This window comes from Archocentrus centrarchus, chromosome 3 (genome assembly GCF_007364275.1).
Source record: "Archocentrus centrarchus isolate MPI-CPG fArcCen1 chromosome 3, fArcCen1, whole genome shotgun sequence".
Taxonomy (NCBI): Eukaryota; Metazoa; Chordata; class Actinopteri; order Cichliformes; family Cichlidae; genus Archocentrus; species Archocentrus centrarchus.
The window spans coordinates 26,208,804-26,352,982 of NC_044348.1; the positions used below are offsets into that span (position 1 = coordinate 26,208,804).

The following is a 144,179-nucleotide window of genomic DNA, read 5'->3' on the forward strand; positions in this document are numbered from 1 at the left end:
GCCATGAGTTTGCTGTGGGTTTGATTCCTTTTGCATTGTGTCTGATTTTTTTGCTCTTTTGTAACATTAGTTGTGTTTCTATTTTCCTTGATGTCATTCATTATATCCTCCAGGGGTCTGTTTTAGATTTTGCCTTCTAGTCCTACTTCCTAGGTTACGTTTGAGTTGGGTCTCTGTGTCTTGGTCATGTAGCATTCAGTGTTCCCATTCTGTCCCTTTAGTGTTGTCTCTGTATTTGTCTCGTTGTCTTTACTATTACCCCGTTTAGTTGTGTCAAGTTAATCTTGTCTCCCCCTTGAGTTACTGAGTTTCCTGTTTTATTTTGGTGATTATTATTCTCTGTGTCGTGTAGTTTTCCTTCCCCTTGAGTCATTATGTTAGTTGTTAGTTGTTACTCTCAGCTGTGTTTCCTCTCCCCACGTTATCTCGTGAGTGTTTATTGTCTGAGTCTCCCCTTGCTGCGTCCTCCCTTAACGCTGTGTCCTCCTCTGCTCCGTGTCTCCAGGTTTGAGGTCAGGTCTGCTCTGCTTATGTTTTGATTGCTCCCTGTGAATTCCAGCAATAACGCTGAGTCTAAGTTCAATCCCTGTCTTCTGAGTCCATATCCTGTCAGCCACACAGCCGAACCGTCTCACCACTGGGACAATGTTAAACTGCATCATCCCAATTAAATAAATGTTTACGATAATAATAAACATATTGTCACTCAGGAAAATTAATTTTGTACAGTGATCGCAATGCATAATGCTAACCACAGAAGTGTTAAACTCAACCACATCACAATATCATTTCTTAAACACAGCAACACAAATTTCCACTCTCTTGATGTGATAAAACCAATATGAGCCAGTTCAGAGTTTTTTTTTGTTTTTTTTTATCAATAATGGCTTATGTGCTTGGATTTACAATTACATTTTTGTGCCTGCTGATACTGTCAGAGGTCTCAAGCCTGATATAAGTACCAAGTTTTCATGTTGATTGAACTGACTGAGCTGCCCTGTTTTGATTTTATACAAAATGAAACAAATTTTTCACAGGTCACAAATTCTGTCCGATTTTCACGAAATGTGGTATCTATGATCAACAGAGCAAGCCTCTCAAAAGTTATCACATTTCATTTTGGATTGCAGAAGCAACAATGAATTGAATTTGTAAATTGGTATCTTAATAAAACAATGTGTTTCCTTTTTTTCCAGAGAGAGCGAGCGAGCGAGTCAGCACAAACTCATTGTCTCATTGTCATCGAGTGTTATCTTGCTGGAAGCAGCCAACAGAAGATGGGCAAACTGAGATCATAAAGGGATGGATGCGGTCAGCAACATTGCTCAAGTAGGTTGTGGTGTTTAAATGATGCACTTGGTACTAAGGGGCCCGAAGTGTGCCGAGAAAATATTACATCACCACCGCTAGCTGTAACCGCTGATACAAGACAGGATGGATCCATGGTTTCATGTTGTTTACATTCAATTCTGATCCTACGAAGACTCATTCAGAGATGCTCTTCTGCATACCTCATTATACCTTGGTTATGAGTGTTTCCTGAGTTACTCTTTCCTATCAGTGTGAAGCAGTCTGACCATGCTCCTCTGACCTTAAGCATCAACAAGGCATTTTCTCCCAGAGAACTGCTGCTCGCTGGATACTTTCTTCTTTCAGACCATTCTCTGTAAACTGTAGAGATGGTTATGCAGGAAAATCCAAGTAGATCAGCAGCTTCTGGAATACTCAGACCAGCCAAAAATATGTCACATTCAAAGCCAATTAAATCACCGTTCTTCCTCGTTCTGATGCTGTTCGAACTGGTATGTAGACATACCCACACTCATTGCATTTGGGTATGTCTGCATACCCAAATGCAATAAGCTGCTGCCATACACCTGATTAGATATTTGCATTACCGTGAAGTTGAACACATGAACCTCATTAAGTGGCCAAAGAATGTATGTGCACCTTCACATAACATTGTATTGGAATTATATTTTTTACATATTTAGCTCCTTTATTTTTCTACTGAGATCTGTGCTTGTAGTCATTACCTTGCTGAGATATTTGTTTTGTTGTATTTTATTGAGCTATATATTTATTTTGCTTTTATTCTTATTTTATTATAGGCTGTCCTTAATTTCTGGCTGCTGGAACACAGGAATGTTCTCACCGTTGGAAGAAAATAAAGCATCTTATATTTTACTATCTAAACAGTAATTAGCCATCTTAAAGCACCTTAAACACACTGTATGCCTTTAATGATTAACGTAACACAAAAGTCTTGTGCAAAACTACTTTATTTACAAAACAAAATGGCACAATGTGACAGCAGGGCAGCCATATACATGCACAGCTCAGACAGATGTAGTCCTAGCTTAGAATTTTCACATCACATGTAAATTGCATCCGGCCAGTAAAAACCCCTGGAGAAGCAATACGCAGGGCCGAAGAGAATTTAAAGATAAAACTACTTTATGATTACATGAGATTATTTCCCCCAAACTTAATACACTATTTGTTCCTTTTTTTTTTTTCCATTAATGTGTACAAGACAAAGACTGGTCCCAGTGAAGGAATTAGGCTTTCAGCTAAAGATGATTCATTCGTGATGACTCTGTCGCTGGGAGAAAACTTCATCTGAAATGGAGCGGCACACAGCATAAACTTAAAAACACAGCCTTTCGTGCTTGAAAGAAAAATACCTCCTATAGCCGAGGCTTCTTGAAAGAACTACCTGCTACCAGTGTCTGAGCTGCACCCGAGCTTTATAGCATCTATTTAAACATCTGCTCGGTGCACATTAATGAATAAAAATGCAGTATGTGAAGCTTCGCCTTTGGGAGCCCTGCATCACACATGCAGTTCAAATATGACATCCTGGCCTTCAATACACGGTCCTTTAAAGCAGATACAATCATAGTGTTAATAAAATTGAACTTGGCCTCTAAATTACTCTATTTATTCAATCACTCAAACATGTTGACAGCATAATTTAGAGTAAGGTCATACAGTGAATAATACAAATCTGATGTAAAACATTCTGCCCCTGTGCCAGACAAAACAATAATTTTATTTATTTATATATATATATATATATATATATATATATATATATATATATAATATATATATATATATATATATATATATATAGACACACACACACAATCATAATCATCAGACTGAACGCCACATTAAGTCCCTCCAAACACAATATGCAGCTTCTGCTTCTCACCCCTCTTTTCACCAAGTTAACAGTCGTATCTGTTGTCCATCAGCTGTTCACACGTATCACAGGCTGCTCTTTCAGTGTACATGGACAAAGACGGAGGTAAAGAGAAGACATGAAGGAAAAGTAGGAGGACAATAACAGAGGATGGGAGACAGAGAAAAAGCTAGAAGGAGTTGAAACAAAAAAAAGATTTGATGGTATCTGCTATGTGAAGGTGTGGAATCTGGTTGGGTGGGGTCCAGGCTGGTGTGGAGAGGGCAGAGTGGCAATATGAGGCATAGGAGAGGTAATATTACATCTCTGAGACTTAAGTGTGGAGGGTTAGGAGCTGGGAGGTGCTGAAGGGGCCATCTGAGGCTGCGTGTACATCAGCCTGCCAGTTTACTGGCCACAAGAGAGGGTTTCCTTTGGGGCAGGTCCTGGGGGGTGGGGATGTGGTCCCCTGTGATCTCGGTCTTCTCTGGTGCGGCTGTCGGCAACTGTTTGTTCTTTATCTTTGCTTTAGCCATGTTGTAGTCACCCGAGTCAAAGTATTTTTGCTGCAGAGACAGAAAAGATTCAAAATTAATAAAGTGGCACCCACGAAGAAAAATAAATATATAAATAAATAAAATAAAAAAGGCTTAAATGATTCATTGTCCAGACACTCAGGGTAGGTTTGAAAAAGTAATAAAAGATATTTATTTTAATGGTCTAGACACACAAAAAACACCAACACTAGCTTTCTTCTTCATCAGGATGTAAAAACACAAATCACCATCTTTCTGGTCTCTAGGGACAATGCTAAATAACGCAGTGTTCCTCTCGTCTCTAAGGGCATCACACAAAAAATACAAATCACAAAGTCCTCTCACAGACTGCCAAAGAAACCCTGTCCTCAGAGAAGACGTACACACACAGAAGGATAAAATCCACTGTAAGATAAACACAAAAAAAGTGTAACACTAAAAACAGATAAACTCAATAACAATCTTCAACAGCACCTTCAATGCGAGAACCAGAACATCACCTCTTCAAAGAGAGTAAAATAAGATATCTAAGTCGTCATCAAAGATTAAGGGCAATAGATCCAATATGCAGGAGCAGCAGAAGCATGTTTGGTTTGCCTTTTTTGTTTAACTTTACTTCACCTTTACTTACTTGCATCCACACATTCACAATATTCATACAGCCATTCCATATTTAATTCTTTGTAAGTTTCCTTTGAATAAAATGGTGGTTATTTAAACTAAATTTTTCTGTGCAGTCTCCTTTTTGTCTGAACTCCAGGCTAGTTCATGACTCTCTTAGGGTTAAATCACTCCAATGTTGTGGCTCCATATAGTGTTCCTGAAGGTATTTCAGCATTAACTGCAGAAAAATATCTACAATGTCAGACTGTGAGTACATAAGCATCATGCAGTCTAAATGGGAGCTACCCTTTAAGGTTAAGCACAATGCACAATTAAAGTTCGCTTACAAGAAAAGTTTCTTCATTTCCAGTAAATGTGTGTATATACATTTTTTTCTTCCTGCTTAGTGCATTATCATCAAAACAAACAAGATTACTAAAATGTGCCAAAGGCAAGTTAAACATTTCTCTGGAATCTGACCACTAAGGTTAAATGATGCTGTGACATATTAAGTCCTTCAGATGGTATTGGACTATCTTCTACTGGCAGATGCTTAATTTAAAAAGTCATAGTATAAGGGAGCCAGTCACAGGTTATTAAAGCCTAAAACCATTTGTAACTGCCTACTGTCCCTGGACAGATTTTGCAACATGATAGAAGCAGAAATCCTTACATTTAATCTATAATGAAAGCAAAATTTTCCACAATTAATCTGTTTACTACTGGAGGCAATTCTGGAAAATTAACTTGCCTTATAAGTAAACAAATCACCAAAAATGCAAGTATCAGCTTCTCAGGTAAAAAGTTTTAACTCTTTTCTAAACTATGCTGGAAATATTTCTCTATTAACTTTACGTAACAAATAATACCAATAACCTGCTGGTAAGAACAGTGTACCTGCACTTAGGTAAAATGCAAAAGCTTCAAGGACTCCTCAAGTGAACCCTGAATGTTTTGCAGACAAACACAAGAGATAACTCACCCCTTTCTGTAGGCGTTTGCGAAGCAAATCCGACCCTCCAGGTTTATTTCCCAAATTTGGATATCTTGCCTTCAGCTTAGCCTCTTCTGCCTTCTCGGGACTGATCATCTTTTCCTCAACTTCCTGTAAACAAACAGAAGCATGAGAGTAATAGTACGTTCCAGATTAAGTCGGAATTTCCAAGTTCCCAGTTGGAATTTTTCATCTAAACCGCCCCCTCAACTCTCGGAAAGTAGCCCCACCAACCCCGAGTTAACAATCCAAGATGGCGGCAGTGAACGTAAAAAATAGTAAAACCGTAAAACCTTTAATCTGCACTGCCACTGTTGTGTATTTGTGTCTCGTTAAAGAAGCCACTCACAGAACACTGACCAGGCTCTATCCATGAACGTGCTGGAGCGGTGTTTTTACGCACACACACACCAAAAAAAAAGCAAAACAAAGGAAAAGAAAAAAACCCACACAAATATTGCCTCGTTTTGCTAGTGATGCATGAATGGCTCTACCCTTACTAAGAATCCTGTTTCTTGCTTTTACTGGAACGGATTCAACATCCGACTTTCGAGGTTTCTGGAACGCAACATCAGCAGCTTCAGGTCAGCACTACAGTTACGCTGACGTTTAAGCCTGCCAAAACCTTCAAATTATGACTAAAATATATACAACAACGTTTGCCAGCTGTTTATTAAACAAGTGTGCTGAAAACGTTGGTGGCAAAGGGTTTAGCGTTTAAATTCACCACTCCCGCATATTAACACTAAGCTACAAGAAGGATAAGCATTAGCATGTCCTACTAGCTAACCTAAACTCGTGTGGGTTGGACCATCGGTTGGGATTAATTGCTAAATATGCTGTAGAAACTGTACCTACCAATAGCCAGGATAGTATGTTAGTTAACTAGAGAGGCAGTAATCCAGCAGCTGTAGTTTAATGAGAATTGACACTGTGCTGAGATAAGCTAATTTTAGCAGCTGAGCTAACCAATGGTTTGAATGTCATGTCAGCGAAAACCAAAACACTGAACAGCCAAAACAAAGGGCGAATTACGGCGTAATACAAAGTACGACTACCATTATTAATCTGGGTCTCAGTAGCTGGCTTCGATTAATATGTCAACAACAACGAGCGCGAAGAGGAGGAGGAGAGGCTAAGCTAAAGTGTTACAACGAAGCAACAGTCCCCAGTGCTCGGGAGGAAATGCCGCGCGTTTACCTTCTCATCCACCGGCGTCTCCTCGGCTGTCAGCGTCTCTTCGTTATCCCCCGACATCTTTAAACAGTCGTGATCTTTGTCAGGAGACCTCTCACCAGCTGGACAAGAGATCCACGAATCCCCCGCTCGCGTGCTGCTCGCCCGCTCCGATTGTGACTCACCGAACCCACACGAGAGCTGCCGATCGCTGCCAAGCGCTCACTCCCGCACAAAATACTACGTCACATGCGGAGACACCACGCGCGGTCTCGCCGCGCACCCGCACGGGGTACCGAGTTCGGATTTAGGTTGCATAACGGTTTAAAGATCAGCTGCTGTGCACATGTGCTCTGTCATAAACCCAGATTTCAGACAATAATCCGCAGATCTGGAAGATGGTGAGCCCGGCACCGATTAATGTTGTATGATTTATTCTCTGTTTTCAAACAGCTCTCACTGCGCAAGACAAAATAAAAATTTGTCTTGCTGCTGCTGCTGCTGGGAATCTTACATTCCACCACATCCCGATGGTGGTCTATTGGAATGAGATCTGGTGACTGTGAACGTCATTTGAGTACAGTGAACCCATTGTCATGTTCAATAACCAGTTTGAGCTTTGACATGGCCCGTTGCATTGCTGGAAGCAGACACCAGGAAATGGGTACACTGTGGCTATAAAGAGATGGACATGATCAGCCACAGTACTCAGGTAGGCTGTGGCATTTAAACAACACTCAGTTAGTGCTAAGGGGCCCAAAGCGTGCCAATAAAATATCCCCCACACCATTACACCACCAGCAGCAGCCTGAACCATTGATACAGGCAGGATGGATCCATGATCTCATGTTCTTTACATCAAATTCTGATGTAACCATCTGAATGTCACAGCAGAAATTAAGACTCAGCAGACCAGGTAACGCTTTCCCAGTCTTCTATTGTCCAATTTTGGTGAGCCCGTGTATAACCTCGGCTTTCTGTTCTTCACTCACAGGAGTGGCATCTGGTGTAATCTCCTGATGATGTAGCTAATCTGCTTCAAAGATTTGAACTGTTGTGTGATGAGATATCTCTTCTGCATACCTTGGTTGTTTCGAGTTGCTACTGTTGACTTCCTGGGGTAGCATGGTGGTGCAGTGGTTAGTACTATTGCCTCACAAGGTTCAAGAAGGTGCTGGGTTCAAATCCAGCTTGGGAGTTTGTGTGGAGTTTTCAGGTTCTTCCAGTGTCTGTGTAGGTTCTCTCCAGGCTCTCTGGCTTTCTCCAACAGCCCCAAAATTAGGCTAACTGGTGACTCTAAATTGGCTGTAGGTGTGAATATGAATGTGAATGGTTGTTAGTCCTGTGACAGATTGGTGACCTGTCCAGGGTGTATCCTGCCATGTGATTAGAAATTTGGATTACTGAGTATTTGTACAGATGTACAAGTGGCCAAGTGTAGATGACAATGCTATTTTACTTTTAATTAGTTCTGATAGTTATTAACAAGTGAAAGGGGGCAGTTGGAGCACTATTTAACATTTCAGTAAGACTGATGTTTCAATCAAAAGTGTTTATCTCGATTAAAACACCTGCATCTCTGAGCTGAGACTGTTTCAAGAAAATAAATCTACTTTTTCCTGTTTGTCTGGCCATTTCTTGAATCATTTTTACTTAACATTTGTCATAACCACTCTACTCTTTCCAAAGCATCTTACTGACTCAAAGGCTTATAAACTATTCCTTTCACATCCAAACATCGTGTTGAGAACAAAGAGGATCCTTTAAGCTGAGGATGACCCATTTAATCTTTTAGATATGCTTTAGATTTCAGAAATGTATAATTTTGAAGACAGTAGAAATACCAGCAAGGTGGATCCAGTAATTATGCAAGTTGGAAGTCATGTCAAGTCCTTTTATTTAAAGGACTGTGATCTGTATTCATGATTTTGTTCTATATTTTATTATCACTTATGTATTGAAAAAAAAAATTCCATCTATTTGATGTTCTCTCTTCAGATCTAGTTTTCATAAATGCCATTTATGATCTGCCTCCTTCTCAGAGACATACTGGCAACAGGTCCAGACCCTGACAGTGACCAACAGGTGTGCCACATTTTTCAAAATACCCCCGTTTCTTAATGGAAAACCAGTATGCCTTAAGAACTGTGGAATTTTCAAAATAAAAGTCCTCAGCCACAGGACGCTATTAGGCTGTTTAAAGCCATGTTTGATTTTCAGAATTAAAGCCCTGGCAGAGGTATAGAAATTAAACAGGATTTTTTTAAATCTCACATTTTCAACACAAAAGCCTGATATTTACAAAGTAAAAGCCCCAAATTAATTTTAGTTAATGGTGTTCAGAAATGATTTTCAAAAATAAAAGCCATCAGTTATTTATGGTTTACAAAAAAATAGCTTTAGCTTAGCTTAAATGTATTCAGTTTTCAAAATAAATTACTTCAATTTAGGCTTTTTTTTTTTTTTTAACACTTTGTACTGTATGAATATCTCCTTTCAGCATTTTTTTTTTTCCAGCTAACCTATTTAGCAACAACTTTTTTACCAGCATGCAACAGACCAGGTCTGGTAGTAGCAACAATCTCACTATGAATTCTCCTGAAGCTGCATAGTCTAATGATCAGAAAAAACTGAAATGCATTTGGTCATATATGGTAACACAGACTCATTGTTCTGAGCCAGAATATTAATTTAAAAAAAAACCCTTTTTCTCTAAGTACATTGAGCAACTCATTTTTAAATGTTCATTGCACCTTAAACATAGTTCACTTTTTTGTATTCTAAGTAAAATGGTCCATGTGCACACACTTTTTATCCTCTTTTAATTACGGCCTAATGCACAAGGAATACTTTGTGACTCATCCTGAAGACTGTGCTGTGCCGTGTGTGAAAAACGTCAACAATGTACTAAAAACAAGGCCTGTCAGTAATGGATCTCAACACATGTATTTATAGTGTTCTTTTGCACCAGGATGAGTCAGTGACTACAGGCCAGTGTTTAAAATAAAATAAAATGTGTGGGATATGACAGCTGAAAAGCAGTTGTCACACCTCACACATCATTCTCGCCATCCCCACATTCTCATTTGCACCTTTTATCTTTTATTTAGCAGAAAACCAGTTACTGTTTGCACATAGAGCTGGAGGTGAGCACCGAGATGTATCAAAAGGCTGAACAGGAAACATGGCGGGAAAATTAAAACCACAAAGAGAGACAGCAGATTTTCCAGACTGCTTTAGAAGATATATAGATATATTTTTTTTTTCAGATTTGAATATTAATGTCAAAAATACATACTATGATATACAGTTTGCACTACATCATCTTAGCATGGCAGACATCACAAGTAGTAACTGAAATATTTAAATATTAAATAAACTGATGGTAAGTAAACTGAAAGTGAATGTGTAAACACTAAACTAAGGTTATTCCTTCTATTGCAACACTTCCAATAAAGTGGTTTTGTAACAGTACAAAAGTATTAGAATATTTCTATTTTCTGTTTCATTTCCAGTTATATTGAGAAAAAAAATCCACAGTGCATTTCTGATGTTCTGCAGTGATGCTTTCATGTGAGTCTATCTTGATTGCTTGTTCGGCTGTTTTTTTGTTGTTGTTTTTTTTTTTTTTTAAACTTTTCAGTGGTCCATGGTATGGGTTGCACCGCAGTCTGCCACAGGGTTCCTCCTCCGTATGAACAACCTCTGCTCCGAGTTCAGGAATCACAGGGAAACAACTGAGTTCACTTTCAGCTCTAATCTTCAAAAAATTAAAATCAGAAACTTTTATTATTAAAAGGCCATCATATTCAATTAGAAACAAATTAATCTTGATTTAACACTTAAGAGGTCCAATTAACATTTCAAATGAACAGAGTAACATCATCTCGACTTTTTCTATAATTTTTTTTGTCTTATTTCTTGTGTGTCTACTCTCCTGCCAGACGCTGAAGGGGATACACACAACAGCAGGTAAAAGTATTACCCATCAAATCTGTTAAAACATCCTGACCAGGAGTACAACATCAGAAATACACCTTAAAACTGTAACCTCTGTCTCAACCTCTCTGTTCCACGCTGTGCACTTAACAGAGAACAGGCTTCATTTCTGACGTGCCTCCCAGGATCTTAGCTTCCCCCTTTGTCAGTTTTGGATGACCCGGGATGAAACATAAGTTTGTGGACACAGGCCATGAGAGGCTTTTGACTCTGGTCCTTAAACTTCATCTCTTTTCAAGTGGACTAACGGTCTGAGTCTGTCGCTGGCATCAAGTTGTGACTAATGTTTCAGTAGTGGCCTGCTGGATGGAGGAGGGAGGGCTTCAGGCCTTAGCAGCGGGGAGAGTAGGGCGGGTCAACAGGAGACTCTGTGAAGGATTGGAGCTCGTAGGCAGCACCACTGTCCACCTCCATGGACTTCCTGGAAAACAGCAGACGGATGTCCCTATGGAGGTAGATCTTCCCAGACTTAGAGCTCTGGAACCTGGTGAAGGATGGGAGAGGGAGAAGACAGACAAAGAGCATGAAAAGGAGAGTACAAACATCAGCACCTTTTGAGTGTTCAGACAAAAATAACAACCATCTCACCTCAGGTGAATGAGGTAGCGCAAGGTTCGTCCCTGCCCCAGGGCGAGGGGTTTCCTGCTGGTCTGATTGTTTGTGTCACGACGGACGGGAACAGAGAAGGTCCTCTGGCGTAGGAAGGTCTGGTGTCCGGCTGGCATGGCTCGTAGGTCATACATCACAACAAACATCTTTACCACTGTCTTGTTAGGGTTGAATAAGGTCTGAGGGGTTTAACCAGAGAGCATGGCAGAGTTAAGACAGGTTTAAAGTCAGACTTTGTGACAGGTTTTTACTCTTTCATTTAACTATAACAAACATTTTACATTTACATGCTGTGATGAGGATACACAAAATGAGCATCACTCTGTACCTACAATCACAACAATGTAATCAGAGAATTAAGACAAAAACAAAATTCTGCACTGTAAATAAATCAAAACATGCCCCTGAATCTGCATGTTACATGATGCAGTTTCCTCTACATCCACAAGGAGTCTCCATTTCCTTTAGTTACTTACTGTAATCTGCTCTTTGTTCTCAGCCATGGTATGCTGTGATGTAGCTATATTTTGAAAACATGACTACAACTGTGAAAGAAATTCCTCACCACTTGAATGGTTCCTGATGGAGGTACACGATAGCCCCTTTTCCCCAGGGACTCCAAGTTTATCACACCCTAAGAGAAAACACATGACAATCAAAAACAGGCATACAGAAGTAATACACAGGTGCTAATATGGTTGCATCCCTAGGCTCAGGTATGCAGGTAAAAAAGGGCTAAATTATTAATTGACAGAGAAAGCAATCTTACCATATATGGTGAGGGAGCGTTGTCATCAGAGACACTGTAGAATGATACATCTACAGGTAAGGTCAGGTGACTGGGGCAGAAGGATCCACTGGCCCCGACCTCTGCTGTGAAACCCTCCACTGTCCCTAAAGGCTCCAGGCGGTAGTTCAGCACACACTCCTAATGAGACAGAGTTGAATTTTAAAAACTATGAGTATGATGATTACTCCAGGTTAATTCCTTTTGAAAATCTGATAGTTTAAGGAGCCAAAAAGGTGAAGTGGCCTTGAGTTACTATCAAAAACAATGGCTGAAGAGAACACATGATTCGGAGTCTGTTTGCATGCTATACCTCAAAGTTTCCCAACAGGCTGAGACTGGCAGGTGGAGCGCTGGCACTGAACAGCTGCTGTGACTCATCCGTGTACCCATCTCTCTTTGGACACACCCTGAAGGGTTAAAAACACACATGCTGGATCAACTTGTTTTTAAATGCATTATGTAAGAGCATCTAAAGGTATTTAAATGACACACATTCCTGGTGTGTTTTAGGTGAGATAAAGTGACCTCAGACTGGCTTCTATTTGTGTGTAAACAAAGGGAGTACCTTGAAATACTTGTTACGCCGAAATCCTAATTCACTAAAAGCACAAAGAAAGACATTTGTGTGCACAGATCACACATATAAACCTTACATATGATTGTTTTCCCCCATCAATAAACTGCTTTTGGCTAAATATAAACAGTATCATATAATGCCTTTTAAAAACCTCAACCGAACTGCTTGTTTAGCAGCTACAATGACCTTTCACCCTAGAATACAAAACTCTTCAAGCATCTGCTGTATAAAAAAGCAGCACTGAGCTCCCACCCACATCTGCTGTGTGTAGGCAGAGCCATGAATCTCTGTGTATATAAAGCCAGTTCAGTACTGTCTGCCATTTTGAGCTGAATGTGTGCATTTCTAGATGCAGTCACAGTACAGCAGAGCTTCAGCAGGTGGCACTGTGAGAGGAAAAGTCAGCAGACCCAGCTCTAGCTCTCTGCGAAGCTGCTATGGTCTCCCCTCTTCTCAAATAGCCATGCAATGCTGATTTATGCAACTGTTTATCCAAGGCTACTGTTTCTAAGGGTGTGATTAAATCTTCTCTAATCACAATGACAATATGAGCTCTAAACAAAATACCTCTATCCAAGAGTTTTTCTTGATATTTGTTAGCAATAGTAAACGCTGTAATGCTGCAAAGTGAGACAACAATGTAGGTTTTAAAAATCATGATGAAAAGTATGAGTAACTAGATCCAGATGGTACTGTAATTAACACATAATGTGGGAGGCAACTGTAAGACAAAAGACTGCATTGTAACTAGTTAAAGTGCCCTGAAGTTATCTTCTTGGACAAACAGAGTTGGAGAGTATAAACTTTAATAACACAGTTCCCAGGTAAGAAAGTGCATACCTTTTCCCAGAGGCCCAAGGCAAACCCTTACAGCCAGCCACAGAGGTGTCCAGGTCAAAGTAGCCTGTTTGACTTTTCCTCTGAGGAACCTGTAGCAGACACACAGGACATGATTAACGCAGAGCAGGTGCTGCTGGTCTGGTTTGGTGGCAGCTGGTACAACAAGACTGAGATTGTAAAAGATATATATAAATTTTTTAGAACATTTTAACTTGATGTTTTTAGATCACAGGATCGATAATGACAGGAAAAGGTACTGCATGAAACCTACAGCTATTAAAATACTTTCAAATAATGTGTGAGTTTGTTGATGGTGACACTTAAATGTGTGTGTATATATTTGAGTGTTTGTACGGTATGTATGAATGTGTTAAGACAGGAAACGGTGATGATGAAACTTAATGTGGTAGATGAGATGCCTCATGTACCGCCATGTATGTACATTAACTAAAAAAAAAACCCTACTCTTTAGCCCAGCAGCAATAAAAAAAACAGCTCTCTTAATCACCAACATTTAAAGTACTGTTGTATTTTCACTGGAGAAGCTCTGTGAGTAATGCTTCAGATGGAAACATGAGGTGGTGAGTGTGGTGTTATGACAAAGAATGGCATGGACTCTGACAGTGACTACTAAGCATGGCTAAAACATTAGGTAAGCATACATCTGACTCAAGTGTATTCTCAGCAAATGTTCAACCATTTCATTTAGAAGATGCATGAAGCTACTGTGCATGAGTGCGTGTGTGTGTGTGTGTGTGCTTTTCTTACAGGGCTGGAGAGCAGAGGCAGGCCGGTGCAGGGGTGGAAGGCCTTGGTTGCTGTGGCGTCTAATGAGTGGCGATTCTGTTTCTTCCAGCTGTTGCAGGGACGCAGAGGGGAGGGGCTTGGAGCTCGCTGGAGATGGAGAGGGAATAAATTAAAACAGGTTTCAAGTGGACAGGTGAACTGACATCTGCTTATTTCACAAATTTGTTTGTGAAATAAAGGAGCACTTTTCTGGATAAATGAACTTAGATTAAAAAAACAATACTGTTACACAGGTGCACAGCAGATATAAAGCTATCGCCAGTTAGCATAGCTTAGCTTAACATAAAGCCTGATACTTTACTACCTCAACATCATCACTTTTCATTTGTCTTATACATGTAAGAGAGTGATTAGTACAGGTGTGACACCTGGAGCAATTGTTGATTACCAAATAGGCTATCACACAAGTGTATGGACAAACAATGCTCATTAGAGAACAAAGTCTCTTACAAGGACAGTAGGAGGTGGAGTCATAGCTGGACTTGATGTGCTGGAGCATCCAGAATCCAGGGGTGCCTGGTTCTCATCCTGGAGGGCAGGGGCCTGGGCTGATTTGCAGTTCTGCATTTGCATTTGGGACTGAGGCTTGCTGTGGTCATGGCTTCTGTTACAGTTCATGGTTGGGCTGGCATCATCGCAAGTCCAGTAAGAAAACTGGGCATGCCTGGAGCTATTTTCAAGGATGGGGGAGGCAGGGGGGGATTCATGGCTGCTGGGTGTCCTGACTCTGAGCTTTTCCTGTGGGGGAGTTCGTAAACGCTGACCAGCCTGTGCGTGGCACTGGCCTCTGAATAAGGATTCTTCAAGTGTAGACTGAGCACCATTTTGGGCCCGGGTAGAATGGCATTCAGCACCCCGATCAACTCGGGGCTTGTCTGTGCAAACAGGTGTGTGTGTGGCAGCTGTGTGCGTGCTGCCTCTGTGAGGTTCGTGGCTGGGTATGTGGCCGTTGGTGTAGCCATTGGTGGCAGTGTGTGAGGCCTGGGGGATGTGTGTGGTGTGTGAGTATGTGCGGACTGTGTGTGTCACTGTTGTTGTGTGAGTATGGTGCAGAGGGCTGCCGCTTCTGCTGTGTCTGGGAGACAGAGCGGGGACAGACAATCTCTCCTGGATGAGCCTAGTAATGTCTTGAACTGCCTGGGCAATGAGGGAGCTGTCTGTCTCCCTCTCCCTGTCTATCTCCTTCTCTCTCCCTGTCTCCTTCTCCCCATTCCTCTCCTCTTCTCTATCTCTTGTCTCAGTCATTTTCAGCTTCCTGCAGGCTGCAGGTTTAGGGGAGGGGCATTCCCATTTCCCAAAAGAAGTGTCAGTCACAGGTGTGTTGAATGGAGTGGGCCACACACGTCCCACAGACTCATAGGGCGGTACCTCAGTCTCTTTGGTCTTACTGGCAGTTACATCATCATGGTTACTGCCCCACGTGGCTTTGGGAGGGTTGTCGGAAGCAAACAGGCCAGGAGGGAGTGGGGGTGCTGTGGGGTCACAGAAATTGAGCCTTTGTGCAATGCGGGCGATCACTTCCTGTCTCTCTTGCAGCAGGGAACCAATCAGAGGGTTTGTTTCGGGGGCAGCAGGCCTTGGGGAAGGACAGCGGGGTGGCTCAGCCATGGAAAAATTCTTAAATGCTCTCAGAGGTTCAGGGATGGCATTCTTTGACCTCTCATTGTTGTTGGTACAAGAACCATAATCCTCTACCTGTGTGGGTTCAGATGAACCATTGAGGGTTGAGTACAGCCACTTCCCCGCTTTACTTGTGGGAAGTGGGGAAGGGGAAAGGGAGCGGGAGGGTGTGGGGGAGTGAGAGGGCCTGTGGAACAGTGGAGAGCCCTGACGTTGGGGGCTGTTGCCCTGTGGGAGCTCTCCGTTCTGATAAGAGTGATTTTCAGCAGGCTCCTGGGTCTTCTTGCTGAATGGATGTGGCACAGATCTGTGAGGAAGACTGTTAATGGGGATGTTGTTGATGGGGAGATTGGGAATGGGTAAGCCATTGAGGAGAAGGTTGGACATGGAGTTGGAGCTCTTGCTGTATGTATTAGAGTTGTTTAGGAGATTGTCTTTACTGGTGTCCTGGTTCTTTTTGAGGGTGGGCAGGCCACTATGGCTGTTAAGGTTTGGGCTGAGGCTGGGAGTCTTGCTGTAAAGTGGAGGAAGGCCAGTATGGATGCTGCAGGCCAGGGTGGGATAGGTGGGTTGTCTGGGGAGTGACTGGACACGGACCTGCAGTGCAACACTCTGGGAAACATTGGGGACTGGGAATATGTGCTCTGAAGGTGGCTGGGAAAACTGCCACACCAAGTCCTCATCAGCAGCACTGATCCTATTGGATGAGAGATCATGATTTAATAAACAAGGTCCTGTTACACTGTTACACCTTAAAACACTTAGGAATTATCTGAGCTGTAATTTTGCACAAAAAATCTACACATGTATACACTAGTATGGAAGCCTGACCGCCCACCAGTGTGCAAGTCTTCAGTGAGTGTTACATCTGACCTGTACAGGATGTTTCTGGGGACGATGCCATGGGAGGCACTCAGCCAGGCGCTGAGCTGGGAGAAAAAGACATAAGAACGAACAGCCAACAGCAGGGTCTTCTCCTCAATGAAACGGTCGCCGCTTCTATTAAAAACAGGTGGAAGTGTGCCAGTATGTCAGGTTAATGAGAAAAGGATGTGTATTTTCTTTCAAACACAGTTCCGTGTTCCTACACATGTGAGTAGGAAAGTAGGCCAATATGTCAGGCTAATTAACTCCCTGAAACCCACGCCCGTTAACAGCATTTTTTATTTTATGTTTACCATTACCATTTACGTTGACATTGTTTTAGTTTCTGCTTCCTTTAAAGCTTTTTCCTTTGCCACTGTTGCCACTATTTGACTGCTCATCCAAAATGCAACTTAATGTGTAATTGAACAATTTTATCAATAATAACAATTTTGCATTCCATTAAATTCATGTCTTTCCCAGCTACAGTCCTGACAGTATCAAATAGTCCTGAGAGCAAGAAAACAAGTTGTGTTCTCGTAGCCTGAGCAGACAGTTTCTTGAACGCTTTCAACTCTAACTTCAGTTTTTTAGAAACAAAATCTTGCCTGCACAAGAATGCATTTGTGCTTAATACGATACTGCATCAGCAAAACAAAATGTCAAAGTAAGCAGAGCATATGACAGCACCACAGAACAAACATATGCTTCTTTGTTTCTTGTATGGAAAAAGTGGATGACGTACTTTATGAAAAGTGACTAATGGGAGCTTTTCTTGCACGCTTATGTTAAAAAAAAAAAAAAAAGTACAACTGTGTATGTGTGTCTCGTACTGTCTTGGAACTGCCTGCAAGGTCCATCTCTCCAACAGCAGTGCATCTTGTTTGATGACTGGGTCACTGATGAGATCACTCGGGGGGCACTCGTCGCCATAGCAACAGTCTGGAAGGAGCATGACCTCGATCATGATGGGGATGTTGTTCCTCCAAAGAAGGATCACCTCAGAACGGGTTCTCCTCGCCTGCCGACACTGGGCACACATACATCCGCAGACAAAGGTGAGCGGTTAGTGTTCATTAGTGACTTTCAACACCAAAGTTAGGAATCGCCAAAGTTAGGAGCACAGCAGGTGGGGCTCAGAGAAGCTGAGTGAATTCATGCTAATAACCCCTGGATATAAACAATAATAATAATTAAAAAAAAAATTTCTTTTTATCCTGCACTACAGTTCTAGTGACAGAGAAATATACTGTAGACTCAGTTTATTAGGTACACCTTGCAAAAATTACAGCAGCCTAACACATAACAAAATTAGAACTCTGTTGACATCTTGTAACTATATAATTATTAAGAATCATTAATGTCTTCATTAATATAATGCACAGCATGTATCCTATTTGATTAGAGAGGCTCCATTATCACTTTTGAAGCAGAAACATCCTCTGTTAACATGGAGACATTTTTATGTGACAAAATCTTTAGGACTATCAGTTTTACTTTATAACATGGAACTGTGGCTTTAAGACCAACGTATTCTTCCAAAATGTCTGTCTGGTTTTATTAGGGTCATAAACTGTTGTGTGCCTTGGGGCTTGCTCTGGGTTATGTGATGATGTAACTGTAAGAAAAGGTACACAGCTACACACTACAATGTAAACAATATATTGCCATAACTATTCACTCACCCAACCAAATAATTGAATTTCTTGCTATTTTTGGTTGTGATTATGATGTGCTCGACCCCTTGATTCCACTGAAAGGAGCTCTTAATGCTTCAGCATACCAAGATATTTTGGACAATTTCATGCTGCCAACTTTGTGGGAACAGTTTGGGGATGGCCCCTTCCTGTTCCTACATGACTGTGCACCAGTGCACAAAGCAAGGTCCATAAAGACATGGATGAGTGAGTTTGGTGTGGAAGAACTTGAGTGGCCTGCACAGAGTCCTGACCTCAACCAGACAGAAGACCTTTGGGATTTATTAGAGTGGAGACTGTGAGCCAGACCTTCTCATCCAGCATCAGTGTCTGGCCTCACAAATGCGCTTCTCGAAGAACGGTCAAAAATTCCCATAAACACACTCCTAAACCTTGTGAAAAACCTTCCCAGAAGAGTTGAAGCTGTTATAGCTGCAATGGGTAGGCTGACATCATATTAAACCCTGTGGATTAGGAATGGGATGTCACTCAAATTTATATGCAAGTGAAGGCAGATGAGCGAATACTTTTGGCAATATAGTGTATAATATAGTGTACAAGGAGAGTTGCAGTAAAACCTCAGCTGTGAATCTGTAAGATAACAATTAAAAAGAATTCAGGGAAGTGTATATTGGATAAACCGGAAAAAACAGTATTCTGCCCAGCTCCAGGAAAGCCTGCTTTTAGTTTACATAACAAAGACTGCATGAGTAGCTGTGCACATTGCTTAAAAGAAAGGAAAAATTATGTGCCTGAAGGGGGATAGGAAAGTCATCAAAATCAGTTTTCAGAGTTTTGTGCCTTTTACACATCAATTTCTGGTAAAATGTTGACAAGTGAGGGGTGGTGCAAATGCACATGTTATAAATATTGAGGTGGCTGTATCTTCTGCTTACAGGCCAGATTGACAGTGGTTATAAAGCCAACTGTGACTTGAATGTTCTCCTTTTTGTGCTCTCTGGCTTCCTCCCACAGTCCAAAGACATGCAGTTAGTGGGTTTAGACTATGAAGTATGGATGTGAGTGTGAATGGTTTTTTAACCTGCCCAGGATATACACTGCCCTCTATGGCAGCTAGGATAGGCACCCCCGCAACCCTGAATTGGAAAAGTGGAAGAAAATCGATGGATGAATGGATGGTGATTCCTGATGTTAACATGAAAGGTGGCTCTAAAATGCATTAGTCACACTTTTCTCACTCAGAAACCATAGTCTAGATAATTAACTTCTAAAGCTATACAAAAATAAATTGACACTAATATTTTCTGCATTGGGATATTGTACCTTAGGTCAAGCTTTTTAACCAGCTGCTTAAAGCCCTGCTTTTCTACCATGTAACTACATCACTAATTTCCATCTACCCTTTGCACTTCCTGTAATAGGAAGTCTAACTAGCGAGTACTGCAGTGGCGCTCGGTGGAGTAATTTGTTTACATTTGGGTTGCACATCACCAGTTGTACTTGATGGTTTGTTGTTTCCACCTTTAGCGGGAACAGTTTCCTTGCACATTTTGCAAAGCACTGTGCTTTGTTGGAGGTTGTTGAAGTAGCTCCCTTTTTAGGTACTAAAACGCCATCTGAGGGTGACACACAGCTCTCAGAAATGTCTGGGCTCATCTTGTTGTTGTGTGCACCAGGGAACGTAATTACATGGCATTACTATAGCAATAATATCATATGACAAAACATTTTTAATCACGTAAAAATTTACAGCAGTATTATCGCGGGTGATATGAAATGGCACAGCCCTAGTGGTCACGTAAATACTGAGTTTACCCATTACTGATCCACAGGGTACCAAAGCAGTTCTACTTTACAAATACAAAACATAAAACCTACAGCTCCTTTTAATATATACATACAGCCATATTCTTGATGTGCAAGACTTAAAAAAACAAACAAACAAACAACCCCCCCCCCCCCCCCCCCCCCCCCCCCAAAAAAAAAAGTAGAGGACAGTGCCAGAGAACTTGATGCCCTGCACAGATTTATGTAAAAGGTCTTACCTGGGGTAATTTGTCGCTGCATTCATGCTTGTGAAGAGGAGGCATGGCTGACTGGGCTGGCGGACAATGTAGCCCCTCAGTCCTGCCCTTCACAGAATACTCTGGTGTCCTTCCCTCTGTGATGAGTAAGGTCAGGAACACCAGGAACTCCTCTGCATCGTACTCAAAAAACTCCTCTGTTGCATCTAGACAAGACAAAGGAACAGAGGGTCAGCAGATGCTATATAACAACTTCACATTCAAACAAAAAATGAGGGACCAGCTTTGGGAAGGAGCAATTAATAAACAAACAAACAAAAAAACAAATAAAAAAAAAAACAAACTAATGTACCCAAACCAGAAAGCCACCTGTTCTGCAGTGATACATGCTTGAAAATGGCAATTTAACTTGGACTGGAAAAACCTGTTTAAAGAAGGGGTGTGGGGCAAGGCACTGAATGACACAAGTTTTCCAGTTTGGCCACTTCAAAGGAATATATTTAGACTATCCATGTCAGCTGAGCTGTTGGGTGAAGCCACACACTGATTGTTTCTTCACTACGCGGCACGCACACAAACATGAGCCACACTGATGGTGACATCATTAATATTCATTGGAAAAACATTTACGAACAAAACCAGTTACATGGGAAAAACAATAAGAGAGAGTGCTCCACCAGTTTCGTCAGGGGCCATGGGTGGGGATGGCAGGACAGAGCAGGACCTTTCACTGGACGAGGCTATTCCCATCTTACAGTTAAAATTAACAGCTATATAAGAGCACAAAAGACAGCTAAATGTTACAACCAAATTTCAACTCATGCTAAGCCACTTTTAAGCCAACAGGTGACTTAAAAGTTGCAGATGGGTCAGTCAGATAATACAAAATTGGCTCATCTGTCTTTTTCCACAACAAAATTAAACAAATCCCACTGTTTGGGTTATAAATGAACTTAGATCTTAAGGAGGGTATTTTTAGCACACAGTGAAAGAGCCTGTCTTAGCTCTCCATCTCCTGCACTTCTCCAGAGAAAACTCCCAGAATCCCACAGGAGGTCAGCTGATGCACAGCAGCACAAAGAATCACTGCTTTCTTTGTCTGATGCACAGAAGGTGCCTGCACATATAATCTCTAAAGGTCTAAATATTTGAACCAGCAGCAAACCAAACTGAAGTCAAATTTAGGTGAAAACACCTCTATGTTTTTCCTTGTTTTTACTATGAGCATGCCAGGTCCTCCCAAGAACATAAGTGCAGAAGCACATAAACACACCCTGTCCTCCTCCCACCAGAGCAGGGCTGGCTACAACAGAGTCCCACTCAGCTGGCTATGCAGAAGCGTGAGCTATGAGCTGCTGCTGTATATATGTGTGTGTATGTGCATATCACAGCCAGCCAGCCAGTCACACACATTCCTCTCAGGGAACTCCTCCTACATGCCTTTGAGCTGCTGCTGCACGTGGAGAGAGATGCAGTCCAATACAAAACATGAGGAAGGAGGGATGGGAGGAGGGGGGGTCTGTTAGCCAGCTGTAGGCTGAATAAAAGCAGGGTAAGGAGATGGAGAGGGAGGCTATATTCAGAGACAATCTCCTTTTCTTTAAGGGTTGAATCAGAACTATCTGAACAAAGGGAGCAGGAGCCCAACAGTGAGCTAGAACAAGAGAGCAAGAGACAGGAGCAACGGGGTAATATATGACAAAGGTCAACATTCAAGGACACAGTCTCTTGTATTTACATGAGAGCTGGCCTGCACACACTGGATATGGTGGGTTCTGGCTGGCTGATTTGCAGCCACGGTTTGATGTTCCTTGTCGGTCAAAGAGGCTCCTGGTACTAATGTGATCTGGGCTAAAGGTGACAGTCAAGAGCAAAATGAAGCATGGAGTGATGAATTGGGGGTGGTTAAGTGATTAAGTGAGCAGAGAGAAAAAACAGCCTCTGAGAACTTGTGTGCTGAACCCCCTCCTTGAACACACACACAGCCCCCAATTTATATGTGCACACAGTGGGTGTCAGATTACTTCGTTCTAGGAAAGCCAGACTCAGAAACACATACACCCCTAGAGCACATATGGCAAAAACACACATGAATGCTAACAAACAAGGACATCACAACACACGACATGCAACCAAAGACCAGTGACAGAGGATCGGGTTAAGGGGCCTAGTCTGCCTATGTGTAGATGAGAGCTGTCATTCATTTAAAGGATAGCGCCTGAATAGAGCACTCCTATGAAGCTTTCTGGAGAAACAGGTTGAGATATTTTCCTTTCTCACATGTAGCAGAAAATAGCCCTGCTTTCAGTAGTGGGAATACTTTAAAGACATTCAGACCACTGAAAATAAACTGCATTTTCATGAGGTTTCTGGTGGGGCTGTAAAAAAAAAAAAAAAAAAAAAAAAAAAAAAAAAAATCACTCTATAATATTCCTCTGTTAATATCCAAGTTTTTTTTGTTTGCCAGTCATTAAGCCTACAAGTTCAAGGCTCAATCCTGCCATTTCCTTCCCCTCATCTTCCACTTTCCCACTGGACCACTACTGATTCATTCTCACCTCTCCATCCTTTCAAAAGATTAATTTTTGTCTCTCACTAGTTGCATGCGGTTTGAATTAATGTGTATCTGCGAGACGTCGTTCCCTTCTTCCTTCAATTTGTCTTTGAATCCCCTATGTGTGTAAATGATGTTCTTTAGTCTACATTGGTCTCCTTAAATTGTTTTAGAGAAGAACCATAGCAACTACTAACAGTGCTTGAGAAATGCAAACAGAAAACAATCAGGTTCAGGTCCAGTGACGCTTCACTGATAAATTCTGCACTAAGCAAACCCAAACACTAATACATGTACACACAGTGGAAAATGTTGTTTTCCTCTGTTCCATGTGATCTCTCCTCCATCTCCTGATCATGTGTGATGTGAATTATGTAACAGGCTGGATTAAGATTCAGGTGTCTTATTATTAGACCTATGACCGCCTGCCACCAAGTGCAGCCTGAGTCCGCCTACAGATTGGCTGGTTCAACACACACACACACACACACACACACACACACACACACACACACACACACACACACACACGCACACGCGCACACACAATCACAATCACATACACACCTCTCAGCTGTGTCCATCTCCTTGAGCCAAAAGATCAGTATAGAGTCATGTGGGATGGAAAAAGGCCTCCAGGACAAGAGCAGAGGGGTCAACCCCGACAGCCAATGCTGTCGTCACAGTAAAGTGCCTTAGCAACCTCTTCAGTGTGCGTTTGTGTTGCATGTGTTGCAAACAAATTCCTACACTTAGTTCTGTCTTTATAAAGTATAAAATATAGCCTAGATAAATGTTTACACTGTGTACCCAGTAGTATTGATGAAAACAGAAACAGATGGCATGACAGAGGGAGACAAAGACAGAATGTAAGAGATGCACACACATTTAGATAAGATGACCCATTAGTCCGTACATCCATGGCCACGCACTCATTGTGAAGCTCTCCCTCTTTCTATGGCCAAAGCTACTCTGCTTTCTACACATACAAACATTCAAACACATACACTCACAGCTAATTTGAATGCTGTGTAAGTACCCATATGGTCACCACTCTCATCCTCCTCTGCACAGCCATTGCTTTACTCTGTATGTGCCACTTCCACAGGAGCATGGTTAAGGAGACCTATTCTGTGATACATAAACCACTATTATAATGGCGGATACGCCTATTAGATATGATCAAAGTTTAAAATAATGAGGTCAGCATATGCTTTTCACAGTCAGTTTCATATAGTTTTTTTTTTTTCCTTCCAGTTTTTGCTCTGTATGATTTTAATGAGAAGGGCTATCCCTAATATGGTCATGTCAGGCACACAACTCTGCCTGTGAGCACAGAAGCCCCACCCACCCTGCTGTTCGAGCTTTCTGTGTATGAGGGGCAGCCAATGAGAAGGAAGTTGGGTAAAGGAAGGAGGACGTGAAAAGCTTTTTTTTTTAGACACAGGATTAATTAACTAAGCTAGATTTGTATTGTTTTGAACTGTGAATCGTGCAAAGCTACTCTAGTAGATTAATTAGCTAATGAATATTTTCACCACTGACTAATCGACATTTCTTTTTCTTTTCATATAATCCATTTTCAATGAAATGCCAGAGAACAGTTCCTACTCACCAAAGGGTCATCTTCATATATCCAATCCACAAAAGTTTTGTTCACTCTCTTGTGTTAGAAAAAACATGAAATCCTGATATTTAAGATGTAGAAACAGTAGCTATTGCATATGTGCTTAAAAAATGGCTAAAATATTCACTTTATTCCCAAAAGTGAGGTGGAGGTGACTGTAGATAAAAGCCAGTGGCAGAAAAGGAAAATTCACACATTAAAGTCATCATGGGAATTCAATAATGCAGAGTTCACCTACCTAAAGCTGGACTACTGATTATCCAAAAAGAGAGTATAGCTTGCACAAAAAGGGGATAACATACTGCAAGGCAGCAGCCAGAGTTCACAAAGAGAAAGACAGAAGGTCTGCAGAGATACTGAAGGAGACAGATGACTGAAGGGCAAAGAGGAAACCTACAGTTAGTTCAAAGGGCAGACAGGAAGTCATTTTAACCATGTTTTCAGTTAACTGTCTGTCAAGTGATTTTCATTCAAACGTTTGAACCTTGATAAAAAAAAATTTAAAAAAAAATTAAAACTATAAAGAGAATTAGGTGACACTTGTCTCAGCTGAGTTCCTGTCAAAGCACATCCACAGGAAAAAGAAACAGAAAAAACTCTAAAGAAATGTCAGTTATTCTGTAAATGAGGCAGGTCTTAAAGATGAGAACAGCACAAACACATACCATGTCATGCACTGCGAGTATTTTCAATTTTACACCGTGGACTTCTTTGATTTTCTCTTAATTAATCTGTGAGTGTAATACTTATTTTCCAATAAAGAGGGAAAAAACAAAAAACAAAACATGATTCAACATTTATATAACAACAACAAAGATCAATCAGTGGGTGTTTCACTTGCCATTGTATAAAATGTCTAATATTAGAATCAACTTGAGAAGCATGAGAAAAGGGAACAGTAAATACACATTTTCTTTAAAAGCCCTGTAAAAATAATGAGTAACTCATAGTAATCACTGAGTTTCCTCCACTGCTCTAGTGGGGCTGAGTCAATTTTCTCAAGATGAATAAACAATAAAACTCTGAACAAAGATCTGTACAAGTGGACCAATTTCTTGAGAAAACTCAAGCAAGCAAAGACACAAAAAGGGTATTTGCAACTTCTGAAAGTTAAAATGCTCAGTCTTGGTCTTGATGCTTAAAATCTTTTGAGGTTTTAAGTTGATAAGTCTAAGACATTTGATTTTTTTGGGACCTGCAGACTTCAGATAACCAGCCAGCCGGGAGGCAGTGCATTAAGGCAATTTCCAGGCTGCTTCAGCACAGCAGTGGCAGCAGTCTGTTGGGCTCACTGAGGTGTGTCAGCTTAACACACAATGATATCTAACTCTTTCTGAATGGAGCCAAACAGAGAAGGTTCAGTCTTTTCAATCACAAATTTCTTATTCTGATCAGGTACAGCTGTGGATGTCCTCGATACTTGAACAATTCAAAGTAAAGGTTTTTTCTGGCTGCACTCGCACCTCTTAGTCATCACTGCATGAAATATAAATTAAAAATGTGATGCAGTAATGACCTCACCTTCAATCATGCATAGATTGGACATAGCAGATGTGCCAAGTACTCTAGGGCTTGCAAGATATAGCCAACTGATTTTTAAGCCAGAGTTTTGCGGAACACAACGCTGCAGTTCTATAATGTACAGTATGCATTATTAAAGGGATCAGTAGAATAAAACAAAGCACTGGTTTTGTTTTTGTGTCATATGATGTAAAAAACAAACAAACCTGTGCATCAGTAATGGAAAAATAAAGAAATAAACATATATTTAATAGCAGTTCCATTAAATTAGGGTGAGAATCTACTGTGCTGAATGCAGTTTCATTCAAAGGAGAGATTAAATAAAAGCAGCATATGTCACATCTTTTTTTTTTTTTTTTAAACCATAGCTGCAACAGCATCAACACCAGTAACCAAAGGAAACAGCACCACAACATATGATATGGTGCATTGCTGGTGCAAAAGTACATCTAACAGAGCACCATCACAGTTTCTCTAATGTTCAAAAAGACATTACAAAATGCAATATTTTAATTATCTAGACACAACTGTACTCTGGATTTTGCATTGGGGAAAACTGAGATTCCCCTTTTTAAATTTTTAAAAGAATTTTGCAGCCCTAATACAGATATAAAGACACACTCGCAGCTGCCTTTACAAGACCGTTCTTCTATGCTAAATCCCTTTACTGCAGCCCCCAGTGTGATAAATATAGACACAACTTGGTAGCTCTCGTTCTGTTTTTCTCTCTCTTATTTTAAAGTCAAGGTTCCCACAACCAACTATTTGATGACTTAGTGATGGCGTCTGCTATGAAAACCCATATTAGAAACTGCTAAAGTGGAGAGAGCCTGAAGCCATACATTACTGAAAGATAAGAATAATTATCAGTATTACAAGACTGTGAGAAAAGTTCCAACAGCCACAAGTTACTTGCTGAAATGCTGACATCCATACAATTCTACTCCTTTGATTTCTACATATTCTAGCTGTTATGCTGAGCTATCACAATACAGACAACTTTATGGACTATTTCTGAAGGGGCTCCCCTAAAATCCACCACAAAGCTGTGCTTATGCAAGCAGCCTGATGTCCACTATGCAACTACCCAAAACCATGAAAGCACATTTTCAGCTTCAAAGTATACAAATGCTCTGGTGGCAAAGCAGGTGGCACATTTGAAGTGTCAGCAGCTCCGGCAACTGCATTTCCACCACTATGGGAATTGTTTGCAAGGCTGGTTTTTTTTTTGTTTTGTTTTGTTTTTTTGTGTGTGTGTGTGTTCCATGGCTAGTTCTGCAGTTTGACTGACTATATTTGGAGGCCAGGTGGTTTACAGGACCAAACTAACTGTAACTATGCCGCCTTTACATCTGAAGGATCACAACTATCTGTCCCAAAATATATAAAATGCTGCAGAAAAAGTATTTACCCCTCTTCTGGATCTTGTCCTGACATATGGCATAGAAACTGAAGACTTAACAGTATTCCCTGAAAGACCCCTCCTGTCTGATCATTTCTTAGTAACATTTACATTTACTTTAATGAATTACACAGCAGTAGGGAATAGGTTTTATTACAGTAGAAGTCTTTCTGAAAGTGCTGTGACTAAGTTTAAGGATCTAATTCCTTCATTATTATGCTCTTCAGTGGCCCCTCTTCTGTGGAACCAGCTTCCAGCTTGGATTCGGGAGACAGACACCCTCTCTATTTTTAAGATTAGGCTTAAAACTTTCCTTTTTGATCAAGCTTATAGTTAGGGCTGGATCAGGTGACCCTGAACCATTTCTTAGTTATGCTGCTATAGGCCTAGGCTGCTGGGGGGGTTCCCACAATAGACTGTTTCTTTTCATTCACCTTATTTACTTTGTTTATACTCCACTCTGCATTTAATCATTAATTGTTATTAATCTCTGGCTCTCTTCCACAGCATGTCTTTTCTCTCCCCTCAACCCAACCGGTCGCAGCAGATGACTGCCCCTCCCTGAGCCTGGTTCTGCTGCAGGTTTCTTCCTGTTAAAAGGGAGTTTTTCCTTCCCACTGTCACCAAGTGCTGCTCATAGGGGGTCGTTTTTGACTGTTGGGTTTTCTCTGTATTATTGTAGGGTCTTTACCCGCAATACAAAGCGCCTTGAGGCGACTGTTTGTTGTGATTTGGCGCTATATAAATAAAATTGAATTGAATTGAATTGAACAGTCAATCATTATATGTCCACATAGATTATTCACAGATCTAGTAAAGATCTGGCAGCTTACACAACTATGTTGAGTGCTTGCATTTTGCTTATGTCTGCATAGTGTTTGGTTTCCTGATTTCACCTTGTTGATGTTCCAGGTGTGACAGTGTTTACAGCCTCACGAGGTTAATTTAAAATGTTAGGTTTAAAAAAAAACAAAAAAAAAAAACTTCTGTTGTCTGGTCTTTTTGAGTTCTACATAATACCAGTGAAAAGCAAAAAACAGATCTTCCACTGTTCTTGCCAAACAAGAGGTCACTAAGGAAGTGTCTGTTTTTGCAGTCAGTTTCAACATTTTCATGACATGTGTCACGAACCTCTCATGTTACAAACATCTAGACTGTCTAGGGTAGATGATCTCCATGGTGTGATTAATAAACTGTCCCCAGTTAAAGTCAGGAATGACTCATGTATAAGTTAGAAAATGAGGACAAAGCACTGAACACAATTGTTAGTGTATGGATGTTCTCCCTCTTAAGCTTTGTAAGTAAGAGGGACATGCCATCTTATGCCCCCAAACAAACAAACAAAAATAAAACCAAAACAAAGAACAGTCAAACATCTGAGTGAACACTCTTGTATAACTTCACAAATTCAGAAGTTAACCACCCCCAATAGTCATGTGCTACATATCACAAGCTAACAAAAGGTTTGGGGGGGATCACCTGAACTGTAACAGCTTAGCAGCTGTGACCTGCCTGCAAAGTATCAAGTTACATTACCAATAGTGGCCAATTGTCATTCTTCATCACATGCCAGAGGAAGCTTTGAATATTCCAGGAAAAGCTCATGGAAACTTGGTTCCTTATGAAATTGTGATGCACATGGTTTCAGACAACTGAATTAATCAGATGCAGATGATATATTTTTAGGGGGCAGGTGGTCACCAGTGAAAAATAAGAAGCCAGTTTTAGAAACTAAGTCTTCCAGAACATGCACATATGCACTCATTCATATGAATTCATTTGAATGGGTGAGTGTGTCCAAACTTTTGACTGGTACAGTACAGTGTACCTATGGGAGGAATTTAAGAGTTTCAATCTTGCTAAATTTCCTGTGTAAAAAGAACCTGCAATAAGACTTAAGACCCATGTAACCACACAGGCTCTGTAGCAATAAATAACCTCAGCTTTTCTTATTAAAAACAAACAAAACAACTTCCAACACAAAAAGGAGGAAAATGAGCGATACGGTGTCAGTCATTTTTCTTCCAGCTGAATGATCTAGGAATGGAGGAACACGATGATCAACAATCATAACCACTGACCAGGGAAGAAAGGTGGGTGGGACACACGTTACCAGGGCAACTGGGAAATTGTGTTAAAGATTCCCATCACGGTGATTGAAGACTGTCTCGGTATAGGAATTTTCTCCACCAATATGTGTCTTTGCAAGTGACAGTTAATGCTTCAGCTGTGCTCTGTGACGGTGCAGTGATCTATCTACACTGAGGTGCTCCAGCTCTATACCACAGCCTTGCTTTGCACATTCTGATTTTCTGTTATGACACTTAAGCCGTTTATGTGATCATGCTTTGTGAGTGCTGAGCTCTCTCTATGTCGTTGCACATGTTATCCTCAGTGTTTATGGTACCCTGAATCGCTATACAGACAGAGCTTTTAGTCTCTGTCTCTGCAGTAAAACAGCAGAGGATTGTGGCTTAACTTCACTTGTAATAACAGGGTCAGCTGTATTTCCATAGCTTTTTAAAACATGAATCACACATCACTGCCAGCTCACCTTTCCTGCTTTTGTCTGCCTTGTGTTACAAGATTACAAAACACTGGAAGTGGTGAAGTCTGCCAAGAAACTGGAATGTTTTTTTGCCAGCGGCTGTAAATAATGGTAAAGATCTCTCATAAAGAGAGCTCCAGGTTCAATTTTAAAAACAAAACAAATCACAGTTGTTTTAGAGTTTTACTAACAGACTACTAACAGACTAGGAGACCCTGACTGCCAATGTATCTCACCAATAAACCTTGGACTCTGTCGACAGTTACTTAGCTCCAGAAACACTATATTGGTATTTACCTCCTCCTTTCTGAAAACTTTGCCACTTTCCTCCCTTGTGATTAGTTAAAAAGTTCCTCTAAAACTATGGACTCTGTATGTGTGTGTGTCCCTCTCACACTCACAACACAAAGGGGCAGATTCACATGAGACATAGCAACAGGTTCTGATTGGCTGAGGGACTTTAGTCCCATTCCAGCTGAGGAGAACCCTTCTGCTTTGTGAACTCAGCTTTTATTCTCCAACTGCCAACAGCCAAACACACACACACACACACACACACAAACACACACACACACACACACACACACACACACACACACACACACACACACACACACATGACCCAGACTGACCCACCACCTTGTCCTCTCTCTCACACCCATTATTGTCAGCCATAAAAAAAAGAGCAGTTGTTTAGTAGCTGAGAAACATACTGTTGATGTTACATGATAAACAAACTCTGAGCTCATGGGGAAAAAAACATACATTAAGCTTAACAGGACTCAGAAGGACTAAAACAAATAAACAAACTCATCTGAACAACAAAAAGTTAACTTCAGGCTTTTTTTAAAAAAAATTTTTTAAATCTAGCAGGACTTGATTTTATGAAATAGCTATAAAGAGCTATACACCTTGTCTCAACTACTATTTTAGTTTACTACCTTACATATCCTCATCTCTATGTCCAGCTTTAACACCAAAAATTCCAGGTAGGTAAATATTTTTTTGGATTTGGCTAATGAGAAAAAAATTTGCATGTCACTGAGTTCAAACCCACACTTACTGAAGAAAACATTTGTTTAGTTCATGCACACAAATCTGTTCAGCTTTCTCACACTATTGGGTCAGTACTGGATGATGAAAGCACCAGTAACAATGGCAGTTTATTAGGGTTAGGTAACTGCGATTGACAGAGTGTAATGAGTCTGAAGGATTTCAGTGAAACTACACACTATGCAGGCTGATTTTAGTAATTAGTGCAGCCTTAACTCTACAGACTGGCAAAATCAGCTTGCACAGTTTCTCTGAACTCTAAATCTGCACACTCTTGGCTAACCAGTGAACACAAAGGTGTAAATTCAAATCCCATCCTGCTGAGCTACCCAGGGTAAGGAATGAGATGCAGTATGTTCCCTTTATCTTTGACAACCATAGCAACTGAAGTCCTTAAGTAAGGTACTTAAACCCCTTATTATTCAAATGAGTTGCTTGGTGGCTAAATGTAGAAGACTGGTTATACTGGGCAGATTCGTGGTGTAAATGCAGCAGATTGAACAACTGTTAAGTAGAGAAAAACTCAAATCCTAAGTGCAGATTTAAGAAAGTTCCACCTACATAAAAATAACGAGACAGGCATTCATGACATTTGGTAATAATTCATTATCTGTTCTTGGAGGTCTCCTAATCCTCTCTGAGTTCCCCTGAAATAGCCGTAACAATATCTTCAGAGGTCTGGTATGCCCTCTACAGTGCCCTTTTTGACCTTCGCTTTCTGCAGTATCCTGTTTAACCTTATTTGTACACACTGTAGCCATGAAGCCCAAAGCCTGTTATTCAGGCAAGAGTGGTCCTTTTCAAACTCATTGTCTAACTAATATCTGTTATGTAACCTGGACTGGAGTGGAGTGAGTACAGCAATACCGGACAAGGTGGGCACTAGTTAAAGTGAGAATTTCTAAGCTTCAGTGAAGACCTGCCTAAACTAGCCTGTACACTACAGATTCTACTTTTCATTTAGTTAACTCAGACTCTTAAACTAAAAAACAAACAAACAACAACAACAAAAAAACCCCCTGCAAATACACAGCTTGATATTATATCAGGTGTACTGGAAAAAATTTATAAATTTACATATATGAGAATGACAAAAAGTTAATGTTGATTATTTTTAAATTTATATTCACTCCACATCATTCCTCTATTAAATTTCAGCAAGCTGACTGCTAGCAGCTACAGGTCACTAGGGCAGTAGGACAAACCAGCCTCTTTCTGTAATCAGAGCTACCCTGCCTAATGTGAAAGCACAGGCTTTTGACCTCTCCTGTTCTGCCAGTGTCAATTTCTAGACAGGGGAGTATGAATTCGGCAACCTGAGCAGCGTAGCTCCAAAGGCAGTATGAAAAGTGGGCCAGACTGATTTGGTTGGCGAGTGGAATTAGCTGCTGTGGACAAAGAATCAAAAAGCTAAAGCTGACACAGTTGCACAAAACTTTTGCCTTACTCCTGGCAGGGTTGTGCAGAATGATTAATCTGGGAAGGGAAGGCCAAGGTTGCAGCTCTTGACAGCAAATTTCAACAGTATTCATTAAAAGCATATAACCATCTAAAAACAAAAATCTAACCACTAAAGTCAGCCAAGCAAAGGTAAAAAAAGAGCACTAATTCAGTTGAACAGGAAAGAGTGACCGTCAGCTGGTTTGCTGGGAGGATGAAGCAATGTTTGGGGGGTGATAAGGAATCACCTGACTCATTACTAAGCCTGGTTGTTGGCCTGCAAGAAATGAGATGAGACAATAGAGCTAAGGAGCGGTGATAGTTGTGATGAGTTTCAAATTAACTTCACCTCACACTGTGGTTAAGAAAGAATGTGCTAACACTCTCAGAAAGAGGCCCGAAGGTGCTCTCCATTAACAGAGACTAGTAGCCTGTGTTTGCATATGTGTACCCATTATTCCATTACTCTAAAAGAAAAGGTCACATGAAAGAGATTAGTTATTGTAGAAGAACCCAATTAAATATATAAAAAATTACATCTAATAATTTACAAGAAAAGTCAACAGAATTACAGTCACAGTAAAAAAGTTTATTTTTATTTTATTATTCTGTCTTATTATTCACACAAGCACATCTATTTGTGGTCGCTGTTAACATCAGCACTGGTATAAGAGGAGAAGAATTCAAAATCAGAAACAAAGAAATTTCTGAGTTTTTTGTGTTCCAAAGTTTTTCCACGTCAATTTGACATCAACTTTGCCATATGGTGCCATTCGCCAGACAGAACAGCAGATATAATGGGGCCTCAATAGTGTCATCTGACGTTTCATTTCTGAGTCACCTGTTTTGCTCTTTTAGCAGCAGATCACAACAGCACACAGTCAGCATGGAAGGACAGAAACTGGTGAGGTGTCTGGTGTGCTAACTTGATTAAAGTGGTGCTTACGTAAGACCCAAAGATATGTAGTGTAGTAAACCCCCAAAGAAAATTCAACCATCTTCACTGCTGAGGCTATATTATCATCAACCAGTTGTTTAAATAAATAAATAGATGACAACTAACACAGTAGAACGTTTTGTTATTTAAACACTGGTTTAGAGAATGTAATATGTATATTGGGGGCGTAATGTTACAACATTTGGATTCGATATTGGCCTGATCCTGACTTAAAAAGCTGGATCATGCATCGTTGACAACATGCTGATCTATTCAGTTTAGTTCTATGTTGTTCTGCGTTTACTCTGCAGTGTGGCAGCATCATCCTGCAGGATGGAGGAAGCTAACAACAAAGCAGCAGCAGTTTGGAGGTATTTCACTTATACTTTTGCATATTTATTTTACTAATAAATAAATATATTCAATAAATGTATATTTTGGGATGTGCTAATTTGTCACATTTTATTTTATTAAGTTAGAACAGCAGTGTTTAGGTTACGCCCGACGAGATTGCAATAAACATAGAAAAGATTCCCAGTCTCTTCCTCACAGAGAGGAAAACAGGCAACAAATTTAATACTGGCACTGGACCGGTACTCTTTATTGGCAGATACCCAAGCCCAAGGTATCTGCATTGTATCAGATATTGGAAAAACTTGGACCAGCACATCACTAAATTAAACATGGGTGAGAAAATGTTTTATATATAATGTCTGGTATAAAGACAATGTAATTTATATAGAGAAGTTCTCTGGAAATTAAAGATAAAATTTAGATTTGGACTCAGCAGCCACTCTTGACTTTCTGGTCGTTTGAATGTCAAATTCATATTTCATTTACAAAAAATGAAATATGAAAATGAGTTTTACGAAGCAGACACTCAGATGCGTGGAGTAATCCTAAATCATAGGCCAATTTTCCTGAACTCACTGCATTATTATACACACAAATAAATGTGCATAATGCCATCACTGAGCAGTCTGTAAAAATACACGGTTAAATTTACTATCAGGTATTTGGTTCTTGTGTATAAAACAGTAAATCAAGGTAGCTCTATTTCAATGTGCTTTTTCTCTAGATATTATAAGCAGATAGTGGAGGTGGGGGTGTTAAGTGCTGAGGTGTTACAGTAGCTGAGGTCTATTTGATGTGATTCAGAGGAGTGCAGAGAAAAAGGGGAGGAGAGCAAAAAGGAGATTGGAGAAGTAAAAGACCAGTGGAGCAAGGAAGTCAGAAAGAAAAGTAATTGCCAGGAGGTTTCCCTCCGCTCAGACCTGGCAGAATAGCAATAATCACACATCCCCTAACATACTCCTATCCAAACACTGAGATTAACAAGAAGCTGTCATTTTGGTTTCTCAGTTACAGAAATAACACACATGAATGGAGCATGACAAAGTAATACTCAAAACATTTCTAACAAGCATGGATGCCTTGTATTTTTGTGCTTTTCAAGCAAACAGTGCTAGACCCACAGAGCTTATAGTGTAACAGAACAGTTGTTATGTCACATCAGGGATTAAAACTTCAAGTGAAAGGAAGGATGCACCACCCAGATTTGATTTTCCATGGAGATTAAGTTCCTATACATAGAAACATGGTTTGCTTATTGCATTAACCCTGTTTAGCTTGTCCACATCAATCCAAAAGCTTCTCTTACAGGTTGAAATGTCGACTTTAGTGAATTCATTTAGTGTTTTTTTTTGTTTGTTTTTTTTTTACACTAAACAAAACAACCCAATGACAGACAGAACTAAAAACAAAAAAACTAAATTCACAGAGACAAAGAGACATAGACATCACCACCATCGCCACAATACCACCCCCACCAAGAAAAATCACCAGGCCCAGATGGCTCTTCCTGTTCCTGCAGAGCTGGCTGCTGGTTGGCTACATGAAGCCACAGGGGCGGGAGGATGTGACGAACGAACAAGTGATGACATCACTCGCTGGCAGCAGAAATATGACCCATGATGCCACTTACAGCTTCAGCCAGTCCAGCACCGAGTCTGGATAGTGTATTTTTCCATAAAGTGTGTTAACAGTGAGCTTTCACACAGAGTGGATGCGTTCAGTGTGTGCATGTGGATACAGATTTCTAAAGTTATGAGCTTTAATGTCAAGTTGATATATGCACACACAGTATGTACGTATAGACTAAGAGCACACTTGCGTCCAGATAAAAGGTTGGTGTACTTAATAAAAAATCCTCCAGCATTACATAAGAGCATTACTGGTCTGGTAGGACTGGGTGCCCAATCCCATAGAATCGCTAGGCTAGGCTACTTACAGTGAAACCTGTCACAACAGCATTGATTTAGGCTGATTACTCGGGGGGGCCAGCATAGTAGCTCACAGCTGAATGGTATTCATTACGAAAGGCTGCTCCAAAGCTGGCTGTACAATGGGCAGTCCAATATTTATGTTCATTGTAGCTGGGTCAGCAAATGGCCATGACTTTGTATTGAAAAGACAATATGTAAAAAGTACTTTAACTAGATGATAAAATTAATTCCAGCTGCAAGTCTTTGTAAACAGGTGAAAAAACAAACAAACAGATTCTTTTAAATAAATGTGAATGACTTTAGAGTTATGGTTTTGTTCTGAATAAATTCCTGTTTTTCAGCTTCCAGGTGCCTTAAAATAGATGATTTTGGGAAAGATCAGAGGAGGGACAATGCATAAATGGCTGTAATTCCTTTTTCTTACTTTATTATATGAAGCGAGATGACTATTGCTGTGATTTGGCACTATATAAATAAAACTGAATCCAGTTTAATGAAATGAATTTGTTAATGCAGTAACTTTATGAAACCCTTTGAATTAAAGTCAAATGCCTGCACTTCAATCTTCATCTTCATCACTTCATTTCAAATCTATTGTGACTGTCCACCTACCTTTGGATTTGACTAGAACTAAAATATATGTTGAGAACAGAAGGACAGTAAATAAATGAGTAAATAAATAAAAAAGATGATGATGCCTCCAACTGTGTGAGAAGAGTAAAACAGAAGAGAGCACCTGTTGTGTCAGCCTCCTGCTGTGGAGGCAAATCACTGCTGAGAAGGACGCAAAGGCAGCACGAGACTAGACAGGTGTTATACGGGACAACAGTGCATGTCGCTCAGTGTTATCTGGGTCTCTCATCAGCGAGAGTGTAGACTCTGATCTGCTGGCAAGTGTCGGGGACATCTCGAGGCAGCTGTAATCTGGCTGAACGTATGGCAGAAGGCAGGCAGTGGTGTGAGCTGGGAGGGTGGGGGAGTTGTGTTCAGCGTCTTCAACTGGAAGCGCTGGCATACAAATGCATCAAGTAACGTTACAAAGAGCAAGAATGTAGCACTGAGGCTTGCCAGCTGACTAAGTCCGACATGACTAGCACTGAGATCATCTCATGTCATACTGTTTGAAAACCAGAGACAATGAGATCTGTGGTTGAGGGCACAAAGCAACTTGCTCATACTTTCATCTATATGATGTCTAGTCAATATCTAATGCAAATGATCTTTTCTTTGTACTCCATTGATCTGATAGTGAAACTATCTCAGTGAGATATCTCAACTTAGCAAAACTGTAGATTTTATGCCGAAAACAATCTCAAAATGGTTTTAAATCATGCTTTCCTCAGCTACACAAAGCAAATTTATGTCTTTTATAACCCAGCTTAACCACATTTAAGCTGCAACAGTTTGAAACTCGATACAAAAAGCCATTTTCTCCCTGTCTGTAAATAGGGCCTGGGTTTTCCAAAGCTGGTCTTTATGGGACCTGTAAAATCTGTCAGTTGAGCCACATGGTTCAACGGTACAGCGCTTATTAGGGCCAACAGCAATCTGTTGTATACTGTGTCACACTCACTCTGTTCTCACACCAGCATACACTCACACACATGCTGTCCTGACTCATAGCACAACTCACAGAAAAACAAGGGGGTCAGATGACTCTGGTTAGGCCCCTGAGCAGAATATAAGCGCCCCTTTTCTTCATTAATAACAAACGCAAGGTTCGCTAATGCCCCAAAGAGATGCTGCATGAACTGTCAGAAAACTCTTTTTTTCAGGAGCTGAGCTCTTTGAAGGTGTAGACTGATCCTGCTTATTTCCTTAGAAATCAATTCTGACAAACTTATGTTGTTACCTGCAAAATGGTCTGAGAATGGTGTTCTTCTGTGTTTTTAAGAACACTTTTCGCACCTTTTAATATTTAAAGTAATGTTGTTTAGGAGTCTTTGTTACAGAAATCAATAAGAAACAGTGCTAAATTTGCAGCAGTCACATCCACCTGAAATGGGGTGTTTCTTTAGGTTAGATCAGCACAAAGCTTAATCTCATAATTTGAATTTGACCATAATTAAGTCCACTAGTTCCATCTCAGAGGGGTTAAAGGTGGAGCAAGAGGCAAGATTCGGCAGAGTACTACTTTTTCATCTCGTCATCCACCCAGAAGGTATGACTTTTCACACTAACCTGATCAGGAGGCCAGAGGCAGTGCAACTTGAGGCAGTGTGAGATGTACGTGTCTGGACTTGTTCAGTTCTTTCTTTTACACTTATAAAGCAAGGCACTCCCAAGAACTCTATCTGACCTCGCTGACCTTCAGGCTACTGATGGCCTTTGGCCACACATGGGACCAGATTTACTGACAATCTGCAGCAGTGCAAAAACCTCTTTTAGCATTATAAAGCTACTGTCAGCATTTATTGAAGAGGTGCAGTGTCAATTTTGTGACTGAAAAGCATGGACTATGTTCTTGTAGCAGTTCCCCTTTCGCAGTGCAAAATTTTGCTAAGGAAGTATTTAAATGAACCACACAAATGTGGTTTACTAAGGTTTGTGGCAGGCAGTTTACTGCAAATGCCCTAAATTTAACACTGAAAAAGCATGCTTTTATTTTGCTCCTGATGTAGCTAAAATAGTTGCTGCTAGGACTGTTAATTTATTTGGAAATGTTAGCAGAATGAGCTTGTACTGGAATGAGTGGATGACTTAAAGCTATAAATGTGGTATCAAAACTTTGGCTCTGTCCTCTAGCTTGTCAGTGAGTCCTCCCCCCCAAATGCTTAGATCCGTGCTCCACATATTTCTGGTCTTCAATAACACCAATATCACAAATATAGTGTCGGAGGGAAGAGGGAATACATACAAGGATGTGTCTTGTATTGGGTATTACAGGCAGCGAAGTTATTTTATTACAATGAGCAATGGGTTTTGCTGTGTTTCAGGTTTTTAGCCAAGCAGAGATCAGTCCTTCATGATGACTCCCGAGCTTACAAAAGCCTCTGCATGGTTTTCCCAGCAGTGCGCAAGCACACACAGCTCTACATCACATACCATGTTAAAATGTCTGTTAAATGCAAAAAAATTACAAGAAAAATCTAAAGTGTGGTAGATTAATGTCTCCCAAGGTGTGCAGATTTTTAAAAAAAAGAAAAAGAAAAAGAAAAAAAAATCCAGAAGAATACAGGCATTATGCAGTGACTTAGTAGGTAATGCATAAATCCTGCGCTTACATGTATTATTTTGGGCAGCAGATTACTCCCTCCCTCATCGGGTCCACTAATTTGCGCTGCTCTCTGTAGAGTGCTGGTCATTACTAAAATGAACTGGTGTCAGTTTTCTACATTAATTAGTACATTGTTAGTAGATCACCTGTGGAACTTTACACTCTCATCAGTGCATTTTTGTGATTGAAGCCAATTTGCTCTGCTTAGAAAAATCTGGCCCTTGTGCTATATCACTGAAATTTTTTTAAGCCATTACCCAGTGAAAATAAATGTCCCAATCAGTCGACACTTTTTGGGACAAAGTCTGAATCCATGCGACAACAGTACAGGTAAATGTCCAGAGACTATCTCAAGCTGTTTGCTGCTTGTGAGAAAGGGGAGCTTTGGACAGTTACTGTCCTGATTATCCTGACAATGTCCAGAGTTCAGGTGTGAGAATTCTGCTTGAATAAACAGCTCCTCTCCTCTCCACTGCAGTCCTTTTCTCTGAGAAATGAGACAAGAAAAAGAAGGCATCTAGCCTATAAGCAATCTGGCATCTCCACCACAGGAACAGCACAGTATGTTCAAAATAACAATAGCACCACAGTGTCTGCCAGTCAAACAGGGAGCTACTGCTGTGGTGCAGCTTCTACTGGCAGAGGCTTTCATAATTAGAACATGACAGCGATAATCCATGAAGGGTGAAGAACAGACGCACTGTAGAAATGTGTCTCAGGCCAACAGCTCTCAATCTACTGGCTTGCACAATGCAGTAAGATGCATACAGATTATTTGTAAATCAACCGGACCAGCAAGTTTGTTTTTGGCTATTCGGTTGACCCAGTATGCTGTGCTGCATTATTAGGCTATAATTACACTGTACTATGTCAATCAGTGTGCCCTTTACTCTGGCAAGTCACATCCCACAAATGTTTTGCTCCGTGTTTCTATATAAAGGATCCTACAGGCAAAGAAAGGTAAGGCTGGGATTAAAAGCCTATGTCCATGTAGGGCACATGTTTACTGCGTGCTGTAGGGGTACTATTATCAGCATATTCTTCTTAAGTAAAAGCCCACTCAGGCTAGTCAGCAGCCTCCCTGCAGTTTCATAACATATGTAAACACAAAGACTATAACTGACTGAAAACAGTTGCCCTTCACTGCTTCCAACTATGGTGCTATTTTGAAATTCCCACAAATTCAAGCCACCAAAACTCTGGATTACAAACAACCACTCAGTCACCAAGTGAATCATTTACTTAGTGAATAATTTAGCCAACACAATAAAGGAGCTTACACAAAACCTATTGTTAACAGTCCAAGGGCAGAGATTTAGGCACCGGGTTACCCTTTGCAAATTGATGCAATAGTATAATTAGCATAATCACACTGAAACAAACAAGGATGTCCCCCTCGTCCCTGTTTTACCTCTTGCTGCAGATACAGCGAGCTGTAAACAGGTTGCAGAGCATAAGGCAGGAGCCTTATTTCCACAACAGGGTGGGTGTCAAGAATATTTTGCAGCAACCCTATGCAAGAAACTATCAAAACAAGAGCTGCAGGTTATATGCTGATACAAAGATGAGGAAATTAAACAGCTGACAGGGTTAACAATCCAAACTAGAGCAGCAAATGTGTTTTTTTTTACTGCACATGCATGCACTCATTTACCGAGGTCAGGATTTGTTAATTCACATAACCAGTGACCAGGCTGACCAGCTGTTACGTAATTATTTGGCCTGATTCTTCTCTCGGGCAAATGGGTACAGTCAGTCCACTAAAAGCCGGAAATGCACAGCTTGCCCAAACACTGACCACCCCAGGGAGATACACTATAAATATATGTGAGTGCGCGTGTGTTTCTGTTGGCCCACATACCTCGCTCGGGCTTCATGTTGTCCAGTGTCATCAGGTTGCCTTCAGGTGGTCCTGCAGAGATCATCTCAGTCTTCTCCTTTTTTTCTAACACACACAGCCCGGACAGTAACACAGCGGGCGTCTGGACCACTCGAACCCCCTCTGTGACTGAGAACGGCTGCGTTACCTAAGCAGTAATATCAGCTGTAAAGCCTGTGTGTTGGTGCCAACTGCCCCCTATCCAACAACAAAGCATTGCTTTGTTAGCATGCTACTGTCTGCTCCCATTCAGTCGCGCTGTATTGTCCAACACAAAGATAACTGATAGCGTGTGCCACTTACAGTGAGCTTAAGGATTGTCAGTCTGCTCGGTAGCGTCTAACCGTCCTGATTGCAAATAATTTAACTAGCAAGCCGGCTACCCTTACAGCTAGTCTCAAATTCCACCACCTGAACCGTAGTTGAGTCGTGGTTCATTTCGGTGTCTCCGCTTGTGTAACGCTGGCTCCTAACTACCAAGACGCGGGGGGTTTGCTAACTCAGCAGTGCTAGCCTGAAAGCAAACTCAACCAACTATAACCCCTACTGTTTCTATACTGTTAAGCGAGTACTAGTGACGACGACGACCTCGCAAACATCCTCAACCCCCCAATAACGTAGCGCAGGTAGCCACGGCTCAGCTGCTAATACCGATGACAGGCGGTCTCGGTATTTTTCTCTGCTACGACGAGAACATTTTCAGCGTTATCATTCTTCTCGCGAAACGACAACCGGCGATAATCACACGGACATTGTGCACTTTCTGTCCGTACACAAAGCTCGAACAGTCGCCATCTACTTTGCGTCAGAAACGCCACCTGTACCGACTTCCTTTGTGATCCTCATTAAAACTTTTCAAACCGACAACAAATAGTCCGACTCCAAACGAGCGCTTCGGGGACGACGGCGACGTTTCCCACGAGCTTTTTTTTTAACCGAGCAGCGGTTGTTATGAGGGAACTGACAAACCAGCTGGCTGCTAAAACTAGAGGACTAGGTCGGTACTGATATTATTCAGGCGAAATGCAGATGAAAGGAACAGTGAGTCCTCCTAGTCGTGATGCTTACAGTCTGCCTCCCTTCCTCACTTCCCTCCCTGCTGCTTGTCAAAACAGATCAGTGCAGCTCTGGTCACGTGTCCCAACAACAGCGCTTCTCGTCACTTCCCTCTCTACCAGCCTCGCATGAACTGGCAGCCATAGCAACCGCTAACTTAGAAGTGGTACCAAAACTTCTGAGGAAGTCGCGCCATGTGTAGCTATGAAAGATTTTAAAATAAACCCCAAGCCTAAATGCGTGCCTTTATAGTTCTGAAACAGAGATGGCGAATAAAAAGTCCGAGCGGAGGAGAGGACAAACAGGAGAGGGGTTCCTCTCTGTAAGCTGATTGGTCTGTGGAATTTGGTGCGCGTTCGTGTGCGCGCGCGAAGATTCGTCTTTTTCAGTTGTGGACAATGGGTTCTGTCTTCAACTTAAACAAGATTATTTTAGGAGATGATGTTATATGTTAGTAGCCTACAAAGTGACTGGCAAGACATCTAAACTCACTTAGAGGTTTTTGGGAAATAGTGACCCTTGGCCTGCTTGAATTGTTTCCTGCATAGACGCTTTCCTGTCCCCCCTTGCTGATTTTTAAAGAACGGTGGTGGTTAGTAGAACTTTTTTATTGTTTAAAATAGCATGAAAAGTTAAAGTTATACGTTATTGGGCCTAAAAATTATAAATGAGGCATGGCTGACTCTTAAATATCCGCCACAGTTGCTGGTTGTTGTGATGATAAATTCTACTACAAGAAATCCAAGAAGTAGGCAAAAGTGAAATTGAAAACAGCAGGGGAGCCTGGGGGTGATTGTAACACTTTTTGTTTCAGCACTTAAAACTCACAGAATATTTTGTGCCAGGATTCTTACATTTTGGCATAAAATAGCCTTATTTGCCCGCTGCAAGTAGCAGTGTTTTCAACCTGTTCCGCTATATACTATAATTAATTAACTGATGTCAAACACAAGGAGTTTCATTACAGCCGGCCCTTCTGCTGGGGTAGGTTATAACACAACCTGTGTTGTAACAATAAGAGTGAAGAATTCCAAATTGAGACCATATGCATCTTAATAATTTTATTGTGCATTGCTTCTACATCGTCCTGGGCTTCATCTAGATCAGAAAGCACCCATTTTAAAATCCCACTAGGATAAAAGAACAGTGTAACTTTGTTTATTTTGCTTCACAGTGGGAATGTTTTTCTCACCCACTGCTTTGGGGAGCTGAAAAAAAAAGAGCAGGATAGTTGTGATCGTGGGGATAGTATAATACTTTTTAAAAAGGTGTTACAACCACCCCCACCCCCTGTGAGCCATTGTTTAGCCAGCTGTAGCAGCATGGTGGTTTCAAATTAGCATAGATTAAATGCCTTGCATTTTCCCTGAGACACTACTCTTAAAGAAAAAAAAAAAATACAGGTTACACTTTTCTAATTTCAGGAGTATAAGTGCTGATAAAAGTATACACTATAAAAAAAAAATCTGTGATTTTGCTGCAATTTCACAGGAGGAAGTTGTTATACATGGAACAATGTATGCTCTTATGCTCTTACAGCTATCCTTTTGTTACAACCATCCCTGTTCTCCCCTACAGTGGTTCTTCTATGCTGATGCATGTGAGATGTGGTGTGCTGTCATTCTGGTTGAAAATATAGGCTAAAGGACAAATGTTTTGATTTAATCAGTCTTCTGATTAAACATTAGGAAACAAATGTAAAGGGCACAATAATAATTTACTACATAAACAGACTCTCTAGACCTGACTTTAGTTTTCTTATAATATTATACTGTTTAGGATACAGAAAAGGTACAAAAAATAAATATAACAAAACACTGGGAGACACTGCAAACTAAAAAAGAAATATCAAGTTATTTGTTGAAAGTACAAATGCACGGATATATCTGCAAATAAGTATGCAAATGTTTATTGTGTCACAATAATTTGTGTTGAATAAAACAGTCTAGACTGAAAGATTGTTATTTATTTATTTATTTTTTTTTTTTACAATTATTAAGATTTATTTATTTTTCTTGCACAAAGGGGGGATTGATTTACAGTATTTTTTTGAGTATCCATATGGGCTATCAGCCACATTGTTACAGAGAATGTTGGAATCACTACCAAGCCACAGTTTCACAATCAGCCAACTCCTAGTTGAAAGCCTTTTTAAATTTTAAACTGGCTGATTTGTGCTTTCTCTCTGATACCAGACACGTGGGACTCAGAGAATGTGGGTCATTTGCACAATAAAACAAACACTTACCAGTTGATTGTGGTCTTTTATCAGCAAAGCAGGAGCAAAGTGTACATATATATGTATGAGGGTAACACTGTTTGTGCTGAGTCAAATGTAGTGGGACCCTGTATCCAAAACAAAACCAGAGGAGCCACTTCATGCTGTGGGGTTGAAAATATGCATATCTTTAACCGCATGGCATCCCCAGGCAGTTGTCTACGTCTTAGCTGTAAGTTGTGGTCAGTAAGCTTAAACGTCTCTCAAAAATGGAAAATATGAATACATGGCAAATCTCTGCTTCAAAAAATATTGCTGTTCTCTGACATCTTACAGAACAACCTGCTTCATGTGGATCTACTTCGAGTTGCGCTGCTCTTTAATATATTTTTTAATGATCACCGCTCATGGGTGATGTTATTTTTAAAAAACAAATAAAAAACAAATAAAAGTCAGCAGACATTTTGCTGCACAATTTAATTAGCAGCAAGTGCTAGCAACACAGTCTGTCCTGCAGTTTGTTTGATGATGTCATTTAGCAACAAACTGTGGAGCTAATAGTAGACACTCTTAGAAAGTTACTCCAAAATCCCCTGCTGATTTTAATGGGGGAATTTTCTGAAGGCAAATTAAAGCTCACACAGTTAGAAAGTCAGTCCAATGCGAGGGGACAGTTGTCTTTGTAGGTACTACTGATTAATCTTATACATAGTACCCTAATCTTTATTATTCTTTTGGTTATTTTTTTTTTTCCGGTGAGGATGTTGGAAAGATTGTGTGGCAAAATTCATGTCAGAGCTCCATCTAGTGACAGGATACGGGTGATGCAGCAAAAGAAATACATGAGCCATAGCATTCAAACCAGTTAGGTAACAGCACTGATGATCTCATCACATTAAAGTGTTGTGTAGGTAATCCTTGGATCATTCAGGTCCTGGACAACAACTGACTATCATTATGCTACATACAAAATTACTTTATTGTGTTTTTTGTGAGTTAATTTAGTTAAATTAGTGATGGGCTACAGAGTATGTTGGGGTTGATTCATGTGTAGTTTATCTGTCTGCACTCTGCCGCTTAAATCTGGCCCACATATTTAGCAGCAATGAACTGATGGCTCCAGTTTCTCTGGTGCTATTCATAAATTATAGGTTTATGCATGCATTAATTGTACTGTGAACAATGAAGGTGGATGCCTGTTTGTAGTACACAGCAGCTCATGGAGTTTGAGAAGAAAGGAAGGTTTTACAACAGAATTTTTCCATATCTAACAATTTACCATCCAATGAAAACCTGTTCATTCCACATTTGTTAAAGTTAAGAATTACTGTGTGTTTCACCATGCTCTCATTCCACAGTATGAATTCTGATGCATTAGAACAGGCTGGTTTTACCATAATGAATTAATTGAAACTGTTTAATATTTGTAGCAGTGTACATACATTCAAGATTTTTCTACGAACACAGCTTCATATATTTTTGAAGATGATGAAGCCTGTGCAAACGAACCCTCTAACCTTGAGCATCTATCATCTGAAGCTACTTGTCATGCAGGTTGACATCCAAGACTGACTCGTGTGCCTGGATGTACATCCCGATTTGATTTGAAGTTTTATTGATTCAATTTGTCTGTCTGAGCAAGAAAGACAAAATCTACTCAAAACATTAATAGTAGTAATAATAATAATGCAAGAGCAGAACTTCAGAAGCTGGAAATACCAACAGTTTATTTTCTACTTTTTGTGACTACAGAAATGTTGAAACATTTGAACACTGAAAAAAGCTGAATGACATCATCACTTGCTTCTCAATTTTCTTTCTTTTTTATCATTTGCTTAGCAATCACAACAGATGATATTGCACGGCACTGAGAAAGCAGTAGCAAAGCCTGGGAAATAGCAATGACAAATCAAGTCATGAGACATGGAGTTTTACATCTGAGAGTAACACTGACAGTATTGCCTCTCTGGCACGCACTCACTCACACACACACACGCACGCACGCACGCATGCATGCACGCACGCACACACGCACACATACATAGACTAAAAACTGAAGAAGCATTGTGAGTTGATAAGGAGGTCAAAAGAAAGAGATTGAGTTTGACAAGAGCACAAGGCTGACAAGAGCAAGGAGATTTCATTTTGAAATGCAAGTGCAAAATGAACTTCTACTGTAATTTATTCCTAAATGTCTATGACAACAAATATGCTTGTTTATCAAAACCCTTCAAGCATTTTTGTATATGAATAGCTGGGGGACACCCCTCTGCGGGTGGGAAACTAGTTCCCCAGCGTAAGAGATCCAGATGATTGTCTTAGGCGCTGCAGTATTGTTATGAGACTTGTAGCCAAGCTACCCATCATATGGGAACTCCTTATGGGCAAAATAAATAAGAGATGAGTTAGGAAACAGGAAAACATAGGTCCACACTGTATTATCCATTTGTTCATTATACAGGTCTTTATAAGTAAAATTAAAGTACCTGTACTTATCCATTCAAGACACAATGACTGCATAACGTCCTGATGTAATCTGTCATGGACATTTTGGTGATGACCCCTTAGTCCTTGGAGATTCTGTGCTGTCTGAGCATGACAGAGAGGAAACAGTACTAACAGTGGAGCCTCTGACACCCAGAAACCCACTGTTTTAAAATGCACCAATCAGCCACACACATGCATACATACCAGCAAAAAGCTCAACAATAATGCAGTACAAACACATTAGACAATGGGCAACAATAGAGTCAAAGAGATGCATGCAGATGAGCTCACACACAAACTTGCATACTTCAGCAATACTTGTCATTGGAGTTGCACACTCACATTCACAAACAAAAAAAAAGAGCAATCCAAGTAATCGTCCCCATACACACTCGCACACGGATTCCTTGGTAAGGTTCTTTGCAGTTTTATTAGACTTTGCTTATTGTCATTACACGAGTACGTACCAAAAGAACAGATACTAGATGGAGCAAGGCGGCAGTGCCACAGCAATAAAAACAGACCCAGCTCCGTGGCACAGCCCCTGGCAGACCGGCTGCCCAGCCTAAACTCCACCTCACTCTGTGTATGAGACAGCAAAGTGAGCGGGGCTTGCAGCCCTCATTTCAAATGCTTCAGATTGTACATTGAACAGGAGATTCCCCACATGGTAGTGTAAGCTTGCCTACATAGCCCTACGCCTTTTACATTCTATACCCGTGCGAATGGCAAATCAAAACTCAACAAGTCTACCTCACAAATGCCAGTGCTTTTCAACATTATACATTATATTTTTTTTTTCCAATTTTTGGTTTGTTTTAAAAATCTTTGGATGTGCAGTAATACCCATAAAATAACAGTTTTTAAAAAGTCAAAAGAATAGAAAAACACACGCACGTACACACTGCTTTTTTTGCCAGCTGTTCAACAAAGTAACTCCTGTATGACTTTGTATGCGCTGGCAAATCACCTGTCTTGGTTTCTGGCAGTGTTTAAAACACACATTGAAATGCCGGCTAGGATTTAGCTGAAGAAGAATAAAAACTACTCCTTTGTTATATCTAAGCATGGGGAAATAAGGCTGTAACATAAATGGTCTTTTTTGTTTCTTTTCTTTTTTTCCAAAATCCTACTATATACAAATCTAGAGTTTCTACAAATGCATAAATTAAAGTAGTGGTTAACCAATACAAAAATGCAATTAAATTAAAATCACAACACAGAAGTAGAGAAAAGGGAAAATATGAACACAATATCACAGCAGTTGGTTTTACCCTGTAAAAGCAATAGTCTACCATCATAATATTGGCATAACCCAATGTCTGATAAAAAATACACTTCTCCCTCAATCCCATAAGTTTCCTACAGCAACCCTGAAACTTGTCCTCCATGACTTGAAACAGAGCACTTCTGCCAAAAAACAAAACAAAAAAACAGGAACTTCAAAATAGATAATCATACAGATTTTTTGAAGTAACAATAACAATTACCACACCATTGGAGTTCTGCCTAACTCACAGATACACGTCTCAATGCAGAACTCAAAGGAATTATTACTATGAGGTATTCAGACACATTGGTAAAGACATGCACGGCCAGAGTGCTGGACCTTCCTACACACAGCAGAGAGACAAGCAAGGTTAGGGGAAAGAGGGATGGCGGGATAAAGGAGGGTAAGGGAGAGGAGAAACAAAGACCTTTGGTTTCATCTGTAGAAGTGGACAACAAAAATTCCTTTGGTATGTCTTCATTGCATGGTTGCGCTGGCAAAAGCACCACGGTGTGATTAAAGAAAAAAAAAAAATCTTTTCATTGTTTCTTCAGTAGTGGCCCTTCTACAGGCTGAGGTATTCACAGAGTCAAAGGTGAGAGGTCAACAGCGGTTTAACACTTTGGTTCAAGCAAGGCACTCGTCCTGGGAGTTTTAGAAAGATTGCAACATGTCTGCTTCTACTTTCAGGAACATGTCTGCCTATAGTTGAGTCATCAACTCTGCCCATGGCTATGTCAGGTTGTCTGCCTGTTGTCAGGTGAAGATGTCTGACCTATTTGGTGGATCAAGATTATCGGCCTATAGATACACACTAAGAGGCAGGGCCAAGTGGAAATAAAGCTGCAACACTGAGAACTTTGGTGGGGTACTGCATCAGATGCAAATAAATTTAAGATTATAGATTTTGAAATCATTAATGAACCAAACTGAAAGCCTTTTCTGTCAACATAGTGGTAGACGGTAATGCGTTTCTATTATGAACAAACACTGATCACATTACTAATAAGTAAGTTGTACCCCACAGGCACCTGCATGGCCGATTGTGTGTATCTAAGGCTAGATCAGCACATCTGCCTATAGCTACATCAATATGACTATCTATGGAGCTGTAATTAGAGCACAGATGAAGCAAGAGCACGCATAGCAGGGGTGCATGGGTTGAGTGCAGGTGGGAGGGGGAGAAAAAGGAGGAGAAAGGATAAGGGAAAAAGAGAGAGGAGATAGGGGGAAGGGGACACAAACATCACATCTTTGAACACCACTCATAGAGGCCGTGCAATGAGAAAAAATCTTTGGTTATCTTTGGTATCATCAAAGTGATAGAAATCACGTATGGAACTTGAGTGAGGTAGCATCTTTGGTTCACACTATAAAACATCAGCAGGTCTTGACACATTTTTTGTTTCTTGTCATCTTTTTTGGTTTGTCTCTCAGAGATGAAGAAGCAGCTCTCTCTTGCTTCTCCTTCAGCACTTGTTCTGATGAATGTAGAGCTGCTAACCCTGGCCATGAGGAGGATGACGGCAAGGGGCCAGCTTAATATATCTAATGCTATGCTGCCCTGGACCAGCCCTGTGTAGTGCTTTCCTCCTAGTGCTGAAATGCATAGCTTACTAGGAGAGTGGAGGCAGGAAGGGGAGGGAGTGCAGGGTGGATTAGCAGCAGGCAGGGAGCGGGGGTGCTTTTGTATTCAGGTGACAAACTGACATTGCTGTGTAAGTGCCTGAAAGTGATTTGATCATTGATATCATCTCCTTCGCCCAACATCTTTGATGAGGAGATAAAATCAAATACATATGAAGTGCTTATTAAAAAGCACCATCAGAGGCTGGCTGTCTCCCTCACACAGTGTCAGAATCTCACATATATCCAACATGTTGTGTTTTATATAGAAAACTGAAAAGATTTGTCTTTGACAGCTGTTGGATTTTTTTTTACATAAAGTAAAGCTAAACCTGCAGGCATTAGCTAAACTGATTTCAAGAATAGGAGTTATCTGCAATGATTAATCTTAACATTGAGCACAATGATTATAATTCAGTAGTGACTGTGAAGTTAAAAGTGGTATATTTTTTTCCAAGAAGGCATCTATAAGGCAAATATCAATAGTTAATTTTCAGGGTTACACCATATAGTATTTCTATTTGCAGGGAGCAGACATTTAAGCATGACATAAAATGTTCTGTAGAGAAGGAGAAGTATGATTTCCTTCTTTGTGGAGCATAATTAACAGTCTGTCTCAGGAGGTAAGGGAGGAAAAGAGATAAAAAATACTTTTACAACTACAAAATATATTCTTTGGTCAAATTACTTCATAACATGTTCTTAAGTGGTTTGATTTCTAAGCTGCAAGACAGGCTTCAAGGTGTAGAAGGCTTTGGTTTTTCTTTAAATTATTCAATGCCTCAGCATGTTGGAAGAAAGCACTACCATGTGGGTTGAGGCTAGGGTTTTTTTTTTTTTGGTTTGGTTTAGGGTTGGGCCTTTTGGTTTTAGGGTTAGCAGTCTACACACTGACATTTCACTGTCTGTCTGGAATGCTTGATAGAAAGACAGACAGTTGGACAAACAGTCAGACAGTCTGCTCCAACAATCCGAACAAGGTTGCACAACAATCCAGTCTCTCCTGTAAGATATTTTTCTTTAAAGTTGATTGGCCAATCCCACTGGAGCTCCACATTCTGGCTGTTTTTCGAGGCCGTGGACAGCTGCAGATCAGACTGCCACGAGGCTGATTAAACCTCCGTTTAGGGACCCATCATTAAAACCAACCAATCAGATTAAAGATAACGGTGGCAAATGATAGATTGGTTCTGGGTGGGGGGAGGGTGTAATAAAGCTAGAGACCAGTGACAGAGAGTGTGTGTGTGTGAGAGGGGGTAAAACTATAGTCTTTTTGCAGTATGTTACACATAAATGTGTTGCTAAAACAAACATTTTAAAGCAGGTCAAACAAGAAGTCTTTGGTTTGTTTTTTCATCTTTGGATACTATAAATATCAATATAGTACAGGTTTAAGGGCAAAATGTTGCTTCAAGGTCTATTTAAGTTTTCTTTGTTTCTCTTAAGTTTTAAAGCTTTTCCACCGAGGTTGAGTCAGTCCATGAGTTGGTCAAATCAGTCCTTCTTCAGGCTTTGGTGCAGGCGTTGGGGCCAGAGTTGACTGAGTGACCAGAGCCATCATCCACCCACTTATCTAGGCTCCGGCGACGTGCATTCATAAAGAAGTTGCTGACTGTAGCCAGCTCGAGGCCCAGCTGCTGAGCAATGGTGAGCTGAAGCTCTTTGGATGGACGCTTGTTCTCTTTGAAGATGGCATGAAGTGTCCGCCGCTGCACATCTGTGAACACCAGCCGAGGCTTCTTAGTCACATTTCCCCGCTCGCTTCTGCTATGGTCCTGTTCCTTACGCTTGCATGCTGTGGAGATTTCAGAAAATAGAAAGACAGAAAAAGAGTTTGTGAGAGAGGGTAGAAGACAGAAAATAAAGAATCACAACTCATCCTGGTTTGTGGTCTGAGGCATGAATAGCTTCTTTTCCACAATATTAGCCTGGAGGACGCAGGTTGTAAGTTTCCATTCTACCTCTGTGAAGTCCTCAGTGATGATAACAAGTAATCTTAACCCTAAACCAATATTCTGAATTAATTTTTTATATGAAACAGAAAGAGAGTTGTTTTTATTTTATTTTTTTTAATGTGTCAGTTTGAATTTTTATGTTTTATTTTAAGACGAGAGAACAGTGTTCAAAAAGCAAAAATTACTAATTCTGAAAACATAACTTTAGGGTCGGGGTACTTAATCCTCGAGGGGTTAAATGAATTACGTCAAAGTGATCATCTAAAGCCAATTCAAGCCCCTTTACTGTTTAATTTTATATAGAAGTCCATTTGGATGTACAATAATATGGACTTTTCAGGTCCTGTGCATACATGTGCAGTTGAAAATTTGCTTTTATAGATGCTAATATGAAGATTATTCTGTTGTTTTTACTTTGAAAAACACACTACTTCAGTATAAGGAAAACATCCTAGAAAGAAGTCGTTTAAAACTGGTTCTTGATGCCAGATGAGCTTCCTTGTGTTTGATGTAGCTTGTGTGTGGTTTGAGTTGCGTGGTTTGAGTTAGGTGAAATCAAGTAAACTGTCTTTGTTGATTTAAGCTGCCCACGTTTCATATTTTTGGATACTAAGTAGAATTAATACTAAAAAAATTTTGTCACAGCCACATTTGTCAAAGGTTTTTGTATCATTTATCCTGAAAAAACCATGCAGCAGCCTGCTTGTTGGAAGCAGTGCTACTTTTGTTCAAAACAGCTGGTCTCTGATCAAAGAAGCCAGGGTTCATGGGAAATAATAGTGAAATTAGGCTCATAGAACCACAGGGACCCTCTTTTGGTCCAGGAACCAGCAGCTCTGCAGGTCCTGAAGAAGAGCAGTCAGCAGGAAGCATGCCAGAACAATGAGAGCTGTCCACGGTGCTGAAAGCAGTGGACGCCCCAGTGACGTAGCTAAATGGAAAAATAGCCTGGAGATGATTTAATACTGGAATAAATCTATTTGCTAACAAGTCAAACTTCAGTTAATTTGAATTCTTTGCTATATCGTTTTTGTTTTCATTATTAATACCACAAGCCACAGCCATTTAAACAGAGGTTCATCAGTGAGGTTCAGACCAGGAGGGGGCAGACTTGGGTTGCTAAGGTAAAACAATATGGGCTCACTGGGGAAATTAATGAACGATATATTCCAACCACAAAACAGTTCTCCAACCAGCACGGATTGATTTTGCAAAGTGTGAATAAACGCATTTCATAAGACAACCCCAAACAGCATGATGAAAAGTGAAAACTTAGGTCAGCAAGATTTAGACCAGATATTTTCGGACAAAAGGACACGTAGAAACTGGACAAGTACAGTGAGTGTTTCCCTGCACTGATAAAACGCCTTCCAGTTCTATGTTACAGTAAAGCGCTCATACTTTAACTTCACTGTATTGCTGTCCTTAGTTTTGGTGTAATATCTGCAGCCGATCACCTCTTCTAGTAACAAACAATACGTTGTATAGGGAAGATATTAAAAATGAACTGAATTATTAAATCAATATAGTAAAAGTGACCTGATAACCTAATTTCAATTCAGTTCTTCAGTATGTGCTAAAGTACAGTCCAGCAGCCTATTGGCATGACCATAAAGTGGAGTGGGCCTATAATTGTGAGTCTGAGCAGCCCGGTGTCTCCAGTACTGGTAAATATTAACAGAGAGCCGGAGCTCCTCGTGTAAGGGCAACAATAAATCAGCACGACTGAAGGCCACTCAGACAGCAGGAGCCAACACAGAGCAGCCCCGGCACGGGAGGCTCGCGAAGACAGGCAGCTTTCCCAGGACCGAGGGTAACATAACAACGGCCTCGTTATCAAGCAAATCAGACACACACACACACACACACACACACACACACACACACACACACACACACACACACACACACACACACACACACACACACACAAACCGTTGCTGCTGCCGGCTAATCATTACAAACACAGAGATAACTCCACACATTGAAACAGACTGCACACACAGGGTGTACTGACACGACGTGACGACAGCCCCGCGTTTAATAATCGTATACAGAACAACAAACAGGTATCTGATCTGAAAATGCTGCAAAGATTCAGCCCAGCGTCTATTTATTTAAAAGTCTGTATCCTAATTAAGCAGAAGCAGATAAATATTCACCAAGAATGATTAAAAAAACATAGAAAATACAACCAGCATCGGGAAACGTCTATGCAATCGCAGCTTATTTGCACGTAGTAAGTTCTAATTAATTCCAAACTGATGCACAGTTTGGAAATAATTCTCGCCCCACTTTCATATTCTTTTCTATTCTATTCTATTCTATTCCACACAGGCAAATATTCAGATGGATAATTGAATACGTGGAAAAACGAGAAAAGGCCCAATATTAATTTCAGAAGCCTAAAATCAATGAGCAGATCACATCTTACCTCAGCACACGATCACATATCCACTTCACACAGGATCGAACGGATCAATAAATGGCGCTCAGACTATTTTATTATAAACTATTTTAAAATTTTACTGTAATTTTTTTTTGTCTTTTATCAACACCTTTCCCGACATTTTCTAAAAAAAACAAAACAAAACCTAAAAAAAAAATAAATAAATAAATAAAAAATAGCGCAATAGAGTTTTTGTTATATTTCTTGCCAAAAAATGAACAAAACTTTAAATAGTTTATGTGTGTGTGTGTTTTTTTGTTAATGAAAAGTAGAGGTGAAATAAAAAATATGAGAGCAACTGAAGAAGTCCTGATATATTACATCTTCCCCGCAGAGCCTGCATGAATATCTATTCCTTTGAAAAATAAAATCAGATAGTATAGTATCATTAATAATACTAATCAATATGCTGCTGGTCAAATTTTTGTTCCAATCATATGGTCATCCCACTAATGATAAAATGATGTAAAGTTTTTTTTTGTTTTTTTTTTTTACTCATTTGCAAAAGCCAGTGATAAAATCTCAAGACACACACACATACACACGCACGCACACACACACACACACACACACACACACACACACACACACACACACACACACACACACACACACAGAGCAGTAGCAGCAGATGGGAAAACTGGAAAATAATCAATTGCGATTACACTCGTGCGCACACGCCCGAACATACGCTTACGCACACGCGCAAAAGCGCGCACTTTCCACCGTGAAGCCTCACTTTTCAAAAAGCATAAAAACCCATTTGTAGGTCATTGATCGGGCCTATAAACGTAAAAAAAAAATCTATTGGGTCTCTGTGAACGCGCACATGCTATTTGGGCCTCACTGGGCGCCCTAATTGACTCGTGCGTACCTCAGGGACAAATTAATACAGCAGTCTATCAGTTAATTAGAGAAACCTCAGTCAAGTCAGGGTTGGTCCACCAGCTAAACACAGACACGTGTTCTTTTCTGTTCTTTTCTGCTGAGAAACTGAAGTCTCTAATTTTGCCAAAGTGAGGTCGAAAGTTCTTTACACCGAATAAATAATGCAACACTCCAGCGTCACTTGAAATTTAGATTTAGTTTATGACAAACTCTCAGGGAACACGTGCACAGATACTCTCTGTTTACATCAAGGGCAACTCCAAAAAAAGGAGCTGATCGGTTGCATCTACACCAAAATAAACACGTTCCTAACGATTTCTGGGAGAAGGATCAGTTTACGCACACAGTCCAGCGGTCGATAGTTTGAGGTAAAATGACATGAGTACTTGTTCCACACAAGCCCCAAAATCAGTGTACAGACAGAAAAGGGATGCGTATTGATGTCAGGCCACTCTCCGCACGGTCTTCAGTTTAGTGAAGTCAGTTTTTGGCTTTAATTCATCCTATTGTTTAATGTTGAATTCGACAGGCAAACATACCTCAGACATAAATATGCATTTTTAAAAAATCGCCTCATTCATTCATGAATCTGATATCATTTGAGTTTCAGCGTTTATTTCTGGAGACAGGTGGAGAAATCAAAAGTTATATCTTGAGAAGTCCTATCCAGCCCAGAGTAAACGTCAGTCCTGAATGTGACCCTTGTGTGAATTAGCATGTCTTACAGTTTGATTGCTGTATATTTTTTCTATCATAGAAAAAAACTATAAACTCAGTTAGAGTTCCCATCCCACATGACATGTCCATTGCTCACTATAAGGTAACATTCAGGGCCAGTGACCTTCTGAGCTGAATAATTTTCAGATCGTTAATTTTTCTTTGCAAATCAGTGAAAAGATGAAAGCAAAAATGGGGCTTTACCGAGGCTTCGCTCACCTGCGAGCCTGAGCGCACTCATGCGTTGGAACTCAGGCTCCTGCAGCCATTTCCACATGCGGCGGAAGGTCTCTCTGCCGGACTTAAGCTTTGACCAAGGTTTGGGGTTTCTCAGCAAGTCGGACAGGGTCCCTTGGGACCTACACAGGACCCGCTGGGCAAAGATGGCCTGAGGGATGCTGTAGCGCTTCAGCTCTGTGGTGATCCTCTGCGCCACCTCTTTGGTATTCACCTCCTCCATCTGTCCCCCAGAAACACCACCCCCTCCACCGCCGCCTCCTTGCTGCCCGGGCCCGGAGGCCTGCTCCCGGCTGTTCCCTAGCACTTGGCCGTGGCCCTGCGCGCCAAGGTGGGCGTGCGGATGGTGGTGGAGGCCGTTGATCTGTACCATGCCTGCTGATGAGCTCATGTGCTGCTCCGCATGTCTGCTGAGCATGGCCGGATGGTGAGCCTCAAACCCGCTAGGGGTGAGCATCTTCTCACCAGGCATAGCGGCACCAGGATGAGCGTAGGGAGGGATGCCGGCCTGGGACGTGTGTATGCTGGCCAGACCGGAACCGGATAACGGGGAGAGGCTCTGGCCCATGCACGGATCCTTGTGATGATATGCGGGATACAGACTGTTCATAGGAGCCAGACTTCGGTCCTCTCGCATCAGCGTGAAACTGCCGCTGACATTTCCGGGGATCCTCTGGTGCGGATGAGGGTGAGGATGATGTGGATGGTGGTGGTGATGATGAGGAGGAAACTTGTCAGACACGGTGGAGATGGGGGGTAAGGGCTGCAGAGGGGTCAGGGTAGTGTAAGTGCTGCTCGCGCTCATGCCAGGGGGGGCTTCACACATGCTGATGGCTGGATGCAGGTGTCCGGAGTGGCTGGGGTGATAGTCTCCGCTGTCCAGCAGGGTCGCCATGCCCATAGCACGATGGCTCAGACCTCGGGGGCTCGGACGGGAATGTGGACTGTGGCCACTCAACAGCTCTCCGTGACCGGACACGGACTCATGGGTCACTCCGTGCAGGTCGCCAATATTCTCCATCGACAGCTGTGCGTTCATGATCCGGGCAGCGCTGTGGACAAACCATCTATCTGACCTACCGCAGTTAGCTGATGTCCAGAAGTCCTCACGTCCAGTAAAGTTCAAATTTCTTTTGTTGTTGTTTTTTATCTCTTGCAGTAGCCTCCTTTGCTATTGCCTCTTCTCTGTCCTTACATTCACCTATTTGATTATTCCCCTACCTCCCACGCTGTTTTGCAGAATGGAAACTCCTTTTCCGATTCCCCCTTTCTTTGATATTTGTTATTATTACTATTTTGATTTTCTGATTCTCTTTATAATTCAAGCCCCCCCACCGCCAACCAGCTGTCCTTGCGCTCCGGTCGGGTGCCGCGCCATCTCTCTGGCTGTGTGTCTCTAGCCCCTGTTCCACCGCAGCACAGATCACTGTCTACACATGCGCAAAGGGGACACCCATCTCCTCTCATACTCTCTCTCTCCCTTTCTGTCTGTCTCTCTCTTTTTCAGACACACGCGCGCACACACCGCCCCATGCTCTGACGTCAGCTACCTTATTAAGGAAGGGTGGTATGAAAAGCTGCTCACAGCTATTAGACATATTCAGCACCCTTTAGCTTTTACTGCAAATGGTAGTAGTGTTAATAGACAGAGCTCACACCCAGTCCCCACAGAATCTGCTCATGGAAGCTGACTAAAGGCATCGCTAAACGTTTAATTATCAGCTCTTATTTAGAAAATGTTAAATTCATTAAGGCCGTAATGAGGCTCCATCTTCAGTCCTCCTTAAACCATTAACTGCAAATGAAGTAAACTTCCGGGTTCATATGGAGTTGATTTTTAACCGGTGAGGTCTGGGATTCAAAACCTCAAAAACCTCCAAAGAAAACGAACTTAATTCCTTTCGAGGATGCAGAAACGGTCGACATAGAAATCAAAGCATGATGAGTTAATTATCAGGTAAAAGGCTGTCAAAGTCATAGCCTGTATGCATTCATAAGCATCAAATAGATCCATTCTTTCATTATTAGTCCGCTGCACCACCCCGCCCCCACAACCGTGCCAAATATGTGGCGGTTTAACCAAACGAAGAAGACCGTAGTACCTTCTCTTTTGATAGAAAAAGATGAGCAGATGTGTCTATTGTTCACCTATTAGGCTTAACGAACCAAGCCCAGCATGGGTGCCTGAGTGTGCACGTGTGAGTGTGTGTGTAGGTCTATGTGTATAATATTTCATCCTTATATTTTAGAACTATTTAATGACATAATATGGCCATTACACGGTGATAATAAAAATACAACGTCCACATGTATTTATTCAATTAGGATAATTTTTTATTTGCAGAAACCTTACAAATCTCTCTCTCTCTCTCTCTCTCTCTCTCTCTCTCTCTCTCTCTCTCTCACACACACACACACACACGCACACACTCGGGCGCGTTCACAGCAGCTGCATAAAATCCAGTTCCACGGATGGAAATGACATGCTGACACATAACATGACTGCGTGCTTCCCTGTTGTTGATGTTATTGTGGTTCACTTTGCATGAGTGTCCAGTCCTCCAAACCTGCAGCCTGATAAGAGCCCGCCCCTGCTTACATTTAAGTTACACGTCAAGGGCCGTTTAGCCTAATAGAGCGGTAGCGCAGGGCGTCCTCAGCCGGCCGAGGTGACAGCTTGCAGCGGTCAGTGTCCTTCTGGACCCCCTGCTGAATGAGGGACGTGTCAAAGGTGAAGCTTCAAGACTCCCAAAGCTAACATCTGCGGGGGGACAGATTAACCTTTCAGACTTTTCCCTGTTCTGAACCTGCTAGGGGCCCCGCATCTGTCAGGGCCCGCACAATAGACCCTACACTCGGTTGAACGAGTTAAATAAAAGAAAGAAAGAAAGAGAGAGAAGTTAAACTGCCTCTGATGTGAAGTCAATGTCAACGGCGTGTGTGTGTGACGTGTGTCGAGACAAAAGGACACTAATTCCTCGAAGTGTGGCTGCCCAACCGTGCAGACCTGCGGATATAATAAACTTTGGGGGCAGGAATATAGAGCTCACAACAGGAAAACAAAAACACTATAAATATAATTAGGTTAATTTTATAATAGCCCTGTGATGTGCCATACTCTATTACCTGGCTTTATTTCAAGCAGAATTTATTCTAATAATTTTTAACCTAAATTTTAAGTACACCTTATTCTCTAAAATAAAACAACTCAATTTCTGCTAATAAAACTTTTGATATTTTCGTGTCTGTTTTTATTATTGCTGCGCTCTCCTCACAAAGGCAAACGAGATCTAGAAGGGCTAAGGTTTGGCCTTCCTTGGAAACAAACCTCATCTACACATTCTCATACGGATCGATAGGCTTCTGCCATGTCTGCACGACCTGAGCTGTGTGTTTATATGTGCTGGCTCTCTGTGGCCATTGTGCCGAGATAGGCCAAACCTTACGAGCCTGTGACATTTGCTTTGCAGAGAATATAACGGACACGGTTTTCTGAGCACTTCTGATAGAGGATACATTTCAAGCGAAATTCAGTTCAATTAGCACAAAAGAAATAGAGGCAGAGACCAAAGTGTGTCACAGATCCATACATGTGTGGATAAAGAAATGCAGGCGAGTTGGAGGAAAAATATATTTTTTGGTCAAGTCTTATGAAATCGTGCGTGCCAGGGCAAACTCGGGCCAGAGAATGGGCACGGAAAGTGCAAATTGCAGGTTTCACACTGATTATTCATCGGGGGCATCATTCCCATGAAGCCCACAGCAGCACATCCGAGCAGCAACAATATAATGTCTGGCAGAGAGGACCGTGGATCAATATTTCAGCAGCTCTGCAAAATGACACAGCGTTGCAAGCTTTATAGATGTTCAAAATGACAATTACTGCTTGTTTAAGAATAAGCCTTTGCTAAATGGCATCTGGTGAAACTTAAATTTTATAAATGAGCTTACTTGATTTTTAGCTGTATGGTCATTTATGGCGGATGAGCCCTTAGAATATAAGGTCGCATACATCCGGAAACTGAATTAGCCTTTTGAAAATAAATCAAATTGCTTTTGTTTTATCGGTTTGAACCCATGAATTCGTTTTACTGCTTCACCTTTAAAAGCCCGAGATCCATAAATATGTCCTCCTCTACATTCAGATTATTTGATTTGCACTCTTTCCCCCAAATCAGGAATGTAACAAAGAGAAATACAGATACGTTAAACCTTAAAATATTTGAGAGTACATGAAAAGATTTCTCCCTTTTCTAAAAATGTGCATTGCAGCTTTTATGGCTGGCCTTTAGAGCACATTTGAAGCATGGGCCTTGAAAATACACCACAGCGCGCCAATCAATACTGAATAAAATTATAATTCCTGGAGGGACTCAGGCTAAGGCCTACGATTTGTTATAATAAACCAACCTAAAAATGTGCGCATTTTATGTGTAATTTGTCTGTGGCATTTTAGGCACGCGGTAATTATTTTCACTTTGAATAATGTGATTATTTAAATTAATAGCCGAGTTATTTATTTATTTATTTTTTAAGAAAACAAACGCCAGCTTATAGAAAATTTAAATCGTGTTAAAGGTGTAAAAATTGCGTTGCTTTAAGGAAGCAGGCCACCTTTATTCTAAGGCTGAAAAGCAAATAAAAATAGGTAAAATGCGTAACATGAATTACAGACTACAGCTTGACAGTGAGTGATAAACCAATATGGCATAAAGCTGAAGAGAGAGAGATCTAAAGACAATTTTAGACCCCTAGAGGAGACATTTTAAGAAGTTTTGGTCCAAAGTTTTCTTTTTCTTTTTCTTTCGAACATACAGGAATACCCTGTGGACTGTGATAGTAACATGGTTTGAAACTTCACACCAGAGATTAAGGAATTAAATTATTTTTTGTTTTTTAAATTTCACACCTAATTATTAAAAATGCCATCATGGTCGAGCACATGCCTGACCTGCTGCCTTGCTCAGGGGTAAATCAACTGCCTCCTGTGTTATTCCGCGTCACTTGCTCTGATTCGTGCACTCATGTGAAATTAACAAGTCATCACTTTACATTAAGGTGTCCATATGCCGCCCAATTACTCCCTGTAACTTTGGTAAGACTCCAATTATGACAACAAAACCGTGTCAACGATAGCCAAACCAGCTCCACCAAGTGTGCGCTTCAAATCCAAATGACTTCTTACTCGAAAAGGCTGTGACTTTAGGAGGAAACAATAATCAGTTTGGGGAAACTGGAAAGCGTATTCCAAATTTCTGGCAAGATTTTTGAAATAAACAAACTAAATTAATTAACTGATTCAAAAATCATTTATTGCTGCGTTTTTGTAGCCACAGCCTCTCAGCTTTTCCTTTTAACTATTTTAGTTGGTCCAGTTTTTAGATTTCTTTACCAATAACGAACCTGTGAATAAAATCTTGCATTATTTGCAGTTAACATTTATAAAACTGGTTTATGAGGAAACATATAAAAGCTACAGAATATACGTTACCACGCTCTGTCCTAAATGTTTCTATAGTCTACAATTTGAACAACAATGCAAACTATTGCCTTTTTGTAGAGCTATCTGCTAATTTAGAGCGTTTATCGTTTTGGGCTCAATAATTAACGATTTTATTATTGTTAATTTTTTTAAGCACTGCGTCAAATTTTATTAACATGTATGTATTTTATCCATGTGATAACAACAAGAAGGTGGGGATGGTTTTCAATAAGAAACTTGACAGCATGTTTACCAGGATAAGTATCTTTTCACGTGCATCATTATCATCATTATTATCTAAATGATCCCTGTCTCTCTAGAAATTCAGATTAATGCGAACTGTGTGTGTGCAACCAAAAACATCTGAACCCTGAAGCATATGCGCGCGTTGGTGCATACATATGTCACGCTCGTAACTATTAGGACTCATTTCTTGATGTTTTAGATAAAAAATAAAATTTGAGAAACTAAGTCGAATTTCAAATAGAACAGCTTTAGGTCATTATGAAGCAATCCGCTAATATTGACCATACACTGTGGAAACTGTATCATCATAACTACAATTGAAACAATATTTAACTAAGAAAAGACCATTTTAAGTGATGGCCGTGTGTAGATACTATAGGCTGAGATGTGGCGCAGCTATTTTAAGTTTGTGTACATATGTACCAGATAAACAGTCTGTTTGTGTGCGTCAGATTCGGACAGCACTCTTATTTCCCCCCACTTCTCTTCTCAACGGGGTGCCAGTCTTCAAATGTCTGCATTTAACCTCTTCTTCTGTGTCACACATAAACACAGACACGCACACGCACGGCCAACGCGTACAGACATACTGACACTGTAGTCCCAGACTTTACCGCAGGATCTTATTCTGTCATGCATCTTTATCATCCTCCCAGCTCACTCCCATTCAGAAGCGCACAGAACGACAGAGCTTCAACATCAATTTACATAAACTCTTTAACTCCAACATGCGAGCTGCAAAAAAAAAAAAAAAAAGAAGCAAGGGATGCGCTGGCATCCTCGCGTCTCCACCGTCTGTCTTTCCCGTCCCTTACTCTCCCTCATCCTCCTCCTCCTTCGGCTTCCCAAGCCCGCAGTTTTTCTCCAGAGCTGCCAGAGTCCCAAATCCTGACCGAGGTAAAGATCCTTAGCCGCTGCATGCGCCTCGTTTCAAATCGCAAATTCTCCTTCCCGTACAAAGCCTCTCTTTTCCAGCAGCGACACCGTGCATCTCCCCGTGCTTTTCTCGATGCAGACGCATTTGAATAGCTGGCCGGTGTTGTTATGGATCCGTGCGCACTGAAAGAGAATCAGTATGCAAATTGTTTCAGTATCAATCGAAAGGTTCGATCCGCCTGAGCGTCAGCCCCTTTGGCACGAGAAGCTCCTTCGCTGCATAAATGTTTATAATGATCCCATATATTAGCACACAGGCAGATGAAAGAACAAATTGCACTAATATTAACATTTTTTCATAACATTTTTTGCAGGATAAAAAAAAGGGAAATTTAGGGATGCAGGTGGAAGCAGATGGAGCCTCCATGACTAAGACTAAGACTTAAACACATCTTACTTATTTTTTTAAATACCCACAACTAGAACAACCAGGGCTTTTAAGTCCTCCTGAAACATTTATGTGCTACAATTAATATCCAGTCCATATTTTTCTCTTCTCACTAAAGCTTATATTTGTGCCAATATATATTTAGACTAGAGAGATTTCAGTATTACAACACAAGTATAATGCGAACTCAAAACAAGCAATCACTTGAAATAATCCACCTTAAAGGTGAACTAACTACTGTTTGTCCTTTTGGCCATTATGAGGTTTGACTAAAATAGCTTTCTGTGGGCCATCAATGCTGTCATGTATGGTTCTCTGTGTTTACCATATTCTAATATATAATATTTTCACTAAATCTAACCTGCAGAGCACAGCTGCACTGCTCCTAATAGAACATTTTGGAAACGAAACGCCTAGGTAAGGGTGAATTAGGGAGAGAAAATTGGATGGTAAAATAAGTGGAGGGTAGAAATATATGAGCTCTACAAACAGAGGAGAAGTGTAGGAAGAGGCAAATAAGAGGGTGGAGTAAAGGTGAAGGCATGAGTGGATTTGTGAATTCAGGTAATCAAGAGCAGGAGATGCTGAAGGAAAAGAGAGGAAGGGCACTAAAAGGTGAAAGCAAAGGCTAAGGCGAGGGCAGAGAGAAGGAGAGTGTGGTCAGGAGGAGATAAAACATAGAGTCCGTTATCCATCTGTCCCAGGGTTAGAGTTTGACCAGCTGAGGGGGTCAGGGGTGAAGGGTCAGTGAACCCTGGGCCTGAGGGCCTAGTGGTCAGTGCACTGGCAGATACACACAAGGGACAGGATTATATGGTAAATAAAAAGTAGGTGCTTGCCTCCTGAGGTCCTCATACCATTCAGCTCACAGATTTCACAATTTGATGCTTTAACAAAATACATTTGGATTAATTCGATTTACTGTCAGTAGTTAAGCTCAGGCTGGTGGAGGTCTATTTATTTATTTTTGCCTTCAAAGCCTTTTTAAAGAGGTTTTTGATAATTATGTCCAATGGATCTACAATTAATGCAAATAAGGATATAAAAAGGTTATTTAATATGTCATTTTTTTTGTTGACCAACAACTTTACTTCAAGGTCTGTTTAGTGGCTGTTCTGGAGCGTTCAGTTGTGTCAGCACCTGGAGCTTTACCAGTAGTCATGTAATATTTTATTTTTTGAATTTCCACTTTTTTGAGCACTTTAAGGATTTCTTAATGCACATTTTCTTGTAGATGCACAATATATGTGTTTTATTTGCTTTTATTTTAGTCTTTGGAAATGTAATTCAAGGTATTTTTTATGTATCTACTAATTATCAACCTTTTCAAAATGAAATAACATGCCCTTCTGAACTGTAGATAAAAATGCCTCTTAATCATTAGCATGTTTAAAGAAAATTACAAAAAATATGATTTATTTATGAAAGCTAATTAGTCGCTGTGATTTTACAGAACTGCAGCAGTATGAATAGAATCCAAGGAAGCTGAAAGGCTCAGAAGTGTAGATCGCTGTTTAAACTTTAATAATGTTTTGAACGGGAGTGTCCCTCCTGATCAGTTAAGATCCTCTCAGCCACTTACACTATCAGAAGTGCTATATTTAATAACTAGGCTCCACCTGTTAAAAGTGTGTGTGCAGCACACAGTGTGTGCAGATTTAACAAGGTGCTCAGTGGTTGGGTCAAGGATTGCTGTTCTTTACTTGTGCCTGAAAATCTATACCTTGGAAAGGGGAGGATTATATATTTTATGTCAACAACAGACTGTCCTTTTCTTTGTGTGTGTGTTTGGTTGTGAGTGGCTTACCATTGTGCACAATAGGTTTCTGATGGCATGTGTGTGTCTCTGTGAGTTAGAAGAAAACTGACTTCACTTCAGAGAATGTGTGCTATGAACTTTTATATAGAAACTTCTTTGTGCCGACTGTAAGTTTGTGGGTTTTTTGGCAGCAGTTTCTCAAAAAAAAAAAAAAAAAATCAGTGGTCAGCTGTAAAAACTTCCCTGGGGCAGATTACCAGTGTTAATATAAATATTTTAACATTAGTCAGTTAGAGCTACAATAACTTTGTGGATATCTGCCACATTTTAAAAATCATAACTGAATTGAAATCGATGGAACTCTGAATTGAGATGTGCATCTTTTTATAAATAAAATCTTAGATAACTGTTGGATGACAATTTGGCTGTCCATGGACCTACAATAAACATCACAATGCTTCTGTTTACAGCCTTCATAGAAATATTAAATTAATACTTTTTTCATCATGAAATTGGAGGCCAAGACTACGATGATGCCAGCAGCATTTCTTATTATTTGTCAGTTCTCCTGTTGCCTGTTATTCCTTTTTGTATTACCTTTTGACCTCTTTACCCAGATTTTGGCCATGTAAAAGTGCCTGAGAGTCATTATATTTTATAAAGATAAATGATGTTTTTCTGATTTCAGCATTCAGTTGAATCATTAACTTGCAGCTTGAAGCTCGGTGAGTTGAACAAACTCTGCTCACAGGTGTGTTGCTTCCATGTGTCCTCCATAGTCAGTGCAAATGAATGTTTGAGGATGAAATGAGGTTTATTAGTTTTGTACATTGATCTTGAGCAAAGCATAATTATAAATTAGCTGTAATTATATCTCTGAATCTGGGTATGCAAATTTGGGGATTTATTAGAGTGGGGTGGGGTGGCCTGGGGTGTGGTGTGGGGTGGGGTGGGGGGCATGTGGTGGGATTAGTAGGGAAAGTGGCTGTAGTGTGGACAATGATAGCTGCATCTAAAAGAGGATTACACAGGTTCCTCCCGTCATCATGTACCTGTCATTATGGGATTATGGACACCACTTCCATCTTCTCCATTCAACATTGCAATGTAGGGTGAAGCCTTCAGAATACCTCCACACTTGTACAGGTTAAAACCTCAACAAGAAAGGGAATGAAGGTGGTTTGTTCAGGTTGACAGCTGCAGTTCGAGGTTTATTATGTGTTTGGATCCCAGTGTTTAATCCAAGTATTCCCTTGTGGTAGTGTTTAGACAAAAAAACAAAAAAAACCAAAATGCATATGGCACAATCAGGTTTCTCTGAGATCGAAGATGGTGTAGGTATAGAGATGCAACACTGGAGACAGAAAACACAATTTAAGCCCAGACATAGACAGAAACACAAAAACATGCCAACAAGCTGAGGCCTGTTACACAACGAAAATAATGTTTATAAGTGTGTTAGGCACACACTGTTGACGCCAACACACAAAAGATGAGCAAATGTATGAATGAATGGAACTATAATTGCTCACTGCACTCACACACGCATACAACCACCTTCTGTATAACAGTGAATACTGATTTGGCACAGTCTTTCATGATATCTAGTGTTCATTAGTCATTGTTATCCCGCTTTGATGTAGCTGTAATGGGCTTTCGATGTGTGGACCGGCTCCATAAAGACTCCTGTTTAGTAACAGCTACAGTTTAAATGCTCTTAATGTGCTGCCGAGGTGTGGGGAGGGGCCAGGAGCTGTAAATCACAGAGAAATGCGGGGGGCAGACAAGGTTGTGTGTGTGTGTGTGTATGTGTGTGTGTGTGTGTGTGTGTGGGGGGGGGGGGGGTGGTATAGGTGAAGAAAGGAGCGATTGGAGAGGAGAAAAAAGAAGAGACGAAAGGAGGGGTGGGAGGAGTGGAGGTTCAGGGACGAGGGAATGGAATCTGTGTGTGTGCATGCTGACGAGCAGAGAGAGCCTCCCTCGAAACTGCAGACGTGTTTACACAGCACAGGTTCACACAGTCACCAGTCACACACAGTCTAGCACATGTACACACACACTCTCCCTGAGCTCTCCCTCCATAGTTAAGGTGTCCCTGTCATGTGCATGCTTACAGTAAGTTTAGCATTGGGCCCTATGACAGGAGATTAAACAACGTAACTCGATGTGCGCATGTGTGTGTATGATCTGTTCTGTTCCCAGTAGGGACAGAGCAAACAGACAGAGGCAGCTATCAGCCTCTCCATTGTATTCATTCAATCACTAATCTTTAATGGTTAAATCATTATCCATCCACCACCTTTGCAAAGGGCCAGGCAAACACTACTGGGCTATCACAAGGCATCACTATCCCTTAATATGATACTGACACACATACACACTCTATGAGAATTACAATTTGCTGATAATACACATGCCAAAACACACACTAATATAAGCATGTGCTTTACACACAAGTGGATCTGCATATTTGTGTATGTATGTGTGTGTATAAACATACATACATGCATGCATACATACATACATACATACATACAATACACAAAGAGCCAGAGTTGTTGCCATCTCCAGGTCTGAGGGGCTTCCATCACTCCCAGCAGGATATTCAGGCAAATCTAATTGCAGGTAAATGTACAGTGCTGCTCTCCGTGGCTCCTGTGTGGAAAAGATGGGAGGAGAGGCCCAGCGACATGGTTAGTATTGGTCGGGATGACTGATTGGCCCTGCCCTAACTACATTAGACTGTGGAGAAGTGGCTGGCTCCCTTTCCCTCCCCCCCTACTCGCTGCTGGTCCTCCACTCCCTCTCAGCCCCTCTGGTCTTTCAGGGATAGCAGCAGAGGCAGTTGGTGAGGCTTTGTGGAACTACTACATGGGGCCGCTGGGTGTGACCCATCCCAGCTATGGATCCCTGCGTATCAGCCTCCAATAGAGAGACCTACGGTTGATTGGAGCCTATTAGCAGCCTGCTGGGCTGGAGGTAGTCCAGGCCCAGTGGAAAGCTCTGCCATCTAAGATCTGATCAGAGGTTATTAGCAGTAAAGAGTCACTGTGGATGAAGGGAGGAGAGACATCATTTACAGGGTCAGAGCCTGGCCGCACAGAGCTGGCTGGGCAGTGCACATACATAGAAAACATGTGCGTGAAGCTACACACACACACAGGACAGTAAAGGGCGACTCATTACTCAGTGAGAGCTCAGGTTTCCAGTGTAGACCTCTCCATTAGACCCCCAGTTAGGGAGAAATGAATGGCTGTAGCTTCTCCGCACTCATAAACCATCCAACCATCCACAGCAGGAGAAAATGAGATACAAGTAAAAAGGAGGGGATCTTAGAGGTAATGTGTGCATGTGTGTGTGCGGATGAGCTGAGGGGTCCTTGGGGTCTTTGAGATGGAAATGTCCAGCTGGCTGGCCGTCTGCTGCCTGACCCCTGAGCTCAAGGTCAAAAGCCAGACCCCCCCCCAACCAATGGGCCACTGACCAGCACACACACATACAGTATACACATACAGACTCACACAGACACACATACAATATCCCCACACGTTCACTATGTTTGTGTGCATGTATGTGTGTTTTCAGAGAGGGGGAGAGGGAGCGTGCACTCTGCCGTGTGTGTGTAATTGATCATTTAATCTGCCTGACATCATAATCCCCGACGCGTGTTTAACTAACTGGCTGACCAGCAGAGGAGCAGAAGGGCTGAGTAATTATCTCATCTAGATACATTAATAACGAAGCATCACTCACCGTTACCCTGGCTCCATCGGTCCTGAATCAATCACAGTGCGCAGCCAACTATGTTTGCATGTGAGAGCGAAAGAGAGAAAGCCAGCACGTGCATTTGTGTGCAATCATTTTTGTATGTTAGCATATATGTTTGGGGGAAGCCGCATCGATGTATTACACCTCTAAGCAGAGTGTCGGCCATCACACAGCCCCAACTTGCAGCTGGAGTGAGCTAAAATGGAGACCTGTGCATGTGTGTGCTGGCTTTTGTGTTTCTGCAGTATTACATTGGTGCATGGATTTTTTTTTCGGAAAACCAAAAGCTCAAAAAATGAACCACAAATCAACAATATTGGCGGGAAGACAATCAATGAATTCATCGAAAGAGGAGAATATGAGACGGATACGCGGTGTGCATCAAGAAGCAAGCATATCATTTCGCTTCTAACTGAAGTGCACATCCAGAGCCAATTGTTCAAAGGACAGAAAGCCACACAAATGCCAATCAAATTAAATGGCAGCTGAAACAAAAAGAAGTGGAGCTAGCCGTGCGTCCTTGTGCATGTGTCTGTGTGTGTGTGTGTGTTGTGTGTGTGTGTGGGCCTTAGGAAAATTATTGCTATTGATTTAAGGCGGAGAAACGTGGAAATGTTACCAGATGGGACATTTAGCTGTGAGTGGCTTCAGATGAGACGAGTCATCCTCAAAAGGCCAAGGCAGATGCAACGAATGCACATCAAAACACCAAATGCTGTCCAGGCCTTTCAAGAAGAATCCACTATTCATCAAGAAAAGTCTGCGGTACAGAGGTGTAGAATTTGGTGAAACAAACATCTAGTCTAGAGATACATGTTTTTCTTTTTGTTTGTGAAATCCCACAAAAAACAAAAGAAAAACAAAAGAAAAATCAGCAATATAGCCATAGCTAATATCTTTTGTGTGTGTCATAGAGCATTATTACTGGCCCTCACATTTACAAATGAACTAGCAGACATCCCTCTTTATTCCAATGAACACTGTTAGTGTAGTCTATGTTCAGCAAATCCCACATAAACTTAGATACAATGAACAGGCCAGTGATGGTGTAGTAATGCCTGGGTAAAAATCAACTGCTGCCCTCCACACCTGTTTTGCATATATTTTTCGATAAAAAGATAGTGTCTAGATATGATTTTTAATACCTTCAAGGATTAATTAGGAGCTATTAAACTTAAAGCTTTGAGCCAAAGAAAGGAAGGAAAGCTAAAATGCTGGGGATACGCTGCCTTTCATCTATAGAATTAGTTTAGTTGTGAATAGAATCTATGCCATTTTGTAGAGTGAAACTAAGAATAAATTTCATGCTAACAGAACTCCATCAGATGCTAAGACAGTAAAGTCAGCAGACAGTCAGCTGCTCAAGAAGGCGCCTCTGTGGTCTCATGTTACACCCATTTTGTCGTCTTTGCACTGGCTCAACATAAAGTTCAGGCTTCAGTTTAAGATCTTGGCGATCACTTTCAGAGCTTGCATGTCAAACCCCTGTTTACATTAGCAAACTCTTGCATTCATATAAAATGTGCAGGTTATCGAGGTCCTTTGAACCAAACCTGTGGGTGGTTCCTTGTTGCAGACTTAAAACTGAAGGAGACTGTGCATTCGAAGTTGCAGTTTAAACCTTTAAAGAGCAGCTCAAGACTTATTTGCTTGCTTTTAACTAATGGATACTATTGTTGTGCTTCAATATTTGTATTTTTATTTCTTGATTATTGTTGTGAAGACCTTTGTGATCATTATCTAGAAAAGTGCTATATAAATACATTTTTCTTACTTATTAAAGTCCTATGACCCTAAACAAACCTTGTATGAAGTCTTCTTATAGAGAGCACAATAAGACAAAAACCTGCATTTGAGGCTTGCACATCACTGAAAAATAAGTTTGAATCATCCATCCATTCTCTTCCACTTATCCACTTAGGCGAGCACTGTGCAGTCCTTAGCATTGTTACCAAACAGCAAGAAAGTCCTGGGTTTGAATCCACAGGCCAGCTGGAGCCTGTCTGTGTGGAGTCTGCATGTTCTCCGTGTGCTTGCATGGGTTCTCTCTGAGTACTCTGTCTTTCTTACACAGTCCAAAGACATGCATGGGGTTATGTCAATTGGTGATTCTAAATTGGCCATAGGTGTAAATGTGAGTGTGAATGGCTATTTATTTCTCTATGTTAGCCTGTGATAGACTGGCAGCCTCTCCAGGGTGTGCCTCACATCTTGGTCTATGACAGCTGGGAGAGACTCCAGCTCCCACATGACCCTTGGATAAGTTTGAATGAGTGAATCAAGTTTGTTTCATATGATGTTTGAGCCATTACATTAAAGCAATTGTAGAATTACATTTACAGTTATCCAACCTGTGAACCATATCTTAACTTTACTGTATAAAATCCTAATTGTACCTGGATTAAAAAAAAAAAAAAACAGTGTTTATTTATTATCTTTGTTAGATACAGTTACAGTGAGACAGGAAAGTAGGGAGATAGAGGGGAATGACTGGGCAAATCCCTCCAGTTGCACTGTGCGACTGATCAAGTGGTACTCTTGTATAAGTTCACTCTGTTCAGCTGCATATTGGTATCATCGCTGAGTGGGAGCTCGACACTGTACAGGCTTTTTTTTTTTTCCAAGAGAAAAAGTCTTCCAGTCCTGCCTCTGTAATTTCTGCTGAATGAGTTATGATTTGAGACCAGATTGTCCCTTTATCTGTCTGTTCTCAGTGACCACTGACTGCTGTTCGTCTGTTCTGCTGCAGGTTAGGAGCCTCTCAGTAGAGCTGTTCAGATTACACCAACAGCTCAATAGAGACAAACGCAGCATGTTGCAGCAGACACACACACATACACGTGGATGCACATACGCAGTGGTTTTTCCACTGCTTCAGAGGACAGTACAATAACTACATTTATTTCCTGGAGAACTAGCCTAACTCTAAGCAGGACTATACTCATCCGGTAGCCCACCCTTAACCTTACTCAGACCTTCCTCTAACCTTATACGATGTCCTCACCTTAATATTTAATGACACACAAGCACACACTTGACAATCAAAGCAAAGTACACATGATATCATAGATGCCAGCACATAGACATTAATTTCAGTTAGTGAAACTAAACACATCTGGAAATATATACACACAAACAGTCACGCACAAAGAAAGCCTGGCAGTCTGGTGTTCTTCAAGTTAATTTGACACAGAATCGATTTGATCCCTCGTCATCTCAATAATGATAGAAAAGATGCTAAATGCAATAGAATCCTCTGAAATCTAATATTTTGGGGTCAAATCGTTTAATGAAGAGCAATCTGACTCTGGACTCTCACCGTTCATACTGCATGCGATCTATTAGGATGTTGTTTTTCCAGATGCTTTGTTGGATTAGAACGCGACAATCTGTAATCTCAATGGAAAAATCAAAAGCACCCGTAACGCTCACGTTCAGTGACCCACCTTTGACAGTAACATCTGACAAACAGCATCTAACTAATCAAATGAATCATGTTCTCTGAATGTTCTCTGACGCTGTCAGGTGATCATTTATAGTGTATCTGTATAAAAAAAAAACAGGCCTAGGGCAAAGAATGTTTATTTCATCAATAATTTAAAGGTACACAGTGAAAAATCTCACGTTAGACGTCAGTAGATTGCAGATTGCAGTCAACTGAATTCTTTTTTTCTTATCCTTCCCAATTCAAGTGAACAATCCTAGCTATGGTGGATGCTCTAGGACAAATGCATTTTAGTCAGCACAGAGAGATCAAAAACATTAAATTCAGACTGTACCCCACTACGGCTGCAGTCAGCCGGCGTGTTTCTACTACTGTTTGTGTATAACTACTAGTACTAGTGCTAGAACTTTTGTATACACTATATTTTAACATATTTGAATAATATCAACACTTAACAATAAATCAGAAATAAAAATGGATATGTGTCAAATAAATATTTTGCGGAATTTTACATTTTTATCCCTGCATCACCTCTAGAAATCTGCCGTTCATCTGTACTAAGTGTAGGTTGTCAGTCTGCTGTTTACCTAAGCTGTCAATATGCCAGCTTTCCACATCTATTTACTCTGGATGAGGCTGTAAAACGTTGTGAAAGGAGTCCAATACAAGTCAATGAGTCAGTGAAGCTCACTTCTGTCCTATGACAGAGATACTGAGGTGTATATTCATGAGTACAACATTCTTTTTTCTATTAAATAAACTAAAAAAAAATGACTGACTGTACCTTCAAACTAGTTATTTTTTGTGATCAGATGCCTCATTGAAGGGTTAAAACAAGAAACAGGTAAATTTTTTTTCAAAATTATAGTAACAGATCAAATCATTATGAGCAACTGAGAGTGTTTATGCTTTTCCCCATAGACTGTATATAAAAGATGGATGGAGCCTCGTAACCCATTGGTTTGTGAAGTCCCGCTTAGAAGCCTGGATTTCAGCCTTCTATCCCACTGTCAAGTTTCTTTCTTTCCTTTTTGGAGCCAAACTTTTTACACTAGGGTGGGGTGTTAACTTAGAAGCTTCGTTGGCAGGCTGCATTCATAAACTGAATGGATGCATCGCACAGACACACATACCTGCTAATAAGTTCTAAGTAACACACAAATAAAATGGTTGAATGTGACTCACCAAAGCTGGAGCACAAACTTCTTGTATGGTCTGCTACGTACAACAGTATATTTAGCATCACAGCAACACACACATAATATCTCCATATTAAAATGCTCCACAAGGCACTAACACCACAAAGAAGAGGTCAAGAGGTCCCCTTTTGTCATTTGAATGAGCTGAGGTGGCAGCGTGTGAGAAAGGAGCCCTCCCCTATAAGCCTTACAACAGTTTTAAATGGTAAATTATAAAAAGAAATATTTAACTTGTAAATTGTTATGAATGGATGAACAATCTGACAGCTGCAAAAATATTTATATTTGTTGTAAAGTTGGGGCATTTTAACATGGGGCACTATGGAGACTGACTCACTTCTGGACTCATCCTCAAGGATCTGCACTTCTCATTTCTCGGATGTTGCCACTTATTCTTCCATACTGATTACCAAATGAATGAAAGAATTACAAACTCACTGAGAACCCATAGCTGTGTATAACTTGCATAACCTAAGATTTTCAAAAAAACCCCACCAGATATATGCACCTCTCTTTCTCTCTTTTGACATCATCAGATTGGAAATAATCCTGCAGCTGACATCTGTTTCCGCAGAAGCCGATAATAGCGGTGATTGTGTGTCTGAGCTGCAGTTTAGCCCCTTAACTGGCAAGGGCCCGGTGACGGGCCGTTTGTAGTCCATTTTATATGGCAGGCTAGACCCTCCCATTTTTATTGACACGTCATTCGGCCAATCATGTAACTGGCTGCACCAAATCACCTGACAAAGCTACGTGACGCCCTCTGAGTATTATTGGCTCTGGGAAACCCATTTCTTAACATTATTGGCCGAATGAGGTGTCAGTCAAAATGGGCGGGTCTAGCCTGCCATATAAATGCACTTCATTCGGCCCGCGGACCAGACGCAGCCGACTAATAGGCTATGAAATGGGTTTTTCAGAGCCAATAATAACCAGAAGGCGTTATGTAGTTTTTGTCAGGTGATTTTTTTGCTGCCAGTTAAGGGGTTAGTGAAAAGGGACCTTTGAGTTGTTTATTTTCACAATCATGTGCAACAATCATTCCTTAACCTTATATGTGAGTGCTCTGTGGTACCTTACAGGTGTAGTATGTGTGCGTATCTCTGCAAGAGTGTGTGTGTGTGTGTATGATTACCCATGCTGTTATCAGCAGCAAGCCGCCATTCACTCCAGCTGAAATGAAAGGTTTTCCTCTGTCACAAAGCAGTTTCTTTGTTTCCATGGTGCTATGATTCTGTCAAAATCCCAGAGAAAACAGAGGGGGGAGAAGAAAAAAATCAATGTCCCTCATCACCAACAGCAGTCTCAGCCTAGCAGGTTGCCGCAATGCAAGTGCACACGCCAGCACATGCATACACCGACAGTGGGGGGGGGGGGGGGGGGGGGGGGGGACACAAAAACAGAAAAATAAGTTACCCATGTGATTTAAATCTGTTTATTTGATTTTCTTTTCACTAAAGGAAGTGGACAACAGTTTATCTTATAATAACAAGAAAACTAAAAGAAAATGATCCTGAGAGGTTAAAATGGAGAAGTTTCTGTATTTCTAACCAGTGGATGCAGCAGATATTGACATGAGTTGCTGCCTGCGGTGAGCAAAAAAGAGCAAGAGTGTGAAATATTTTCACATCTCCGAGCAGGTCTTTGTCACTAGAGGAACTGTGTTTGTTTGAACTGGTCAGCAATATATCCCGAAAGAAATGCAGAGTTGCTGTGTGAGGCACAAATGTTGAATGCAAAGTATGCCAGCGAGCAATGACAAAGGATAAATGAGCTTTGAAATTCAAACACAATGAAAGAATTCAAGTCTTCAAATGCTTCTGTGGTGGACTTTAAACTGTGAAGAAAGGTGTTGCACAATACAGTAAAATCACCATGATGGAGCATGAATACCATCAAAGGGTCACTACGCTTCACACAGGTGAACAACATCAAACTACCCCAACACACTTTTGTTATGATGAAATTATATGTTGTATTTCTTGTATTGTGTTTTTTGTAAAAATCCCAACGCTGTAAAAACATGTTTTTGTTTAGAATGTGTATCGTGCCTTCAACATTTTTTGGTGGTTGTGTTACGACAAAATAAAATCAGCATTTCCTTTGATTAACATGAATGGTTAGTGTGTTGTTCTAGTCTTGTCTCAGTACACTACTAGGGCTGCAACTAATGACTATTTTGATAGTCGATTAGTCATCAACTATTGAAATGATTAGCCGACTAATCGAATTATGAATCACATAATTATGAAATGGCACTTATTTAGCTATCAGCTTTTACATTTAGCATAAAGTTATTTAAAATGTGGTAGTAAACACACGGAAGATGGATATTTCATTCAAAAATTGTAATCAGGTTTGCTGCTGATATAAATTTAACGATCCATTTTTCCAATCATAAAAAAAAAAAAGTACTTTTTCTTCCCTGTAAAACAAAGCTGGCACAGTATCACCAGTAGCCGCCATGACTAAACCGGCCGCTGAATAGACGGACAGGAAGACGTCTCACTCCATTAAAAAAAATCAACAGTAATAAAAAATTATTACTATTATTACTACTATCGACAATTAAACTTGTCATCAACTATTTTTATTGTCGATTATTGTCGACAATGTCGACTAATCGTTGCAGCCCTATGCACTACCAGTTTAGATATGAATGACAGATGATGTGAAGCTGTGCATTTTAGTCTCACTGTAACAAAAAGTCAGTTGTAACACCAACTGTGTACATAACTGCAGTTGCTCTGCCATGTTATGGGTGTGATTATTGCTTATAATGTGGCTGCTTTTACAGATGAACCGTGGATATTGTATTATGAACATTGCTATGCAACAGGAATGACTACTATTTAGCCACTATTTAGCAGCACCAAACCATTTCTAGTACTTGCTTTAGACTGTATACTGGAAAACGCTGAATAGTCACATTTCTCTTTAGCCTGGAGGATGCAGCATTTATAAATTCAGGAATAACAGATTTTTATTACTCAGGCCTCAGGGCAATTTTCCACTTTGTCTCAGTCCATCTTAAATGAATCTGGACACAGAGAAGACAGTGGTGTTTTAGGTTCTTGTTTGTATTTGTTATAACTGCAACAACCTGTGTTTGATCAGAAGGATTTCTGAGCCGATGCAGGGACGTTCCACTAAAGAATTGTGTCTGTTATTAATACATTGCTGCCCGAATGCCTGAAAATCACAACCATTCATTATTGGTTTTCAGCTTTGTTCATTGCTTCCAGATATCGCTTTAGATGATCTGAATCTTTTAATGATATTATGTACTGTTTATCAAAATCTCCAAATCCTTTGCAATTTTCCTTATAAGAGATTTTTGCTGATTATTGGAACCCTCACCATCATCACTTCAGGAAGACTCAGTTTGTCTAGGATGTTCTTTTCATACTCAATCATGCTACATTAAAAGGACATCATTATACACCTTTAACAGGGGCAGATTCTGTACTACGCATGCTTCTAAAATCAGACTAAAATTTGTAAAATATGTCAAATGGATTTAAATAAGTGGAGACCTGGCAGATAACAACTTCTTCTAAACTCCTGGCAAGGAAAGGTAATTTGTGAATGTGCCTATAGTTATTGAGGACATCAGGGTCAAGATTGTTTCTTAAGGAGTGGCTGCACAACTGTATGTTTAAACAGGAATAAAAAAACTCTTTTTTTTGAGCATTACATACTTAGTTTTTGCCTATGTTATATATAATGTTTAAACAATTTCCAAACACTAGTATTTTGTTTTATGTACATTTTTACAGCCTCCCCTCTTTTTTGGGAAATGAGCTTGTGTGAACTTGACCTCTTCAGTGTGCGGGTTATTTTTGCCCCAAACAACCACTGCGCCAACTATATTTTAGCTGTAAAATGATAGTAGTGGATGCATAGCTGTCTTTGGGACTGTGCCTGTTTGTTTGCGTTCAGCTCAGACTCCAGCTGAACTCAGAAAGTCAGGTCCAGTCTCTTATTTCCCTCCATTTCTCACTCCTTTTTCCTCTTTAAGTTTCTGAATATGAATCTTGAAGTGTGAATCTTACAGTACTTTCACACTGCCCAAAGTTGATTTGTTCCTACACACTTTGTATACCAATAAGCTGCCTCTAAAATTTGTTCAGTGTTTTGCCTTAAAAAAAACAGTGGTTCAGCACTACCTTAGAACTACCGTAATTCCTTGTGGCATTGAGTCAACAAGGAGCTGCAAAGATTCCTCAGAGATGTTCATACTGACAGAATCACACAGTTGCTAAAGATTTGGCAGGTGCTCATCCAAATTTCCCCTCAAACCCATACCAAAGGTGTGGTGACTGTGGAGACCATTGGAGTACAGTGTTTTCCAGTCTTCTGTTGTCCAATTTTGGTGAGTCTGTGTGAAATGTAGTGTCAGTTTCCTGTTCTTGGCTGACAGGAGTGGCCCTGAGTGTGGTCTTCTGGTGCTGTAGCCCATATGTGTCAAAGCACAATGTGCTGCGCTTTCAGAGATGAGCTTTTGCATACCTTATTTGTAACTAGTGGTTGTTTGAGTTACTGTTACCTTCATATCAGATCTAAATAGTCTGGCCATTCTCCTTTGATATCAACAAGGTATTTTCACCCAGAGAACTGCCGCTCACTGCATATTTTCTCTTTCGGACCATTCTCTCTAAACCCTAGTGGTGCTTGTGTGGGAAAATCCCAGTAGGTCAGCAGTTTCTGAAACACTCAGACCAAGAACCATGCCACTTTCACTCACCTTTCTTCCTGATAATCAGAACTGCCTAAATGCTTCGAATTGCTGACCTGTGATTGGCTGATTAGATACTTACATTAAGGAGCAGGTGAACCTAATAAAATGGCTGTTGAATTTTTGTAGCATGACTTTACTGGACTATACAGTAATTAGTGCTGTGTTCTTAGACTGCATATATTTTCTTTGAATTCTGATGCATATAGTTTCACGAGTATCATTTTGCTTTTCTCCATTTCAGCAGTTTTGTGAAGTTTCAAATAAATCCTTCACATTTCATTTGTGTGTCTCAACACTTTTTACTCTGTATTAGGCCCACATTTTGGCAGTTCTCTTTCTAAAGTCAGTAAGATTTTGATAAAAATAAATGTCCTAAGTGTTTTTGTTCATTCACCACAGAGTTGAAACGATTGACTGACTTTTCATGTTTTGACATATGTGAAAAGGTTTTGATTGTTGTAGTGTCTTTTGCACAGGTGAGCCAGTAGTATGCCTTAAGTGTTTTGAGAACTGTATTAAGAGTGATGAGAATGACATTCCTATTGTGAAAAACGCACCAAAGCATTTGAGAAAAACTGTAATAGTTATTTAAATCCAATATTAATCAAATCAAAAATGACTTAATGCCTAACTGTCACATGAAATAAACAACTCATCAAATCATTCTGAGATCTGGTGACTGTGGAGGCCATTTGATTATATTATAACTCACCAACATGTTCAAGAACCCAGATGATTTTAACGCTGTGACACGGCGTGTTCCCCTGCTGAAAGCAGGCCTCACAAGATGGGTACACTGTGGTCATAAAGGGATGGACATGGTTAGCAATAGCACTCAGGTAGTTTTGGCATTCAAACTATGCTCAGTTGATACTAAGGTGTCCAAAATGTGCCAAGAAAATACCCCCACACCATTACACCACCAGCAGCAGCCTGAACTTTGACACAAGGCATGCTTTCATGTTGTGTACACCAAATTCTGACCCTACCATCTGAATGTCGCAGCAGAAATTGAGACTCATCATACCAGGCAATGGTTTTTCAGTCTTCTACTGACTCATACTCAGCTTCAGTGTCATTCAGACTATGAGACTAAATGCGAACTAAATATAGTTCCTCGTGTCTTGGCATATGTGGTAGGTCAAACATAGAATTAGAATAATAACTAAAATCGAGTTTAAATAAATAAAATAGAATAAGAATACACTAAACTCAAACAGGTTTAATATCTGTTACGGGCCCCAGGGATGGTGCCACCTTAACAAAAATGAAATCTCTACAAATACAGGTAATGTTTATGAGTAATGAAGACACAGTGCACTCGGTTTGCCTTCCAGATTGCATCTTATTCAACTTTCAACAAACGTTAACAACATTCATGCGTGCATTACTCTCTTTCGGTCCCAGTGTCCTTACAGTTCACATATGTCCATCTATGACGTGCATCTTACAGCAATCCTCAACTGTATTTAAAACAGACCACTCTTTTAGCTGTTCAAATTTACAGTGGACACCTGTATCTCTTCGGGATACTGAAACTAAGCACATTAAGCACACATTATTAACAGCACTCTGAAGATAAAACATATTCATGTATAACATTTATACGCTCTTCCAGACTCAATTAAGTGCCAAAACATCTTCATGCAGACATCTCTATGCTAAAGAGTAAAGTGTGCGGAAGAGCGGTGCCATAATGTAAAGTAAATAAACCTACAGTTACCCTCCTGCAAGACAATGTTTGGGGGCGTATTTGCTAGCGGCCTGCAGAGCCTGACCTTGAGGCTACTGCAGGTCCCAAAATTATGAACCCTTACAAACTTAGCATGCATATGAGACTTTTCTCCACATGATAGGCAGTGGTAGTATTTTTACCAAGTACTAACCTATAAACACAGGTAACATTGAGGAGCAATGAAGACAGATCACTCGGTTCGCCTGAATAGTGGGCGGAAAGCCACCAACTAAAGCAACTGGGGCTCATCTGCCCTGAACTCAGCAGTCCCACCTGTGGTGTTGCTCTGCTGTACTGTCCTCCTGTACAGTCCATGTTACACAATAATGCATCACAAATATTGGTCATGTTTCCAAAATGATATTAAGTCCTCGTGGTTGTTGAAAATAACAAATAAGCAAATTAAATAAATGAAATGGAAAGATTAGCACAAAAGTGGCCCCACATTTTGGATGTGCCACACTTCATTCTACTATGCCAGCAACAACTTGGAATGGTTTTAAGGTGCACTGGGGATAACAGAATAGCAGCAGAATAGCAGGATGACAGACGTCTGTTTGTGGCCCATCCATAATCCTGATGCTGAGTATACAGCATACAACATTTACTCCCATACTGAATTTAAGGCTATCACTATGTCCATGATTCTTGTTTCTGGAGTTTTAACTTAAGTTAAACAGATCTTTTACTCTTCTGCATACACCTTGGAAAAAACTTCTACTGTCGGTCACTTAAACACTGCCACTCAATTGAATTTGACAGAATGCAGAAGTAAATACTAAAGTGCACGAAAAACACACTTTTCTTTTAATTCTTCATATTTGTTGCTCAGAATTTCAAGAAGTCATAAAAGCAACAATAATTTCAATGCTTTGACTGAAACCATGCAAAGAATTTATTATAAAACAGCACTTTGTTGAATCTAGTGTGGAATGCTGACAGACTTAAGTGCTGCACATTTGATTTTTATTTTGATCTGATCTCAATCATCCAGCGTTAATACATTTGCTCATAGCCACTGACCATAAGCTCTTCAGTGCCAGATACAGATTATTGAGATTTTTTTTAACCCTGCCTCCAAAGATAACCAAAAAGTAGATTATTCTGTTTGGGAGTCTTTAGGGGGCCCAAAAAACGGTCCTCTTCTCTTAAAAGACTATACAGACGAAAGAACCTTGTGAAGTGTGCGTGCGTATCCCCTGGTGCTGACAGCTAATGTGAGGCCATTAGAGTGTGTTTTAGTTTGTGTGTCCCTCTTAGAACCTCTTCATGCTTTTAAGACGCTCCTCAAGATTCTTCAAGGCTGCAGATGCACACAATGGACAGTCCGGAGCAAGGGCAGTCTGTGTGTGTGTGTGTGTGTGTGTTTACAGTATTTGTATGTGTATTTATGAAAGGCTACTTGCTGGTCTTCAAGGAAGCTCTCCAAAGTTGGAAATAGGCAGCCAGGACATCAAACCTAGTCATTAAAGAGGCTTTCACATAAATAAAGAGGCAGACGATGAAGATGATGATGAGGAGGAGTAATTAGGAGGAGACGAGAGGAAATGGATTCACTGCTTTTATCTCTTTTAAGCTCCTCAAGGCCAAACAAAAGTCGTAAGTAGGGATGCGTGGACAAAATTCTGGGATGATACTGATAAAGCTGTTTGAAATAATAGCGTGGCTGGTATTTTGTTTCTATTTATCCTCCCTCTAAGTGAAAGAAACTGATAAATATTTAGTATAAATTTTCAAGCTCTTCAGCATATTATATTTGATTGGGCAAAACTTAAATCACAGAAAATATAAGAACCTGGACTGCAGATATACTGACAGCAAAAATGATGAGGCACAATAGATTGTAGCTGCCATCAGTGAATATCATTTTTATTAAAGACACAAAGAAAATATGGATTGATGACATGAAGAACTGATGTTCAGCTGTAGTTACAGGTTTTTGCAAGCATAGATAGATAGATAGATAGATAGATAGATAGATAGATAGATAGATAGATAGATAGATAGATAGATACTGTACAGACACGCTGTCAAAACAGGATGTTATACTCATCACATGCAGGCAGATGCTGCTGTTTCTTGTATATTACATCACGGCAATAAATCTTGATTTCTCTCATTGATCACAAACAGGTTCTGCAAATACAATCTCAAATTTAAAAGCTAATGCACAAAAAGCTTAAAAAAATCAATTTTTATTCCACTAGAGCAGGCCCATATTGCGAGAAAGTAGACAAAAATCAAAGCCGATATATACATTTTCCTGTGAAATCATTCCTTTCTGGCACAGCGTAACGAAGTTCAAGAGAACATAAAGCACATAGTTTCCCTTTTTTTGGTGGGGGAGAAACAGCTATGAGATGTAGTAGAAGTTTAGAGCATTAGATTTATTACCCAGGGGCCACAAGAAAAAAAAACGCATGATGGGAAAGGGAGGCATGCCATCTAAAAGAGATTAGAGACGTGTGAGCACTCCTCAGTGGGTGAGGTCATGCCCAAAAAACCCTCACAGACACCAAACTACACATAATAGTATCCCAGAACCCAGCCACACACACACACACACACGCTGCACACTGCCGTTCAGGGTTGGCACTCAGTGAAGAGTGACTTCCTTTCAGTGTGGGTTGTAAATAAATTGATAACATGTCCGATTAGTTATATCAAACTGCAAGGAGAAACAAAATAACAGGTTCAGCTATGACATATATTTGAAAATTAGTTAAAACAAGCTTTACAAAACAAATAAAATACATTCACGTTCAAACTGAATGCTGAATAGGCCCTTTTCACCAGTATGAATGAATGAAAGTGTTAAAAGCTGTCTGATCTGATCCTTCACACTTTGTAAATTCACATGCCTTTTATTTATGCTAACATTCTTGTCCTCCTTTTATCCTTCAAAACTCTATTGAAGAAGATGTTCTTGATCTCAATGGGACTACACGTTTAAATAAAGATTGAAAGATGCATTACAGAAACGTACATTAGAAAGGAGTGGAAATGAAGAATGTGTAGTTGAATATAAAAGTGCCAGAGATGACTAACGCTGTGCAAAGACCTTTTTTAACAGAGGTGTCTTTTTTTAAAAAGTGCACTTTTTGTCTTTCAGTGTGAGAGTGGCATGCTCAACCATTTACATTTACGTTAGTCTGTTCATTTTTAAAGCTCGGCTGATGGAGATTATGGTCGATAATTTCTCCAGTAATAGATCTGCATTGTGTACGATGCTTTGGCTCAGGTGGCAGAAGGCCTTGAGTGTGTTAAAAACACACTCCTGCTCATTCTTCCTGGCATGATGGAAAGTGAATGATGAACAGTTGAGAACAGTACAGAAGGAGAAGGTTAGGTGAAGTAGGATTAGGTGTTCATAAGGAGTAACTCCAAAGGGTGGGGGCTATAGTGGGCAATAGGCAGTGATCAGAAACAGCTCAGAGAGAAAGAGGGCCAAGGAGGAGAAGAAGGAGAAATGTTAAAAAAAAAGGCAGAAAACTGAGGGAAGAATGAACTGGATAATGAGGAAAGAAAGCGAAAGAGATGAAGATTGAGGAAAAAGACAAAAAAGAGAAAGAGGGCAGGAGGGAAGAGAAGGAGGAAGAGAGGGAGTCAGAACATTGATCGAGCAGACCTGTCAGCAGCCAGACAGCCAGGGAGACGTCTGTCCTTGTGCTGCCACTCTCTGGCCTGCAGACACCTAACCCCCCCTGCTCCTGCTGGGGTGGTGGCGTCAGGCTGGGGGACCGTGCATGAGCACATTGGTGTGTATGCACTAGTGTCACGTGCGTGTGGGTGTGCGTTTATGTGTACGGTCATTTGTTTCTATGTGTCTACAGTGTATGTATAGGTTGCCCTGCCTGTGCAGTCAGCCTGTCTGTACCCTGTGTCTTCCAGGGCCTCAGGTGCGGAGAGTCTTTTCCTCCGTGGAATTAACTAGGTTCCAGTCAGGAAACTAATCTCACGCTCCCTGTTGCACACAGATGTACGTATCTCAGGAGTATGGATTTTATCAATCCAAAGAGTGTCCTGCACGGGTGCAATAATCAGAGCTGTAGTTTTTTTCTTGAAGAGCTTCTGTCAACCACCATCAACACCTTCCCTCCCTCCCTCCTCACTATCATCCCCATATGGGATTTTTTTTCCCTCATACAGAGCTCTGTTTCTGGACAAGAAACATCATTTCCAGTGAGTCTTCTCTGGCAGTAGAAGCAAGCTTAGGCAACTTTGGCAGCTGGAGCAGAGCTGGAAAGCATTCAGTAAATAAAGCAATATGTCACTGTACTCAAGTGCAAGTAGAAACCCTGGACTCAATATTTTCAGTGCATGGAAAAGTAAATTTGGAGGTGAAGATTACTGTATTGTTATTCAGTTTATTCTGCAATTGTAATGTTGCATGTGTGCATCCATCAAAAATGTTTTAAAGTGTTATTATATCCCTGTGCATGTAAATGCATGAACCTGCACAAAATCAAACTAGCTAAACAAAGTGCAACACTGTCAAAAATAACGAATGTTGTGACTTTTCCTTAAAGTGCACAGATACTTTGGCTTTAAGAACACACAGTTTTCACAAGGACCATTACTTCAAAAGAAAATAGTTCAAATAAAAACGTGGATGATGTTTGGTAATAATAAAGGGGCATTGTTGTTGGCATATTGCTGTTGATCTGAACAAATGGAATTCTAGTAACCTCCACTGTATTGCGGAGGAGACAAAAATCTTTGAAAAACATGGAAAACGAAAGCAAAACTATCTGCATGACCACAAGAATGTGAGAAAAGATTTTTTTTTTTTGTAATTTGGGTGAACTCACTCTTTCAATACAATGTCCTAGTAAAAACATCTACTTTTTGCTAACTTTCCATCTCTGCTCTACATGTACACGTAACTGCATGCATGTCATTATTTGTGTGAACTGTTAAACTGCATAAGAATTATCCACTCTATGACTGACATTAGAGGGTAAATTTGATAAATTGAGGGTTCTTTTCTCTCTAATACTCGTTCTTTCTCCCCATCTTTCTGCCCATCCATTACAACTGATCCTATTGTTCCAAGCCCTGAGATCTGCGAGGTGACCTGAGAGGTCAGATAATCAGATGTTCTTCTGGGTGACCGGCACTAACCTGCGTTTCAGTGGGACAGTATGGTATAAGACCATGCCTCTCCTCAGCTTGGAACACAAGCCCATGTAATATAGGGTGCTGTGAGAGTGATAATTAGAGTTACAGCACTCAGTTGCACACAAGATGCTGGTACGACTGCAGCAGTGGACCTGAAACAAGAAGGGAGTGAGACTGGTATTTTTATGCTGCAAAAAAAAAAGTAAATACATGGATGTGGAAAACCTGTGTATAGGAAAAAAAAAAGCCCTCTATCAGTTCAAGACAGTATCACTTTGGGGGATGTACTTAATATAATGCATAATGGTATGTTTTGAATCTTATTCTCTCTCTCTGACTGCCTCCTAAAGCTGAACACCTGCAGCAATCCATAAAGTAGACATTTAGTGAGGCTAGAGCATTAATAGGATTTCTTTACCTCTGTAAACAACTGAATTAAATGTAGAACATATCTCATCATAGTTTAACCATAGCGCAAAGCATCTCAAATGAAAAACTGTCTTGTCATTAACGTTCACATGCAGCAACATTAGCGTGAAAATACAGCTGATAATATAGGCAGAGAAAAGCAAAGCATACAGAAGAATATGAAGGAGAAAGACAGGTATAAGGGAAAGAGTGGGGGAGAAAAAGAAGAAATAAGTGTAGGAGAAGATGAATCCGATTTTTCTCGGTAAATTGGACTCCTCTGCTTTCTCTAATTCATGTTTCAGAGCTGCTGCATTGATGGTGAGATGGAGAGGGTGAAGAGAGAGAGAGGGAGAAGAAAGGAGGGGAAAGGGAAGACAAATCCATGCAGGGGAGAGCAGAGGGAGACTGTGGCCGCTCTCCCACAGGCAGACAGCAATCAATAAATCAATAGGAAACTGTGGTTGGCTGGAGAACGGCTGGGGCAGGGAGGATGGAAAAGAGAGAGACCCGAATCAAAGTAGCTCCAAGATGGATGGAGCGAGGAAAGAAAGGGAGAAGAGGAGGAGGGAGGAAGAGAGGGAGGGAGGGAGCAAGGGTTCAATAGAGGTGTAGGTGTAGAGGAGCTTGCAGGAAGAGGGGAGGAGTGCGTGGAGGAAAGGTGGTGTTAGCAGGAGTTGTAAAGGGAAAATGGGTGGAAGTCCAGCAGGCTTTTGGGGTCCCCTCCCAGTCCTGCCTGCAGCACATCCTGCATCAGTGGTGCAGTGATTGGGCTTGGCACTGTGCAATGCCCCGCTGTGGTCTGCCCAATGAGCCCAGTGAAGCGCGGCTGTATCTGGGGCTGAGGGGAAGCCGTAGGCCCCCTCTGCCTGCTGGGTGCAGCCTGGTTGACTGGCTGCTTGCCTGGCTGCCTGCCTGCTGGCTGCCTGGCTGGCTGGACATCGATCTCAGTAGGTTGGAGAGTACAGCTGGACGCACACTGAGAGCTGGGGCTAAATCTGGCTCAGGCTCAATCAACGTTTGCACCTGTCTTTTCCAAAGGGAATTAAATGTAGCAGATAGAGAGAAAGAAAGAGTAATGGTGTGTGTGAGCATGTGTGTGTGTGTTTGTCTCAGTTTATGTGTGCTGAGGTTACATTTTGAGGGTGCAGTAGGAGTGGTTAGTTTGTAAGGAGCATGTTGGTTTTGTCAGTAGTTAATATGGTTGTACTGGAGCAGGTGAGGTTAAAGTTTGTGTGTGTTTGTTAAGAGCGTGTGCATTTCTTATCTACAGCACACATGGCTTTGATGTGCAAATGAATAAGAAGTAGATAGTTGCTGAGCTCCACACACATCAGGCAAAATGTTGAAGTTAACCAAAAGAGATAGTGAGATCAAATACTGTGTCTGTTGAATTCCACCCTCAAATTACGTACTTTTTCTCATGTAGCTTCATACATAAAAGATCTTCACAGCTCTGAAAATAATAGTTGGTGCTTTGCCAAGTTGTCTGTTTGGTTTATCGCTGAGACACAGATGAGGAGATGGCTAACACTCTAACACACTCTCCTTTCAAAATAAACTACAGCAAACACAAAGAGTGGGAACGCTGCTTAGCACTGCCTCTAAAGCTCACTACTTAACCAATTTGTTGGTGTAACTTTTACATAAAACAGTGTGTAAAAACTTGTCAAGGGTGTGCAAAGGTATGCTTGGCTTGCTTTTACACTTTGGATTTAGAGGAAATTAGAAAAAACAAAACAAAAGATAAATATTTGTAAGCTTTGAAAGTGCTGGTTACCTAATTTTGTTACCTTCAGACAAACGCAAGCTAGCTGTTGGCCCTTGAATCCCATCTTTGTGCTGATAAGCTAGTCAACAGCTGGTTATAGGTTCTATTTTAACTGATGTGAGAGTGATGTCAGAGCCCAGCATGAATTCTATGGACAGCCTGTTCACTTCCTATTGATGCCATTACACTGACATTGGTTGCAATTCACCAAGAAGGAACTTAAGACATAGTCCTCAATAAAGAGATCTCAAGCAATCTGGTATGGAATATCCTTTTGCTTTTCTTGCACGGCATTGCTGATTCCTCCACTGAAATGCTTGGATTCTGCTAACGTGCTGTCTCATCAGTTAAGGGTGTACAACAGCACATATTCCTTTGATTGTACCCATCTCCAAAGAGCAGGAACAAGACATTAAGAGCTTAATCAACTGCTGAAAAACAAAAACTTACTTGTGTAAAAGATTGGCTAATAGTGTGTAATATTTATAGAAAGGGTTTTCAAAAAATTTAAAACTAGAGCTTCATCTATGTCTCATCCCAATCTGAAGCACAGTGAAAGCTGCTACAGCTGTAGATGGCCACGTTCATTCTGGACTATGTAGCCTGTGTCCCTATTGTAAGCAGAATATCTGAGAGTATCAGGTCTCCTATTTTGAGGCCCTCTTCTGTTATCCTTCAGTCTTTTTTTTTACTCTGAGAAAAAAGCAAATACATGTTTTTTGCAAACCAATTTCTTTAAATGCAAAAGAGTAAGTACACAATACTTCATTTACTTTTATCTTAAAAATGTTGTATATATTGTATAAAATTATGTCAGATAATGTCAGACACTGATGCTTAAAATATGTTTGATATGTGTGCAGGTATTGAATTTAAAAAACATTTCCAGAAGTGCAGTAGTTTGAAACAACCTGTGTGGCAGCTGCACCTTGCTCAAAAGCACCTCAACAGTAGTTGAACAGAAATGTTCAAATTTATGAATTGCACTAATATCTATTTTTAATTCTGTGGTGCAGCATGGTTTAGTGTGATGGGGAAACAAAGAAAATTATTTCTGCTAATGTCAGATTGATCCACCAACTGGAGCGGTAACATAATTGAGTGTAACTAAAGGAAGAATTGACTTCAAGAAATCAAAAATGATTTCAATCATTCAGTACAAAAACATGGAAAATTCTTTAAATCCGATTGTCATTTTCAACAGAAAGATCGTACTGGTAAAACATCATCCATGTGTGCTACTCACACATGGATGATGTTATCCTGCACACTAACACTATATTCATTTGCACCCACTGCATTTCAGTCTTTGTATTTAGAAACCATTGGGTTGCAATTTAAGCATTAGAAAGTGGCAACTTAGACAATCTGATCTCTATTAGCCTGCTCTGAACTCTGGGATGTTTAAAGCTTTTGTCAATAGTCATTGTGCAATTAAGTTGTTTGCATTGATAGGCTATTAGATGGCTTTCTACACAGCCTTTACAAACTGCAGGGCAGCTGTGTGGACTGTCAGATTTATAACCACTGTGCAGCAACTTGTTAACTGTCTCTAACAAATATCTTGTCTATCTCTGCTTCCTTTGCTCATGTCTTCCATTTTTCTTTCCTGGCTGTCCTCTCATCTGCTCTATTTTCTTAGCTCTTCTGCTTCTCTCCTCTGCTTGCTTTTCTTCTCCCTTTGACCTTTTTGTCTCATACATAGCCTGTCCTCTCGTCTCTTCTTTTCTTCCTCTTCTTTCTGCTCCTGTCCTCCTTTGCATTCCTTTTCCTCTCCTCCTCTCCCCTCTCTGGGGTCCCATCCTAAAGAGGCTGCTCCCACCCAGACACAGATGGCCCCCAGATCAGATTTATCAAGGCCAGTAGGGCCCTCTGCAAAAGGTCACTCTCTTAAAAGCTGACCGATCAATGGTCCAACTCCTAACAGCCATGCTTTTTTGTCTCCTCTTTTTTAACGTGGTGTGCATGTATGTAGGTGTGTATGCTTTTAATCATGCATGTACCTGCCTGTGTGTATGTGCAGCTCTGAGGACCAACAGAGACAAAGACCCTGGGTGTTACTAATCGAAGGGTTGTCCCTCAGACGGTCCTCTAATGACCTCTTCCACCTCTAATAGTGCAACCTTATTGAGGCGCTACTAAATATTTCAGCAAGTCATTAGCTCATTACACGTCATTATCTACAGCGTGTTCAGCCCGCCAGGATTAGCTGAGAGACTTTTAGCAACTTCTCTGCGGGAAATCAATAATCGGCAGACACTTTCAATCACCGAGATCATCCGTGTGCGGCTATCAGAAATTCACACAATCACAGATTTATGTGTGCCTGCGCACATGGAGACAGTGTGTTGATTTAGCTGAATGTATCGATCACTTTTAAAAACATGTTAAATTTGTTACATCCATTTTTTGTCTGTCTTTTATTTGGATAAGATAACATAAGAGCATTTGCTCCACAAAATTATATTTACTGGGCCTCAAGATTCATTAGCAAAAATGGTCAAGCTCGTGAACTGAGCCAGATCTCCAAATTATTGAGCACAAATTTTAATACAAAACAGGATTTTTGGAGGAGGGCTGAAATAATTTCATTACATTACAAAATATAATTCCTCACTTATGTGATAATTACGTTGGACTTTTGGTGGCGTTCAATAGGTAAACTCTGTATCTCTTGGAGAAACCTTCATTATCATGATGCCACTATCTGGAACCGATAGTTGCGTGCTCCAGAAATTTATTTTGAGGTGCACTTCCATCATTCGCAAGAGTCAGATCAAATCCACCCAGCAGGTGCCTTTCATTAGACTGTAAATCCCCAGATTCCACATCATGAAATCTCAGGCCTAATCTGAGATAACCATGATGACGTATTCACTTTGGAGGACTCCCCTCTAATTAGTTTAAGAGTCACCAAGAAGATTATACAGCAACAATATATGCAATGTATATGCAATGTATAAACATTATTATTCTGGGCTTTAGTGTATACAAGATGCATGCAACATGAATCAAATAAAGCAACAAGCACAAAAATACACATTTTTTAAAATATAACCGGCCTAATAACCTTGTAAAATAGAATTTAGAGCCAAAGCTCACAGTTGGTTGCATGTGCTCCATTTACCAGGAGCCATCCTTTTGTTTTTAAGGGTCATGGGCCAAGGTTGAGCGCCTCATCTGCAGTGTGCAGAAGAGTTTGTGTGTTGAACCTGAGCGTGCCTGCTGCCTGGAAAGGAGACAAGAGCTGTTTAAAGCAACCATGAAACCTCTCTGACACACTTTAGGAGTCACTTAACAATGGGCAGGGTGTGTGTGGTTAAGTGTGTGACTAATTTCCTTTAACACAGTGTGAGATTGAGAGACTCAGGGCCAGAGGGGGGCGGAGCTGCTACTTGTTAAGAAGGTCAGAGGTCAGTTTTTCTTGAATAGATCCAGAAATCCTCAATTAATTAGGCAAACACACACACAAACAGAAACACATTCCTGCATACAAAAACATGTATGAGAATATAGGCGAGTCTATTATAAGCTAATCCATTTTTTTTGTGTGGAGCCACGGTGTTGCATGCTAAAGAGAAATGGATATAATTCTGCGGGGGCAGTGAATCGACAATCAGTCAACGACAAACGGGAAGCACAGCATCTGTAAACAGTCTTAACAGATACGAGCTAAACAGCAGCTTTCTCTGCTTCAGCTTTTGCCTTAAACAGTGTCTCTGTGGGTCCATCTATCACTCTCTCCTCACCCCTTCCTCCAGCAGCGCAGAGGAAGGGGATGTTTGAATCAGCTAAAAGTTTAAAAGCTTTATTATAAAGAGGAAATACAATTGAGGTCTTTGTTGTTCATCTGTCTCCCCTTCTGCTGTCTTGCACTGTCCATTTGGACAGCAGCTGCATTACTCAGCAAAACACTGATCATCAAAGAAATTAATAAACTGCGATCTAATCTGTGTAATCGGATTCCATGTGCTTCCCTATCGAAGTGTTTTCTTTTAAGGGGTTTATTTAATATGAAGAAAGTAGTTTGCTTAAAATGGCCTCAGAAATTATATTATGCTTACTTGAACACGGTTGTCAAGATATTGTATGACTTATTGAGTTAGACTAATCTTTTTCCACGGATAGGTCGAAACACTTATCTCCGCACAGGTACCACTAAAATCTAGGTAGAGTGAGGTAACAACTGCAGCAGATAAAATTTAGAACCATGCATTTTGTATGCATTTATTGATGATCTCTTTTTACACCCACACCTCAAATAAAATTATGTACAGCTTTCCTACGCAGTCCAACTGTTTTCCCTGCTTATTTTCTGTCTCTCACTTTTTTACACTCTGTATCGCTCTCCTTTCTTCCTTCACTTCCCTCATACTTAGTCCCGTCCCAGCATCCACTCCAACAATATTTCACATCCTGATTTATTTTGGTCCAGGAGTCATGTGACCCTAAATATTGTAACTGACCCTGAGTGTATTGATCTTCCTGTGCAGGCTAGCACTGCGACTTCCTGCCTTATAACGACCCTATGAAACCCTCCGCTATCTATCATTTTCATCATCATTTATGAAAAAAAGCATCAAGCTTCAATTTATCTGTTTGTCTGTATTTGTATCTGTGTACCTTTGTGTTGTTGTTGTTTTTATTCAAATGTATCCACATTTGTTTACCTGCAAAAAATCAGCATTTTTTTAAGTCTATGTATGTAGTTTTGTTTATCATTAGGTGTGTCTGTGCTTGTTGCCGCCAGTGAATGTGTGTGAAAGTGTGTGAGTGCTACTAATGATGCTATTTTGCCAAAGGAGAGAAAAAGCTCCTGTCACCATAGTAATGAGGGGTATTTATATCAGTTACCTGGCAGTAAACCACTCTGATCACCTCTTCTCATGTCTTTTTCTCACGAGACAGGTATGTGTTTGTGCTGCATTTGTATGCGCGACCTATCTGGACCTGCTGCTATATGGCGGTGTGTACTAGTGCGTGTATCTAAGTGCACATGAATGTGTAGCTCTGTAAGAAGTGTACAGGATATGATAGACTGAGCACAAAATGGTCTGAGTGTGTGTGTTCATGAGAGAAGGAGTGTGTAGAGGGTGGAAGAGACAAAGGGGTTAAATTGAAAGGAAATGATGAGCGATGAGTCTGTGTCGCACATTAGTGTTCTGCAGGTTTTTTTAAATTATTTTTTTCCACTGTGATTGTCTGTTTCCTTGGACCTCGCTGCATGTGTAGCCTTGGGGAGCAGTTTTTATCCTTATCTGGACGTCCAGGAGTGTGACACATCCAGATACGCCTTAAGAAATTTCAACATCTTTTGACTGGAGGCCTTAAAGAAAATGTGTGTATGTGTGTTGAGATGGTGGAGGGTGTTGGTGGTGGTTTGGGGGGGGGGGGGGGGGGGGGGGGGGGTGAGGCCGTATCCATGGCAACACCCCACCACCACCCTCACTGGGTCCTAAAAGACAAAGCCTCACACACACACACACACACACACACACACACACACACACACACACACACACACACACGCACACGCACACACACACACACACACACAAGGAGCACTACAGGGCCAGCTGAGCCAGATCAATATTTCTCCCCATTTAAAGAACAGAATTCAGAGAATGGCTTTTCAGCGCCCAGACTGCAGCCGTGCTTTAGACCTTGGGTTTTTACACTAAACACCCAATCTGCAAAGTGGCAAGGCTTTTTTGTACTGACCAAAAATAATTCCTGGCCTGAATCTTTTTCTTTTCTTTCATTTCACTGTATTGATGGATCCGTTCAGCCCTGCCAGGACCTCTGTCTTGCTCTCTATCTTTGTGGGATTTACCCCCCATCTTTCTCTCACTCTGTTTTCCTACTTTTTATTATTACCCTCTCTCCTCTCCTCCTCTCTCCACTTTCTCTCACTGCCTCTCTGAGTGAATGACAGGGTCAGATTGCATTCAGCATCCTCACTCTTTGTCTCACCCTGTGGCTGACCACAGCTCAGGCCCCCAGCAGGTCTTCCTCTGGTCCCCTGGGGCATCCAAGTCCATCTCTGAGGCTGAAGGGCTGGACTGGCCTTGGCCTTCTGGCCCTGTTGGGTGACTGGAAGGGAGGGAAGCTGAGGGGCTCTGGGTGGTGTGGTTGTGGGGGCGGGGGAGTCCTTGATTTTTGTCAGTGGGTAAAATGGAGGAGAGCTCCCTCTAGCACTTCTAAATTGGAATAACAGGTAAGTAACCTAAGAAAAAAAAAAAAAAACAGATCCCTTCACTGCACACAAAAAAGACCAAACAGACTAATTATTTTATATGCCTCTAACATACAAGCTGATAAATGCAGTTGTACTGAACATGTATGTAAGACATGCATACATAGATGCCATCAAGTCTCAAACACAAACAAATGTCAAACTCAAACATGTGCAGAGAATCGCCCGAGGCTGATTGGGGCATCCTGTTTCTGAAGCAGCCATGGGAGGTATTCAAGCCCTCTTTGGTTCAATATCTTGGCAACCCCCGTGTGTGTGAGCATTGTGAGTGCCTGCATTTCATTAAACGCATCCCACACATCCCACTCTCTTCCTCCTAATGGAATAATTCATTGTTCCTTGATTCTGCTTGTTTGGAGTCTTCACAGATGTGAGTCTTTCAGCCTTTATCTATCGCTGTTAAGAGTGTGATCTGAGTAAGGAAACTGATAATTGATTTCATCAAGCAATGCGGCTGTGGGCCACTTGGAACAGAGAATGAGAGATTGGAGGGGACTTTAACTGAGTGGATCCATTTTCTACATAATCCTCCACAATCATCCTCCAGTTATCATTGTGCTACTGGAGAGCCAGTGTGACATATTAAAGATTACTGTGCAATGCTGTCATTAGATGTTAACGCTCAGTGACCTGTTAAGTGCTCTTGAACAAAGCCCTGGCAGGCTGCGGTGGCACTAATGAGGGAATGGCACATACAAGGAATGAAATGAAAGTCAATCCCATCCTGCTGTGAAACTGTTTTAAAACAGGACGAGCCAGTTCTCATGTGTTTCTGCAGTTTGATGCAGCACAAGAAAGAAAGAGTTAAAGCCTCATACCAAACCAACAACTCACTTCACACAGATATGTTAATTGGATGATTACTATTAAGGATTTGTTTCACTTTTAATGACAGAACATAAATACTTTTACTAAATGTTAAGAAAATTACTTATTTCCTAAAGTTTTTTTTTTTTTAAAGTCCAGCTTGCACTCAGCTCTGTACCACACAGACAGGTTTCTCAGTCTGCCAAACAAACACACACTCTAACAGTTTTGAGCTTGCACTTTAATTTGAGTCAGTTTTCAGCTCACTTAACCTGTGTATAGGAGGAAGATGTAGCACCTGGAAACTCAAACGGTCACAGAGAGGACATTCAACATTCATCCAAAATCTTTGTGAAGGTCACTCACCCTGTGTAGGCTGCAGAGGGAAGTGAAAAGTGTGTAGTCCTTCATAAAGATCAGTGGCTGTAGTCAGGTTGAATGATGTTGAATTTCAGTTTATTTCAGTGATGGAAAAGTATGAAAAAAGTATTTTACCCAATACCCAAAGAAATGTTTGAAATATTGCTGCAGAATAATCCAGTTCTCCAGTGTCCATGAACATATTTGACAAGTGTCATGTCTTTAATCCTCGAACACATTTCACCATTGAAATGTACTATTTGAATTCAAAGGGCCGAACTGAGACAATCCACCACTGCTGATTTCTATGTATGTTTTCGTCTATGTACTACGAAGTATGAGAAGGACACATTTTTCATGGTTTATGTAGTGTATTAGTTTTGACACCACCATGGTGAATTTTAAATAAAACCATCAATATATGATTTCCTGCTTTAAATCAAGGGATTTTGCAAACATTTTGCAGGAATGTACAGGAATTATAGTCATTTTTAAAACAGTTCCCCACGGACAAATAAACATAATTTCATATATAGTAAAATGTTTGTTTTTAATTCTTGGATGAAGATCCTTTGTAGTCAGCTGCTTGAAGTCATGAACAGTGGACACATCTCTGTGCTTGTCCCACTAGATCTCAGTGCAGTGGTTAAATCTATTGACAAAAACATTTTATTACAGAGAATAGAGCATGCCATAGATATTAAAGGTACTGTGCTGCAGTGGTTTGAATGATACCTATCTAACAGACTTCAGTTTGTTCATGTGAATCGGGAGTCAACTTCACACATCAAGGTTAGCTTTGGAGTTCCACAGGGTTCTGTGCTAGGACCAATTCTATTTACATTATACATGTTTCCCCTAGGCAGTATTATTAGAAATCATTGCATACATTTTCATTTTTATGCAGATGATACCCAGCTTTATTTATCGATGAAGCCAGATGACACTCAGTTAGCTAAACTGCAGGAATGTCTTAAAGACATAAAGGACTGGATGACTGATGATAATTTCCTGCTTTGAAATTCAGATAAAACTGAAGTTATTGTACTCGGCCGTACAAATCTTTGAAACAAGGTGTCTAACCAGACACTTACTCTAGATGGCAGTACCTTGGCCTCCAGTAACACTGTAAGGAATCTTGGAGTCATTTTTGACCAGGATACATCCTTCAATGCACATATTAAACAAATATATAGGACTATCTTTTTACATTTGTGCAATATTTCTAAAATTAGAAACATCCTGTCTCAAAGTGATGCTGAAAAGCTAATTTATACTTTTATTACTTCTAGGCTGGACTACTGTAATTCATTATTATCACACTGTCCTAAAAGCTCCCTGAAAAGCTTTCAGCTGATCCAAAATGCTGCAGCTAGAGTACTGACAGGGACTAGAAAGAGAGAGCAGATTTCTCCTATATTGGCTTCTCTTCATTGGCTCCCTGTTAAATTCAGAATTTAATTTAAAATCCTTCTCCTCACATACAAGGTCTTGAATAATCAGGCCCCATCTTATCTCAAAGACCTCATAGTACAGTATCACCCCAACAGAGCACTTCGCTCTCAGACTGCTGGTTGATTTGTGGTTCCTCGGATACTCAAGAGTAGAATGGGAGGTAGAGCCTTCAGCTTTCAGGCCCCTCTTCTGTGGAACCAGCTCCCAGTTTGGATTTGGGAGACAGACACCCTCTATAGTTTTAAAATTAAGCTCAAGACTTACCTTTTTGATCAAGCTTATAGTTAGGGCTGGACCAGGTGACCCTGAACCATCCCTTAGTTATGCTGCAATGGGCCTAGGCTGCTGGGAGCTTCCATGATGCACTGAGTGTTTCTTTTTCACTCACCTCTTTTCACTCCCTATGTGTTAATACCCCACTCTGCATTTAATCATTAGTTATTATTAATCTCTGGCTCTCTTCCACAGTGTGTATTTTGTCCTGTTTCTCTCCCCTCACCCCCAACCAGTCATGGCAGAAGACTGCCCCTAATTTTTTTTTGGCTACAGTGGGAGTTTTTCTTTCCCGCTGTCGCCAAGTGCTTGCTCATAGGGGGTTGTTTCGATTATTGGGTTTTCTCTGTAATTATTGTATGGTCTTTACCTTATAATATAAAATGTATTGTGGTGACTTGTCATGATTTGGTGCTATATAAATAAAATTGAATTGAATTGAATTGAATTGAATGGACATCACCAAATGCTGGATTTCCTCCCTTGAGCTGCTCTGCTAGGCCTTTACTGCAGCCGCCTTCAGTTGCTGCTTTTTTTTTCTATCTCTGAATTCAGTTTTGGAATTTAATAACTGAAAACCATGCTCAGTTGGGTTGACATCAGGTGACTGCCTTAACCATTGAAGAATATCCCTTGAGAAACTCTTGGGTGGCTGAATTGGCTGAATCTGAGCAGAGTATAGCTCTGTACACTTCACAATTCATCCTGCTACTTCAACCAGCAGTCACATCATCAATAAACACTAGAGATCCAGTTCCACTGGCAGTCATACATGCCCCAGAACTGTTCAGGCTCTTTTAGCTGTTTTCTGAAAAAGTCTAATCTTGTCTTCCTGTTCCTGAGTGTAACCAGTGGTTTGCACCTTATAAAGATTACATCTTGTCATTGGTTCAATGCAATTTTAATGACTTTAAGTTAAAAAAATAAAAAAGGCAATGCACAAAGCGGAGATTGTACTGTGACAAAATGGGTCTATATTCAGGGTTATATGTTAGCGCTTGAACATATCTGCAAAACAAATCCCACCTAATGCTCGGTTGAAAAATAAACAATGCAACAAAATCAAACTTCCAGTGCAGACAGAAAGTTTTTTCTTTCTTTCTTTCTTTCTTTCTTTCTTTCATGAAATACATGAAGATCTTGCCATCTGTATAGCACAGATGCTGCTGGTAGCCAGCTTAGGTTTTAGTGCTTCAGCAATGTCTAAATGTTTGTTACCTTACAAAAAAATAGTAAAAATTCCATACGAGCATAATAATTTCAAGTTATTGCATCAGTAGGAACTGTCTTATGTGCAGGACTTTTTCATAAATTGCATTTACTGACTTTTTCAGTACGCTGATTTGACATTTATTTTCATAACTTATTCAGCTATACTGGATTAGTCAAAAACAGACATTCATATTAGGTTATTTTATCTTTGAACTGGCTTTTAACTGAATTTTAGAAGAATGTAATTAGTATATCATATTATTTATTGTGATGATAAAATACCACCTGACACACCAGGGCTTAGACTACTGCCCAAAAAGACAGGAGCTCTCCAAAGATATAATAACCACACTGGGTATTCATTAGTTATTAGATTTAATGTTTTCATTCTTGTGACAAACATAACCTTTTATAGTTCGATACAGCATGTTCCTTCTCTGAGTAATTGATCAACAGTGCATGAATGCATGTCATAAAGTGAACACTGCCTTCATTTTGGCAGTGACCTGTTAGAGATGCTTCTCTGAGCTATTTGTGGTGGTACTTCTTCCATCAGCAGCGACCAAGGTTTTCTGCTGGAGGAATGAGTCAAGATATACAGGCAGGCAAACACAGCCATATTTCAGATGGGAGAAGGAGACGTGTGTGCACTCACGGTCCAATACACACACATTAAGGCACATACAGAGGCATACAGTATATCAGCACACACACACACACACACACACACACACACACACACACACACACACACACACACACACACACACACACACACACACACACACACAGGGAGGGAGGTGCTGGGGAAGTGGCAGACCAGGGGGACAGAGTGAGGTGGGGCCAGGGGTGGCGTGACAAGGGGACAGGGACACGCTGTTAGTTGTGTGTGTGTCAAGGGTAGTGATGCTTTAGTGTGTGTGTGTGTGTGTGTGTGCATTTGGCATTGACACAAGCACCTTGAGGTGTGGCAGACAGCCACCATCTGCCTGTAAATAATGTGTGCTGGAGGAGCAAAGTCAAAACCTAAAGAAAACAATTATATGTGCAAAACAGTTTCACTTTGGAAAAAATATTCTTGTGTTGAAGTATTTACTAAAACAAACCATAGAAAGATCAAACAGCACAAAATAACAAAAAAATATATTTTTTTAAATGGAGAGACGGTTCATGCATGCTTCTTTGGGTCAGTCCCTCTAAAAACTTGAGTCCAGCTGTAGGAAATTTAATTCACTGGACTCAGCGAATTAAATTTCCTACAGCATGAAAGAGATGACAGAAAACAGAGAATATTAGAGGGTAACACAAGTGAAGAACTGCAGACTTTGGGGATAAGGTTGGTGTTGTACAAAAACTCTGAGAAGCAAAAGTTCCCCAAAGCCCTGTCCCCTCCACCTTTGAAAGTGGAAGAAGTTTTAAACTTTTCAGACTCTGAGTCCAAGACCCTCTGTACATAATATTAACTGAAAAAAAAGAACACAAACAGCCAATGGCTGTCTCAGAAACCTCCAGAGCTGCTCCGATGAGAAGGAAAAAGCTGTAGCACACCCGTTAGTCAGTCCTTGAGGGTAGAGTGGTGAAAGGGAAGCAACTCTGATACAGAAGTAAACTCAGTGACACATGTTTTATTCAGAAACATCCTTAGAAGTCCTTAAACCACATGCATGAATGAGATTTAAAGAGGGCTTACTGTGTTCATTTCCAGCTATATATTTTTATGCTGAGGCTCCATCAAAATTCCCCCTTGTTCCCCCAAATTCTTCATTTATCACATGCCACGTCTTTCTTTAACCCTTCAGTTCATCCTGTCTGAAGCATGCAGTTTTAGCTCCTGTCTTTCCTGTCTGAACTGGGACGAGGGCAGTCTCCTCTTCCCAGTTCCAAAAACAGAACTGTAAACAAACTGTAGATCTACTCAGTAATGTAACTGCTTGTTCTCAACTGGAAATGGCAGTTTGTCAAATCCATCCATTCACATTCCATCCTGGATAAGGTGTGGAACATGAGCCACCATGATTACACCAGATCCAGATGTCTTTGTTTTTATCACCTTACAGTATACTTCCTCTAACATCAAAACATCCAAAACATCATTTCTACATATGACCCTATTAATTTCAATGTGCATTTGGGAAATGCACTAAAATATTGTTTCAAAGATGTGTACAAGGTGCCTTTTTGCACTTCGATGGAGGAGCAATACTGAATGCACAGAGCAGAGCCTCTTCTTTAAAAGAGCTAAAAAGTCTGCAGTAAGAGGAGAGGTGGAAGTGGCAACAAGATTATCAGCTGAGAGATTTGCTGTTCGTGTCCAGTTTGGGAGCTTTGTTTCTCACAAAGTTTTGTTTTGACTAATTATTTGTTTTCCCTCATTCACTCATATGTTACAAGTTTTGGTTAAATTTATTCAGTTTACAAGATAAAGCCTGCATTTTGCAAATGATGCTAAACTGTATCTGGGGCATTCAAAATGTGAGCTAATGGGTCATATGTGACAAGTTGGGAGCGAGACCAGACTCTCATTTATAAGATTGAGTAGGAACAGCTCAGGTTAAAGACAGGACAACAAGGATGAGATCATACTAACAGGGCTAGTGCAGGCATTTGTACACAAACAGAGAGCTTTCTCAGAGCTCAGATCTCAAATCTTCCCACCTTCCCACACATGGTCCACTGTTTTCTAAAGTAACTGCTTGTTGGATTAAAGTTACAATTGTTGCATGTAGCTTTTCCCACTTCCAGTGTTTGCTTGTAATATGCAGCTTAAATACAGTTTCCATCAGCCTGTGGTATGATTCGTGCTTTATAATAAACATTTTCATTAAGTTCTAACGAGCATGTTGTGTGGAAGCATTTTTTTTTTACTCCCCATGTGGCACTGGCATGTTTATCAAGGGTCATTAGTGTAACACATCTGTCAGTGTTTTATTAAAAGCCATTTTCACTGTGTCTCTACAGATGAATATGGATAATTTTACATGCCAAAGAGTAAAGTGTGGGCAGAAATCAATTCTGTCATTTATTGGCCTCCATCTTGTAAAGCGGCAGGAAGCTGCAGCAGGGGCAGGCGTAGCAATCATACTTTATTGTTTTATGGTTCTCAAATAAAAGCATGAATCATTGGGCTTTCTAAAGTGCAACGTCTAATAATGTCAGAGTGACTGTTTGTGCCTGCGTCTGCAGTCTTAGGGAACCACTGTGAAAAAGAAAGTGAGATAAAGAGATACAGAGACTGAGTACTGAAGTGGGTGAAGGCTAAGCTAGAACACAAGAAGTGTAAAAAAGAAACTTGTAATAATCGTTTGTTTTTGGTTTTTTTTTGGTGAATTTCTGTGTGTGTGTGTGTGCGTGTTTGGAGGTGTAGGTTGATTAAAGTGCTGTGAGCAGGCAGGACGAGATGCTGGAGGCATCACACAAACTAGATTTACACACACACACACACACACAGTATCTGCAGAGTAGAACTAGGTGTCATTCCTCTCGATATTTCATACCCATACCAATCGTTTTACGCTTGCACTCACTGTAAGTCACTTTAGAAAACAACACCAGCTGAATGTCTGAAATGTAAATAACACTGTCTGTACAATATCCACAAATGTTTAATAATAAAAATGCCAGAATTGCAGCTATTTGTTTATTTATTTGTTTTATTAGAGAAGTAGACACTTTAGTGCATGAAAATCCAGTTAGGGCGTCTGTTTTCTAAGACGGAATAACCACACTGTCTGGCACCAACAATCCCACCTCGTCTGGCTGAGCTGCGTCTCTCGCTGTAATGTTTATGGGCTAATGTTTTAGCTCAACTGCGTTGTTTGTTTTGTAGTTTGAATGTCTGAGAGCTTATTGCCTTGGTGTTTCATAGCTCTGCATAAATCTGTTTTTGTGAGCCACTCTCTAACAGTATGTTAGAAATGGTGCACTTATAAAGCTGATTTAAATTCCATAGTTTTATATTCATACTGTGTCCGGGCTGTGCTATCAGCCTGAAAAGTGCATAATATAATTAGGATGCCTACATAGATGTTAATTAAACCTGAACTTTCCTGATATAAAAAAAAAAATAAAATAAAAATTTCTGCTAAGAAAAAGGATTTTGTTTTTGAAAAATAGATGGTTACACTGTGAAGTGTGACAAAGATCAGTCTAATAGTAACTTTTCCAATTTGGGTTAATTATGGTAATTTTAATGCAAAGTCACTGCAACTACTCAGGCCACATCATATCTAAAAACCTCACAGTATCATATTATCCCAGCAGAGCACTTTGCTCTCAGACTGCAGGTGTTCTTGTGGTTCTGAGAGTTTCTAAAAGTAGAACGGGAGGCAGAGCCTTTAGCTATCAGGCCCTTCTCCTGTGGAACCAGCTCTCAGTTTGAATTCAGGAGACAGACACCCTCTCTACTTTTAAGATCAGGGTTAAAAACGTTCCTTTTTGATAAAGCTTAGGGTTAGATCAGGTGATCCTGAGCCATCCCTTCATGGTGCTGCTACATGCTCAGGCTGCAGGGGGACTTCTCTTCTGCTCCCCTCTTTTCACTTGCCATGTCTTTTACTACTCCATGTCATTAGTTTGTGTTTTGTCTTTGGTCATTCTACGCTCTCACTCCCCCTTTCTGTTTCCCTTCACCTTCCAACCATTCGCAGCAGATGGTTGTTCCTCCCTGTGCCTGGTTCTGCTGGAGGTGTCTTCTGACTGAAAGGGAGTTCTTGTGTCCCAGTATGGTCAAGAGCTACTCACAGGGGATTGTGTGATGGTTGGGGTTTTCTTTCCAATATTGCAGGGTCTTGAATTCCAATGTAAAGCTCTTTGAAGTGGCTGTTGTGAATTGGTACTATATAAATAAAACAAAATTGTATTGAATTGTGTCTTCAGACTGATCTGTTTTTATACAACTATATTAAGTTTTGGTGAAACAAAACCAGGCAGAATTAATGAAGCTTCAGAATTATGAATCTCCCTGGTTTCAGCAGGAGGTGACTGGGGTCTACAAAGCACTCAATTCTTGGCCACAGCGGCTTTTATGGGCAGTGGAGAGAGACAGGAAATGGGGGAAAGATACAGAGGAAGACACGCAGGCAAATTGACAATGGGCTGGGACACGAACCCACGCTGCCCGCACCGCAACGCGGTATATGTATGTGGTTGCCGGCTTCACCACTAAGCCACCCACGTGCCCCACAAAGCACTCAATTCTTGCTAAAGAGACAATAGTTTGTATCCAGACTTCTTTCTGCAGTTAGTTTTTGGCAACAGAAACAAAAAGCTCTTCAACTTTAAAACTGTCATAAATTGCAGAGTTCTGGCAACATGGCAGGTATAACTAGCCACAGCAACACAACTACCTGTCAAACACTGTGTCAGTCCCCTTCATGTTACCATAACAGCTCTGACCCATCGGCAATCCAGGGACATTGAACTAGATCCTCAGGTCCCTCCAGTTGTAGGTTTGTCTCTGCTCATGGCAATAATTTCCACCATGTTTCTAACATCTTTGCCTATAAATAGTCATAAATGTTAAAATCATAGAGTGTCCATGTAATTTGTTTATGACAGTCCTTCCTAAATAAAAATGTTGCACTGATTGGGAATTTTTGGTCCTCACGGATGATTTCCTGTTTGGAGTCTCAGGCTGTTTGCGATGAGGAATATAAAGATTATGTAGTTTTGGAAACAGACTCCATGCATTAAACTTTCAAGCTTCCCAATGAGCACCGTTTCTTGTTCTTCTTTGGCTGAATTGCCTGACATTCTACTTTGCATCCAAATGTTAGGAAAGCATTTTCCTCGCATTTCTCTTATGTACTGGAAAGATGCATGAAAAATCCAACTATAGCTACAATGTCTACAAGGCCTTGCCCAACACTGCTTCTTAGGGCTTGTTTGAGTCATGCTCATACTGCCTCATACTCCCAAATTTCCCCTCTGTGGGACAATAAAGGCTGTTTCTTCTTCTTCTTCTTCTACTGCCTGCTTGGAGCTCAACAGCAACAGCAAAACTAAAAACAAGAGCAGTTCAAGACTTTACACCTTCTGTAAGGTAAAGAACTACAATAATACAGAGAAAACCCAACAGTCAAAACAAACCCGTATGAGCAAGCACTTAGCAACAGTGGGAAGGAAAAACTCCCTTTTAACAGGAAGAAACCTCCGGCAGAACCAGGCTCAGGGAGGGGCGGTCATGTGCTGTGACTGGTTGGGGCTGAGGGGAGAGAGACAGGACAGAAGACACACCGTGGAAGAGACACAGAGATTAATAATAACTAGTGCTTAAATGCAGAGTGGAGTATAAACAGAGTAAAAAGAGGTGAATGAAAAGAAACAGTGCTGTGTGGGAACCTCATGTCTCCTGAATCCAAATTGGGAGCTGGTTCCACAGAAGACGGGCCTGAAAGCTGAAGGCTCTGCATCCCATTCTACTCTTAAGTAAACTAGGAACCACAAGTAAGCCAGCAGTCTGAAAGTGAAGTGCTGCGTTGGGGTGATACAGTACTATGAGGTTTTTAAGTTAAGACCTTGTATGTGAGAAGAAGAATTTTAAATTCTATTCTGGATTTAACAAGAAGCCAATGAAGAGAGGCCAAAATGGGAGAAATCTGCTCTCTCTTTCTAGTCCCTGTCAGTACTCTAGCTGCAACATTTCGGATCAGCTGAAGGCTTTTCAGGGAGCTTTTAGGACAGCCTGATAATAATGAATTACAATAGTCCAGCCTAGAAGTAACACTAAGAATTCACTAGTTTGTGATATTTTTACTAGCATTTTTTCTTTTTTTGATTCGATAGCTTTTTTGTGATATTATGTAAAATCTTGCAACAGTAAAGAAAGATTTGAAAAATCCTGTATCCACTCCAACAGGTAGACACATATAAGCTGGGGAAGCCCAACCTGGGGAAGCTCTGGCAACATCTTCATAAAAATCTGTTTCTAACTTTTTGAGTAATCCTGCTAACAAACAGAAGACATAACAGTACAGACAATCCATGACCTCCTTGGTAGAGATAATTGCCTTTTAGGTTTAAGCCAGATAAACGATGGCTACAACAGAGGACCTACAGAAGAAGAGCTTGGGAGCGATGATAGGCAAATTGAATTGACTTACAGTATGCAACTAAAAAACAAAGCAGTGTACAAGTGCTTTTTTTTTTTTTTTTTTTTTTTTACATATAAAAACACATTTATTGACAAAATGCATTTCTGCATTTGTTACTGCAGTTTTACCATCAAAATGTGTTGAATTTCATCATAATGTTAGCCCTAAAACAAAGTTTTAACCTCCAGAAAACTATCATAAATGTCCTCACATTAACTTAAAAATTCTAGCTATTTGTGGTGTTTATTCCTCTTCACAGACAAGGAAGATTCACACAGTCTGTCTGTCTCATCACCTACCTTTCTCTGCCCTCAGTCATTTCTCTTCCATCTTCTATTCATCAGCCTCACTCTCTTTCCCTGTGTATGTTTCTCTCACTCTCTCTTCTGCTCTCCCTCCTCCCACTCCACTGCTGAAACAATCATCAATTACCCTTATCCCTCTGTGTTATCCTTCTCTCAATCTCCCTCCATCTTCTCTGCCCATCCAGCAGAGTGGTTCCTCCTGGTTGGCTGCGGGCCACCCAACCCCGTCCCTGTCAGTCACCCTGCAAACGGTAGCTAAGCAGAGACTGACAGCTCCATGAGCAAATCAATAATAATCTTGAGCCTGTGTAATCCTATACCTGAGGATATCCCTTAGTGCATCCACAGCTTCTTGGTATCGTTTACCATTTCATATGTTCTGATTTGCATATTCCCTGTATCTGTAGAGAAACGTGCTCACTCAGAAAAGCAAGAGGGTGAGCTGCAATGCAGGAAAACTGAAAAACCAGGACACATGTGCATGAACATTCACACCCACACACTGTGATATCCATACACTGTCCTGTCCTGACTGTCACCGAGGGTAAGGTCATCTTGTTTGATGTATCAGCCGACTCATATGACAGCTTTCATATAACTCCAACCTCTTTCCTCCCCAAGAAAATTAACAGTTAAGGCTGAAGGACTGAATGAGAAGACCTGATCGTGTGCCTGTCTCATAAAAAATAAACCATAATAAAGCCAACTTTGTGAGCTTGAACCTTTTTTTTTTTAATCTGTCTCTTTCATAATATTAATGATTTTATTTCTTTTTTCTGAAAATTCTTATTTGCTGTTGTTGGTAATGCTGTGAATCTGAATAAGTATAAATATATGGATCATTCTTGGTATGAATGTCAGGTGATTTATTTATGTAAACCAGTAAAACCTGATACAGTACAGCATACTTGAATCATCTCCACAGTAGGTTTGAGGTTTTGGCTTGTAATTATTGCTGTTTTGATCTGCACACCTCTCTGGGACAGTAGCGGGTTTGTGTTCATTAATGTAGGTATTTGCCTAAGCAGAGCCAAGAGGAGTATTTAACCCATGCAAACACGCAGTCCTCCACAAAAACCACAGCTCAGTGTGGATGATGCTGTGCGTAGGTTGAATGCCAACTGATTGAAAAATGGGCGGGGAAGGAAGGGAGCCTGGAGTTTACCATGGAAACCAATGGGAAATGTGTAAAAAAAAAAAAAAAAAAAAAAAAAAAAAATGAAAGATTAAAAAAAAACACTGTGAAAAGCACAGAAATCGCTACAGTGGACGGTTTCCATTGTTTTTGAAGCTTGTTTCACTTGATCTCTTTGTATGTTATAACTTGGCACTTCTCTGTGGCTAACTGAAGGACCAACAACAGCACAGGCAAGAGAAGCCCAAAGAGGTGTTTGTGAGACTGCCTCCTGGTGAGAGCAAACAGCTACAGCATTTAGGTGGCAGTCTACAAAGCAGGTCGTAGGCAAATGCGGTCACAAATGAAGTATCAAAAATCCTCTTGAAGTGAAAGGGAGCCAAAGCTTGAAAGTAAGGTGGGTGGTGAGGAGAGAATTGTATTAGTGTGGCTAAAACTCAAACTCTTGCATTTTCAAAGCAGTGTGAGCAGGCACACAGTGCACATACCAAGGTTTGTTTCTGCTGAACGTTCTCGCTTACATGCCTCATAATGTTACAGTAGATCTGCAGTCAGGCAAGTACCGTTCTCCTGACAACTGCCAAACACAGACTGGTAGATTGGATTGGCAGACAGAGAAGTGTGATTAGTCACTCCAGAGAACACGTCTCCACTGCTCTAGAGTCCAGTGGCAGCGTGCTTTACACCACTGCATCTGACACTTTGCATTACGCTTGGTGATGTAAGGCTTTGATGCAGCTGCTTGGCCATAGAAACACATTCCATGAAGCTCTCTACACTGTTCTTGAGCCAATCTGAAGGTCGCATGAAGTTTGGAGGTCTGTAGTGATTGACTCTGCAGAAAGTTGGTGACCTCTGCACATTATATGCCACAGCATCTCCTCACTCCGCTTTGTGATTTTACGTGGCCTACCACTTCATGGCTGAGTTGTTGACTACAATACCAACCAATAGTTGTTGGTTACAGTACCACTAACACTTAACTGTGGAATTTTTTGTAGTAAATCTCATTACTGGACTTGTTGCACAGGTAGCATCCTATCATGGTAGCACGCTGGAATTCATGCAGCTCCAGAGAGTGACCCATTCTTTCACAAATGATTATAAAAGCAGTCTGCATGCCTAGGTGCTTGGTTTTATACACCCGTGGTCATGGAAGTGATTGGAACACCTAAATTCAATGATTTGGATGGGTGAGTGAATACTTATAGCAATATAGAGTAGCTCCCAAATTTAAATCACATACTAGCTGCATTTTAAAGATGGATCTTTTTGATCACACTTTATAAAAAAACATGTACATCAGCAGAGTAATCTAGGAATGTGTGTTCCATTTAGTTTGAAGTCTTATTTGTGTTATGGCGGGAGTTTAATCAGGTTCAGCTTCTTTTTGCCTGAACACACTGAGTCTGCACCCACACTGTGAACAGTCAGTTGTTTCAATGTAATGAATGAAGAGGCTGCATTTTTCCACACAGAGCTGTTCCCCGTGGACGTGGCCTTCAGCATTTCTCAAAAAGATCCACTGTGTGTGTCTCTGAGGTGTAACACATACACATAGGTTATGAAACACATAGGTTTTGGAATTACATTTCCAAAACCTATGTGTTGACTGCTGTTTACATCAGTGGGTCTCAGTGTAGTTCTTATATGTCACGTAAAGTCTTCAGGATGAATATGGGTCAGCAAACCCTCAAAGTATGGAACACTATAAGCTCAATACGACATCACAGTTTAGCTCTGCTGGCAACTTCTCAGAAAACACTGGCTCAAAAAAGTCAAACAAGCGCCTCGAGGCCACTGTTTCTTGTGATTTGCCGTGATATAAATAAAGGTGAACTGAACTGAATTGAAATTGAATTGTTTTAACAGCAATGTTATCGCTCCCAAAACTACTCATTATGACATCCAAAACTGCACTGTGGAAAGACAGGTGTTGATATTGTTTTATACAATACTGGTGCAATGCAAGAAATGCCTTTCAGATTATTGCACTGAAAGAATGAAATGATTTTCTTTCCAATATATTTATTTAACATAAAAACACTTTATGTTTTAAATGATTATTACTTTTCAGTCTTCGTTTGACAGGGACTAAAGTGCAGACAGGAAAGTAGGGAAAGAGCAAGGAGGAATAACAGTCATAAAATGGTCTGGGGCAGAATCAAACCTAGGCAAACCCCTGCAGCCTTTTGGCATATGGATTGCCTACTCAGGCAAGTAGACTTATAGCAGCACTTGTAAACAACACTTTTAAACCGTCTGCATTTATCTACATGCAGATTTTGTCTCATTTGTTGTATAGTGGACTTAAAGTATCTGCCTTGCTACAGCTATCACCTCTCTTCCCTCCAGTGTCATCATTATAACGCTGTGATGCAATCAAAATTTATGTCTGGATCAGTCATCTGGGATAAGTAAGGGATTCCAGACTGAGCAGTTCGGACTCTGAGCTACCCTTCTTTCTTGACATTGTTACTCTTCTTTCATATACACATTTACATTTTATCTTTCATATATTACATTTTTTTTCTATTTGGTTAAAGAATAACATAAACCAATTTTTGAACACAAACTTTTTCCGTGCTTGAAAGCCCAACAAGGATGTACAGGTGAGGATGTCAAGCAGACAGCAAGGTTATGTCTAAGACATTTAAATAACTTTCATTTTGGAAATTATTTTCAACCAAGAGTTGTTGTCAAGAAAAGACATTCAGCTGATGGTTTTTTAATGCTGAAATGCTTGCTCTTATTTAAAATAATAGTAAGATATGGACTGATATCAGTTACAAATTTTGTGATCTTTACCTTCTGGTCTTGTATCTCTGTTTCATTTGTTGATTGGATTAAAGGGACGTAAAGCCAAAAAAGGGGGAAGTAGAGTATGCACTTGGGCCAGTCTTTTTGAGAAGAGCCTGGCTGCAGAGCAGAAAGTTGAGTATATGAGAATCATCTTCACACACCTTTTTTCTTGAGCTAATCCACTTGCCCTCACTCAGCTTCCCTTGTGCGTAGGTCCCTCAGATACTATCTCCATCGGCTGTAATTATGGAGACCCCCACCCCCTACTCGCTCAGCCACACAAACGCACACACCAAACACACTGCCCACTGCTGTAATTCATGCTGCCTAGGGGGTCATGGGAGATTATGAGTGGGATCGATCAATGTGATGGTTCACACACACACACACAAATACTCACACACACATTCACAACCTTATCATCGATGAGGGCCTCCTTACCTCCCCTCTCCTACTGAGGGACATCCTGCAGCTAATGAGGACACACAAACACTGCCGACACTATCGACCACCTTAGCTTAACAAGGTACTTCATATATGGACCTGCTGGAAGACCATCAGCTTCGAGGCTTCCTGCTCTACACCTGCTCCACCACCGGAAAGTATAGTTAAAGACACAATTAGTGCACAGTGATACAATGTCCAGGAGGAGTCTTCACTCTCTCCCACTGCTCGCACTTCCTGGACTCTATGTCATAGCAGAGGATGCACATAAAAATGTAAATTTTAGCATCCCAGCCTGCAAATTATTTACATAAATCATTACTTTTATTAGACAACCGAAGTGGCAATTGCACTTTCCACAGGATCATAATGGAGTGCAAAGCAAGTCACCACTGAGAAATTTCACATCTTGCTGTGGATCCCCCCCCCCCCCCTTAAAAAAAAATCACTGGTAAAAGGAAAAGTGCATTGTTCATCCATTTTCTTTCTTTTCTTTTTCACTGGTTTTACTTCACCTCTGCTTTTTGAACAAAATCTGAAAATGTAGTCAGACAAAATAAGACATCAGCTTTTGAAACAAGTGTTTCAGCATTAGAATATCACCGAAAAGAATGTAGCCAGAGGCTAGTCTTATGATCTAATTTGATCTTGCCTACTCAATGACATGAATAATTTTAAAATCATTTGAAAATGGTGATGCTTAAAAGACAAAAATGACTGCTGTAATTGCTCTGTCACTTAAAAATTACATTTCCTTTGACTGTTTCACAATAAAAGCCAAACAGTGCTCATGTAATTAAATGCATTATGTGCCAAGTTGAGCAGAATTATTCTGTTGTAGGATCATGAGCAGCAAACAGTAGGTTATATACAAAATTAAGAACAGAAGGGATGGTGGGTTATACACCGAACTGTTTCTTTGAATTCCTCATCAGTTGGGAAGCCCTTTCAGTCCACCACATGAGTGCAACTAATAAACACAAATGTAAGGAGATAATTATATAGTGAATATTTTTGGGCTAATGGTGGGGAAAAAAAAAATCTATTACTTTTTTTTCATTACCTAATCAAACCATTGGCTGTTTAGTATGGGGTACAACTGCATATGGAGGTGTTATAGTAATATTATATCAGTACACCATGTACTCATGCAGCTCAACTTTAAATGGAATAATTTGACATTGGATTTGTGGAACCCTTTGAAAGGTTGGTATTATTTACATGTCCAAGAGTAAACTTTGGCAATAGATGGTCAGCACAAGGCTCTGTATAGATGTCCATGTGCCTGCCAGTTTTTTCTAACTGTCCTTCATCCACAGAGCCACTACACTACAATGCACAAACTATGCCTCTCAATGGGATTACGAGACCTAATGGTGTCTACTGGGCATAGCAGTTTCTACAACTGTCCTTGTCTGTAACTGAGTATAACTTTCATCTTAGAAGTGCATTCAGGAAAGCATCAGTGATGAGCTGAAAGCAATGCACAGTGTAACAGTGGAGACTAATTTTCATTTCATTCCTTACATCTCAGTACTCACTAACAAGCAACTGTAATCTATCTCAGCCTGCATTATGAAAGAGGCAGCACATACTCTGGATATTTCAAACTGATGTGAACAATGTGAAAAAAGAGATGACCTGCAAAGTTGTATAATTCTTAAGCCATACAGTTGGTTGTTATATCATGGACGTAGGGGGAATTGCTTTGAGCCAGATAAGACGTACACCACAGCAACCACAATCAATTTGTACCATGATATTTGAAACCAGCAAATTCTCCTGGATGTGTCGGAATGTCGAGGTGTGTTAAAATGTCGAAGCTGTGCTTGTCTTCACGTTTATACTGTGAGACGGCACGTGTGACTTTACTGTTTGCACCTATATGTGTTTCTGTGTGTGTGTGTGCATGCTTGTGTGATGTATGGATTATGGAAGCTGACTGCTGGTGCCCAGAGAAGATGTCAGTTTACTGCTGTGAACATGAAAGAGTCTCTGAGGGGGGGGAGGGAACTGGTCAGCAGACATGACCTACAGAATCAATGTCCTTATAAAAGAATAAATGACAAGATCAGAAGAAAGGCTAACATCAGGAAGTAACAAAGGATGGGTCCAGTCAAAAGCACTGACAGAAAAAAAGAAGACCAAACAGTATTTATCAACTATATAAAAGGCAGTAATGGGCATTTATGTCTCCTCAATAAAAACAATGCATGTAATCCCTGTACTGATCTAATTTATTTATTTATTTTATTTACTTATTCGACAGTGTGCAGTGGAGAGAGACGGGAAAGCGGGGAGATTGAGATGGGGGAAGACATGCAGTAAATGGCCACAGGTCAGGACGCAAACATGGGCTGCTTGTGCTGCCACGTGGCATATGTGGTCACCTGCTCATCTGCTGACTGTACCTCGACCACCCCAGCGCCCTGGTACTGATTCAATTTAACCAGTCTAATAAAACTGCATATGTCCTGTGGATCTAAATCCTGCACAATGCAGTGCACTCTACTGCAGGTTTAAGTTGTAACATACATAAAAAAGTTGGTTTATTCTCTTTTGCTCTTTTGCAATTATATTTGCATGTCAGATCAGGGTCCATTGGTGCTATCTAATAAAATAGAGAACATGTCACTTTGTAAATTAAATGAGAGCTATGCAAAAACAATATACTGCATACATGCAACATGGACAAACAGTGATAAAAATATGGAAACATCTATGTTTCCTCCAGCATTGTGCAACACCATTTGCTAATAAAAATAAACCAACATAGTTCCTATACCCAGTCCATGAACTTGAATGGGATGTGTGGTGGATTCACAGATTCCCTTCATCTGTCCACAAACCAGCTAAATGCTCTCACCAATTACTCTGAAAACTCCCTGAATGGCAAAAGACATTTTGCAAAAGAAAAGTACCATCTGCGTCAGGTGTCATCAGGCGTGAAGTTCATTCAGACCTGCTGGTCAGGACATGGGATCACATTCAGTCACAGCACAATGCACACAAAGGGCAACAATTCAAGACTTTCGGATAAAGACCTGCAGACCCCAAGTGTGTTCATCTTCTTTATGCCGGTGGGGGTCCAGAAGACCACTCCTCCTCCTGTATCGACATTATGTGCCCTTTCAGAGCCCCCTGTCACCTTGGTTTCCTTTGTCACTGGATTGGATGGCTCTACAGCAACCAGTAGGGTTCCCCCACTACAGGAGCAGTTACTTTCTCCACTTAAAGGTCGGTGATGTTACCTGGAGGTTTTCAGTACTCTGTCCATCTCTCTGCTGAATAACTTCAAACAAGAGGAACTGTACAATGCATTATTCATGACAGGAATTTGGAATGCACAGGGTTAGGAATATTGGTATTGTTCGGGTTGGGACAGAAGTTTGAGCTAAAGCTCAGATAGGTGACAAAGAAAAAAAAACATCATAAGGTTTCTTAGAAAGGTATTAGGCCACCATGTAATACCACAACATCTCTAATGCACCACAGCAATGACTCTGCTGGCAGGACTGAACATAATTCTTTGTGTTTTGATGAAGGCAGTGGAGAGTGTCGTCTTTCACTTTGGTCCAAAGTCTATTTCTTTGTAGTAAGATCTGGTCACATAATATGGACATTATGATTCGTGTAATTTTAATACTCAACAAACTGTTCATTTACCCTTTCTGCCCAATGGATGACTTAGTAATGAATTAGTAACTTAGTATTGATTTATAGGGACCCTTCCCTCTAAGGGGGCAAGTAAACCCAAACTAGGGTAGCCAAATACTCCCACAGCACTTTATTACTCATCTATTTCTGCAGTTCATTAGGGCCTCAGTCACACAGTCCTAGAGACTGGTCAGCAAACCCTGGTCACAGGGAAAAAAATGTATATTCCCTGACCAATTGAGATTCCTGGCTGTCTCTGGGTAAAAAATGTCCACAACGAGGATGCTGCACCAAAATCCATGCGATTACCTTGTTTACTAGTAGTTTGGTTCAGTTGATGCAAGATGCCAACTTGTCTGCAAACACTTGCTAACTAATTACACAGCAGCAGTGAAACGTGTTTGAATTGAATATTGTGATTGAAATTAATTGAACAGCACCATCCGGCAACCACTCGCAACTGGCTGGGGACTGCTCATTTTTCTCTAGCAACCAGTGGTTGCCAAGAGCTTAACAGATCTGAGGCTGAGCACAAACCTTTATGCAACACCTGGGAGTAGGTAATCAACATGACAAAACTGAGTCAAAGAACAAAAAATAGGATATTTAAAGTTAAAAAATGCAAAGAAATGTGGAACAAAAACAAGAAAACATAACATCATCAGCATCAGGCGTTATCTTTTCATGAATAAGGCTGGAATTGTAGGGCACACATGCCCCCAAAATGTTAACATTAAACATTACTACACAGCAAGAGAGACAGAGACAAAGGCAGAGAATTCATTTACATAAACAAAATACAATAGGGTGACTATGGGATAATTAGTGGTTTTGTGAATGTGGCCTGGCATTCATAAGAAGAGGAAATTGGCGAATGCAGGTAGCTTAGGGTTTTGCAGGCGCAGCAGCTGTAATGAAACCAGCTATTTAAGCGAATGTGGCTGTAATGAAGAGCTGTGATTAGGGACTGAGGCCCTAACAACGGTGTGTTTATTGAGAGGCAGTGGAATGAAAGTGTTGCTGAGAGAGACAGAAGTGGGGGAGGAAGGGGGGAGAGTGAACTTATAGGCTGAGTGATGCTGCCAGAGCCAATTCATTACGACTGCAGCTCTGTCAATCCCTGCTCATCTCCCGTAGCACTAGACCACTAATGGAATTAGTCCCTGTCACACACACACACACACACACACACACACACACACACACACACACACACACACACACACACACACACACACACACACACACACACACACACACACACACGCACACACACACACACACACACACACACACACTGTAAGAAAGACGGAGTGAGGCCAACCCAACACAAACACACACTGCATTAACACAATGGGTCCTGAAGATATATCTCTGTGACAAAGCTTTCACACTTGCATCCCATAAATTCTTGGAGGTCAGCAGGCTAACCACACAGACACACACACACCATACGCTACACTTTATGAAAATAAATACAAGATAATGACAATATCCCACACTGAAAAGCTTGACTAGCATTTCATATTTATTTTTTGTTACCACTGGTGTTTTGACTTACCCAGTAACAGATCAAATTTACTCACACCTGCATGAAAAAAATTAAATCTCATATACATTTACTCTATGAGTAAATAATTATTGAAATATTATATAAATATTATATATCCATACTAGAATTAATCTGAATCTGTATTAAATTTCTGGTGGCACATGACAAAAGACAATGCTTTTGACTGACTGAGAGCTGGTTATCTGATTTGATTGAATAGAGGTCAACACCAGCCGGCCAGTCCTGAGGACAGACCCCCACCCTCCCTCCAAAAAGCATCGCCCATCCTTCCTGACCATCCCCCCGTCATCTCCTTCCCTCATGTCCACTACTTCCAAAGCCTTCATCACCTCCCTGTTCTCCTTCTCCTTCTTACTCTGAGAGAACAGTCATTAGATTACACCAATGGTCATGACCGTAAGGATTCTCCATCACTTTCCAGTAAACTCTATTTACCAAAGACCCAACCAGACCAGCAGGAGGCTAAAGGACAAGAATATACATCCCTACCTGAATTTACTATATGTTTTGGCTGAAGTATGTAAGAGCCTTGCTGCATTTCCAAGATTAGACAGAGCCGTGGTTAGTCCAACACATGTCCTCTAAATGTACTTTTCGGCTCATACTACCTTGTACATTATGATCCTGTTTAGCACACACAGGCATACACACACATACTGGCACTGAGGCTTGCTGTGACAGAAACCTTACAGATCTGCCATGATAGGCAGACGCTACAACATATGCTCCATCACAGCAGGGTGGTATGCTTTTTATGGCCAGCTCCCCCCATCGTTACGAGCCCAACCTTTTTCCCCCTGAGCAGAGGGTCGGAGAGTGAATCAAAGAGAACTCTGATTGGCTGGCTTTGACTGGATGACCTCAGGGGTCAGGGGTGAGCAACCCTGCAAGGCCTGGTGAAGAGTCAATTCTCCCCAGGTCAGAGGTCGGAAGTAATGCTCCCCTACAGCAGCTTCAGGATCAGGCATATTGGGGAGACGATACCTGGGTGCCGCACACACATCTTAGAGACTGGAAGGGGAGAGGTAAGTGTGAAGAGCTTGATTGGGAGTAAGGGATCATGATGGGAGGCGTTGCTGCAGGGGTGGAGGATGTGAGGAGGAAGGGGGGGGGGGGTGTTTGGTCCTCTGAATGCCTTTGACCTCTGCACTGACCCCCTGCTGAATGGTCTCCCCCTGACTGACAGTAACGATTGTGTTAGTGTGCGTTTGTGTATGTAGTGTTAGCACTCAACAAATGCTGTTTTTATGCTTTAGGCATAGAGAAATATTCTTATGCAGAAACAAACTTTTGCAATTTTTTTTAAAGTGGTCTTGAGCATTAGTTCTGAAGATCTTTCAAAGCTTTTCTTTGGACATTGGCTGCTTTTTCACTCATTTTCAGTCCAGTCTTTGTACTTGACCATTTTCAGAGGAATGTGTTTTTGTTTGTTAAGCCACTTAATACTGACCTCTGAATCATTCATGCATTAGAAAATGCACCTAACTCAAGAGATGAATTCATCTCTTGAGTTAGGTGCTTTTAAGTGTTGTGTATACACATAACAGATAATTTAGCAAATGACCAATTTTAAATTTAGCCACTTTGTTGCTAACAGCCCATCACAAAACACATAATTTGTTCCCATTTCTTTAGTTGAAGCTATAAAAAATGCCAACGATAACACAGTTTGACAGGCGTAAAATAGTATTTTACACCAATAAGGTGATTCCCAAGGAGCTATTAGCCTAAAACCTGTCAACAAGCCATTCCTAAAGATGGGAGTCAGGGAGAAAAGACTGAGGTATGCCAAATTACACAAGAGCTGTCCTAAAAATTTGTGGCAAAAGGTCAGTCTTTACATCCATCTCTAAAACATTGTGGTTTGGGGCTGCATTGCACCAAGTGATGTTGGACATCTTGTCAAAATTTATTTAATTATAAAAAAAAGTACAGTCAGATTCTGATTCACCATGCAATACCATCTAGAGAGCATCTGATTGGCAATGGCTTCATTTTTCAGCATGACAATGATCCCAAGCACACTGCTAATGCAGTAAAAGCATAGTGAGGTATAAAAACACAATGGAAACGCTATTAGTCATGGAAATGCCTCCCCAGAGCCTGGACCTCAGCATCTTTGAAGCAGTGTGGGATCATTCTGACAGAGAACGGAACAAAAGGCAACCAACATCCAAAGAAGAGCTTTGAATGCCCTTCAAGAAACCTACAGAACTGTTCCTGAAGACTGCTTAAAGAAATGACAAGAAAGTTTTCCTAAGATAGTCCAGACGGTGTTTTGATAAATAAAGGTGGTCGTACCAAATACTGACTTTCAAGTTTTTTAGAATTGTACAAATTGAGTTTTTGCATTATATGCTGTATTTCCATATATGTTTGCATGTTTCAATAAACTTCATGGATAGTGATACACCTATTTCCCTAAAGAACTAAAGAATATCTGACCAGTTGAGTATTTAGGTACACTACACGGGCAGCACAGTTTATTAATAATCAGAGCTGTGAAACAAGAGGTCTATACTATATTTTAAATTAAATCATAATCTTTTACTAAACCTAAGCAAGTGACCCCCCCCAAACCTAACTAACTACATGGCAAGTGAAAATGAAAATAAAAAGCAAATGAAAACATAATGTACTCAGCAGATATCATTTTGAGAGTATTTCACAAACTGCCCTGAGACTTTGCGGCCGTCATTGAAGAAAAAGGATTTTGTGTCCCTGAACACAAATCAATAGATGACATTTTGTGACTGTTTCACAAACTGCTGTAAGACTGTTTTGATCTATCTATCTATCTCTATCTGTCTCACTAAATCAATTCTGCATGCATAAATTGCTACACAATCCCATCCCTAAAATAGTCTGAACTGCTGGAACAAGATAGCCTAAAACACTAAAAAAAAACCCAAAAAATGCAAAAGCTCTTTTGTTTGGCTTTGCTTGAGTCTCTGACTGGTGAAATTTTTCAACTGTGGTAAATTTTATGTATTCATGTGGTCATGGACAGTGATACGTGTTACATTATAGTCATCCTTACCCACTCATAATTGTTTTCTTTTTTTAAAATAAAACCAAAAGTTGTTTGCTTCCTGTTTAACTGACAGTCAGTGCAAAATCTGGAAACTCCAGCCTGTAGACTTCACATCATTGGAATAAAAATACTCCTGGTTTCTGCCATAGATTGCAAACAAAACATTGATGCAGACACTGTGACCTTGTGTGCCAAGCTATGTTTTGAAACTTCAACTTCAGTATTTAGGCTCACATCATGTTGGTTTGGTGGCAGAAGTGACAATATTAGGATGAGAGTGTGGAAGCTTAATTTTCTGGACTTTGTTGTTTTTACTTGGTTTCTTATAAGCCAACAAAACTTGTGCTTGCAACAGAAAGTAGTCAAGGTCACTATCACATCACTCTGCATCACTCTGCTCATACAATACATCTGCTTGTGCAATTAAATTCAGCGTTGCAGTTTGTTTTGCAGTAACAGAGAGGTGCCAATTTCCTGACATATTGGATATGTTCATTGCTATTTTTTTAAGCTGTACGTTTTTAATAAAATTGAATAAGCTTTAACACATTTATCTATCCACGTAGCCATGCAAACCCTGCGCAAAAGCAACAGCACACTGACTGGGACTCTGGGGACTCTTTGTGGCAAGTGAAAGGCTAGGAGGTTGTTTTTAAATCAACCACAGGACACTGTTGATTGAATAATTAATGTGTGACCTCATGTAACAGAGAAACCCCACACTCATGACAAAAAAGGAGGACATTCAGTCTCCATCCCTCCCTGTCCAATAATGCTATCTATCTATTGAGGAAATATGACCAACTATTCTCCTCTTCCCCTCTGTTTGATTATTTCCTGGTCTTTCCTTCCCTCCGATGAGTTCCACACCACCCCTTTCTCGCTACTCCTGGTTAGCTGTCTTTGACCTTTGCCCCCTTGTGTGATCATGCTAACACGACACGCACACACCCATGAACCCTGACAAACAGCTGACACACACACACACACACACACACACACACAAACACACACACACACACACACACACACACACACACACACACACACACACACACACACACACACACACACACACACTCAGAAAAATCAACTGGACAACTGAATGTTCTTGACAGCGTGGAGAAACACAGCTGGTTTAAAACACAGTGAGATGAGACTTTAATGTGTGTGACCAGGGACTCCTGCTGGCATCCACACACTAACAACTAACAATGGAAACACACATATGGTCAAAGAAACACACACACACACACACACACACACACACACACACACACACACACACACACACACACACACACACACACACACACACACACAAAGACCACAGCCAGCATAAACCATCAAGGTACAGTGCATTATATATGTCACCGGCACACACATACCTACACTCTTTTTTAAACACATGCACACACTCATGAAAATCCATGTTCGTCACACACATACACACTTTCATACACTCATATGCACACACATAGATACACATATAATACTTTCATTGCATGTGCACCGTCCTTGTGCTTCTCCCAAGCCGTGTTTGTATGTATGTAGTGTGAGTGTGTGTGTCTGCGAGTGCGCAGCCTTCACAGTGAAACACTGCACCAGAGAGATTGGAATCAATACTTTCTGCTCCGTCATTTGTCACATCTTTACAAGGCTGAAGCCATCTGAACACCAGTCTATTCTACTTTGGTGTCATTTATCAAATTGCCCCACCTTGCAAAGATGCACACACACATTCACACACAAACATACACTTCATATCGAGGACAAACACATGCAGCATGTACACACTGTTTTGACTATTGTCTAAACTTTTGCACCATAATTAAGACCAAGTATACTTGCAAATCATCATTGCCATTGCTTTGTGGCAGAAATTTTGCTGAATTAAATAAAAAATACTGACAGAGACAAAGGTAAGAGAGAACCCTTTGGGCCTCTTAGCGGTTTGCTTTTGGGGTCATGATCACTCCATCTACATTTACTTTGCTAGTATAGCCTAAACACTACTACCCAGGAAGAGGATTATATATTTAATTTAAGCAAACACAGCAGTCACAGTATGTAGTATAAGTGCATTTACAATCAGTTTAATAATTGTAAAAGGCTGATAAATTAGTATGATAAAAGGACCTACTGGTCCTGATAAACAACAGTTTAGAAAAAAAGGAGACATAAGGAGCCAGAGGTTGAACAAGTATCGACTTCACCACTCATCATGACTAAGTGATCACACCCAAATGCCACTGCACACGATTCCACTAACAAGTCAGGTGCCAACACAAACCACACTGCCCCGAGTCAGCCCAGAGGCCGCCACTGGGAAGCCCTGAAGAAAGATAGAAGGACCAGAAATACAATGACCAGCACAATATTTTAAAAAAGGAAACCTCATTACAAAAAATGGCATAATGATTAGTGCTTCACTGTAATTTAAAGGACAAAGGGGGCAATTACTCTCAAACACAGCATAAATATGACAATATGAAATTCTTTATAGACACACAGTGAAAACCAGAACTTCCACACAACCTGGGCAGTTAAAAAGTGTGTCTCCTGAAGAAATGCTCTAATTTCAGTCTATACAATAAACATAAAGCAGTATATCAAGTAGCACTTCATTTATACTTGTTTTTAATACATCTTATGACATACCTCTGGGGAAAACATCAGGCTACTGGCTATTCATCTATCATAAATCATTTGATTGTATGGAAATATATATGTTTTTCTTCAGCTTTTCTTTAAAACGCAGGTACATACACCGGCACAATATCAAAACAAAAGTCACTGTCTTGTTTTCACTCTCAACCACTGCATATGAGATGCAGACAAGCCAGTAAACAGAGACATTTCACTGCACATCTGCTGTCTAAAAGCATTGGATAGATTAGATGTTCGGTTTAGCCAGTACAGACAAATTTCCCCTAATTCAGCATTCCCATTATAATTTGCTCCATTATTAATTTAATAGTACCAGGTAGGACCCCCCCCTTTTGCCTCCAGAACTGCTTTAATGTATGTATCAATATCTATCATGTCCATACTGACATGATTGCAAGACACAGTTGCTGCAGATTTGTCGGCTGCACATCCATGATGTGAATCTCCCATTTCACAACATTCCAAAGGTGCTCTGTTGGATTGAGACATGGTGACTGTAGAGGCCATTTGACTACAGTGACACCCATTGTCACGTTCATTAAACCAGTTTTAGATGATTTGAACTTTGCAACATTGTGTCCTATCCTGCTGGAAGCAGCCATTAGAAGATGGGTACACTGTGGTTATAAAGGGATGGACATAGTTAGCAACAGTTCTCTGTGGCATTTAAAATTATGCTCATTTGGGGCCCAAAATGTGCCAAGAAAATATCCCTTACCATTACACCTCTCTGAACCATTGATACTACCATCTAAATGGTAACAGAAATCAAGACTCATCAGACCAGACATTATTTTTTCCAATCTTCTGCTGTCAAATTTCCATGCAAACTTCAATGCAGTCCATGCAAACTGTAGCCTCAGTTGCCTGTTCATAGCTGGCAGGATTGGCACACGGTGTGGTCTTCTGCTGCTGCAGCCCATGTAATGTGTGGTTATTTGAGTTGCTGTTACCTTTTAAGCTGTTCAAAGCAATCTGGTCATTCTCCTCCTCCTCTGGCCTGACTATAGTACTCAGAGAAGAGATCTACGAGAGCTGCAAATCAAAGTAGTAGCAAATTCAAAATGCTTTGCTGGAATTCACCAATAACCAGAATTTAAAAACTGAAAATGTATTATATCTGTATAAAGGCAACATTTTGCAAACAAATGTGATGTGATTTAACCTCGAGTTTGTTTTCCCTTTCCTTACTATAATTATCTTATGCTCCAACCACTGTTAGTAATGAATGAATGCCACAGAAGAAATTTCTTTGTGATCTGCACACTTGCACCTATTTTATTGATGATACGGGAAAAAATTATTGCAAAGGAATGGACGCTCTTCCCGCTTTGCGATCTACTGAACACTAACAAAATAAACTTCACTTTTCCTTTTGTGCTACTGGTGCTTCTCACACTATTCAGCCCCCCCCCCCCCCTCAAATTGTCTTGACTTATATTCTTGAGTTTTGTTTTGGTATAAGATGACATTCCAAAAACATTGCTCTGATTTTGTGTGAAGTTCCTTTTGTCCAAACCCATCAGGTATTTTTTCTCTAGCCGTCCTGAGTACATGGTGAGTGTGTAACAGGATCTTGGAAATTTCAGCGAGATTGCTCCACTAACCAATTTTCCTGAACCCTGTGGTAACATTCCAAAAAGCCAGATATGACTTTATTCAATTCATCCACAAATGATAAAGCAATTTGGCCCCAACCACTTTCGGCTGCCTCACACATCATGGCATGCCACACACTCATGCATGCACGCACGCATACACACAAACACAAGCACGCACGTACGCACACACACACACATACACACACACAGACCTACTACATACAGTAAGTGCAGTTAATCCAGGCAGTTCTACAGTAAGTGTCCTCTTGAGAAGGCTCTTATTCAGCTCAGTTTTCCAGGAAGGTTAAAGCAACACTTAGGTCTGCATGATACATCTAAAATATTGTATCATATTTTTCTACTTTTTAAAAGCTCAGCATTTCACAGGACTAAAGTTTTCCAATAAAAAGACATTTTATTTAAAAGTGTGTGGTCTTGAGTATGGTTATGTGATACAACGGCCCTATTGGACCAGGGTTAGCATGTTCAAGTCTATTCTTGTCAATAGGAGCTTCTTTTCCATCTATCTGGGCTCCACTGTTTACTGATTAATTTGCTCACTTGCTCACTTTTGAGGTTTGTGCGTACTGGTCATGAGCCATTAGACAGAGTTTTTAGGAAAATCGATAGGGACCATAATGCCATATCATAAGACTCACATTAAACTCATCAGCCTTCCACTGAGCCCTTGTTCCCATCAAAGAAGCTTCTGCCTCCCACATATTATTTTCCACATTTTTCTTTATTTGGCGCCCATCTGAATAATAAAATGTACAAATTATTATTTCAGTGGCTGTAGATAGCTCCACAGACCATAAAGACTACATCTCTGAAAGGCAGGAAGACAAACAGCCCAATACAGACCCAAAGGACGTCTGTTAAACCCCACACAGTTTTACTTCTGCATGCCTCACACCATGAAACATGAGGATTGGAGTGGATTTTGAAGAAAAAAAACCATCTTTATTCCTGAAGGCGATATTCAGACCAGCCCTTTTGATCTGCCCTGAGGCCTGCTGGTGGGCATCTCCTAATGAGGGAGTGGCCATTGACTATATCCTCTGCCTACTGATTTTTATTGGTGACATACACTAATAGGATTCTGTAGCTCTGGAATGAAAGATCAATGAAAAAAGGCTGGAGCAGTTTGAAGATGGCAAGATGGTGGTCTATTCTGCTAATGAGTGCTAAATATACACCAATCAGCCACAACATTAAAACCACTGACAGGTGAATATCATTGATCATTTCATTACATTTCAATATTGTGCTGGGAAACCTGTGGCACTCAAGCAGATGTTACTTTGACGTTTATGATTCATGCCACTATTATTGCAGACCAAGCACACTTGCACATGGCAGCGTGTATAGTCATGTATACATGTATAGTCAGAGTATTACCTTCTGTAAATGACAGTTGGTGCACCCTGCTTTACCTGGCATGATAGTTAAAACCCTTAGGTGTTTTGAAATGTTAGTTTGGATCCTAACTAACCTTTTAAAATGCCAATAACACAATAACACCAACTCACAGCAGAAGACCAACTCCCTTCTTGTGTGAGATAAAATAGCAGTTTTTTTTATTAAGAAATGGAGGCCTTTCTAAGTGTGTTGTTTCACAAAATTTGGTGAATTTTGTTTATTGCATAATATACATAACTGTAAAATTAAGTAAACACATACTTTTAAACTTAAAGATAGCATTTATTGTTGGACCGATGTCTCCCTCCATGCTGCTGAACTTTGAGTGAGACTGAGTGAGAACAGCAGAAGGTGCAGAGGGAGCGTGTGGGTGGAGCTGCAAAATGTTGGCACGATTTTATGAAAGACACTCTTTATGTAATGCAACCTCACATTAACTCAGCTATAACAGTGCAAATTGTAATATAGCATCTTAAATCTGGCAACATACCAAAAAAAAAAAAAAAAAAAAAAAAAATCTCATAACAAGGACCCCAAAGTGCTCAACAGTTCTCCAAACTTCCCATATCCCAGTTCCACTGAGTATCCATGAAGGGCAACAACCTGGATATATAGAGGTCCAACATTGCAACTGAGAGTACCTACAGGATTTGTTGCCATTGTCACTACAGGACACCATGAGAGGTTCCATGACCATGTCTTGATGGGTCAGTGCTGTGCTCAGTATAAGGGAAATGTGCACAATATAAGAAAGGTGGTTTTAATGTAATAGCTGATGGGTATGTTTTTGAGCACATGGGAATTATAAGTTCACAAATCCGTGATGTGGTGGGAAATTTTTGTTGGTTTGTAGGTCACATTTAGTACCAAAAAAAAAAAAAATCAAACACTGAAGTAATCAGAACCAAAGTGAACAGAAAATACTATTGAGACAGAAATCTTCTTTCTGCTGCTCCCTTTAGGGGTCACTACAGTGGACTATCTGTCTCCATCTCACCCTGTCTCCTCTGACACACCCGCCTCCCACATGTTCTCCTTCACTACATCCACGAGCCTCCTCTGAAGTCTTGCTCTATTCCTCCTGCCTGGCAACTGCATATTCAACATCCTTTGTCCAGTGTATTCACTATCTCTCCTCTGCACATGTCCAAACCATCTCAGCTTTGCCTCTCTAACTTTGTCTCCAAACCGCTCAACCTCAGCTGTCCCTCTGATATACTCATTTCTGAGCCTGACCCTCCCAATGAAAATCTCATCATCTTCAACTCTGCCACCTCCAGCTCTGTCTCCTGTTTTTGTCAGTGCCACCATCTCCAAACCATACATCATAGCAGATCTCACTACCATCTTGCAAACCTTCCCTTTCACTTTTGCTGCTATCCCACTGTTGCACATCACCAGTGACAGCAGTCTCCACCCACTCCACCCTGCCTGCACTTTCTTCTTCACCTCCCTTGTGCACTATCCATGGCTTTGGATGGTTGACCCCAGGTATTTAAAGTAATCTACCTGCACTACCTCTACTCCCTGCATGTTCACCATGTATTCTGTCTTGCTTCTACTGACTTTTATTGCTCTTCTCTACAGTGCATACCTCCACCTCTCCAGGCTCTCTTCCACCTGCTCTCTGATCTCACTACAGATCAAACATCATAGCCCATGGAGACTCTTGCCTGATCCTGTCCATCACCATTGCAAATAAGAAGGGGCTCAGAGCCAATCCCTTACATAATCCCACTCCCACCTTGAGCCCATCTGTCACATGTTTGCTGTGTCCCCAACATGGCTTCTGGCAAACTGCAAATGGGACTTTTTATGGTTTTCTTTTAACAATGGCTTTCTTCTTGCCACTCCTCCATAAAGACCACATTTGTGCGGTGCATAGCCTAAGCCTGCTTTAAACCTCTCTACAACCTTATTCCTGACCTGTCTGGTGTGTTCTTTGGACTTCATGATGCTGTTTACTCCTTAATATTCTCTTAACCAATCTCTGAGGCCGTCATGGAGCAGCTGTATTTGTACTGAGATTAGATTACACACAGGTGGACTCTTTTTAGTCATTAGCAATCATCAGGCAACTTCTGAATGCAATTGGTTGCACTCAGAGAAAAGGGGGCTCAATACTTTTGCACACCGCACTTTTCAGTTTTTTTATTTGTAAAAAATGTTTTGAATCATGTATAATTTTCAATTTACAATTGTGTACCACTTTGTGTTGGTCTTTCACATTAAATTCCAGTGAAATATATTTATGTTTGTGGTTGTAATGTGACAAAATATGGAAAAGTTCAAGGGGTATGAATACTTTTGCAAGCTACTGTATGTGATCTAGAGCACTCACCTTTCAAGTCCTTTTCATAGCTGCCCTATTGATACAGAAAACATCATTTAAAATGAAGGCCCAACAGCAACTTAAAGGGGTCCATAGCTCCATAGTTTTATTCTTTGACTTTACCAGAGTAGTTTTTTTCATGTCTGACATTTCAATATAATCCTTATATTATGCAGGGCCTTGGTGCAGCCACTCATTACATCCACAGTCTGAAACAAGTCTTTTTAGCTCCTCTATCTTTAGGGTAAAGTTGCCCTACTTTGACAAAGAAACCACTAAGAAGCAGAAAGTCAACGAGATAAAGAAATACATCAACACTGCAAACCCTGCTGGATACTTTCTGATTACTTTAACTGGATCATTGCTACACTTGACATAGGAGGGTTATTTGAGCTCTCAAACAAGTTAAAGTGAAGCTAACACCCCAGACCACTGGGACTGCAACAGAACATCTCACACCTCTTCTTTACCAGGCATGGAACAAGACAACACGCTTTCTCCATTTACACCCATTGATTCTGTCACTAACATGTGTTTGAAACTTGTTTGGCTAAAAGTCGAACTTTAGGACACATCAAACCATTCAATTCATGTTCTCGACCTCTGTGATCGAAAATTGTCCTTTCGTGTCCCGCTGACAGTCGGAAGACTCACAAACAGTTATATCAGAAAAAAAAATGTTTTGGTCTTTTCTTTTTCTTCAGAGAAGCACACGGTGTATTTATTGTGATGTGCTTTTAACACCAGACTTGAATAGGGAAAGTTTTAAAACATTCATATGAAAGAAATTTTTATCAGTTTCAGTTTGAAGCTTTATTGTTATGACAGCCCAGTGCAGGTTTTGAACACTCTGAGGTTGCATGCAGTGTAACACAGTGTTATTTCTCATCACCTTGTGAACTTCTGCTGCCCAACTTATCTTACTTTAGCAAGCATACAATAACATGGAAGCTGAGGTCTTTGCAGCTGTTGCAACACACACAAAAAAAATGATTCAGTTCAATTAAAGCTTAAAAAAGGAAAAAATAGATCATTATATTTATATTTTTTCATGCAAGGAAACCTCGAAGGATAAAATAAGCAAAATAAATATTATGTGTTGCACAACTATTTTGTCCTTAAAGTGATTGTAATTATCACACTTTTCTGTTTATCTGCTATATAGAACCCAAATTAATTTCAAGTTGGCCAGACCAGTAAAATGACTGTATAATATCCATCCATCCATCCATCCATCCATCCATCCATCCATCCATCCATCCATCCATCCATCCGATTCAGGGTTGCAAGGGGCCTGGAGCCTATCCCAGCTACCATAGGGTGAGAGGTGGGGACAGGTTGCCAGCCTGTCGCAGGGCCAACACTGTATTGTACAATATAAAAAAATAAAGTCTTTCAAATGTGATGACACATGTTTGACATTTAGTCAGGCGGACATTATGACAAAGAAAACATACTTATGTAAATCAAAGAACAATTCTTACAAAGCCATCTTGCCTGCTGGAAAATGCAGTGGGAAAAGTTCCCACCTGTGCAGTTTTTATTCTCTGTAAAGCCATCCAGCAGGCTGGCTCTGGCCCACAGGCTTCATGTTTGACACCTCAGAAATAAATGATGTAATAGCAACGTTTTGCAGTGGACCTGATAGTAATTTATGCACATTTGCGTCTGCTGACATTACCTACATGTCATCTATGCTGCGAGAAAGTCCAAACACTTTTAATCCACTAACATTAAAAGCAGTACTGTCATAGCTCTTATGTTTGAAGGAGGCGGTGGTGCTGCTTGGGGTGCTCAAGCGTGACTCTGTAAAGTGGAATCATCTTTCCTTTGAAAGGACAGATAGTTGGAACTCCTCTTTGAGAGTGATCGTTAAGGATAACCACTAACACCACAGCCCGAGAAGAGACAATTACCCGCAATCACACCGGCTGCTAGTAGAGTGGCAATTTATGCAAGTGTTTTTGTGTGTACGCGTGTGGAGGTTTTTGCTAGGCATCTGGACGGCCCCCGTCTGACCAGCCAGTCATCTGTCACCATTACAGGACAAAGGCAGCAGCGTCTCAGAGCCATTACTGAGATTGCTGGAGATGATTTGGAGTGTCCTCCTCAGCACAGAGAAAATCATTTCCTCACAAAGAGGCAGCCCCTCAGCTCTGTGGGCCCCTGCCAGCCTACAGGACAAACTCTGAGCCCTTCTTCACCTCCAGTAGTGACACACAGAGAGGGAGAGTGCAACAAATCAGAAAATAGACAAGTCGATTCAGAGGAACTTATGAGAGAGACAATGAGAGTAATCAGTGTATTGTTAATGGTAAATAAGGGAAGAAGATGATAAGGATGATGGATATTTAAATATATCTTTTCAAGCTGGAATGAGAGAAAGTTGGGGATGGCGTAAAATAAACCACTCTCTAACATACTTTCACTTTGGCTTATGTGTTCTCAGTTCTCATTTTGTACTTCTACCTCTCATTTCATTCTCTCTCACTTGCTCAGCTTCTTTCTCTCTCTCACACAAACTCCTGAAATGTAGCTTCCTGTACAGTCTAGCTGACCTTGGCTGGAATGTGGATGAGTGTTTAAAGATCAGTGTTGTGAAGTGAGCACTGCTTGTGTGTGAATTTGTGGACTACTGGTCAGGGGCTGGAGTGTTGCAGTTACCCCGTTGCACCAGCTCCACTATCCCCCTTCTACCCAACACACACACACACATACACACATACACACACCTCTGACACACAGAGATCATGATGAATTGTCCTCTCTGCAGGCTCAGATTGTTTTTTAAGGTTTAATTCAGTTTCTTCCTGTGCTTGGATGAGCAGCTGTGTGTATGTGTGTATGCATGTGTGTCTGTGTGTGCGCACTGATGAGTGTGTTTGCACCTCGGTGTAGGTGTGTCACAGTATGTGTATGAGACAGAGAAGAGAGTGAGGGAGGGAGAGAGAGAGAAAGAGAGAAGAAACGGGTGTTATGGATCTCAGATCTAATGTACTCCAGCAGGTCAGAGAGAGGGGGCCTGTAGTCACCATGGAAATGACAAAACCTGATCAATACTCAAGGTTACGACCTCTAAACTGTGACCCCCTCCCCCAGATTTTTTTTTAATCTCCCTAGCTTTTTTCTATCTATCTATCTATCTATCTATCTATCTATCTATCTATCTATCTATCTATCTATCTATCTATCTATCTATCTATCTATCTATCTATCTATCTATCTATCTATCTATCTATCTATCTATCTATCTATCTATCTATCTATCTATCTATCTATCTATCTATCTATCTATCTATCTATCTATCTATCTATCTCCTTCCTTCCTTTGCTCCTGGTCATCATCCATTTCCCATTAATTGAGATAATCCACTAAATTATTATTTTTTTTTTAAAGATTGGTCAGTTCCAAACTGATGGTTCTGAAAGTTTTAAGGCCTGAGAGACAATTCTGGGAGGAAAAAAAAAAAAACTCAAATCAACAACTTCAAGTTTTTGTAACATGCTTTCTCATTCTACCCATTACATCCCTGGAAGGACAGAGTGAAACTGGTGGCTCTGGGTTTTGTCAAAGTGAGAAAACACACAGCCTTGGAACACAGAACTTAACAATAAAGGCTGTGGTGTTCCCCAGCAAATCAAATGCCCACGTTTAAAATAAGAGGTGAATCCCTGAGCCATCCAGTTCAGCAAGATATTGCAGTCAAAATGATGAATTGACTAGCAGACCAGCTATCATCAGTGGCAACACAGATCTCTCAGATTTCCAGTAACGTATATTGCAACAAAACGATGTTTAGTTTAAAAAGTTGTTACAGCTGATATTTAAAGCTTTTTTTTTATGCTGAAAACATTGTGTTTCTTTACCAACAATACAAATAAACACCTATGAGTCGTGTTATGATTTTCACTTCACCCTAATTACATATAATGAGAGTGAAGTGAAAGTCTTTGAGATGTACAGATTTTGGAGAAATATAAGCAGATCAAAACAACCCAGTACAGATTGTGATATGGTAATAAAGACAAAGAAGGAAAACTAACATTAACTAACACTAACTGTCAGAGACTTCTTGACTTTGCAGAGCATTTATCAACAGAAATACTGCACTACTTTCTGTTTGTAAGGGCGGGAAAAAGTGGAAATTGCTGGACATCTTCCACTCTGCAAACCACAGACCAAAGCCTCCATTTGAAGTTATCAATATCAATCTATCCTGGCCTTCCTTCAAACCGAATAAAAAGCACGGCTTGTCTTCATCAGTGCTACACAATAAACTGATACCATCTGGTGCAAAAGGAGGACAAAGCAAGAAAGAAGAGGCAGCAGTGACTAATCACAATGAAATCCTCTGGACACACTCATATACTATCTGACCAATTCTGGCATAATGTTCTCTTGTGGTTTTCAAAGACCATATTTATTAGCCAAAGGTAGGGCAGATGAAAGAGTGACTTTAAACTTCATAGTGTATTGTATGTCTTCATCATTTGGGCTGTGATAAACAAATAATTACTAAATTAAAACAAATAAAAATATCCATAATAGAAAGATAACACTGAATTACAACTGTAATGGTGTTTTAAAAATATTTTGAATAATTTTCCAGCATAGCCAATGAGCAGCAGAGTTAAGCTTTTCACTGAAATCTTAATGAAGACTCAAATTTACATTGTATGCCAGTGAGAGAGTCAGCAGGCCAACTGTTTAGTATGCTCAGCATAGGTATACAGAAGACAGCAGTGGAAAGTAATAAGTAGAATATGGTGGGGGTCCCACTGAGTGACTTTAAACCTGTTAAACCCTCCACAGATTGTGCTAGTGTTTTGACAATAGCCAGTAAACTATCTAAATTGCAGTGTTTTAGCGCCTGTCTTTCTGTGCTGAGGTGGGTAGCGAGGCGTGAGGCTGTCAGCCTTGTCAAACGGCCTTTCTGTCTCTCCTTTTTCTCTCGCCGCACGGCTGCTATCATCATCACCGGCCTTTCAGACGCCAAAGTTTGTCCCTTTATCTCCGATTGTGCCTCTCCCTCACTATCCTGCTAAAATTACCCTTTCATTTTGTTGTGCCATAAAATTACAGCCTGGTGAAGATTGGCAGTGTTTTTCTGCAGAGGGAGGGGGGGAAATCAATGTTTTTGTTGTGACTCTGTGTGTGTGTGTGTGTGTGTGTGTATGGGCGTCTTCAGAATGTCAGAACGTAGTGATGTGTGATCGATGTGCCATTGTTTGTGTGTGTGCGCATGCTTGTGTGTGTGTGCTTGTGCACACGCGTGTGTGTGTGTGTGTGTGTGCACGTGAGTGTGTGTGTGTATTTCAGAGCTACTACTGGGGATAATACGACTCTAGGTAATGCCAGGCTACAGGGGCAAAGACCCCTGTTTTACTGAACACTTTTAGATTTTTTCAATCAGTAAGAGGAAAATAGCAAAGTAGTACTGGAGGTGAGGACCTGCAGGGGGGCAAAAGGGAGAGGGGAAGCACTCTGTTTGAAAGTAATCATATTCATACTATATGTCAGCAGAGAAGACATGGATTCTACACATTCCATAACAAAGTTGAGGCTCTGCAAACTCTAAGAGACACCTGCAGAAAATGGATTTGTATAACGATTGCCCATGGTCCTGCAATTACTTCCCAAAAAAGTGAGGAAGTCTTAGCAATTCCATTAGTATTAGATCACTGAATCACTTATAATTGACATCCAGTACCGACACAGGCAGTAGCATTCCCTATATGTATTAAGTTATAGTGTAGGGGCTAAAGAGGTGCAAGGTGATGTTTACCTTCTTAAATTTTCACCCTTTGCTTTATTATTAAACCCACAGTGCATAATATTTTCTCCCCCTTTTGGCAATGGGAGTAAATACACAAACATTTTTAAAGCATGCTTGATGATGTGCGCCTCCACGGGTTCTCATCCAAGAGCTGCAAATACTGCAGTTTTGAAAGGAGCTGCTGGTGCCACGGAGAACAAAATCCACATAAGGAGGAAAGATGTCCTGCACCAATCATCCATTCACTCAGTTTGTTCATCCATGTCACTGTAGCTGCAACCAGTCTGTCACATCAGTAGTGTCAAAGGTTCACCTCCACAAAGAAAAGTTCATGTCCTGTAACTGCACTCCTGTAAACTGTAGACACCACTGTAGGCCGCAGTCCTCTCTCCAAATGTAAGTTTCCGGGTTTTTTTCTGCATCATCGAAAGCTTTTCTTAAATTTTCCCACCATATTCATTATAATCGGTTACTCTCGGTCAATTCAGTTCAATTGAATTTCAATTTTATAGCACCAAATCATAACAAACTGTCGCCTGAAGGCCACTACACTTAGTTCATTGCTGGTTGGCATCTGTGGACGCCAGATTTAAAACTATGGTTTACTGTGACATACAGAGAGTTTTATCTGGCACTGATAGACTTCAGTACAGTTGTGCTGACAGAGGACCTTTGGGATTGGCAAGTGATTGCTAATAGCATTGTAATTACTTTTTTGTTTCTGCTGATGCCAGTTTCACAGAGTGCCTTATTTAAGCTCATTTAACAAGACATTAAATGTGATGAATTAAGTACAGCAAGTTTATTATTATTATTTTTTAAATTGCACATAGTGAAATATTTCAGAATTTATTAGCATTCCTGTTTGGCTCTACAGGCGTGTAGAAGATGATCACCTGCTAGAGTCAGACAGCCTTCTTAATGGGCCAGAAGATATATTTTTTTAGATTTTAAGTATTGTTCTTGCTCCTTAAAATCATTGTATTCATTTATGTTAATCCACGATTAAAGAATTTTGTTGTTATTTTAAAGAAATTTCTACCAATCATCCTCAGTCTGATGTCTTTCACTAGAAAGAGTCTCTTAGAAGTAGAGGCTGTGTCTGTTATCAGTGAAAAATAGCCTGTTTCCTTGAATGACTCTTTGTCTGGTCAATTAATAACCAACATCGATATTAGCATGTTTGTGTAAGGCGCGAGAGAGTAAGGGCATACATTTCCGACGCCATTTCGTTATCACTCTTCTCAGTTGACATTTCGCTCCATTGATACTCAGCCTCCTCCTCGTTGGTTGGAGAGTCAAAACAAACATGGAGTCCAGGTTACACACAATCTGAAAGCTATCCATCTGATTGGGTAAACAATGTTTGCTTTGTAGATTTTGCTCTTCTTATGTACTTTCAGCATGCATGTCATACATGGGACAAACAATATCTTGTTGTCTCGCAGTCGGTGGATGAGGATGCTATCTAGCACTTTTATGACTTATTAACACTATGCAAGGAATCTAAAGTTGTTTGTGGTATGATGCAAATAATTTAACAAGTTCACTTGTCCTTGGTGTTTAAATAAGTTATCGATCTTAAAAAGAAAAGCAAATTTCCCATTGAGCTTTTGAAGTATTTTCTTTTCTTTGTATACCATCAAATCTGAACTGACTTTGAGCTTTAGGTCAGTGCATTTTCTATACACAGTCCACAGTTTTCAGGGGGGGCAAATAAATATGATCACAAATATAATGATTCTTTATAATAATCTAATCACTCTCACACGCACACCTTCAACAAAGTTAGAAGCAATTAACTTAATTAACTTAATAGGTACATCACTGGAATGTGGAAACAAGGAAACAAGGAAACTTGAAGGCACAGTTAAAAAATAAGTGTGAATTCTACCCAGAAAGGCCCCAGCAGGTAAAAACCCTTCCTGCTGCAAGGCAACCTTTTTAACCACTGCATGACCATGCAAGCCTACCACAGCCCAGTTCTATATTCTTTCTACTTCACTGTCAAAGTCAGCTATTTTTAAAAAAATCAATTGGAATTCACAAACTGAGTGCTTTAGCACATTGTTTTGGGGATTGTTTTGGATCTAATCTCATTTTAAACTTTCTTTAATTATGTTACAACACAGCTCTGCAATGACACAAATGTTCCGAATTTTTCTTGTCCCTTAAAATGAGAATTTTTTCCTGCACTGATTATGTTAATACTGAATGCCAAACAAACATAACCTCATCATGAACAAGTGTCTTATTGCAATTTGAAATAAGTGTGCACTTAAGAGAGATTTGTCTATGGCTAAACGTCACCATTTAGGCTAAGAATAAATTATTTTCATGAACTAAATATGACATTTTCTTTATATTTAGTTCAGCTGTTATCTGAAAATCTGGTTTGTATAATATCCACTCCCAGTAGCTGAGGAACAGTATAACAAGTCCCACTTTTGTTTACTTTTTCCCTCGTGGCACCTTTCTGGGATTACAGAATACACAATGTGGGCACAGAGCTTCCTAACAATGTATTTATTGAGCCAATCTATCTCCTGACTCATAACTCACAGCCAACATTTGATATGAGTAACATCAACATCCATGAAGCAGACTGCACTGTGGTGAATATACTCTATAATAAATCTTTTGATAGCTAGTGGCACCTTCTTTTCTCTGAAAGCTTTCTGGATCCATACCAACTTCTTTTCACTAATGTATAAGGAAAGAGGGTGACCTTTGCGGCTTTTGAATAGCATAAGGCTACCAAGACTTGTTCACCTGTGGTGCACGCTCTTTGTCGCAGCCTGCCCTCTCCGTATTGCAAAGCCCAGAAGTATCTGATATTATAACAAAAGAACGGCAAGAGAACGTGAAAGGCATTTACTTGTGGAGGGGTGAGGGAAGAGGCAGAGTGAGAGGCAAGCTGCAAGGTGCCATCACTGCTGAGAAATGGGAGTGAAAAGGATGAAAACCTATAAATGAAAATCAATACGAGAAGGCAGGAAGGCATACGAACTGGGGGAGGGGGGGTAATAGAATAGAGTAAAGATAAATAATGAGGACAGGAGAAAAGGGGGAAAAATGAGAGAGGAGAGCAGAAAGAAGGAGACAAAGAAAAATGATGGCAGAATACAATCAGAATCACAATATATTTGTTATTGTGTGGCTGTCCTTCCCATCAATAGACTCCAGTCAGAAGGCGGACCAATTTGCCCTCTGATGAGTGAAAAGTGCCCAAGTGTCCTCTATTCTTTTCTGTTTCTGAAGGACTCTCTGATTTGTTCCTGTGTAACACTAGAGTCAAAGCCACAACTAGTGGCATCTCTTTTAAACACTGAAGATTCATGCAACTGATTAAATGACATGTGACAAAGGGCTCATTTTCCAGGCTGCTGCTCTGTGCAAGTGTTGGCCTTGTGTTTGCTGCTAACTTAAGTTATTCGCACGGCATCACAACAGCAATTCAGAAACAGCTATTCTAGTAAAGTAGACCCGATTAATATCAAAATCTTATCTAAAAAAAATAAAAGCAGTTCTTTATGTTCACAAATTCTATACATTTCCTGATGTGCAGGTTCTCATAAGGCTTCTCTGTGATGCATGTAGTTCAGTTGTGTTATTCAGACATGCAAATCTACTGTATTTAAAAAAAAAAAAATCACACCGCAATAATAATAATGATAATAATAACACTCCCCTAATCTTAAAAATTAACACTCTCGTCCCATTAATTAGAAATATAAGTTTTAGAGAAGGAAACCACAGAAGAGTTTCAGCGCTTCATCATATCGTGTGTCTGTTCGGTGTTTTGCCATCCCAGTGCAGGCATTGCTGCAGTATATTGGCTGTAAAATCTATTCAAGCATGTATCTATTTGTTTTAAGGTGTTAGCTTGTGTACGGAGTGCATTTGTGTAAAAGAAGCTATTTAATTGTATTTAGAGACACAGATGATGGATCAGAGAGTTCAGGCTATTGATATGTTTCTGTGCCTGTGTGAATGCAGCCTCCCATCGCACCCTGAGATATTTCAACACAACCATCGATCAGCTTCAGCAACACCCAGATCAGATGATACCAGGCTGGGTTACAGGAAGCATTCGTGTGTGAGTGTACGTTTGTGCCAAGGACAAAGTCAGCTGGAAGGATTTAAGAAAGCATTGCCTTATTTTGGATTCGGATACCTGGAGAATGAAGTAAAATAAAATAAATCTTGCAAAAACTTATGAAATGTAATCATTGTGGGTGTCGCTGAGCGGGGATGGGGGTTGATTTTTAGCCAACTCTAAAACTCACCCTCCATCATCAATGAGAGCAGATACTCCACCATCACACTGCTCTCTGGACGCAGGCCAAGCAGGAAAGGGAGGCTGGCAGCAATTACAGACACACACACACACTGATCACACAGTACCGAAAGCACAGAGCAGTGAGGCCAGTTCCATCTGTGATTCTTCAAAGAGTTTGGCTGATATTGATTTGGTGCCAAGGTTAGCAGCTCATTCAGGCAGAGTGGAGCTTTCAGGAGCAGCTGGAAGGAGCTGAGACCACAGCCGGAGACGGAGGCTGAGACCTTGAGCTGAAACACACGGCAGCAATCCTCTGCTGGGGCTAACAATGTCTCCAAGCACACCATCACAATCACAGCACAGACAAAGACAAATAAACACACCGACACATGAAAACACAAGCCCGCACACAAGCACATGCATACATACATGCCCTCTCCCTCTCGCAGTCATGAGAGTGCTGCACTGAATGCAGAGTTGGAAAGAGGGCAAAAGAGTGTGAGAAAGAAATAAAGCTTGTGTGTGTGTATTTGTTTGTTGGGAGGCAGAGGATTAGTTGCATTTTTGAGAATCTGATTGAGGCTTGTAAATTCAGCTCCCATCCCTAGCCAGAGGGCCTCTGGGGTAACGCTGTGTGTACTGTGTTGTGCAACGTTTGCCTGGGTTCTCTGTAGATGTGTGTGCGTGTGTGTGTGTGTGCGTGTGTGTGTGTGTGTGTGTGTGTGTGTGAGCTACTTCGCTTTGTACAGGCCTTGCCTTTTTAAAGGCACTAATTGAGCGTGCTGTCTCACTCCACTAAAATGATACTTTGCATTTAATGTGGGTTTAACTGCTGACCGGTATATATATGATACCTCTCATTAAAGGAGTAGTAAGACCTTTTCCCTTCTGAACAGCCACTCAGGAAACAAATGGAGACAGAAGAAACTCCATTACTAAAATATAGAAAAAGCCAATCATGACCAGCCACAACACTTCGAGTTTGTCTCTGCAAGAAAACAAAAGCACCTGTAATTTTAATAAGGGGATTTGTTCCAAAACTCTAAATGTAGGATTTAGAGTGCCGTTTGGCAGCATATCAAGAGTTGTGTTACTCATCATCAATATTATATCAGCAACATATGCATCTGAAAATGTTTTAGTAAACATAATAGCATGAAATTTATTATCCAAAAGTGACTTTGCTTGATAATATGATTTCCATGAATACAAGTATTGAAGGTAAAGTTTATTACTAAACAAGCAGCACTCAGTGGCAGAGCCAAACTGTTTTTAATAGGGGTGGCTATATTTTTCTCATATTTATTTATTTCATATTTTTCTGTGTGTGTGACAGATCGCTGCAGGCCAAACAACATAATTTCCTTATGAACGTATGACTGTTGTGTATAGGTGCAGCTTGACGACTCATAAGCTTTTATATGTAAACCTCAAGTGAACAAAAATTTGAGTTACTAAATGTATTTATTTTTTATTAGTGATGAAACTCGTAAGATGATTACAATATAAATGGGGGATTGGTCTGAGTGATACAAAAAAAAATCTACATATGTATATATCCCAAATTAAAGCACATCTCAGACAGTAGGTTATTGCAGTATTATGGAAAACCAGATCACAGTAATCATTTTAAACTTGGCATGATGCATTACTTAGATTTCTATTTTGCCTCATGCATATGGTGGCCATGGCTCTGCCTCGGCTCATTTGCTTTATAAATATCCTTCTATCATCTAGATTTTATTTCAGTGCATAATTTCTGGCATTAAAAGTCAAAATAAATGAACACATATTTGAAACATTGAATGGTTTTGCTGTGATACAAAGTGTACCTTTGTTTTCTTTACAGGAAATGTCAAGAAGTGCTGGCAAAGGAACCAAACATGGGACACAGGAGGCAGACTATCATAACAAAAGTGAGTGAGTCTTTAATTAACAGCAGTAAGTCCAAAAGGTGCTTAAACAGTCATTCAAATCACACAAGTGCCAACTGGGACAGACATGGGGAACAAACACAAAAAACTAAACAGAGAAGCTCAACAGATGCCACAAAAAAGGACAGCTGAAGACTGTGCTACCTAAAAAAAAAAAATAAATAAATAAAAAAGTGTGATATTTATAACTAACTAAAGTAATCAAAAAAAAAATCACAATCGTCTAACAATAATTTGTCACGTTGCAATTCCAAAAATCTAAAATCTCAACACAAAACTATATATCAGTTTTTATCAGCTACTGAAAAGTTAACTTTCATAGATATGAGGTTTTTATATGCCAGCAGTAACACTCTACTGCATGAATGTGTCCGTGCGTGGTCACACACCCACGCACATCACCGCCTCTGCCGTCATCATTCAGACTAATCTCCTCACAGACCCCTCATGTTGCTCTTTGAACGGAGTACAAAGCGTGTTCTGGGCTTAAAACAGCAGCACAAAGACACAAATAAAAAACCTGCTGAGACTTTTGACCTTTCGGCTGGGATTACAGTTTTCAAACAGCGTTCAAGGAATTCAGCTTTCGCATCCACACAGTTTTTCAAACGCTCTCCCTGCTCCCTTCATCTCTGCTTGCTCGCCAACTTAATGGCCCTCATTTTTGTTAAATACCACAAACATGCCACGGTGAATGTGCAGCACCTTATTTTTATTTTGGGTTTGGTGCCCTGGGCAGATGAGGAATACTCAAGGTGAGATTTTACAGCTATAGCTGTAATTTATCTATTTCAGAACCTTGAGCACATATTTCTGTTTACTGTGTCAAACATTCTTGTAGTTCTTGCCATTCTTAAGCCCGTTTACCACATGTCCAAATATTTAACCCTAATCACACTGATAGAAGTGTCTGTAGACTCTAGAGGTAAACCTAATTACTTATAATATTGTTTCCCTTTTCTCTTTTAATTAGCCATTTAAAAAAGTGTATTGTGATCCTAAGGGACTTCAGTCAAAAACATCCAATCCTCATGTGCATGTTTAACAGACGGATCTATTTCTAGTTCACATTTGCTATGGGTCCTACTGTAAGGTATCACAAACCATCTGAGCGGTAGGAGCACTTCTTTGGTCATTTTGATGGAGACAGATTTCTTCATGATCTTCTCAATATAGTTCTTACTAATAACACGAAACAAAAAGAAAGAAGTCAGAAATAAAATAATCTTATAATAAAATGTTTCATTTAATGAGATTAAATGTGAATGAAAGAAAGGGCAAAATAGTGACTCTTTCATGTGACTGACAAGCAGCAAGAGGATGATCAGGACATGGGGTGAGTGAAAGGACAAAGGTAAACACTCTGTCATATGTGACTGAGTTATAATATAATCATAAATATAATGTGAATAATGTTTATTTCAAATGTCTGAAAACTGAAAGATACTGGAGTCAATCTTGTTCTTCTCCATCCTCTTCACCATCATCATCATCATCACCTTCTGGCTGGTCCCTTTGGGTGTATACTCAGCAGATCATCTGTCTCTATCTTCCGCTATTCCCTAAATGATGGCCTATATACACTCATTAGCCATTTCATTAAGTACACCTGTTCTGCTGCTTGTTAATGTAAATATCTTATCAGTCAATGATCAGAATGGGGATTTAAATGACTTTGAACGAAGCATAGTTGTTGGTTCCAAACAAGCTGGTCTGAGTATTTCAGAAACTGTGAATCTACTGGGACGTTTCCACACAAGCGTTTCTAGGGTTTACAGAGAACAGTCAGAAAAAGAGAAAATATCCAGCAGTTCTAGAGGCAAAAATGCCTTGTTGATGTCAGAGGTCAGAGCAGAATGGCCTGACTGCTTTGAGCTGATGGGAAGGCAACAGCAACTCAAATAACCACTCGTTACAACCACAGTATGAAGAAGAGCGTCTCTGAATGCACAAGATGATAAATCTTGACGCAGATGGGCTACAGTAGCAGAAGACCACACCGGGTGTCACTCCTGTCAGCTACATACAGGCAACAGAGGCTACAATTTGCATGGACTGACCAAAATCTGGCAGCTGCCTGGTCTGATGAATCTTGATTTCTGCTGTGACACTCAGATGGTAGGGTCAGAATTTGTCAGAAACAACATGAAAGTATGGATCCATCCTGCCTTGTGTCAACAGGTCAGGCTGCTGGCGGTGGAGTAATGGTGTGGGGTACCTTTTCTTGGTGTAACTAGTGAAGTTTCCAGTGAGTGTATGTTGTTAGGAGGATGATTTAAGAGTAAAAATAATGTGTACTGCTTTTTTGTTTATTTTAAGCATGTCAAGAAAATTTTAAAACACACCATATTTTACAAGAAGAACAAATGCCACAGTAGAGAGAATGCCGTCATCGTCTCTGAGCTCGGACCCTTCTTCTTCTGTATTATTGAATAAATCCCTTGAAACACACCATAACAAGGCTAAACCATGATAAAAATATTAGGTCAAAACATTTTCTATAGTTCAGTAAAGACGCTGTAACAAAACTTTTTCAGGATCTGTATGTTTACAGTTTTGTAAACTGTGCCTTTTACATTTCAAGTGAACTGTTTCCCTGCAGGTATTCACAAAGTCACCGTCGGCCAATTATTGGATAATTACTGGTGAAAGTGCTCTGGGCTTTGTCTTTTGATTACATCACAGACTGGAACTGTGGTTTACTGGTTTCTGGCTTTAGGAGACAGTATTTCATGCACACAAATATTGATTAAACTGTCGAGCATACAAGGACTAACATATGTGAATTCTGTTTTCAGGCAGGGTCTTCTGCTTTAGCCCGTGTTTGCCTATAAGCAGTTTTCTACATATCATTCTGCGCTCTGTGCCCATTTATCTGTAAACTGATAAACATATAGAAATTAGAAAACACACAAAAGCACACATACACCCAAGTAATACTGAGTAGTCTGAGGTGACAATGAAGTCTGACGTGACATCAGTGCACCTTCCACACATGACGTGGACAAAATGTATTTTAAGATACACTCGTGAAGGGACTGTCCCATACAGGTGTGTAAATGTGTGTGTATGTGTGTGTAGCAGCACGAGTCATTGCCTGATGATCGAGCTCCAACCTACGCTCTCCCTCTCCTTCCTGTTCCTCTACAGCCCATCCCCCAGCTCTCTCTCTCTCTCTCACACACACACACACACACACACATTTTCTTCTCACTCCTGCTTCCGTTTACGCCTCTGCAAATCAATATGTGCAATCCTGGAGAAATACTGCATCACCATGGCAACCAGGCCTCCTGTCCTATGGAGGGGAGAGCTGTGAACCATGCAGTCTGGTCTCCCCTCTCCCTTGTCATATTATGACTTTGCATATTTTTATTTATTTACTTTTGAGTTTTGTTAAGTGTATTCTTGCTGTCGCTGTGTTTTCATTAACGTACCAATCCCTGGATTTCTAAAATTCACAACTTTTCACACTTCATCCTTTAAATTTGACTTCAGCCCATCATTGCATTCCTTCTGCAAACCAATCACACACATATCCTGATAACATAAATGTTCTTTTTTTTCTCTATGAATTCACACACTGACACATTAGCCAACTATAGATAGCAGGATGAGCGAGACGGCAGAGAAACAGCTTGGATTTGAGCAGCTTTATATGTTCATTTTTATTCATCACACATGCACATAATTCACCGCCAGTTCATGTCAACTAAACACTGGTATAGAGGAAACGTGAGAACAATAAATCTGAAAAATTAGATGTACCCAAGTGTAGTTATAAATTTTTAACACCAGTAACTATCAATTTAGTTAATAACCTCATTTATAATAACAGTCAACACAGGAAAGTCTATTATTGTAAGATATAAGAAAGCACCTGCAACCAGTCCTCAGTCCCACAGATTTGCCTTCAGTCCCACATGTAAAATGTGCTGCAGAGCCCACACTGTAAACCTGGATAAGTTGAATCTACTTAAAAAAAACCAAGGTAACTCGTTGCCTTAAATTTTTTAAGTAATGAAACAGTTTATTTAACTCAGCCTGTTAAGTAAGGACTACTCCATTTCCAATTGAACTAAATTGTATGTTCTAATTGACCAAACTTATCTTTTATAGTTCATGAAAAAATAAAATTTCTTCTGATCAATTCCCTCTATCCTATTCATGGTTGTGTGGGGGGGTGGTGGGGGCTGGAGCCTATCCCAGCTGACAAGGCAGTAAGATGTGTCAGCCCTGCACCATGTTGGTGACCTGTACGGGGTGTACAGGTCACCAACATGGTGCAGGGCTGACACAGACAACCATTCACACCTGTGGGCAATTTAGAGAGACCAATTAAGCTAACCCCAGTAACTGCATGCCTTCAGATTGTGGGAGGAAACCCACACAGACACAGGGAAAACATACAAACTCCACACAGCAAGAGTCCCAGGCTAAGGTGGAATTGAACCCAGACTATCAGATAGCTATTCTAGCTGTGGGGCAGCAGTGCTAACCACCACGCCACCATGCTGCCCATTAACACAAATATTTTTTAAAGTGTTGAACTGTGTCTGTTTAAATTTGGTAAATAAACATGATAAAACTCAGCCCTGCTGAATGCTGGTACATTAACATTTACAAATAACATTTGTCCATGGAACAATAAAAAAAACTATACGAGAGAGCGTTGTGAACAAAAACACCAAATGTCAACTATTCCAAACAGCGAGAGGCCTGGGCCAAGCCGGAATTGAACCCAGACCTTCGAGATAGCATTCGACCTGTGAGGTAGCAGTGCTAACCATCGTGCCACCATGCAGCTGCACATTAATCCAGTCTGTTTAAACTGGTATAAACTAGATTTTTAGCAGGTGCAAAACTTGATGATATTAAGTTGTTTGAACTCAAACACATGATTACAATAAGATAGACCATCAAAAAGTACAGTCTACTCAGCATTAACAAGTAATGTTCACACTCTAGGCAATTTTAAGTAATATGAACTCAATATTTTTAAGTCAAATCAAAATCTGGGTTTACAGTGCAGCAGAGGTTGCCACTTTGCTTTCCAGGACACGTGGGTCTCTGCTTCTTCAGATCTAATGATAGTTAATCATAGTGATAATGATAATGATAGTTGCAAGTGTTATATTGGGTTGTGAGATCCTAAGAAGCATTCATTGTAATTAATGTTTCATTGCCACCAGGCTACAACATTGTTGTAATTTTCACTTTAGTGTCAAAGCAGTCAGTTAATTACTAGACAAAAATGTTTAATTGGACTAATTACATTTTTATGTGCAACAATGCTTTCTGCTAGAGCTTCAGTCAGAAAGGAAAACAGAGGAATAATAGTGTGAGAGATTAAACAGGCAGCCTTAGTTAACAGTTTTATAGTTCTGTAGGCTTTCTATTAATCGTATGGATTAACAAATGGTAAATGGACTGGCACTTAGCACTTTTCTACTTTGAGCAGACACCGTGTGAGCATGTGCCTTATGACTTGCAAGGAATTTCCTTTTCTTTCCCTCTTTTCTTACTTACAAGTGCCTACAGTGAAAACGTATTTGTTGATATCTTATTTGTTTTGCATATTTCTCACACTTAAAGGTTTCAGATCATCAAACAAATTTTAATATTAGACAAAAATAGCTCAAGTAAATACAAACTGCTGTTCTCAAATAATCATTTCATTTATAAAGGGGGGAAAAAAAGCTGTCCAAACCTACCTGGTTAATCATGAATTAACCACATTGTTTAGAAGGCTGAGTTCAATTTCACTAGCCACACCCAGGCCTGATTACTGCCAGACCTGCTGGATCAAGAAATCACTTAAATTGAACCTGTCTGACAGAGTGAAGCGGGCTAAAAGATCTCAAAAAGCAACACATTATACCACAATCTAAAGAAACAGATGAAAAAACAAAAAAGTCAGTGACATCTATCTGTCTGGAAAAGGTTACAAAGCCATTTCTAAGGCTTTGGAACTCCAGCAAACCACCATGACAGCCATTATCCACAAATGGAGAAAACTTGGAAAAGTGGTGAACCTTCCCAGGAGTGGCTGACAAAGGTGAAAACCACTGCTGACCAGAAAGAACACAAAAAGGCTCATCTCACATTTGCCAAAAGTATATCTTGATGATCTCCAAGACTTTTGGTAAAACATTCTGTGGACTGATGGGGAAAAAATTTACTTTTTGGAAGGTTTGTGTCCCGTTAGATTTAGTGCAAACCTAACACAACATTTCATAAAAAGAACATCATACCAACAGTCAAACATGGTGGTGGTAGTGTGATGGTCTGGAGCTACTTTTCTGCTTCAGGACTTGGGTGACTTGCTGTAATTGATGGAACCCTGAATTCTGCTCTCTACCAGCAAATCCTGAAGGAGAATGGCCAGCCATCACTTCGTCCCCTTAAGCTCAAGCACACTTGGGTTATGAGTCTGTTCATGCTTGAAAACCAAATGTGGCTGAATTAAAATAATTCTGCAAATAACAGTGGCCCAAATTCCACCACAGCGATGTGGAAGACTCATTGCCAATTATTGCAAATGCTTGACTGCAGCTCTTGCTGCCAAGGGTGGCAAAACCAGTTATTCGGTTTAGGGGGCAATTACTTTTTGTATAGGGCCAGGTAGGATTGGCTAACATTTTTTCCAATTTGGGATGACTGTGGCTCAGGAGGTAGAGCAGGTCATCTACTAATCAGAAGGTTGGTGGTTTGATCCCTGCCTGCTCCACTCTGTAAGCCAGTGTATCCTTGGGCAAGATGTTGAACCCCAAGTTGCTCCCGATGTATTCATTGGAGTGTGAATGTGTGTGAGAATATTTGATAGAAAGCACTTAGATGTAGAAAAACGTGCTTGTATGAATGCGTGTGTGAATGGGTGAATGCACATGTGTTGTATAAAACGCTTTGAGTGTTCAAGTACAGTAGAAAGCGCTATATAAGAACCTGTCCATTTACCATTCTCTTAACAAGTGAAATAATTACAAACTGCATTTTGTATTTATTTGGGTTATCTTTGACTAACATTAAAATCTGTGTGATGATCTGCAACATTTAGGTGTGAAAAAGGTGCAAAAAACAAAAACCAGAAAGGGGACAAATACAT

At 40.5% G+C, this 144,179-nt stretch overlaps 3 protein-coding genes across 5 annotated transcripts; all 3 read right to left on the minus strand.

Moving 5' to 3' along the window:
* Window positions 1-3,118: 3,118 nt before the first annotated feature.
* Window positions 3,119-6,736, minus strand: arpp19a (cAMP-regulated phosphoprotein 19a). Its single transcript, XM_030721938.1, has 3 exons — window positions 6,524-6,736; window positions 5,312-5,434; window positions 3,119-3,756 (listed from the first exon to the last, which is right to left on the minus strand). Exons 1-3 carry the CDS (start codon window positions 6,578-6,580, stop codon window positions 3,586-3,588), a joined length of 351 nt encoding a protein of 116 aa, XP_030577798.1. The 5' UTR covers window positions 6,581-6,736; the 3' UTR covers window positions 3,119-3,585.
* Window positions 6,737-9,731: 2,995 nt separating this feature from the next.
* atosa (atos homolog A) lies at window positions 9,732-42,076 on the minus strand. 2 transcript variants are annotated; one of them, XM_030720424.1, is made up of 12 exons: window positions 40,733-42,076; window positions 20,309-20,493; window positions 17,439-17,635; window positions 16,615-16,740; window positions 16,027-16,438; window positions 14,083-14,166; window positions 13,315-13,403; window positions 12,208-12,304; window positions 11,877-12,035; window positions 11,673-11,741; window positions 11,087-11,286; window positions 9,732-10,982 (listed from the first exon to the last, which is right to left on the minus strand). In XM_030720424.1, exons 1-12 carry the CDS (start codon window positions 40,794-40,796, stop codon window positions 10,829-10,831), a joined length of 1,836 nt encoding a protein of 611 aa, XP_030576284.1. In that variant the 5' UTR covers window positions 40,797-42,076; the 3' UTR covers window positions 9,732-10,828. The 2 variants fall into 2 exon arrangements, with proteins under 2 accessions (XP_030576284.1, XP_030576275.1); XM_030720415.1 differs by having other exon boundaries at window positions 14,083-14,208; window positions 14,572-16,438.
* A 3,745-nt stretch (window positions 42,077-45,821) lies between these two features.
* Window positions 45,822-57,107, minus strand: onecut1 (one cut homeobox 1). Of its 2 annotated transcripts, none has more exons than XM_030758781.1 (2): window positions 55,636-57,107; window positions 45,822-51,202 (listed from the first exon to the last, which is right to left on the minus strand). In XM_030758781.1, the coding sequence occupies exons 1-2, from the start codon at window positions 56,690-56,692 to the stop codon at window positions 50,913-50,915; spliced, it is 1,347 nt and encodes a 448-aa protein (XP_030614641.1). In that variant the 5' UTR covers window positions 56,693-57,107; the 3' UTR covers window positions 45,822-50,912. The 2 variants fall into 2 exon arrangements, with proteins under 2 accessions (XP_030614641.1, XP_030614633.1); XM_030758773.1 differs by having other exon boundaries at window positions 55,621-57,107.
* Between the last annotated feature and the right edge of the window lie 87,072 nt (window positions 57,108-144,179).

What these genes read in the sequence shown, in the direction of transcription:
- onecut1 (XM_030758773.1), bottom strand. Translation starts at nt 56,692, where the DNA reads ATGAACGCACAGCTGTCGATGGAGAATATTGGCGACCTGCACGGAGTG. An exon ending in CGCAGGTGAGCGAAGCCTCG is followed by an intron (nt 51,203 to 55,620) that starts GTAAAGCCCCAT and finishes AAATCTCCACAG; the next exon opens with CATGCAAGCGTAAGGAACAG.
- atosa (XM_030720415.1), bottom strand. Translation starts at nt 40,796, where the DNA reads ATGATCTCTGCAGGACCACCTGAAGGCAACCTGATGACACTGGACAAC. An exon ending in CAACATGAAGCCCGAGCGAG is followed by an intron (nt 20,494 to 40,732) that starts GTATGTGGGCCA and finishes TGTCTTGTCTAG; the next exon opens with ATGCAACAGAGGAGTTTTTT. An exon ending in CCCAGAAACATCCTGTACAG is followed by an intron (nt 16,439 to 16,614) that starts GTCAGATGTAAC and finishes CTCATCCAATAG; the next exon opens with GATCAGTGCTGCTGATGAGG.
- arpp19a (XM_030721938.1), bottom strand. Translation starts at nt 6,580, where the DNA reads ATGTCGGGGGATAACGAAGAGACGCTGACAGCCGAGGAGACGCCGGTG. An exon ending in AGACGCCGGTGGATGAGAAG is followed by an intron (nt 5,435 to 6,523) that starts GTAAACGCGCGG and finishes GTTTGTTTACAG; the next exon opens with GAAGTTGAGGAAAAGATGAT. An exon ending in GCAAACGCCTACAGAAAGGG is followed by an intron (nt 3,757 to 5,311) that starts GTGAGTTATCTC and finishes CTGTCTCTGCAG; the next exon opens with CAAAAATACTTTGACTCGGG.